Source organism: Bombina bombina, chromosome 2, assembly GCF_027579735.1.
Source record: "Bombina bombina isolate aBomBom1 chromosome 2, aBomBom1.pri, whole genome shotgun sequence".
In the NCBI taxonomy this organism is placed as follows: Eukaryota; Metazoa; Chordata; class Amphibia; order Anura; family Bombinatoridae; genus Bombina; species Bombina bombina.
Window position 1 is genome coordinate 1,115,101,517 of NC_069500.1, and position 121,896 is coordinate 1,115,223,412.

Below are 121,896 nucleotides of genomic sequence, written 5' to 3' on the forward strand. Positions count from 1 at the left end.
AACTTCTTTTGGGAACCTGATGCAGAGAAGCGTGAAGAAAATGGTTTAGTTTGTGGAAGCTGAAATAATAAGCAACATTGTAATGTATGTAGAAGGAATAACATATATATGAAAGAGAATGGGGGAAGGGTAAACAACGGGGTGGGAAAATATTTGTCTCTGTGTCTATAATAAAATCTAGATTATTCCTACATGAAGCTAGGATAATCAGAATTTGATCAACACAATAAGAGAGATCTTCAAAATAGGGATGCAATAAAAGCACTCTGTACCCAGACTTGCTTTGGTAAATTTAAAGTGATATTAAGCACTTTGAGATGGTAATATAAAATGCTAAATCATATATATAATCAAAAGTCTGCAATATACTTTCATTATTTATTGGTCCCCTTTTCCTGTAATTCCATTCTGATATGAATTATAAAGTGTACTTACAACAAGTCTTTAAAGAACATTCACAGACCCACATCTCAGCTGACACTGCCCTCTGCATCAGCTGAATTATAAAGTGTACTTACAACAAGTCTTTAAAGAAAATTCACAGACCCACATCTCAGCTGACACTGCCCCCTGCAACAGCTGAATTATAAAGTGTACTTACAACAAGTCTTTAAAGAAAATTCACAGACCCACATCTCAGCTGACACTGCCCTCTGCATCAGCCGAATTATAAAGTGTACTTACAACAAGTCTTTAAAGAACATTCACAGAACCACATCTCAGCTGACACTGCCCTCTGCATCAGCTGAATTATAAAGTGTACTTACAACAAGTCTTTAAAGAACATTCACAGACCCACATCTCAGCTGACACTGCCCTCTGCATCAGCTGAATTATAAAGTGTACTTACAACAAGTCTTTAAAGAACATTCACAGACCCACATCTCAGCTGACACTGCCCTCTGCATCAGCTGAATTATAAAGTGTACTTACAACAAATCTTTAAAGAACATACACAGACCCACATCTCAGCTGACACTGCCCTCTGCATCAGCTGAATTATAAAGTGCACTTACAACAAGTCTTTAAAGAACATTCACAGACCCACATCTCAGCTGACACTGCCCTCTGCATCAGCTGAATTATAAAGTGTACTTACAACAAGTCTTTAAAGAAAATTCACAGACCCACATCTCAGCTGACACTGCCCTCTGCATCAGCTGAATTATAAAGTGTACTTACAACAAGTCTTTAAAGAAAATTCACAGACCCACATCTCAGCTGACAATGCCCTCTGCATCAGCTGAATTATAAAGTGTACTTACAACAAGTCTTTAAAGAACATTCACAGACCCACATCTCAGCTGACACTGCCCTCTGCATCAGGTAGTTAAAGGAAGAGAATTATCTCATTATATTTCATCCCTGTTTCTAATAATGTGTATGTTGTAATATGTATTGGCTATTATTTTTATTCTGTATTTTAAATGCATATTGGTGCACATTGATGGGCCATATAGCTTGCTTGTTAAATGGTTTTATTTTCCTCAATGGATACCTCTCTTATCTCTATAATTTGTGATCTTTCCCTGTGTTTTTTGCCTGTATGACCCCTAGCACCCTCCCTTAGTTTTTTTTGCAGACCAGTCTAACACTAAATTATCTCTCCCCCAGCTGAATTATAAAGTGTACTTACAACAAGTCTTTAAAGAACATTCACAGACCCACATCTCAGCTGACACTGCCCTCTGCATCAGGTAGTTAAAAGAAGAGAGTTAATTGTAGGGAGTTTAGGTAATTAGTTTAATTATAGTGTAGTGTTAGGTGTAATTGTAACTTAGGTTAGGATTTATTTTACAGGTAATTTTGTACTTACTTTAGCAAGGTAGCTATTAAATAGTTAATAAATACAAAGTTGCCTGTAAAATATAAATAAATCATAAGCTAGCTACAATGTAACTTTTATTATTGGTTTATTTATTGGTTTATTTTATAGGTAAGTATTTAGTTTCAAATAGGAATAATTTATTTAATTGTAGTTATTTTATTTAGATATATTTAAATTATATTTAAATTAGGGGGTGTTAGGGTTAGACTTAGGTTTAGGGGTTAATAACTTTATTATAGTGACGGCGACGTTGGCGGCAGCAGATTAGGGGTTAATTAATTTAATATAGTTGTGGCGATGTTGGGGGGGCAGAGTAGGGGTTAATAACTATAATGTAGGTGTCTGCGATGTTGGGGGCAGCAGATTAGGGGTTTATAACTATAATGTAGGTGGCGGCGGTGTCCGGAGTGGCAGATTAGGGGTCAATAGTATAATGCAGGTGGCGACGATGTCTGGGGCGGCAAATTAGGGGTTAATAAGTGTAAGATTAGGGGTATTTAGACTCGGGGTTCATGTTAGGGTGTTAGGTGCAGACATATTTTTTCTTTCCACATAGGAAACAATGGGGCTGCGTTAGAAGCTGGACGCTGCTTTTTTGCAGGTGTTTTTTTTTCCAGCCAGCACAGTCCCATTGTTTCCTATGGGAAAATCGTGCACAAGCACATTTAGCCAGCTTACCGCTACCGTAAGCAACGCTGGTATTGAGGTGAGATGTGGAGCTAAATTTTACTCTACGCTCACCTCTTTGCTGCTTACGCCAGGTTTAAAAAAACCTGTAATACCAGCGTTGGCTTAAGGGAGCGGTGGAAAAAAAAGGAGCGTTAGAGCCGTAAGCATTACTGACAAAAACTTGTAATCTAGCCGTAAAACTTTACACTTACTTTGTCAATATTTAAACCGCTAATGACATTTAAAAAAATACATCTAGATGTTATTCTCATTAATCTTTTCTTTAAATTTATCATTCTATCTAGCATTTATTTACTATTTAATGTCCCTTTAATATAAAACATAATAATTTTACCATCTCCAGGAAAAACAATAATGTAAAATGATTTGTACCTTGTTTTGTTAATATTCTATTTTATAATAGAATATCATATTTAATAATAATAACCTGTGTGGTTGGCTGCACTGGATAAGTGGAAATTATTAGTCATTTTATTGTTATCATGGATTAGGTTTCAATAGTTAAATATCACGCTATATTTCAAGTGGCTTCTATAATTCAATGTTACAATATTTCACATGTCATAGAATAATATACTTCGATTGCTCTAGAACCTAACTGAAAAACAACTATATTGTGGTGTAATATACAAATGATAAGAAGTTGGCTCAGTGGCTACATAGTAATATAATTGAAACCGTAACCTAAGAGTATGATCAGTTACAACTTGCCCACACAATCAATCTGTTTTGGATAAATATGAGCTGTGCACTATGGCTTAAAATAATTGTGTTGCTGTATATGGTGTCTGAGCCACTCTAATTACAAACTAAATCCTACTATTAAAGTAGGAACCCCCATAAGTTCCAGCAAAGGGTTTAAAGGTGTGTGTGTATGTATGTACGTATGTGTACCAGTGTACACACACATATACATACACACATATTTCTACATATATCTACACATACAAATATTCACACACATACAGTATCTCACAAAAGTGAGTACACCCCTCATATTTTTGTAAATATTTTATATCTTTTCATGTGACAACACTGAAGAAATGACACTTTGCTACAATGTAAAGTAGTGAGTGTACAGCCTGCATAACAGTGTAAATTTGCTGTCCCCTCAAAATAACCCAACACATAGCCATTAATGTTTAAACTGTTGGCAACAAAGGTGAGTACAACCCTAAGTGGAAATGTCCAAATTGGGCCAAAAGTGTCAATATTTTGTGCGGCCACCATTATTTTCCAGCACTGCTTTAACCCTCTTGGGCATGGAGTTCACCAGAGCTTCACAGGTTGCCACTGGAGTCCTCTTCCACTCCTCCATGATGACATCACAGAGCTGGTGGATGTTAGAGAGCTTGCGCTCGCCCACCTTCCATTTGAGGATGCCCCAAAGATGCTCAATAAGTTTAGGTCTGGAGACATGCTTGGCCAGACCATCACCTTTACCCTCAGCTTCTTTAGCAAGGCAGTGGTCATCTTGGAAGTGTATTTGGGGTTGTTATCATGTTGGAATACTGCCCTGCGGCCCAGTCTCCAAAGGGAGTATGTCACAGTACATGTTGGCATTCATGGTTCCCTCAATGAACTGTAGCTTCCCAGTGCCGGCAGCACTCATGCAGGCCAAGACCATGACACTCCCACCACCATGCTTGACTGTAGGCAAGACACACTTGTCTTTGAAATCCTCACCTGATTGCCGTGACACCATCTGAACCAAATAAGTTTATCTTGGTCTCATCCGGCCACAAGACATGGTTTCAGTAATCCATGTCCTTAGTCTGCTTGTCTTCAGCAAACTGCTTGGGGGCTTTCTTGTGCATTATCTTTAGAAGAGGCTTCCTTCAGGGACGACAGCCATGCAGACCAATTTGATGCAGTGTGCAGCATATGGTCTGAGCACTGACAGGCTTACCCACCCCCACCCCTTCAACCTCTGCAGCAATGCTGGCAGCACTCATACATCTATTTTCCAAAGACAACCTCTGGATATGACGCTGAGCACGTGCACTCAACTTCTTTGGTCGACCATGGCAAGGTCTGTTCTGAGTGGAACCTGTCCTGTAAAACCGCTGTATGGTCTTACCCACCGTGCTGCATCTCAGTTTCAGGGTCTTGGAAATCTTCTTATAGCCTAGGCCATCTTTATGTAGAGCAACAATTTTTTTTTCAGATCCTCAGAGAGTTCTTTGCCATGAGATGCCATGTTGAACTTCCAGTGACCAGTATGTGAGAGCGATAACACCAAATTTAACACACCTGCTCCCCATTCACACCTGAGACCTTGTAACACTAACGAGTCACATGACACCGGAGAGGGAAAATGTCTATTGGGCCCGATTTCAACATTTCCATTTAGGGGTGTACTCACTTTTGTTGCCAACAGTTTAGACATTAATGGCTGTGTGTTGAGTTATTTTGAGGGGACAGAAAATTTACACTGTTATACAGGCTGTACACTCACTACTTTACATTGTAGCAAAGTGTAATACTTTAGTGTTGTCACATGAAGAGATATAATAAAATATTTACAAAAATGTGAGGGGTGTACTCACTTTTGTGAGATACTGTACATATACACCCGGTGCAACACTTTGTCATATATCATATCCCTTTAAATCATTGTTAAAACATTTATTTTAATACTATATATATATATATATATATATATATATATATATATATATATATATATATATATAGTGGGGCAAAAAAGTATTTAGTCAGCCACCAATTGTGCAAGTTCTCCCACTTAAGAAGATGAGAGAGGCCTGTAATTTTCATCATAGGTATACCTCAACTATGAGAGACAAAATGTGGAAACAAATCCAGACAATCACATTGTCTGATTTGGAAATAATTTATTTGCAAATTATGGTGGAAAATAAGTATTTGGTCAATATCAAAAGTTCATCTCAATACTTTGTTATATATCCTTTGTTGGCAATGACAGAAGTCCAACGTTTTCTGTAAGTCTTCACAAGGTTGTCACACACTGTTGCTGGTATGTTGGCCAATTCCTGCATGCAGATTTCCTCTAGAGCAGTGATGTTTTGGGGCTGTCACTGGGCAACACAGACTTTTAACTCCCTCCAAAGGTTTTCTATGGGGTTGAGATCTGGAAAATGGCTAGGCCACTCCAGGACCTTGAAATGCTTCTTACGAAGCCACTCCTTTGAAGCCCGGGCGGTGTGTTTGGGATCATTGTCATGCTGAAAGACCCAGCCATGTTTCATCTTCAATGCCCTTGCTGATGGAAGGAGGTTTGCACTCAAAATCTCACGATACATGGCCCCATTCATTCTTTCATGTACACGGATCAGTCATCCTGTTCCCTTTGCAGAGAAACAGCCCCAAAGAATAATGTTGCCACCCCCATGCTTCACAGTAGGTATGGTGTTCTTTGGTTGCAACTCAGCATTCTCTCTCCTCCAAACACGACGAGTTGTGTTTCTACCAAACAGTTCTACTTTGGTTTCAGCTGACCATATGACATTCTCCCAATCCACTTCTGGATCATCCAAATGCTCTCTAGCATATTTCAGACGGGCCCAGACATGTACTGGCTTAAGCAGGGGGACACGTCTGGCACTGCAGGATCTGAGTCCCTGGCGGCATAGTGTGTTACTGATGGTAGCCTTTGTTACGTTGGTCCCAGCTCTCTGCAGGTCATTTACTAGGTCCCCCCCATGTGGTTCTGGGATGTTTGCTCAATGTTCTTGTGATCATGTTGACCCCACAGGGTGAGATCTTGCGTGGTGCCCCAGATCGAGGGAGATTATCAGTGGTCTTGTATGTCTTCCATTTTCTAATTATTACTCCCACAGTTGATTTCTTCACACCAAGCTGCTTGGGATTGCAGATGCAGTCTTCCCAGCCTGGTGCAGGTCTACAATTTTGTTTCTGGTGTCCTTCGACAGCTCTGTGGTCTTCACCATAGTGGAGTTTGGAATGTGACTGTTTGAGGTTGTGACTTGAAGAAAAGGCGATCAGTCCAGATAAAAAATAAAACATAACTTTTATTTTCACAGGTATAAAAGGACCTCAAAGCCCACAGTTCAATTCCAAAGGTGTTGTGTGTCAGATTTGCTTACGCATTTCGGCATGAGCCGTAATCATAGTCTGTACAACCTGACACACTGCACCTTTTTAAATAGTTAAAACTCACAGTGATTGGATAATAAGCAAAAGTAGCAAAAGTTGCATGAACACACCTTTGAATCACAATAACAATTGTCAGTACTATGTAACTTGGCGAAAAAGCCAAGAAGTTACAAATATTAACAGATATTTTTCTACTTAAAGTTAATAACATTGTCATGTTAAACCCGCAACCACCTAAGAATTTACAAAAATAATAATAATACTCCAAATTTGCAAATGTATGTGCACAATATTCTACATAAAAAATTAATAAATAGTTAATTAAATAGATAAATATGATGAAAAAACAAGTGATAGCACTCTATGAACTTGTGGATTTATGAATTTAGACAACCAAATGTACAATAGTTGTATAACTCAGTATCAGACCTAAGATAACCAGTTGGATAATGGGTGATTGATCGCAGAACAATCCATTAATGTAGTATAAGTAGTACGTACAGTGTCCAGATTGAACAAATACTAGTTAGCTTAACTTTACATACAATGCAACCCCCCTCGTTAGTAATCCCGTGAGTTAAATTTTAGACATCCAGAGGTATCAAGATTAAACCACTGTATTGCCCCAAAAGCAACAAGGCGCATAATGCTCCAAAATGTCTATCACATATGGATTACTACAGAGGGCTCACCTGAATGTACACAATATTTTCCCTAAGGCCACACCCATTAAAGTTCCCTATAGTAAATTCTCTTCCTTATTGCCAAAAATTGATTAAGTCAAATTCGGAATTTAGCCCTAAAGGCAACCTCATCTTTAATCAGAAGATCCAAAACATTTCTTGGTGTTCAAGCCTTTTAGTTCAATCCCCACCCCTACCTACCTAGGGTATTTTTTCAATGATGTTCCATGCAAAGGTGTCAATACTCTTAATATGGTAGTGAAAAAAATGCTGTACAAGGGGCGTTTTCGTTTTGCCAATATGGATGGTGGAGAAATGTTCTCTAATTTGAGAATTCACATCTCTTGTGGTGAGCCCCACATATTGCAGGGAACATGCTGTACATGTGATTAAATATACCACAAAATTGCAAGTACAATTCAAACAGCTGCACATGCTGCGGCGAAGGGGCAGTTCATTTGCACTAAAAGAAATTGTACTGATAAGGGTCAATATGAAAAGGAGGCGAATGAGCTTTGTAGCAGATTGAGGGAGAGAGGATACAAACAACATGTGGTTGTGAGAGCTAGACAAGAAGTACAGGAATTGGATAGGGATTCTCTGCTGATTGACATGGACCTGACAATGAATAAAACATTTGATGGAGCAACCTTTATCACTAACTATAGTGCACATTATAACAAGGTGTGCAATATAGTGCGTAAACACTTCAAAATGTTGGTTGCTGATGACCTTTTAGTCCCAGTAGTGGATAAAGGTATGAGATGTGCCTACAGGAAAGCTAGGACAATGGGGAATTTTGTAGCACCCTCGGAAGTGATTAAACCGAAACTAAAAGCTTCTACATGGTTACAACATAAAGGCATGTTTAAATGTGGTAAATCCAGGTGCAAACCTTGCGAACATGCACTTTTAGGTGAACAATTCAAATTGATGGTGACAGGGGAAACTTTTGAGATTCGCAGCTGTTTGAATTGTACTTGCAATTTTGTGGTATATTTAATCACATGTACAGCATGTTCCCCGCAATATGTGGGGCTCACCACAAGAGATGTGAATTCTCAAATTAGAGAACATTTCTCCACCATCCATATTGGCAAAGTGAAAACGCCCCTTGTACAGCATTTTTTTCACTACCATAATAATAGTATTGACACCTTTGCATGGAACATCATTGAAAAAATACCCTTGGTAGGTAGGGGTGGGGATCAAACTAAAAGGCTGAAATGCCAAGAAATGTTTTGGATCTTCCGATTAAAGACGAGGTTGCCTTTAGGGCTAAATTTCGAATTTGACTTAATGAATTTTTGGCAATAAGGAAGAGAATTTACTATAGGGAACTTTAATGGGTGTGGCCTTAGGGAAAATATTGTGTATATTCAGGTGAGCCCTCTGTAATAATCCATATTTGATAGACATTTTGGAGCATTATGCGCCTTGTTGCTTTTGGGGCAATACAGTGGTTCAATCTTGATTCCTCTGGATGTCTAAACTTTAACTCATGGGATTACTAATGAGGGGGGTTGCATTGTATGTAAAGATAAGCTAACTAGTATTTGTTCAATCTGGACACTGTACGCACTACTTATACTACATTAATGGATTGTTCTGCGATCACCCATTATCCAAATGGTTAGCTTAGGTCTGATAAAGAGTTATACAACTATTGTACATTTGGTTGTCTATGAACTTGTGGATTTATGAATTTAGAGTGCTATCACTTGTTTTTTCATCATATTTATCTATTTAATTAACTATTTATTATTTTTTTATGTAGAATATTGGGCACATACATTTGCAAATTTGGAGTATTATTATTATTTTTGTATATTCTTAGGTGGTTGCGGGTTTAACATGACAATGTTATTAACTTTAAGTAGAAAAATATCTGTTAATATTTGTAACTTCTTGGCTTTTTCGCCAAGTTACATAGTACTGACAATTGTTATTGTGATTCAAAGGTGTGTTCATGCAAATTTTGCTAATTTTGCTTATTATCCAATCACTGTGCATTTTAACTATTTAAAAAGGTGCAGTGTGTCAGGTTGTACAGGCTATGATTATGGCCCACACCAAAACGCGTAAGCAAATCTGACACACAACACCTTTGGAATTGAACTGTGGGCTCTGATGTCCTTTTATACCTGTGAAAATAAAAGTTACGTTTTATTTTTTATCTGGACTGATCGCCTTTTCTTCAAGTCAAGCTTTGTTTATTGCCAGAAGATTTGTTCAGGTATCGGGACTGCCAGTCAACACTCATTGGACTGTACCCCACACGTGACAGCTCCACCATGTCAGTGGTGATGTTTCCGGAAGACGCCGGACGCCGATGCTAGGCACAGAGGGCATAATACTCTCGACGGATCACGAAGCCTTGGATGCAGTGAGTCCATGAGTAGGCTTGGTTGGAACCGGGTTAACCGTACGAAAGCCTTTGTAAAGTCTGAGACAGTGGAACGTCAGGTGAGCAGTGTCACAGTGTGTAGGGGGTCAACAACTCACTTGTTGGGATATTGGGACTGGTTTAGTGCTGTTAGCTTTGCAGTAGCATTTTAGAGTATATTTTGCTATCAAGCATTAACAGCTGTACAGCAACCTTTGTGACTTTATGTTTGAGGTTGTGGACAGGTGTCTTTTATACTGATAACAAGTTCAAACAGGTGCCATTAATACAGGTAATGAGTGGAGGACAGAGGAGCCTCTTAAAGAAGAAGATACAGGTCTGTGAGAGCCAGAAATCTTGCTTGTTTGTAGGTGACCAAATACTTATTTCCCACCATAATTTGCAAATAAATTCTTTCCAAATAAGACAATGTGATTGTCTGAATTTGTTTCCACATTTTGTCTCTCATTGTTGAGGTATACCTATGATGAAAATTACAGGCCTCTCTCATCTTCTTAAGTGGGAGAACTTGCCCAATTGGTGGCTGACTAAATACTTTTTTGCCCCACTGTATACTGTATATTAAATTTGATAAAGATTAGTAGCTTGTAAAATGTATAAATATGAGTGAAATATTTTAATTTAATATATTATACACATGTTTTATCTATATATTCATGCCTTAACAATTTATGTCATGTCTCCAAGTGCACTAAAGTTTTCAACACCATTAACCAGTATAACTTACCACTTGTAATATGAGCAACGTTCATGCTCACCAGTGCTTAAAAAAATGTTGGCAACATTATGATTCTCTGGTAATTTATTTTTTAACATTCTCTTGTAATACCAGATTATGCTCTATTCTTAGTGTAGGATTCCAGTATTCCAGTATGCACCCTGTGATATTGACTGTGCTCCACTTGTAATTGATTAAACAACTAGAAGAAAAAATATTACACAAATAAATCATAAAACATAATTTATATTCCTTGAAAAATATAATATATTCTTTCAAAATGGATGATGTTTCTTTTAAGAAGAAAAGGAATTTAATCCTTGAAGAAGCATACATTAATTTGATTAAATTGATTAAAGAGTATAGAGGTGTGACTTTCAATAAATTAGAGACAGAGAATAATGAACTGGAAAATCAATTATCCTCATTTAAAGGGAAAGAAAGGGCAGAAATAAGATAGCATTGGTGCATTTTGATGTGAAATAGAAGCATTCTTGCAATATACTTTCATTAGCAAAAATGCCTCTAGTAAAAGTTATTTCTGTTTTTCAGTGGCATACGTACATATCCTGTGAGGGCCCGTGCACCAATATTCAAACACCACACCTTCTCAGAATGCTGACAGTGGTATGTATTGCTTCTGAAGACATTATTGTTGTATTATAAGCCAATGCTGAACCTCTGAGCAGGCATGGGGGTAGATCTATGAAGCAGCGTATGCTGCTATTTCTGCGCAAGCCTTCTGCCTCGTCAGAAACATAAGTTAAGAAGCAGCGGTCGTAAGACTGATGCTCCTTATTTCATCTGCAACCTCTAAAGTGGCGGACTGCAATCATGATTGACACCTGCTGCTAGCGGCCGATAGGCTGTGAATGTGCAGTGGGCGGCATTGCACAAGCATTTCACCAGAAATGCTTGTGCAGTGTTAAAAACTGACATTGTATGCTGTCGGCATTTAGCAATGTCGAGCTGACATGATCCGCTACAGCGGATCAATTCCACCCAACATTTAATAAATCTACCCAATGGTGTTTAAATGGACAATCTGGTCAAAATTTAAATACGTGTAGATAAATTACATTGTTGAATAGAAACATATTTGCAATATAGATGTAATATCAAAAATGTTTCTAGTAAAAGTTATCACTGTTTTAGTGTTAATATTTTTCTCTGCATGTGCATGTGAAGCATAGCTAGATTTTTTAGTGCTTTTTTTAAAATACTGCAGCTGCTCAGAGGGCCATTGGGGCTTGTATCAAGTCAGTAATTAACAAATTGAGTCATTGCCAGATGGTACAAGCACCATAGGCTCTCTGAGCAACTGCTGTGTTTAAAATGCTGGTGCACGGTGCATACTTAAGTACACTTTTGAAACAGCTATAACTTTTATTGGAAGCGTGTTTGCTAATATTGCAAAAATGTTTATATTTCAAATTAAAATGCACCCATGCATATTTAATTTTTGATCTTTCTTTCCCTTTAAGAAGCATGAAGAGTATAAGGGAAAATAGAAAGATATTAAGAAAATGATGGAAGAATCAAAGAAATTTGATAGAGAAGTTTACCTATCTCATGAGAATAATCTGGATCTGGACAAATACATTTTACATAGATGGAGAGCAGTCAGAACAATGGAATTTCAAAACAATTTTTTTAGGCAACACAATGAACAGAGCTCATAAAATTATAGGACACAAAAATTCCCACATTACAATCAAACAGCTAGATTACGAGTTTGGCGTTATGAGTGAAAAAGCAGCGTTATGCTTCATAATGCTGCTTTTTCCCTAACGTTGCTATTACAAGTCTTGTAGGTATAGGTGAACCGCACACCTTTTTGGCCGTCATGCAACGTCAGTACCGCACTTTTTAAAAAAGTCCTTTTTCAATGGGACTTCCATAGTGCCGGTATTACGAGTTTGCCTTGGAGACCAAAAAGTGAACGGTACACTCTATAACCACAAGATCCGTACCGCCATCAAAAGTCAGTAGTTATGAGTTTTACATTACAAAGCTGTACCATAAAACTCATAACTAAAGTGTTAAAAAGTACACTAACACCCATAAACTACCTATTAACCCCTAAACCGAGGCCCTCCCGCATCACAAACACTATAATAAAGTTATTAACCCCTAATCTGCCGCTCTGGACATTGCCGCCACTATTAAAATGTATTAACCCCTCTTCCGCTTCTCCCCGACATCGTCACCACTATAATAAACCTATTAACCCCTAAACCACTGCCCTCCTGCATCGCAAACACTATTTAAATATTATTAACCCCTAATCTGCCGTCCGCTCACACCGCCGTTATAATAAACCTATTAACCACTAAACCGCAAGCCCCCCACAACGAAATATACTAAAATAAATTATTAACCCCTAAACCTCTGACCTCCCACATCACTAACTCTACATAAATATATTAACCCCTAGTCCTAACCCTAAGTCTAACCCTTTCCCTAACGTAACGCTAAGCCTAACACCCCCTAACTTAAATATATAATTAAAATAAATCTAAATAAACCTTACAACTATTAACTAAATAATTCCTATTTAAAACTAAATACAAACTTACCTGTAAAAAAAAACCTAAGCTAGCTACAAAATAACTAATAGTTATATTGTAGCTATCTTAGGTTTTATTTTTATTTCACAGGTAAGTTTGTATTTATTTTAACTAGGTAGACTATTAAAGGGATATTCCAGCCAAAATTGTAAACCACATGGATGCATTTCGGTATTGAATAGAAGCAATTTTGTAATATACATGCATTAGCAAAAATGCTTCTAATTAAAGCTATAGCTGTTTCAAAAGTGTATTTAAGTATGCAACGTGCACCAGCATTTTAAACACAGCACTTGCGCAGAGAGCCTAAGGTGCATGTACCATCTGGTAATTACTCAATTTGTTCATTGCTGACATGATACAAGCCCAAGTGATGATCTGCGCAGCTGCATTATTTAAAATGTGGGTATAGTGACAATATCTAGCTATGCTTCACATGCACGTGCGGAGAAAAATGTTAACACTAAAACAGTGATAACTTTTACTAGAAGCATTTTTGCTAATACAAGTATATTGCAAATATGTTTCTATTCAAATATGTCATTAATCTATGTGCATTTAGATTTTGACTGGAATGTCCCTTTAACTAGGTTATTAACTATTTGCTAACTACCTAGTTAAAATAAATACAAAGTTACCTGTCAAAGATAGAATTATATCAGCCAATCAGAATGTAAGGGACGCCATCTTGGATGATGTCATTTAAAGGGAAACTTCATTCTTCAGCAACCATCGTAAGAAGAGGATGCTCCACGCCAGATGTCTTGAAGATGAACCCGGCTCGTCGGGGTTAGTGTTAGGTTTTTTTAAGGATTTTTTGGGTGGATTTTTTTTTTAGGTTAGGGTTTTGGGCAATGTAAAAGAGCTAAATGCCCTTTAAGGGCAATGTTTAGCTTAGGTTTATTTAGATAGGTTTTTATTTGGGGGGTTGGTTGGGTGGGTGGTGGGTTTTACTGTTGGGGGGTTGTTTGTATTTTTTATTGCAATGTGAAAGAGCTGATTTCTTTGGGGCAATGCCCCGCAAAAGGCCCTTTTAAGGGCCATTGGCAGTTTAGTGTAGGCTAGGGTTTTTTTTATTTTGGGGGGGCTTTTTTATTTTGATAGGGATATTAGATTAGAAGTAATTCATTTTTATTTTTGATAATTTTGTTTTTTATTTTTTGTAATTTAGTGTTTATTTTTTTGTAATTTTGTAAATTTATTTTATTTTATTGTAATGATAGTTTTTAGTGTAAGGCAGGTTAGGTTTTATTTTACAAGTAACTTTGTATTTATTTTAACTAGGTAGCTAGTAAATAGTTAATAACTATTTACTAACTAGTCTACCTAGTTAAAATAAATACAAACTTACATGTGAAATAAAAATAAAACCTAAGATAGCTACAATATAACTATTAGTTATTTTGTAGCTAGCTTAAGTTTTTTTTACAGGTAAGTTTGTATTTAGTTTTACACAGGAATTATTTAGTTAATATTTGTAAGGTTTATTTAGATTTATTTTATTATATTTAAGTTAGGGGGTGTTAGGGTTAGGGATAGACTTAGGCTTAGGGTTACGTTAGGGTTAGGTTTAGGGGTTAATAACTTAAGTATAGTGGTGGCGACATTGGGGTCGGCAGATTAGGGGTTAATAACTGTAATGTAGGTGGCGACGATGTTAGGGGCAGCAGATTAGGGGTTAATAACTTAATGTAGGTGGCGGCGATGTTAGGTGCAGCAGATTAGAGGTTAATAACTGTAATGTAGGTGGCGGTGATGTTAAGGGCAGCAGATTAGGGGTGTTTAGACTCGGGGTTTATGTTATGGTGTTAGGTTTAAACATAACTTTTCTTTTTTCCCATAGACATCTATGGTGCTGCGTTACGGAGCTTTTGTTTCCGTGATCGTAGGTGTTAGGCTTTTTTTTGCTGGCTCTCCCCATTGATGATATGGGGAAATCGTGCACGAGCATGTTAAAGCAGCACTTGATTTTGGTGCGGCATGCAGCTAAATGCAACCATATCGCCCGCACAAGCCTGCTTTTTTAAAACTTGTAATAGCAGCGCTATAGGGAGGTGAAATAATGCTGAAAATGTTGAGGTTGTTAATTTCCCTATAGCACTCAAAACTATCTAGCTGAAAGAGAGGATAATAGACAATATAATGAGAATTCAAGGGAATTAAGAAGAAATGAAAATAATAAGCATTTTATTAATACACAACGGGAATCATATGTTAAGCAAATTGGGCTATCAAAAAATTATCAAGATTCAAATGTTAATGTAACAAGAACATATATGAGTTATCAGAATGGACAAATTCTTCTAAGATATAGATACACCCTCTACAACAGGAGACTGACACCAAACTACATAAAAGGTGAAGAATTGTGAAAAATAAACTAATACTTTTGTAAGACCCAAAATAAGTGTACAAAAGTATTTTCTAGGAAGAAGCCCCACATTAAAAAGATAATCATTATCATGAAGGAATTTGAGAAAAAGAAGAGCTCCAGGAAAATAGGGCCAAGAGAAAGCTCAAAAGAAAAAAAGTTAAAACAAATAAAAAAAGATGAAATTAAATAAAAATAGTTGTAAAGGCTTTTTTGCTTTGAGTAGTAATAAATTAAGTGATGACCATCTAGGAATTTTAAGTAAAGGGGTGTCGACTAGGTAATGTGACAAATTCCATACCTTTAAAAGCACACACAAATTCATTAAATCTAAGTCAAAAGAAGGTTCATTAAATCAGGAATTGAAAAAAAATGTATGAGGCAAGCAATAAATATTAAAAAGGCTTTATACATTTATCACTGAAGAATGTATCTTTTTCTATCCAAAACAAAACAAGGGAGCATCCATAAAAACGTTTGTAAAACTTATATTGAAACATATTGAAAACTCAAATGATAAAAAAACTAAAATGTTAAATACAACCTTCCAAATATAAAATCTAGTAAGATAACTGGGAAAATGAAAAACTTGTGATAAAACCAGTAGATAAGGGGAGTTATAATAGATACAGTGAAATATTTCAAATATTTTAGAAGATGATTCTGTCTTTAAGAACATTTTTAATAATCCTACAAATGCTTTTAATATAGAAATAAAAATGATGTTGGATACTGCAGAAGATATTGGCATTTGAATGGAAGGGAATAAACATAATTATTTACTGTTAAAATATACCAAAAATCCTCTCATTTACATCCTCATAAACAAATTCCCTGGGGAGAACAATCATCTCTGCTATAAATTCAATAAAGGCTGCTATATCATAATACATATTTTGAATATAATATTATATTTAAAACTAATATACCATCATATTTAAAAGACCCCACAGATATTTTAAGAGTATTAGAGACTATTACCTGGAACAAAGATTTCCTAATAGCAATTGTGATGTTACCTTACCACATATTTGTATAGCCCATATGGACAGTCTAGAACAATTATATGAAATCTGAACAGGAAGATTTCATTCTAGAGTGCATATATTTCATATTCACTCAAAAATACTTCCCATACCAAGAGTAGTTTTACAACCAACTATGGGCCAGACTACAAGTGCCATGATAGTGATAGCGTGCGTCGCAATACGTAATATTGATGGACCTCGCTAACATTAGCATGCAACTTGATATTACAAGTACATGGTAAATCGTGTTTACTAGAGAACATCACTTTAGCGCAACTTGTACTTTCAATGGAGATTGCAAACGAGCTAACTTGTGGTGATATTTCAAGTTAAAAGTTACAGTTTGTTTTTGAGCGGAAGCCAAAACTGCATTAGATTATTTAGAATATCTATATATTTAACATAGAATATTTATCGCAACTTGAGACCTTGGGGCCGATTATCAAAGCTTCAACTGTGAATGTGATGGAAGTCTGCGTCTTATTAGACGCAAAGTTGATCCACCCTAGTTAACACAGCATCAATGTTGCAATGTTCGACATAATATACGCACCCACGAGATCAATCCAATGCAAATTGTTGCTTCCATTATTCGAGCATAATACAGATCATCCGCCTTCACATTAGACTCTATTCGAGCATATTACTGATTATCCGCCTTCACATTTGACTCTATTTGACCCTCTCACCAATTTATCAAACATTAAACATGTACATTCACGTCTATTCCGGTGCAGTGTACCTATCCTTCAAACCGCCACCTCTGAAGCCGCAAATGCCATAGAAATCAATGGGAGTCTGAAAAGGTTTTGTTCTATGCTGTTTGTCATCGCACACAGTTACCAATGAACATGCAGAATATTTCTAAATTTGCTATACTTTTAAGACGCGGAAGAGGATATTAATGAACCATCTGATTCATGAAGTATAATACAAATGTTTCAAGTCCCTATAACCTTTTGTGATAACAAAATATGCCCTTAATACTAAATAAAATCAAGTAGGGAGACGTTATAATCACATATAATTTTACAGGACAGATCAATTTCAAAAGCATTTGTAGAAATTTTTGGTTTATTCTTATTTATTCTTATTTGTTTTTTCATCATTTTAGTCTGCCCTGTAAGTTTATAATGACTAATCCACCTATAATGACAGGTAATGCCTGTCTGGCAGTAGCACTAGTAGATATAGGGATAAAAATGAAATAATACTAATACTTTACATAATATAGCTAACTTCCTTTATTTGATAAATCTATTTGCACCGTGTTTAACGCATTGAATAAAAGTCCCACTCTCCACTTCGCACCAAATTTGACGCAATACTTCACACCAAATTTGGAGCAATACATCGCACCAAATTTGACACAATACTCAAACTCCTAAACAACCCACAAACTACTAAACATTTCCACCACTTTTTTATTGGGAAATGCATAATCACGTGATTAATGAAATCAGCCAAACTGATTTAAATATAAATTTTCTACTATCACTAACAAATCAAATTGCTCTATACTTGTGTCACTGATCACTCATCAGAACTTGTAAGTGCCATTTGTTACATTGTGTATTATACTTTGAAAGTATGAATATGTGAAACTAGTATTAAAGATAAACATTGATGATGACATTAAGCCACACAGTGTAATATTTTTGACAATAATTTTAATAATCAAATGATGTTTGATTCAATATAATCTTAAGCTGATAGCTCAAAGGGATAGTCTACCTAACATTAAACTGTCATGAATCAGATACAGCAGAAATTAAAATCACCTCTTTAATGTCATCCTATTTTCTATTGAATTTCATTTTTATTAAGAAATGTTATCTTAAATGCCAGCCCATTTTTTAACACCTGTGTAGAAGTGGTGTTTAAAACTAGACTCAATCATGAAGTGATACACAGGTACAGAAAGAAAACTGGCCCAGCTCTTAAAATATCCACATAATACCCTGATTACATGTTATATTCACAATTATTCTTGCTCAGAATAATTATATATTTACACTATATACATATAGTGGTATAAATAACCACAGAGATATGAAAGACAACATTGTTTAGAACAAAAAAAAAAGAATTTAGGGAGGGACATGTAAATATGTTTGCAAAAGATTTCTGACATAACACATATATAGATACAATTATGTGCAAAGATATATGTACAAATTCTAGCATTAATAATCATTTTAAAAAAAAAAGAAAAAAACATGAGATAAGCATATCATGATTTCTAGAAATACAAATACACATAAATTTATGTGAAGAAATCATATATCAGAATTTTTGTATAAAAAATAAATAGAAACATAACTTTCTATGAGATATTGTTAGTTCAGGTATAAGTCTAGCTATTTCTTGGACATTAACAGATAAAAAATATAAGATTAGTTTTAGAAAAATGTGCTTGTTCATGGACAGTAATGAAATGGTATAAATAAAGTTGGAAAAAACAGACAATACTGTCTTCATTTGATGGACATTTAGGGTAGATCATTTGATATGTAAGGATATCCATGACATCATTGACTCTTATTTATCAACAGTCCAATGCTAATGACGCCGGACTTGATGCTCGTGTTTTTGACAGACTTGTTGGTAAATAAGGCCATCGAATGAAGATTCACACCAGCGATGTATGGCGAGCGTATAGCCCATCACAAACGAATCAAGATTGACGCCTTGATAAATCAGCCCCCGGAAGTAAAGTGTTAGGATTAGAAAAAGGTGCACAAACATTTAAAAAACAAACTATTACACTCATATATACACTTTTTAAATACAAAATTTAAATTTTTATAAAAAAAGGTTTTTAAAGGGTTAAAAAGCGATATGGTATATGGAAAAGTATTTGAAAGGGCTCCAAAGTGTATATATATATATATATAACTAAAACACATCCCATGACCCTGCAAAATGCACAGCCCTAGGTGCTCATTAGTACTCGCAGACAGCTGCACAGTTTCCAGAGACTCGGGCAGTTAACCCCAGACAAGTCTGGGTGCAAAGCCTATAGGGAAAATAACAAAACAAATTAATTTATTTATTTATAAAATATTTTACCAGGAAGGATACATTGAGATTTCTCTCGTTTTCAAGTATGTCCTGGGATAATAAACACAACATACAGAGAAAAGCTGTGAAGTTTTTTAATCAGTATAATACTATTCACATAGTAAAATCTAGAAATAATATCTGTTGGGGGGACAATAATAGAGACCGGAATGATGTATGATGTCACTTTCGGTTTGATGATACCATCAACATCCAGTACAACACCAAACCGGATGGGGAGCAGTATAATTATACTATGAGCACAACATAATTATATGGGATAGTTAGTAAGTAAATATTATGATAGATCTTGTGTGTAGTTAACACAGAATTATACAATAATATGAACTGCAGTCCTCCTGGTTCGATTTGGATTACTTCCAGCGATGTATGGCGAGCGTATAGCCCATCACAAACGAATCAAGATTGACGCCTTGATAAATCAGCCCCCGGAAGTAAAGTGTTAGGATTAGAAAAAGGTGCACAAACATTTAAAAAACAAACTATTACACTCATATATACACTTTTTAAATACAAAATTTAAATTTTTATAAAAAAAGGTTTTTAAAGGGTTAAAAAGCGATATGGTATATGGAAAAGTATTTGAAAGGGCTCCAAAGTGTATATATATATATATATATATATATATAACTAAAACACATCCCATGACCCTGCAAAATGCACAGCCCTAGGTGCTCATTAGTACTCGCAGACAGCTGCACAGTTTCCAGAGACTCGGGCAGTTAACCCCAGACAAGTCTGGGTGCAAAGCCTATAGGGAAAATAACAAAACAAATTAATTTATTTATTTATAAAATATTTTACCAGGAAGGATACATTGAGATTTCTCTCGTTTTCAAGTATGTCCTGGGATAATAAACACAACATACAGAGAAAAGCTGTGAAGTTTTTTAATCAGTATAATACTATTCACATAGTAAAATCTAGAAATAATATCTGTTGGGGGGACAATAATAGAGACCGGAATGATGTATGATGTCACTTTCGGTTTGATGATACCATCAACATCCAGTACAACACCAAACCGGATGGGGAGCAGTATAATTATACTATGAGCACAACATAATTATATGGGATAGTTAGTAAGTAAATATTATGATAGATCTTGTGTGTAGTTAACACAGAATTATACAATAATATGAACTGCAGTCCTCCTGGTTCGATTTGGATTACTTCCGCTTTTCAAATCAGATCTCATAGCAACACATAGAAGAAAGAATATGATGGTTTTGCATGCATTGCTTTGCACACAGGCTCAGTATGTTAGAGGATTTTACACACTGCCACATTGTATTTTGAGATATTTGATAGGCTGAATTTATGGGGTATACTGTATATAGCACATTTTGTACACTGTTTGTTTGTCTAAAGTAGGGGAAACTTGTTCCACGAAACATTCTGATGGTCTAATAAATAATTAAATTAGGAGAGTGTCAGGCTGGTAATTCTACCTTAGGCCTTGAATTGTGTATCACCTGAGCACCCCCGGATTATTTTTGTTGTAGGAGTGCAATTACTAACATTTTATATCTATAATATAAACGCGTTTGTAATGCATGCGTCACCAGTTGAGCATGCATCCTTAAATCAATGTTGGCTGTGCGAGGCAGCTAAAAGAATCCACCTGGATGCAGCAAAGCTGCATCCCGGTGGATTCCAAAAATGGCAGGGTGGTGAAAGAATCCACCTTCGTTGGATTCTTTCACCACCCTGCCATTTTCAGAATCCACCTGGATGCAGCGTAGGCAAACCCGAAGACTTAAAAAAAAATCATGCAACCGCCCGCACAAAATATCGAAAAAACACGTTACTCCCTGCAAGAAATAAATAAAAAACACGTATCCGCCCGCACGAAGTATAACAAAAAAACTAACCACCCGCACAAAGTATTAACAAACACCTAAACTGCAAACCCCCACATCGAAAAATATTAAAGTAATTAACCCCTAATCTGCAAATAACATAATTAAAATATTAACCCCTTAACTGCCAACCCCCAACATCGCAATAAACCTAATTAACCTATTAACCCCTAAACCGCCAAACCCCACATCGCAATAAACCTAATTAACCTATTAACTCCTAAACCGCCAACCCCCCCCCACAACACAAATAACTAATTTAATTTCTAAGCCCCCTAACCTAACACCCCTAAATTAACCCAAATACTGTTACACTTAAATAAAACCTAACATTACAAAACAATTATCTAAAATTACAAAAAATGAATACTCTAAAATTACAGAAAAAATAAACAAAATGATCAAAAATAAAAAAATTAAACCTAATCCCTATGAACCTCCCCCCCAAAATAAAAACACCCCCTAAACTAAACTACCAATAGCCCTTAAAAGGCAATTACCCTTTAGGCGCAATGGGTAGTTTAGTTTTTTTTTGTGTTAGTTTTTTTTATTTTGGGGGGGTTTGGTGGGTGGGGAGTTTTACTGTTAGGGGGGATTTAGTAATTTTTAAAAGTAAAAGAGCTGTTTAACTTAAGGCAATGCCCTACAAAAACCCTTTTAAGGGCTATTATTGATATTTTAGTATTAGATTAGGGGGTGTTTTTATTTTGGGGGGATTTTTTATTTTTATAGGGGGGTTGTAGTTTTTTTTTTTAAATAGATTGCCCTCTGGGCAGGCTTATCGCTTAGTATTTATATTATGTGTATATATATATATATATATATATATATATATATATTTATATATATATATGTGTATTATGTATATACATGTGTATTTATATGTTTATAGGTTTAAACATGTATGTGCATTTACATACATATACACATATAAACACATAAATATTCATGTATACACATACATAGACATATATCTACAGTAAACTCTCAGTTAACCGGCACCCATGGGGATTGGCAGACTCTGGATAAGTGTAGTTTCTGGTTGCTTGAGAGTTACTATTAAAAATAGGCCTAACTAGTTCTATAACTTATACTATACTATAAACGCTGTATTTACTTGAAATTAATATTTAAATACAGTAAATAAAAGCAATTGAATACAAATAAAGACAAACCTAACTTAATGTAACACCATTTTATGATGCATTTTTATTTAAAATAATGTTACAGTAAATAAAAGCAAATTAAGACAATACTGTTAAGATAAACTTAACTTAGGGCTCCATGTACTAAGCCGTCAATTCATCCGTCATTGTAGACGCGGATAAACTCTCGCCGCGGGCAAAATGGTGTCCGCTGTCGCTATGCACTAATAATCCCCCAATAAATAGACACGTCTACCCCGCCGCGAGCAGTGGCGGATTATTGATAAATTTGACGCCTCGCTCGCCGCGACTAAGCTGATGTACTTAACTTTCAGTTGAATTGTCTGGCCAATTATTAACACGTGACATGCAAGGTGTCACGAACGTCATAGTAGTCGCGGGAATAGAATTTTGCTCCTATAAAAGTTCAACTTATCTAAACAACTTTATTATTGTTCAAAAAATTTTGAAGAGTGATTAGAGAGCGTTATTTTTGTAATATTTATTTACAAATTGGATATGGCTTCATCTGGATCTGAAACCACTTCAAAATCCAAGAATCCTCATTTTTCGCATCAGCAAAACGTCGTTTTGATTGACATGATTATTGACTCTTATGATTATTTGTTTGGATGTCGTGTCAAACAGACAAATTTTTCGAGGAAGAAGCAGATCTGGCAAAGAATAAGTGATGCCGTTAGTGCCCAGGGTCCTGGAAAAAAGGATGTTGATCAGCTGAAGAAGCGTTACAACGACATTAAACGTTTCGCCAAAGCTAAATTGGCCAGAGAAAAAAATTCGGCACATGCTACCGGAGGTGGACCAGCATATGTTGCCGACCTCAATGACTATGAGCAGAAGCTTGTTCAGCGTCTAGGACCAGAGATCATCACTGGCATAACGGATGATTGTGACAGTGATTTAAGAGGTAAATGTACAACATAATTGACGCAAAAATGTTTGTTAAATTATGATAGCTCATTGTCTCCAATATATATTTCTTAAAAATAACATGATCTGACTTCTTACGCTTCTGTATCTGAATCCATATAGGCCATATAGGCCCCAAATACTCTTATCATTTATGTTGCATATATGTATAAGGGATTGTACAATAATAGGGTTGTTATACTGCCTTTTTTTTTAAGCTATGATGGAAATATACATTTTTTTAAGAGTTGATTATAAATATAGGGGGCAACTATTAGTGTGATCCCTAAAGATAACACCCATGTGTTCATTTACAAACCAGTATTGCAATGAAACTCCTTAAAGAGATAATGACAATAGAAATAATGTAATTTGAAACTATTACAAAAATATTGATGTTGTGTAACATGGTATGTTCGACATTAATCATGAAATACAATTATTTTAAATTCATATAACTTTAACTTTTATCTCTGCATATTCTGACTGACCCCAGATTGCATGCCTTCTTAAATCTCTGATCTATTGACTTCCATGTAGCAGTATTTGAGTATAGAATATTATTTTGAACATCTTTCAAAATTAGAATATATAATTGTTCTCCGCTTTCTAAACATATACTTTTTTCAGACATAGCTATGCACATAGTTGACGCAGTCATATGACTCATTTATGTGCATCAACCAATGATCATTTACTGAGCCTGTATAGATTTGCTTTTCATCAAAGTATATCAATCCAATGAAGCCAAAAAGATAATACAATTAAATATTTTTGAAAAAGCATTTTCTTATGAGATCTTGAAAGGAAAATGTATTTTTTTAGGTCCCTTTAATGATTGAGCCTTCATTCACTGCTGTGATTATATTATTATTAACAGTTTTAGCTTTCAGTTTAAACTAGAAATAAAAATAAAAATAAAAATGTATTAATATTTTTTTTTTATTTTTTTTTATTTTTAAAGCAACACCAACAACACAAGCAGAGCCTGTGAGGAGTACCAATGAAGTGCCCACTTGTTCAACTTCGTCTCCTGCTGTTTACAGACCAACTACCGGTGCAGCTGGTTCCAGACCTTCGACCAGTTTTTCTCATGGACAATTCATTCACTCCACATCTACTGTTACACACAGTACTTCATCAGCGGGCACACTTCCTGATGTAAGAACCAGCACTCCAGAAACTGGTGTTTGCAGAGCAACTGGTAAGTACTTTACAAATTTAATGAATAATTACAATGTTGTGTGTGTTATCTCTTTTATCTATCAAATATTTTTTTTTTTTTGTACACAAATGTCAAATGTCATTATTGACATAATCGAGTTTGAGATCTTTTACAGATGGAATGGAATTTGAAGGACAAATAGCAATGATCTTAGATTTTCATGAAAGGGACACTGTACAATTTTTTTTAAATGATGATTCATGTAGAGCATGCAATTGTAAGCAACTTTCTAATGAGTTTAAATTTTAACATTATTTTCTTTTTGAGAATTGATAATAGTATTAAATTAGAAAGTTGATTGAAATTGCATGCTATATATCTTAATCACAAAAATATTATTTTTGGTTCAGTGTCCAGTTAATTGCAAAGTACATTTTCATTAATAATTTTACTAATAGATTTTTCACTGAATGTAATAGCGTTTGAATATATGGTTACATTTACTCAAAATCTTTTTTTTTTTTTAATAGGTGATTTGGGACGTCTTTTCCAGAGATTGACTGGACATTCATCTCCATTGTTTAATGGTATGTATCACATATGTATATATATATATATAATATAACTTAAATTTGTGTATGACTGTTGTATCTGCTCTATCCTTCTATTCTATTTCTGCAACTGTGTTTAGAAAATTTTATTTTTATTTACTAACTACTTCTCCTTATTTTCTCCCTATTTATAATAGTTTGTAATTTTCTAAGACATTATCGTCTTGTTCTTTTAATTTTTGAAATACAATGCATTCTTCTCAGCATCTCGTATATTATTTTGTCTCTGCATTCCTGTCTCACTGCCCTCACACCACCAATCCGTTTAGGGAAATATTTATCCATGGCATAATCTAATATCACCAATTCGCCAGCACCAAAAGGTTCAGGACGCAACATGTTTGACGATGACGTGATTAATCGTTATGTCAATCATTAGCGCATTGATCTAGATATGTATCCCCTGAAAAATTTTAAACAATATAATGTATATGTAGACTAATGTATTTTCTGAATGTTTGTAAATTGATTCTATGTTTATAGTTATTATAAATGATATTTTGTTTCTAAGCATTTTCTTTGTTTCAGATGTGTTGATATGTATTACAATTAACTTTGGTTTACACTAGTTATTAATAATATTTAATATATAATGTTTCAAGATTGATTGTCAGTTTGTAATAAAATAATTTATTTTCCATTATTTTCTATATGCCACTATTCTTTTAACAAATCTTGAATGGAAATAGATATTATTAAAGATAAGAAAATAAGTGTTAAGAGTAAGCCCTTAAGGTATTTTTAATTGGAATATGGGGCAACCTAGGAGCTGTTAAAAATTGTGATTAAAATAAAACAAAGCAAATTAGCAAGTCTTTAAAATAAAAACTCTTATCTGAAAACATAAAATCGCACTTTGGAATATCCTGTCGTTTGTTAAATCTACAATTCAATGACACAATACAATGAATTACCATCAGCTATGGAGGGATTACATTACACTAATCACATTATGTAAAAGAGTGAGAGCAGCTATAGACACTAGTGTGATGTCACAAAGACAATGTATTACCTATAATATATTGTCTGTAATAACTTTGATCATAAACTTTATTTATTTGAAACCTTTGATAATTGAAGAGCAATAACTGTTATGTATTTAAGTGTTTATCAAGAGTGATTTTTAATAACCTTAATTGTTAAAAAAAGTAGAAGACAAGTTAATAAAGAAAGTTTTTTTATTGATCAACTGAAAACAGGAATTTTAATCTTCAAAATATTGTTTGGAAACCATGTCCCTTGTTGCCATACCACGCCTATTAGCTTGTTCTACACATATTTCTTCTGTTAAATCATCAGCATCTATGGTATTTTCATCTTCTAATGGACAGCCTCTTTTTATTGCTATATTGTGCAGTATGCAGCAAACCAATATAATTTTTGCAACTTTCTCAGGTGCATACTGCATAGCACCACCAGAACGATCAAGACATCGAAACCGCATTTTCAAAAGACCGAAAGTCCTCTCAATTATCCCCCTGGTAGATCGGTGAGCTTCATTGAAACGTACTTGACTTCTGGTCTGTGGGTTGTTATAGGGAGTCAACAGCCATTCTGTACATGAGTAGCCTCCATCTCCTAATAGAAGATATAATAAATATAAATATTTATATAAAAATAATTATAAAGATTGACAACTATACAATACAAATTTAAAATATACAGATTACTCTTTAATTACAGTCGACAAATTGGGCGCAATTTATGTACATGGAAATGAGAGACAAATTAGATGCCAGTTATGCTTACCTAGAAGCCATCCTTCAGGCATATTTCCATCCTCGAACTTCCGGTATAAGCCAGTCTGCCTTAAGATGTAAGAATCATGACATGAGCCTGGAAAGTTTGAACGAACACTGATAATCCTCATGTTGGGGTCACAGACCATCTGGACATTCAAGGAATGGAAATGCTTTCCATTCCTATAGATCTCCTCACGAGCTTGAAGTGGTCTTACAGCAACATGGGTACAGTCTATGGCACCTAGGACATTAGCCATCCCAGCCATCCTATAGAAATTGGACTTTATAGATTGCCATTCTTCAGGGGTAGATGGCAAACAAACATATCGAGGAAAAATAACCATCACAGCCCCTATGACTTTGGATAAGTGGCGTGTAAAAGCAGATTGACTCATTCCAATAATGACGCTAGAAACTGCCTGAATGCCATAAAATGCAATGCAGCTAATAGTTTCAGAAGTCCCGGAATAGCTTGTGAATGAGCCGTCATCGGCTCCAAATGATCTTCAATCTCTCGATACAATTGTAATATGGATTCACGATCAAGCTTGAATCTTTGTATGATCTCTCGGTCAGAAAGGCCATGCAAACCAACCCGTGGAAGTAATACACGGGGACACGAACTCTCCTTCTTCGAACCAATCGATTAGCGATATTTCCAGTATTCTGTCTTCTAGACCGCATTTGCATCACACGGAGAATAAACAATTACAGAAGTGTCTCCATAGCTGCCAAAATGAACAATGTAAGTACAATGCTGATATTATTGCCTTTTATATATGTCTAGACTGGCATCTAGAGTGACTTTCCTATTGTTTTGTACCTTGCCCGCCACCTAAAAGGTGGCGAGGCAAAAATAACGAGGTGGGAGCGGAAATTGTCGCGAGCGGACAAATAGATTTTTTAGTACATTCGTTTTTGGCGAGTTGGTGGTCAAATATGTCTAATTACAGTGAAAAATTGAGAGGTAGTGAGGTTTGGCGGATAAGTACGCTCGCAATTTTAAAGATGCGAGTTTGAACATAGTTGACGACTTTGTACATATCAGTTTGCGAGTTTTGACGTGAGATTTGTTGCGGGTAGCTCGCTGACTGCTTAGTACATGGAGCCCTTAATTTGGGTGTAGATGGTTTAGGATCTACATCAGTAAATGATGATGTACTGGCTAACTTACATGCAGCTTTATAAAAAAATTAACAAATATCAGCTTTGCATGATGTGCAGCGGCATAACATGCTGAGAAGTGAAGGGTTGTTGTTCTGCAAAAGCTATTACAGTTTCAAATGCTTCCGTAGCTCTCATCCAAGATACTTTTTCCACCTTACACCCATAGTCATCACTCTCTTCCTCCTTTGCAACATTAGTTTTTCCACGATTCATAACAGCTTCTATGATGTCTTCTGAATTTAGTGTATGAGTTCCTGGAATAGCTTCATCCACAACAAGCCAGTCGTCAAGTTCATCTTGAGAAAAAATATTTTTGTCGTTAGCAGAGTCAACTAACTCATAGGTTTCATCATAAACTTGGCTACTGGCAACTGCACTGTTGTTTGGAACCCCCACAAAGTTGGCAGAGGAGCATTCTACAGACATTACAGCTGGCCACAACTTTCTCCAAGATTTCCATAATGTTTCACTTCTCACAGATTCCCAAGCACAAATGACAGTGTAGATAGCATCTTTGAGATTAAACTTTTTTGAAAGTCCAGAATTGTCCCGTCAAAATTTGTATTTTTCCGCATGAAGTCATGCCTTTAAAACATTTTTATATTTTGAATCACTCATTGATCCATTGGTTGGATCAGACTTGTAACATTAGCTGGAAGATAACATACGAAAATGTTGCCATTAACAAGTTCTTCAGCAGGAGGATGTGCGCAAGAGTTATCTAGGAGCAACAGAACTTTACTATCCCCTGGTATTCCTTTAACACTGGGAACAAACAAAGAATAAAACCACTTCTTAAAAATGTCTACGCTCATCCAACTGTTACTTTGTGCATGATAATCTACAGGGAGGTTAGTTATTTACCAATCACACACAACTTTATTTTATGATTTCCTGATGCATTTGCACAAACAATTACCTTAAAACGCTCTTTATTTAAATGTACACTTGCCTTCAATATTCATTTTCTCATGAAATTCTCTCACTTTTTCATGGGTCCAGAAATACAACCACCCTCAATCCTTTTCAGCAAAAAACATTCATACAGGGCCTGGTCAAGCACTTCTATTCTTGGTGTATGAAGAGTATGACGCTCTTGTCACTCTCCGACTTAACATAAAGATCCTTTATTTTCTGAGACTGAGCGCTATTGTCATAGATAGTTGACAAACTGACATTAAATTCCTACATAAGCACTGCACAACTCTCATCTTTCTGAAGCCTCTTGCATATTTCCATCTTCTGCTTGAGGTTAAACACTAGGCGTTTGCGCTTACTTGGAACCTGTTTTGGCATACTATACTTTGGGTTGGATGAGAGCACAATACAGTACATGTTTACACTTGAATACATTTTTTTCTAGATGCAGTACAGTAGTAATGCACTGTTTGTAGGGTGGGTAGTGGAAATGTGGGTGCAGGTGTCTAAGCAGATAGTGTACAGTAACTTGTATGGTCCACAAGAGGAAGATAGTGTAGAATCAGAGTAGATGTGACATTTATGATTAAGGTGTTCCAGGTGTACACTACTGTATCCAGTTTTGTTTATGCTTTTACCCAGTGATCAATAAACGTTTTGGTTTGATACTGTATTTTTCTACTTTGAAGCAGTGTCGGCTTTTTCAATTCAATTTTGTATCCTATGATTATCCCCACTTTTTTTGGGGGATAATCTGTTTCATGATTAATGATTTGTGGATCACCATGGCAGCAGCTGGTTTGTGGAGAGGTAGAGGCGCAAAGTGACACAGGACGAATCATCACTCTGAGGTGGGCTTCAACAGGAAACAAGCTACCGGACGGAAAAGTATACCATTAGATCGGCAGTACAGGTGCTCCACCCTGCAGTGGTTGGTAGAAGACTGACCATCGGAGAGTTATTGAGTGTGTACTATATGGCTGGGAAGGGTTAGTGTAGCAGATACACTAAGTCCTGAGACATTAATCAATACAATTACTGTGGCTGTCTATTAGTCTATCTACTGCAGCTCCTGAATAGGTCTTGTTAATTGGAACGGTTTCAAGCTCATGGAGTAGATTTATCATAGTGCGAGCGAACATGATACGATGTAGTGTATCATGTCCGCCGCACATCAATAAATGCCGCAGCATACGCTGTCTGCATTTATCATTACACCAGAAGTTCTTGTGAACTGCTTGTGCAAAGCCGCCCCCTGCAGATTTGCGGCCATTCGGGCCGCTAGCAGGGGATGTTGATTTCTGTCCACGGCCTCAGAACAGACGGACAAGTTATGGAGCAGCGGTCTTTAGACCTCTGCTTCATAACTGGTGTTTCCGGCGAGCCTGAAGGCTCGTGCAGAAACAGGGGCATCAAGCTCCATACGGAGCTTGATAAATCGGCCCCCATGTCTAGACCTGGACTGTTTGTTTGGCTTTATGCTCTAACATATTTCCTTCTTTTTTTTTGGTTGCTTGAAAATGATGGTTGCTTGAGTTTCGGATAACTGAGAGTTTACTGTATATATATATATATATATATATATATATATATATATATATATATATATATATATATATATATATATATACATATATATACACAGTTGCAAGAAAAAGTATGTGAACCCTTTGGAATGATATGGATTTCTGCACAAATTGGTCATAAAATGTCATCTGATCATCATCTAAGTCACAACAATAGACAATTACAGTCTGCTTAAACTAATAACACACAAAGAATGAAATGTTGCCATGTTTTTATTGAACACACCATGTAAACATTCACAGTGCAGGTGGAAAAAGTATGTGAACCCCTGGACGAATGACATCTCCAAGAGCTAATTGGAGTAAGATGTCAGCCAACTGGAGTCCAATCAATGAGATGAGATTGGAGGTGTTGGTTACAGCTGCCCTGCCCTATAAAAAACACACACCAGTTCTGGGTTTGCTTTTCACAAGAAGCATTGCCTGGTGTGAATGATGCCTCGCACAAAAGAGCTCTCAGAAGACCTACGATTAAGAATTGTTGACTTGCATAAAGCTGTAAAGGGTTATAAAAGTATCTCCAAAAGCCTTGCTGTTCATCAGTTCACGGTAAGACAAATTGTCTATAAATGGAGAAAGTTCAGCACTGCTGCTACTCTCCCTAGAATGGAAATAGTGGCAACGGTGTTAGTTTAAGCAAATATCAACCCCTTCATAATATAGTATGCTGAAATAATAATAGATATATAATCTATTCAGTATTCATTATATACCAGTTAGTATCACTGGTGAAGTGTAGGAGAAGGGGGGTGCTGACTGTCTGATAGATATATAGGTACAAAAAAGAGAGAGAAGTTTGACAGTACCCAGCACTCACAAAACACTATATTGGTAGTGGAAGGCATATTTGTGCATGTAGCGTCTTAAGGGTTATGCTGCCTGACTGAAATGTTAAGCTGTGCAGTGTGTGAGTTGCAACAATTGTTGCAATATGTGGGGTGGGGACTCTTACCTGTTATAAAAGTGCATGGATGCTGGAACACTTCCTCTTTCTTGTCTGCAACTGCTGGAGAAAGGTTTTTTCTGTTTTGCTTGCAAGATGGTGCGGCCTAGGCGTCAGTCGGTTCCTCCAAAGCGGATGAGGGAGTCTTCGCCAGTGGCACGGCGAGTAACTGTGAGGGGGAGAGGTGGCAGTTTAGGTAGTGAGGTGGTAGGCCCTAGCCTCACCCCTTCCCGGGATTCTGGGGAGCCCTCTGGAGTGTCTTCCTCCCCTTCCCTTTTCCCTGGGTCCCAGGGGGAGGATTTGGAGGATTCTGGGTTGGTTTCAGGGGGTGGTGGAAGCGATGGGGGGGTGGAAGTGTCTCCGGTTGGCTCAATCGGCCTCCCAGAGGTGTTTAGGGCCGAGCAGCTTGCGTCGGGCGGGGGGCCTAGCTCGGGTCCTTTGGCGGTATCGGGGCGGGTAGGCCCCGAGCGGGGGCACGTGGCGCAGGGCCGTGGGCAATTAGGCAGGTCGTGTGTTGGGCCTGCAGGGTCGCTAGTTGCCCGGGAACATGAGGGCCTTGATTTGCAAGGGGAGCGGGTGTGCCTAAATTTGAGCGCGGGGCCTTCGGGCCTACACCGCGTGGTTGCACCTGGTGGCCTAGTGGGTCCCTCCCCAACCCCGGTGGCTTTAGGCGGCGGTGATCGCGGCCCGCACGGTGCCCCCTCTGTTGGTGGTGGTATCGGTGGGTCTGCGGCCCCTCCTTGGGACGGGTACTTACCTAACTTACCTGTCCCTGAGGCGGCACGGGAGGCGGTCGTGGCCTTAATCCAGGCCCTTTCGGCGGGAGCGGGCCTGGGCGTCGCGGCGGGTGTGGAGCAGTCCGGCATCGTCTCCGGTGGTCTGGCGGGTGTTTCGGCGGTCGGCGGCATGGTTCAGGCCGGAGCGATGGGCGGTGCTTCGTCCCTCGGCGGAGTCCTCCGGTCGGTGGTAGGCGCGGGTGATTTCCGGTTTTGGGCGCGGTGGAGTGCAGGCGACGGATGGCGGCGCGAGAGGTGAGTCGGGAGCCCTGGGATCCGGGAGGGGCAGCACCGGACAGGCTGCGGCGGTGAGCGGTCTCGAGGGGACAGGCACTTGGCAGATGGGGGCAATGGTGGGGGCGCATGGTAGGCATACGGGTGCTGGCAATGGTGGGTCTGAGCATCAGGCTGGGGCTTCCGTAGGCCTTGGTGTTTGTGGTAATATGGGACCTGTTGGTGTGGGGCACTGGGGCGGGGAGGGTCAGGCAGCTATGGCAGTGCCGGGTTTGTATGGAAGTGGGGGACTGGAGTTTGGCCCTGCTGGGGGCAGTAATCAGATGGTTGGCGGGCTGCAAGTTGGGCATGAGCCTCTAGGGAGAGGACAGCAGGATGTGATGGGGGAAATTTTTAGGTTGGCATCAATTTTGGCCCAAGGGCCGTACGGGGGTCCCTCCGGGGCGGGGGGGCATCAGCATACAGTGCCGGTCAGCGCTGGGGGGTTGGACCCTGGTCATGTTGGAGTTGGGCGCAGGGGGCGGGCGTGTGGTCATGGGGCAGCGGTTGGAAACTCAGGGGCGGGTGGAGCGGTGCAGTTGGGAGTTGGGGTCCCGGTGGGTGGTCAGCAAGGTAGTTCTGTAGCGGGAGGGGGTGGTGCCCATTCCTTGATCCCTGGTGCTCCCGATTCTGTTTTGTTTTCCCAGGTGAGCGGGGCCGCTGTGGTGGCAGTTGGACATGATTCTAGGCATGAGGTGACTCAGAGGACCGGACCAAGCCAGGAGGCTCTTCCCCCGGCGGCGACAGGAGCAGGTGAGCTTGCATTGTGTGGGGTGCTGGGGGAGGGTGCGGGTGGTTCATCTAGTGACACTGGCTCTGAGAGTGACGACTCCTTAGGGCCAGTGTCTAAACCTCAAAAACGGGTATTGAAGTATCTGCGTAGGTTGGTAGCCGGGCAACAGAGGCAGGAATTGAGGCTAGCTCCGGGTGGGGGAGTGCAGATGGGGGACTCAGTGAGTGTTGGTCAGCAGGTAGGGTCAGGGGCTGTCAGCTTGGCGGTGGCAGACAGGAAAGTGGCGCTGCAAGGGGATGCTTACCCCTGCAATGTGCATTCATTGCATTCTCCCCTTAAAGCTAAGACGATCAAAAAAATTAGAGATGGCAAATATCTGCACATTTTCGATTTGTCGCTGGAAGCCCATAAGGCCAAGGAGCGGAGCGAGGACGGCTCCGGTCCAAAAAAGGTCAAGAGACCGGAGACAATGGACGAGTGGCGCACGTGCTTTAGGGTTTTGGCTTCTTGCCTGGTAGAGGCGAAGCCGGAGGTGCGTGTTGACGTGTTAAAATATATGGAAACTATTGAGTTTGTCCATAAGACGTATAAGGAGGGGGTGTGGCGGTCTTATGATGCGGATTATAGAAGTAAGATGGTGGGGAACCCTTTGCTGACCTTTGGCACCACGGATGTGCATTTATGGCAGCGCTTGGGTTCGGAGAGCTCCCCCTCCCCCCCTTCAGGTGCAAGGGCAGGGGGGAGTAAGCAGATGGGAGGAGTCAAGAGAAAAGGGTGAGAGTGTTGGAAGTTTAATGACGGGAAGTGTGACCGAGGAGCGAACTGCTCCTTTCGACACTCCTGCATATACTGTGGAGCTGGTCACCCAGGGACCGAATGTGCTAGACAAAAAGAGACGGGGGGCCGCGGAGCCGGCAGGGGGGCTGCTGGGGCGAAGGGCACCAACGCCGTTGAGGGTGGCCGCCCTTGAGCCATGGCTCAGGGCATACCCGGACAGGAGGGCGGGAGAGCTTCTCCTGGCCGGGCTGCGCGAGGGTTTCCTCATTCCAGTGGTAGGTCCGGTGATTGGGGTGCGTCAGAAGTGGAACCTCAAGTCAGCGTATGACTACCCTGACGGAGTGAGGGATAAACTGGGCAAAGAACTGAGTTTAGGTCGGATGGTGGGCCCCTTTCGGGAGCCACCCATTGAGGGTTTGGTGGTCTCCCCACTGGGGGTTGTTCCGAAGAAGGAAGCAGGGAAATTCCGGTTGATTCAGCATCTATCATACCCGAAAGGTAATTCGGTCAATGATGCAATCAACCCGGAGGTTAGCTCAGTTTTTTATCAGTCGTTTGACCAAGCAATGGTTTTGGTGCAACAGGCTGGTGTTGGGGCACTCTTGGCGAAGCTCGATATTGAGTCGGCCTTCCGTTTGTTGCCTATTCATCCAGCATCCTTTCGGTTGATGGGATGCTGGTTCGAGGGTGCTTACTATGTAGATCGTTGTCTCCCGATGGGTTGCTCGGTCTCATGCGCATTTTTAGAGATGTTTAGCACATTCCTGCACTGAACTGTGTTTTCGGAAGCGCGTGGTGGGCTTATAGCCCATTACCTGGATGATTTTCTGCTAATCGGCAGAGCTGGGTCGTCTGAGTGCGCGCGGCTCATGTCAGTGATGAGAGCCCTATTTGCGCGTTTTGGGGTCCCATTGGCGGAGGACAAGACCCAGGGGCCATGCACTTGCCTGACGTTTCTGGGTATCGAGATCAATACTGTAGAAAGGCAGTGCAGGTTGCCAAGGGATAAGGTGGTTCGAATGCTGGCCACGGTTTCTTCGGCTGCGGCGGCTGACCGGCTCTCGATAAAAGAGTTGCAGTGTTTACTGGGTTTGCTCAATTTCACGTGCAAAGTTATCCCGATGGGCAGAGTATTCAACAGGAGGTTGGAGGGCCCTCTAAAAGGGGATAGCGGAAGCCGCAAGTCTTGTCCGGTGTCTCCAGATATGAAGGAGGATTTGAGAATCTGGGAGTTGTTCCTGGAGGATTTCAATGGGGTCTTGTTATGGAGGCAAGTGAGGACATCTAGTTAGGCTCTGCATCTGTTCACGGATGCGGCGGGAGCGAAGGGTTATGGGGCTTACTTCAACGGTGCCTGGAGCGCCGGGGAGTGGCCTGGGGCCTGGGTTGAGAGGGGATGGACCAGGAACCTTACACTCCTGGAGTTGTTCCCTATTGTCGTAGCCATTGAGTTATGGGGGCGGCAATTAGCAAACCAGAATGTAATATTCTGGTGCGACAATCTGAGCGTCATGTTTGCTATCAACAATCTTTCAGCCTCTTCCCCTGTTGTGGTGCGTTACCTTCGTTGGGTGGTGCTGCGGTGCTTGCAGCACAACATTGACTTTTCGGCGCGGCATGTGCCTGGGGTTGATAACGTATTGGCAGACGCGTTGTCGCGAGGCCAATGGGAGGCATTCAGGAAATTGGCACCAAGGGCAGCAAAGGTTGGTACTCCTTGTCCTTCCTTTCTTTGGCAGGTGGCGGAAGGGGGGACGTGCTGACTTCGATGGTTCAGGCGTCACTGGCACCTGCTACCTGGAAGGCCTACGGCAAGTACTGGGTGGAATGGGAAGTCTTCCTCAAGGGTAAGGGCGTCCCGGTGGAATCCGGATCCCCAGCTTTGTTGCTTGAGTGGATGGTGTGTTTGAAGGAAGGTGGCTGTAGGAAAGGATCCATGCAGGGAAGGCTACCTGCTTTATCCTTTTTTGCCAAATGGAGGGGTATCCAGGATGGGACGAATGCTTTCCTGGTTAGGCAGGAAATGAAAGGTTGGGGTAGGATAGAGGCTAAGTCAGCGGATCGGCGAGAGCCCATTACAATTCAGCGGCTGGGGGCGTTATTGGCAGCGCTGCCAGAAGTGTGCGCGGATGAGTATGAGGTTGCTTTGTTTAGGGCGGCGTTTGCGGTTGCTTTCTTTGGGGCTTTGAGAGTAGGCGAGATAGTTAGTCCAACCAGGTCGGCGGTAGGTTGTGGTGTCCAAGCGCAGCATGTCGGGTCTGTGGAGTTTTGCCCCGTCCGGTTCGCTTCTGAATTTTCGGTTAGGAGGCCAGGGAGTTCAGGGCAGTTTTTTATTCATGCGGATGGGTCTAACTTGTCCAGATTCCAGTTTCGGAGGGTGTTGGAGGAAGTGGCTAAGAGGGTCGGCTTGGACCCTGGGCTCATCACTCCCCACTCCTTTTGCATTGGAGCGGCCACCAGCGCAGCTGCGGCTGGGGCATCGGAGCGAGAGATTAAGAAATTGGGAAGGTGGAGTTCCAAGCGGTATAGGTCATACATTAGACCCCTTCAGAGTAAAGTGTAGATAGTTGAAAAAGGGGGGGGGGTATGGACAAGTGGACCGGGACTTAGTAATGTGGATTTTTGTTGATTTTAGGTGTAAGAGCCCCTCCTTGTAGAGCGTGGATAGTCGGCCACTCGTACGTTCACTGGGCGGCCATTCACAATTTGAAGCGCCCGGGCAGCCAGCAGCTGGGATTTCGTCCAGATGCGGTTTCAATTAGATGGCTGGGAAAAAGGGGAATGTTGTGGAGTGATTTGCAGGGTCTCCTGGAGGAGGCCTTCCTTCGTTGGGGGCGGCCTTCATTGATAGTGCTGCATCTTGGGGGAAATGATGTGGGGAGTTTGCCTGTGTTGGAGTTGGTGAACATCATTCAATTGGATGTACGTTGGTTGAAAGTGCATTTCCCGGGAGTGCGAGTGGCCTGGTCAAATGTGATTGCACGCTTGCAGTGGCGGCATGTGAGAGTGCACCGTTCAGCCTACCGTATTCGGAAGAAGTTGAACAGGGATGTGGGGAGGTTGATCGTGAAGGAAGGTCGTTTTGTAATCAGGCACGATAACATCTTGGGGGACTGCAAGCGGCTGTACAGGCCGGACGGGGTTCATTTAACAGAGGAGGGCTTAGAGCTATTTTTGGCTAATCTAGCTGGCGCGTTGAGGCGGCATGTCAGTTAGCTATCCCTAGGTGTGGCGGCAAGAGCTCCATTATGGGAGTTTCCGCGAGGGTGTGGTCGAGCTAATGGGAGGGGCATGATGTTGCAAGTCGCAGCTTGTAACGCCTCTCCCCGCGGGCCTGCTGACCTAGAAACCCCTTGTGGATGATGCCAGCCTCTGAAGGGTAATGCTCGGCAGGAGCATTGCAACAACCAATCCGGGCCGGTGACCTCACTACGCTGGTTGTATATATATATATATACTAAATTATGGTTAGGCTTAGAATATAGTTTAGCCTCAGATGCCACCACCCATATACAGGGAGTGCAGAATTATTAGGCAAGTTGTATTTTTGAGGATTCATTTTATTATTGAACAACAACCATGTTTTCAATGAACCCAAAAAACTCATTAATATCAAAGCTGAATAGTTTTGGAAGTAGTTTTTAGTTTGTTTTTAGTTATAGCTATTTTAGGGGGATATCTGTGTGTGCAGGTGACTATTACTGTGCATAATTATTAGGCAACTTAATAAAAAACAAATATATACCCATTTCAATTATTTATTTTTACCAGTGAAACCAATATAACATCTCAACATTCACAAATATACATTTCTGACATTCAAAAACAAAACAAAAACAAATCAGTGACCAATATAGCCACCATTCTTTGCAAGGACACTCAAAAGCCTGCCATCCATGGATTCTGTCAGTGTTTTGATCTGTTCACCATCAACATTGCGTGCAGCAGCAACCACAGCCTCCCAGACACTGTTCAGAGAGGTGTACTGTTTTCCCTCCTTGTAAATCTCACATTTGATGATGGACCACAGGTTCTCAATGGGGTTCAGATCAGGTGAACAAGGAGGCCATGTCATTAGATTTTCTTCTTTTATACCCTTTCTTGCCAGCCACGCTTTGGAGTACTTGGACGCATGTGATGGAGCATTGTCCTGCATGAAAATCATGTTTCTCTTGAAGGATGCAGACTTCTTCCTGTACCACTGCTTGAAGAAGGTGTCTTCCAGAAACTGGCAGTAGGACTGGGAGTTGAGCTTGACTCCATCCTCAACCCGAAAAGGCCCCACAAGCTCATCTTTGATGATACCAGCCCAAACCAGTACTCCACCTCCACCTTGCTGGCGGCTGAGTCGGACTGGAGCTCTCTGCCCTTTACCAATCCAGCCACGGGCCCATCTATCTGGCCCATCAAGACTCACTCTCATTTCATCAGTCCATAAAACCTTAGAAAAATCAGTCTTGAGATATTTCTTGGCCCAGTCTTGACGTTTCAGCTTGTGTGTCTTGTTCAGTGGTGGTCGTCTTTCAGCCTTTCTTACCTTGGCCATGTCTCTGAGTATTGCACACCTTGTGCTTTTGGGCACTCCAGTGATGTTGCAGCTCTGAAATATGGCCAAACTGGTGGCAAGTGGCATCTTGGCAGCTGCACTCTTGACTTTTCTCAGTTCATGGGCAGTTATTTTGCGCCTTGGTTTTTCCACACGCTTCTTGCGACCCTGTTGACTATTTTGACTATTTTGAATGAAACACTTGATTGTTCGATGATCACGCTTCAGAAGCTTTGCAATTTTAAGAGTGCTGCATCCCTCTGCAAGATATCTCACTATTTTTTACTTTTCTGAGCCTGTCAAGTCCTTCTTTTGACCCATTTTGCCAAAGGAAAGGAAGTTGCCTAATAATTATGCACACCTGATATAGGGTGTTGATGTCATTAGACCACACACCTTCTCATTACAGAGATGCACATCACCTAATATGCTTAATTGGTAGTAGGCTTTCGAGCCTATACAGCTTGGAGTAAGACAACATGCATAAAGAGGATGATGTGGTCAAAATACTAATTTGCCTAATAATTCTGCACTCCCTGTATATATAAGCCTTAAGCTTCTCAAGTTAATAAGTTTAGAGTTTGCCTGGTTCTGTTTAATAAACGCGACCTTGCTTCACGGTCTTATACCTCCAAATATGTGTCTGTGTCTTTATTGGGTAAGATGGGAATGAAGTCATAGCGATTTGACCCTTATGGTAGTGGAAGGCATATTTGTGCATGTAGCGTCTTAAGGGTTATGCTGCCTGACTGAAATGTTAAGCTGTGCAGTGTGTGAGTTGCAACAATTGTTGCAATATGTGGGGTGGGGACTCTTACCTGTTATAAAAGTGTATGGATGCTGGAACACTTCCTCTTTCTTGTCTGCAACTGCTGGAGAAAGGTTTTTTCCCCGCCCATCCCTCCCTTGTTGTTAACATGTTTGATATTTTGTTGCAGGAAGGGGGGCGGCACTGAGGGAACAGCTGCCATTAGGGTGGTTTTGTTAGGACTTTGGCAGGGGCATGCCTACTCAGGCTAGCTGATCTTAAGTCCAAAGTGGTAATTTTTAGCTCCACATCATGGGCGTATGTTGTGCGTCTTACGTCTAAATGATGACCTTTATGGGTACGGAGCAATTTGCTAGCATAAGAGTAGAAATCATCGGCTGGCGTGGCGGGGTCCCGGACGAATAATGTTTATAGTTTCCGCGAGGGTGTGGTCGAGCTAATGGGAGGGGCATGATGTTGCAAGTCGCAGCTTGTAACGCCTCTCCCCGCGGGCCTGCTGACCTAGAAACCCCTTGTGGATGATGCCAGCCTCTGAAGGGCAATGCTCGGCAGGAGCATTGCAACAACCAATCCGGGCCGGTGACCTCACTACGCTGGTTGTATATATATATATACTAAATTATGGTTAGGCTTAGAATATAGTTTAGCCTCAGATGCCGCCACCCATATATATATATAAGCCTTAAGCTTCTCAAGTTAATAAGTTTAGAGTTTGCCTGGTTCTGTTTAATAAACGCGACCTTGCTTCACGGTCTTATACCTCCAAATATGTGTCTGTGTCTTTATTGGGTAAGATGGGAATGAAGTCATGGCGATTTGACCCTTAAGTAACAGTATGCATTGAAAACTTGATTCTGTCAAGAACTGGTTATTAAAACGTAACTTTTACTAATGATAGAATAAAAAGGGTGGTAAATAATACCAAATGTATAACATAAATATGTGAGACATACATTTAAAACTTAGATTAAGAAACAGATCAGGACTGTGTGTGTGAGACTTCAAAAACAGAATTACTTCCCTGGGTAATAATTCAAATACACCGTAACCCTCAGGGCTCAGAGAATACACGGATTGCTCTAAAGCTAATCTGAAAAGGGGATTGACCCCAACAACATTACCTAATCTGAGCAATACTGGTATCTAGAGCAGGAGAGGAAACGGTTTATAAATGACTGATTAAGGAAGGCAATTGCCACATCAATATGAGCTTAGAAAGGTCCCAGGTAAACACAAATTAGCAAGTCTCATGCACACAGACAATGCAGGCAGTAGTAGTGTAATTAGTTTAAAATTCTTGTAATTTTTTTTATTTTCTGTAATTTAGAGGTTTTATTTTTTTGTACTTTAGTTATTTTTAATTAATTTTATTTAATGTTAGGTAATTCTAGTTAATTAATTTTATTTATTTAATGATAGTGTAGTGTTAGGTGTAATTGTAACTTAGGTTAGGATTTATTTTACAGGTATATTTGTATTTATTTTAACTAGGTAGCTATTAAATAGTTATTAACTATTTAATAGCTATTGTATCTAGTTAAAATAAAAACAAAGTTGCCTGTAAAATAAAAATAAACCCTAAAATAGCTATAATGTAATTATTAATTATATTGTAGCTATCTTAGGGTTTATTTGATAGGTAAGTATTTAGTTTTAAATAGGATTCATTTTTTTAATTATATGAATATTTATTTAGATTATTTTAAATAATATTTAAGTTAGGGGGTTGTTAGGGTTAGACTTAGGTTTTGGGGTTAATTCATTTAATATATTGGGGGCGGTGTAGGGGGGGTAGATTAGGGGTTAATCAATGTACTGTAGGTGGCGGCGGGGTAGGCGGGCAGGATAGGGGTTAATAAATGTAATGTAGGTGGCGGAGGGCTCTGGGTGCGGCGGTTTAGGGGTTAAACAATTAATTTATTTGCGGCAGGGATCGGCAGGATAGGGGTTAATAACTTTATGTAGGTGGCGGCGGTATAGGGGGCGGCAGATTAGGGGTTAATAGGTATAATGTAGGTGGCGGTGGGGTCTAGGAGCGGCGGTTTAGGGATTCATATATTTATTATAGTGGCGGCGGGGTCCGGGAGCGGCGGTTTAGGGGTTAATAAGTTTATTATAGTTGCGGAGGGGTCCGGGAGCGGCGGTTATAGTGTGGGTGCTTAGTGACAGGCTAGCAAGAAAGCTGTGAATAAGCCGATAGGCAGAGAGATCGATGACTGTCAGATAACAACAGTCCGCTGCTCATTGCACCGTACTTTGGCGAACGTATTCAGGTCCGCGGAGGCAATGTTAGGCGAGCGTATTGGGGCCGGCGAATGCAGGTAAGTAGACAGGTCGATAACTAGAGGCCAATGTGTTGAAGGGTTAAGCGTAGTCACAATATCCTAAATTCTTAAGTTAGCGCGCCTGAGTCTTCCGCTTGCACGCATATTTTTACTTTCAAAATACACTAATACACTAAGGCGGCCATGTACATTTTTTACTTTGAGTGCAGGTAGCACAAGAGCAGATTCTTTTTTTTAGCATTTTACTTGTAATCTGGCCCTCTGTGGGATTGCTATGGGAACCAGATTTGCCCCACATTATGTAGATCTCTCCAGGGTTTTTTTTGGAAAATATTTTCTCAAAAAAACTGAATTTGAGACAGGTAAGGGTGCAAGGGTACTAAGGAAGAACTAAAGAGTTTGTTTGAGAAGATGAAGGCAAACATGAGAAATCTTCAATTTAAATTAAAAGCTTGTTTAACAAATTTATATTTTCTGGATTTAGATATTAGCATGTTGGCTGACCAAATATAACATATTCTGCTATGTGTAGAACATTGGCATGTGAAATATTCATATTTCATGTCAGTTTAGCCCACTTTGGTTAAAAGTGATCAGGTTTGCTAGCAAGTAGGGTGTTTTTTGCGATTTTTTGAAGTCTATAGAGGAACACATTAATATGCTCGTGCGATAACTTTTTTACTTTTAACTTGTAATACAAAAAGCCTCTGTCTAGCGGAGTTAACACGTGAGCGGGAGTGATAAATATCGCTCCACTCATAATCTAGCCCTTGGTGTAAAAGACTATTGCTAAACAATCTCATGTGTAAAAACTATGAAATCTATAAGTACCCTTGAAAGAGTTAGACAACCCAAGGACTTAAACAAAGTAATTTCCATTTTAGAACATCAGCAAGTGAAAGGAGCTAGAAAATCACGTACATTTTATCTGGCACATCTTTGACTTCTGAAACCTCTGGAGACCCGGGGTGCCTTCTAGTTGGAAAGAAGATTTTGCTGGAGGTTGTTGTTCAACTTGAATGTATTGAGATCTGGAATTGTGAGTGGGACAGGTGAAAAAACAGGTCATGTGTTTCCTGGGCCTTTTAAAAAAAGTTTCTATATTGTGAACAAAGTTCATTTTAACTGTGGTCTTAGTTTTTGATAACAAAGGTAACATTTTTTTTTTGCATATTAATTAAGTCTTTGTAAATAGGCTTCTCCAAATGAAAGACCATTTGGGTCATCAGATGTCTAATTTTTAGTAAAATATGTTAATTTTGGATTCATTGTTCTAAGAATAGACCTTTGTCTTTCAGAAGTTATAGCTGAATTGACATTACCAACAAATACATTTGCTCTCTGAATCCACTCCGTAATAACTGAGAAAAGCAACAAAGAATTTGTAGAAATGGCTCTTAAGAAAATTCAAATATTTTTGCCATTGGGCCAATAGCATCCAAAAGCTTATCTTGATAAGCTCTGAGGAGCCCGTTTGAGCTTTGTTTTATACTGGCAACTGGAGAGCTAAAGACATTAAGGCATATTTTGGGTAGTAACAAAATTGTTAGGAAGAGATGGGTGGGGACACAAAGCTTTACGTTTAGAGCTAACTTCTTTTGAAAGGGGAGTCCAAATATAATATTCAATATAATTAGCCACTTCTTGCAAGGGGTACCACTGTGAGAATCTAGGGTGTTTAATGTCCTCAGGTGGATGGATTTCCAAAGAGTCTAGAAAAATATTTCCAGATTAAGAAAAATGTTTTGTAGAGGCTCTCTAAAAAAGTGTTTATTTTTTTAAATATTTATCAAAGTCAGAATCATAGGAGATTTCTTGAGGGCAATTTAAAAAAAATGTTCAATATTATAAAAATCTTTTTGGTTCTCTTACCCCCCCCCCACCCTAAAAAAAAATAAAATAAAAAAAAAGCTAAAGAAAAATGAATCCATGTAGACAGATTGATCTGTCAAAAAATGTTCAGTGTCATCTGAAAGAGACATACTAAAAATTCTGATAAACCAAACAATGAGGAAAAAAGGGAAAGATGAACATGTATTTACAAATGAAATAAAAACTTAAACAAATATGTATGGTAAAACTATATGTGAATATATATAGAATATATCATTATTTTTTTATTTTTTTCCGAAAAATGGCTCAGCACTCGCAGGACTTATGATGAACTTTCAAATAATTTATCAAGTTTTAATAATTTTTCAAGTTTCGAGGATATTAGAAATCCCCTTCCTCAGACAAGTGTTTTCATGACAAACGTGACATATAAAGGGTAGATTTATTAATGGTCGAGCGGACATGATACTCTGTAGCAAAATATTTCCGCTAAACCTTGCTAAATGCCGACAGCATACACTGTCAGCATTTAACATTGCATAGGCATTTCTGGTAAAATGCTTGCGCAATGCCGCCCCTGCTCACTGGCGGCCAATCGGCCGCTAGCAGGGACCGTCAATCATCTTGATCGGATCGGGATGATTTCAGTCCACCACCTAAAAGGTGGCGGGAAGTTAAGGAGCAGCTGTCTTACAACCAATGCTTCTTAACTTGCGTTTCAGGCGGACCTGAAACGATGGGGCTTCGATGCAACTGCTTAATAAATCAACCCCAGAATGTGAACTTACCTCCCTGATGTGTTAGAGCGCAAAAAAACCCGCAAAATGAATTGAGGTACATCAATAATTATGTCATCATTAGTGGCCATGTTACTACAACAGCCAAAATACATGAAACAAGGCTGGTTGGTTAGTGCTGTGTTTGTGCTGGTTGGTGCCGTTTAAATTTCAATTCTATCTCATTTTGTTATGATTTATTACCGATTTAATAAAGGTCACTAAAGGTCACCCAGCCCCCTTACAACAGCCTAAGCACATGAAACTGGCCGGTTGGTTAGTGCTGTGTTTGTGCCAGTTCGTGCCATTAAAATTTGTATTATTTTGGTTTTTTAGTTAAAACAGTTTGTTATTTGTCAGTGAAAATTATGTAACCCGCCATCCAATACGCCTCAGCTGTGTAATGTTGGCACTTCATGTTTTTAAAATGTGAATACAAATATACCATTAATTTGTGCTGTGTTTCTGTTGATTTGTGCTTCAAAAATTAACATTAGTGCCAGTTTGGTTTTGGAGATATTAAGCAAATATTATTGAAGTCTGCCCACTTTGCACTCCACCTTATTACAGTTTAAAAACAAATATACCATTTGTTTGTGCTGAGATTCTGTTGATTTGTGCTCAAAAATTGAATGTCTGTGCTGGCTTGGTTTTGGAAATATTAAGCATTATATTTGATCCAATCCCGCTCATTTTGCAATCCATGTTATTACATTTGAAAAGAAAATATACCATTTGCTTGTGCTGTGTTTGTGCTGATTTGTGTTGCAAAAATGTACGTTTGTGCCAGTTTGGTTTTGGAAATATTGAGCATTATATCTGATCAAACTCCGCCTACTTTGCACCCCACATTATACATTTTTAATAACAAATATACCATTTGTATGTGCTGCCTTTGTGCTGATTTGTGCAGCAAAAATGAACATTTGTGCCAGTTTTATTTTTTCAAACTCTGCCCACTTTGCACCAAACATTATTACATTTTAAAAAATAAATGTAGCATTTGTTTATGCTTATTTGTGTTGCAAAAAAAGGTATGTTTGTGGCAGTTTGGTTTTGGAAGGTTTTGGAAATATTAAGCATTATATATTGATCAAACTCCACCTACTTTGCACCCCACATTATTAAATATAAAATATATATATAATTTATTTGTGCTAATTTGTGCAGCAAAAATGAACATTTGTGCCAGATTCATTTTTTTTTTCATTTTTTTTATTGAAGTCATAAACAAATACAGAGTATAGGGTATGTCTCAAAACATTCACAAGTCAATGTATACAGAGCATAATTAGGAGACAATGAATTCTAGTATCTCAAACATTTCCATAAAATGTGGGCTATCACATAAAGAGACTTCGGTTTTGTTTTAGAGTATAATAAATGTAATATAAGCAAAAATGGCCCTCTCCTAGCTATATACAAAGAGAAGTAAGGTATCTATTCAGATAAGGGTAAGACTAGGGAGGAGGTAACTCTATAGTTATATGGGGAAGGGGGATGCAGCGGGCAAGAGCCGCTCAAAATGTAATAGGGGTGGGGGGCGGAGCCAGTTAGTATGTCCGCACCAGGAGCAAATTTAGTTGGGACTAGAGTATTATTACTTAATATGAACATAATCACACTCATCTAAACCCTTGTACTCCTATAGCGGGAGCCTGAAAACATATAATATAATATTAAGTGGAGGGGGGACGTTAGAATAGTTGGAGTCTGGGGGACCTCTGGGTGAGCCCCTCTCCTAGGGGAGTGCCACCTATAGGCGATGTGGGAAAAAGGAGAAGGGATATGACCCGCAGGCATTAAGTACCAGCGGGAAAGGGAGGAGAGAGGCTCAACCAGGACAACTATTATGTGCTAATAACGTGAGCAGGAGCATAGATAAATTAGGGATGAAAGTCATACAGTCGCAGATAATGATAGCCAATAACAAATAATATAAATATAACACAACATTTAGGCAACAAAACAGATACCTATACATCTGAATATATCGGACTGCAAGGTAGATGGTAAATAACTTTACCCTGAGGCATCTCTAGAAGCTGCATGTCTAAGTAAATAGATAGATTTTGGTGTAAGAAAAATGGATTAAATATTAGAGATGACTCACAATACCTTTAGTCTCCACTGTAGCGTATCAAACTTTATAGTGACTGGGTGAACATGAAAGTCAATATATATGTAACTAGCAAATTATAAATGCCCTGTCACAGGAAGCTAATATGTGGCCAGGGTGGGAGATACGGACGGGTTGTGTGTTATATGGCCTATATACCTATCGCGGTCTCAGACAAAGCGTAGAGCTCAGGTTTCACTAAGTTCTAAGTGGACCGTTAGTATATAAACAAAAGGGCCTCATATAAAAGACTAGGGGTACAGCCGTTAAAGATAAGTACAGGTATCTGTAGACAGGAGAAACAAAAATAATACATTGAAAATGTAAACTCCCAATCCCTTTGCTAATGTAGAGAAAAAATAGAGCTATGTCTTCTGTGAAGAGTCTGTATATGGCAGTCTGCAAAGGGTCAAATTATTCAAGTGATAAATAGCTATCAATATGTCTCTAGGGGGTATGTGTAGCTGGGACAAATTAGCTATGCATAGAAATTAGTATAAACATTTGTAACTGAACCTTAGCATTTTTACAGAAAGGTCCTTAAAACATATTTAAATATTGCAAAATGACAGGGAACATTTAACTAAGAGCAGATATAGTAAGCAAATGTGCTATTAGCAATGGATATATTAAACTGATACGAGGTATAACACGGTTAATACGGTTCTCATTAATGTGCCCTAATATCAAATGCTCAGCATTGGATTCAGAAGCTGTAATAACACATAGTCATTGGAGATAAATAACAATGTTAGTCTGATTACTAGGGACTTGCTAACACTTTTGTTAGGGCTCTCAATATCTTCAGCCCACTTCGACTGTATTTTTGAGTGTCCAGCAACAAGATGTCAACTTCGTCAGGTCAGACTTACAGGATTCCTGTGTGTGAGTGGTTGCAGAAGGTGGCGACCACATAGTCCCGTCTGTCTCCGTGTACCATAGAGAGCAGCAAGAATCGGCACCAACCTCCTTAGTTGCCCTAGCCAGTGTGATGTCAGGAGATAGCAAGCTCTAAATGGTGGAGTACCGGAGTGTGGAGCTTCAGTTCCGAGATAGGAACATTCATCAGGTTGCGCCAACAAAACACATCCACTCTGTACTGTGAGATCCGTCGCGGCACATAGGGAACTGTCCTGTAGAAGAGACTCCTTGTAAGACTGCGGTGTTGCAAGCACTAAGGGTATTGCCCTTGAATTGAACTGGGGTAACTCTGGGAGATCTTTGCTATCCGCCATTTTAGATATTGAGCTAGCATTCCCTTTAAGCTGGTCTCCTGCTACCAGCCGCAAATCCAGGAAACAGCTATCCATCTTCTCCCCAAGTTTGGCTAGAGATATGAGGATCTGCTCATAAGTAACTACCATATTTGCTTACGCAGGAAGGGATGCAGTGTAAATGCCGATATAATTAGAAATCAGGCAGTCCCTGCAGCCTCGTGGGCAAGCCAGACAGCGCAGTTCTTAAGAGTGGTTGTAGGACACATGTAAAGTTTCACCGAGCTATATAGGGAAGAGTTGCCGACCCTCTGCACAAGTATAAATCTCTAAATTAGTTAGGGAACATAAATTAAGCTCTCCGTTAGGCTAAATGTAGATTAATATCACAGGAGCTCATGAGATGTACGTCTGGTCTCCTCTGTGGCCCTCTATGCACCGGAGATCGGTGGCTATATTTGTTGGTGGGTGGGAGCCGTTATGGGAGGTGGGTGGCGGCCATCGGTGGCCCTGGTGATCTGGAGGGGGGCAGGATCATGGGCAGGGTTGGCCGGGGGCTGCCAGTACCCAAGATGGCCCCCAATAAGGCAGAGGGGGAGCGTTAGAGAGCTGTTTTGGGGGTATCAGGGAGGTTGGGGGCTAAGGGGGATCCTACACAGTAGCATATGTAAATATGCTAAAAAAATATATTTTTTTTTAAAAAAAACCTTTTAATTTAGTACTGGCAGACTTTCTGCCAGTACTTAAGATGGCGGGGACAATTGTGGGGTGGGGGAGGAAAGGGAGCTGTTTGGGAGGGATCAGGGGGTGGGATGTGTCAGGTGGGAGGCTGATCTCTACACTAAAGCTAAAATTAACCCTGCAAGCTCCCTACAAACTACCTAATTATCCCCTTCACTGTTAGCCATAATACACGTGTGATGCGCAGCAGCATTTAGCGGCCTTCTAATTACCAAAAAGCAACGCCAAGTCATATATGTCTGCTATTTCTGAACAAAGGGGATCCCAGAGAAGCATTTACAATCATTTGTGCCATAATTACACAACACAAGCTGTTTGTAAATAATTTCAGTGAGAAACCTAAAATTGTGAAAAATGTAGCGTTTTTTTTTTTTTATTTGATCGCATTTGGCGGTGAAATGGTGGCATGAAATATACCAAAATGGGCCTAGATCAATACTTGGGGTTGTCTAATACACTACACTAAAGCTAAAATTAACCCTAGAAGCTCCCTACATGCTCCGTAATTAACCCCTTCACTGCTGGGCATAATACACATGTGGTGCGCAGTGGCATTTAGCAGCCTTCTAATTACCAAAAAGCAAAGCCAAAGCCATATATGTCTGCTATTTATGAACAAAGGGGATCCCAGAGAAGCATTTACAACCATTTATGCTATAATTGCATAAGTTGTTTGTAAATAATTTCAGTGAGAAACCTAAAGTTTGTGAAAAAATTTGTGAAAAAGAGAACAATTTTTTTTATTTGATCGCATTTGGCGGTGAAATGGTGGCATGAAATATACCAAAATGGGCCTAGATCAATACTTTGGGATGTCTTCTAAAAAAATATATACATGTCAATGGATATTCAGGGATTTCTGAAAGATATTAGAGTTCCAACTAGCGCTAATTTTGAAAAAAAGTGGTTTGGAAATAGCAAAGTGCTAGTTGTATTTATGGCACTATAACTTGCAAAAAAAGCAAAGAACATGTAAACATTGGGTATTTCTAAACTCAGGACAAAATTTAGAAACTATTTAGAATGGGTGTTTTTTGGTGGTTGTAGATGTGTAACAGATTTTGGGGGTCAAAGTTAGAAAAAGTGTGTTGTTTTCCAATTTTTCCTCAAATTTTATAATCTTTTTTATAGTAAATTATAAGATATGATGAAAATAATGGTATCTTTTGAAATTCCATTTAATGGCGAGAAAAACGGTATATAATATGTGTGGGTAAAGTAAATGAGTAAGAGGAAAATTACAGCTAAACACAAACACCGCAAAAATGTAAAAATAGCCTTGGTCCCAAACGGACAGAAAATGGAAAAGTGCTGTGGTCATTAAGGGGTTAAAAACAAATATACTATTTTGTTTGTGCTGAGTTTCTGCTGATTTGTGCTAAAAAAATAACGTTTGTGTCGGGTTGGTTTTATATGCCATTTGTTTGTGCTGCGTTTGTGCTGATTTGTGGCGCAAAAAAATATAATTGTGCCGGTTTGGTTTTAGAAATATTGCGCATTATATATAATCAAACTCCACCTACTTTGCACCCCACATTATAAAATTTTAAAAACAAATATACCGTTTGTATGTGCAGATTTGTGCAGCAAAAATATACATTTGTGCCAGTTTCGTTTTTGAACCACACATTATTACATTTTAAAAACAAATATACCATTTATTTGTGCTGTTTATGTGCTGATTTCTGGAACAAAAAAAGTATGTTTGTGGCAGTTTGGTTTGCACCGCACATTAAATTTTAAAAAACAAATATACCATTTATTTGTGCTGTTTATGTGCTGATTTCTGGAACAAAAAAAGTATGTTTGTGGCAGTTTGGTTTGCACCGCACATTAAATTTTAAAAAACAAATATACCATTTGTTTGTGCTGCATTTGTGCTTATTTGTGAGGCAAAAATGAACATCTGTGCCAGTTTAGTTTTTGATATACTGAGCATTATATATGATCAAACTCCGCCCACTTTGCACCACACATTATTGAATTTTAAAAAGAAATATGCCATTCGTTTGTGCTGAGTTTCTGATTATATTTGCTAAAAAAAATAACGTTTGTGCCGGTTTGGTTTTGGAAATATTGAGCATTATATTTGATCAAACCACGTCCACTTTACAATCCATCACTGAGATTATGAGTTTTGTGGTAACAGGGGTGCGTTGCTAACGAGCAGTTTTTTCTCATCGCTCACTTAAAACAACGCTGGTATTACGGGGTTTTTTAAACCCGGCGTTAGCCGCAAAAAAAGTGAGTGTAGAGCAAAATTTAGCTCCACATTTCACATCAATACCAGCGTTGCTTACAGTAGCGGTGAGCTGGCAAACGTGCTCATGCACGATTTCCCCATAGGAATCAATGGGGCAAAATTGTCTGAAAAAAAACCTAACACCTGCAAAAAAGCAGCGTTCACCTAACACCCTAACATGAACCCGAGTCTAAACACCCCTAATATTACACTTATTAACCCCTAATCTGCCGCTCCGGTACACCGCCGCCACCTACATTATCCCTATGAACCCCTAATCTGATGCCCCCAACATCGCCGACACCTACTTTTTATTTATTAACCCCTACTCTGCTGCCCCAAATGTCGGCGCCACCTAACTACACTTATTAACCCCTAATCTGCCGCCGACAACGTCACCGCCAGTATGTAACTAATACATACATTGTTACATTGTAGCAATCTCAGGGTTTATTTTTATTTTACAGGCAACTTTGTATTTATTTTAACTAGGTACAATAGTTACTAAATAGTTATTAACTATTTAATAACTTCCTAGTTAAAATAAGTACAAATTTACCTGTAAAATAAACCCTAACCTAAGTTAAAATTACACCTAACACTACACTATAATTAAATTAATTTACTAAATTACCTACAATTAACTACAATTAAATAAAATAAACTAAAGTACAAAAAAAAACCCCACTAAATTACAGAAAAAAATTAAATAATTACAAGAATTTTAAACTAATTACACCTAATCTAATCCCCCTAATAAAATAAAAAAGCCCCCCCAAAATAATAAAAAAAGCCCTACCCTACACTAAATTACAAATAGCTCTTAAAAGGGCTTTTTGCGGGGCATTGCCCCAAAGTAATCAGCTCTTTTACCTGTAAAAAAATACAATACCCCCCCAACATTAAAACCTACCACCCACACACCCAACCCTACTCTAAAACCCACCCAATCCCCCTTAATAAAACCTAACACTATGAACCCCTAATCTGATGCCCCCAACATCGCTGACACCTACTTTTTATTTATTAACCCCTACTCTGCTGCCCCAAATGTCGGCGCCACCTAACTACACTTATTAACCCCTAATCTGCCGCCGACAACGTCACCGCCAGTATGTAACTAATACATACATTGTTACATTGTAGCAATCTCAGGGTTTATTTTTATTTTACAGGCAACTTTGTATTTATTTTAACTAGGTACAATAGTTACTAAATAGTTATTAACTATTTAATAACTTCCTAGTTAAAATAAGTACAAATTTACCTGTAAAATAAACCCTAACCTAAGTTAAAATTACACCTAACACTACACTATAATTAAATTAATTTACTAAATTACCTACAATTAACTACAATTAAATAAAATAAACTAAAGTACAAAAAAAAACCCCACTAAATTACAGAAAAAAATTAAATAATTACAAGAATTTTAAACTAATTACACCTAATCTAATCCCCCTAATAAAATAAAAAAGCCCCCCCAAAATAATAAAAAAAGCCCTACCCTACACTAAATTACAAATAGCTCTTAAAAGGGCTTTTTGCGGGGCATTGCCCCAAAGTAATCAGCTCTTTTACCTGTAAAAAAATACAATACCCCCCCAACATTAAAACCTACCACCCACACACCCAACCCTACTCTAAAACCCACCCAATCCCCCTTAATAAAACCTAACACTAACCCCTTGAAGATCACCCTACAGTGAGACGTCTTCACCCAGCCGGGCACAAGTGGTCCTCCAGAGGGGCAGAAGTTTCCATCCGATCTGGGCAGAAGAGGACCTCCAGACGGGCAGAAGTCTTCATCCAGGCGGCATCTTCTATCTTCATCCATCCGGAGCGGAGCGGGTCCATCTTGAAGCCAGCCAACGCGGAGCATCCATCCAGACCGACGACGAATGACGGTTCCTTTAAATGACGTCATCCAAGATGGTGTCCCTTGAATTCCGATTGGCTGATAGGATTCTATGAGCCAATCGGAATTAAGGTAGGAAAAATCTTATTGGCTGATGCAATCAGCCAATAGGACTGAGCTCTCATTTTATTGGCTGTTCCAATCAGCCAATAGAATGCAAGCTCAATCCTATTTGCTGATTGGATCAGCCAATAGGATTTTTCCTACCTTAATTCCGATTGGCTGATAGAATCCTATCAGCCAATCGGAATTCAAGGGACGCCATCTTGGATGACATAATTTAAAGGAACCGTCATTCGTCATGTAGTTGTCGGTCTGGATGGATGCTCCGCGTCGGCTGGCTTCAAGATGGACCCGCTGCGCTCCGAATGGATGAATATAGAAGATGCCGCCTGGATGAAGACTTCTGCCTGTCTGGAGGTCCTCTTCTGCCCGGATCGGATGAAGACTTCTGCCCCTCTGGAGGACCACATGTGTCCGGCTGGGTGAAGACGTCTCTCGGTAGGGTGATTTTCAAGGGGTTAGTGTTAGGTTTTATTAAGGGGGATTGGGTGGGTTTTAGAGTAGGGTTAGGTGTGTGGGTGGTGGGATTTAATGTTGGGGGGTATTGTATTTTTTTTACAGGTAAAAGAGCTGATTACTTTGGGGCAATGCCCCGCAAAAAGCCCTTTTAAGGGCTATTTGTAATTTAGTATAGGGTAGGGATTTTTATTATTTTGGGGGGCTTTTTTATTTTATTAGGGGGATTAGATTAGGTGTAATTAGTTTAAAATTCTTGTAATTATTATTTTTTTTTTTTGTAATTTAGTGTTTGTTTTTTTCCGTACTTTATTTTATTTAATTGTAGTTAATTGCAGGTAATTTAGTAAATTATTGTAATTATAGTGTAGTGTTGGTGTAATTGTAATTTAGGTTAGGATTTATTTTCCAGGTACTTTTGTATTTATTTTAACTAGGAAGTTATTAAATAGTTAATAACTATTTAATAACTATTGTACCTAGTTAAAATAAAAACAAAGTTGCCTGTAAAATAAAAATAAACCCTAAGCTAGCTACAATGTAACTATTAGTTATATTGTAGCTATTTTAGGGTTTATTTTATAGGTAAGTATTTAGTTTTAAATAGGAATAATTTATTTAATTGTAGTAATTTTATTTAGTTTTATTTAAATGATATTTAAGTTAGGGGGGGTTAGACTTAGGTTTAGGGGTTAATAAATTTAATATAGTAGCGGCGACATTGGGGCGGCAGATTAGGGATTAATAAATGTAGGTAGGTGTCGGCGATGTTAGGGACGGCAGATTAAGGGTTAATAAAATTGAACTAGTGTTTGCGAGGCGGGAGTGTGGCGGTTTAGGGGTTAATATATTTATTAAAGTGGCGGCGATGTCCGGTCGGCAGATTAGGGGTTAAAAAATGTATTTAAGTGTTTGCGATGTGGGGGGGGGGCTCGGTTTAGGGGTTAATAGGTAGTTTATGGGTGTTAGTTTACTTTTTAGCACTTTAGTTAAGAGTTTTATTTTACGGCGTTAGCCCATATAACTCTTAACTACTGACTTTTAAATGCGGTAGGAGTATTGACAGGAGAGGGTCTATCGCTCACTTTCTCCAAGACTCGTAATACCGGCGTTATGCAAGTCCCATTGAAAAGATAGGATACGCAATTTACGTAAGGGTATTTGCGGTAAGCTCAAATCGCGGAATAAAAGTGAGCGGTACACCTGTACCTGCCAGACTCGTAATACCAGCGGGCGTTAAAAAGAAGCGTTGGGACCTCTCAACTGTGCTTTTTAAGGCTAACGCAAGACTCGTAATCAAGGTGCTTGTTATTAAATTTCTTCTAGCCAAGTTCCAAAGTTTTAGAAGTAGACTGTTGTCTACCTACTCCAGCTTGCTACTGTTTGTGTAAGGGGAGGGTGTTGGAGTGTCTGTTCTTTTTGCTTTCCAGACCATTTCAGTGGGTGTCTCTGCCTAAACTTTTTAACAGTGCTAAACTGGAAGCTTCTAAGTAAGTTCTTAAAAGGTTTAATACTAGATTGTTATATCAGTGTCTCTGCATATTATTCTTTATATTAGTGTCAATTGCATGCCGTTATATGAAAATTGGTGTATACTGTCCCTCCAATAACGGCAAAACAAAAAACAAAGAGACACAACTGAGCTTTAAGCAGGACAAATGCAGCACTAATGGACTGTTTTGTGATCTTTAAATCATCATTAGTATTTCAGTAACTATAATAAAAGATTTAATTATTTAAATGGCACAAACAGGTGAATGCATAACCCTGGCGAAACAGTCAGGTGAGGGCAAAATCGGAGTCAAAATGGGTGCCGCGTTACATGATTTCCCCATAAAAAAAAATCAGCACAAATAAAAGTTTTAACGGCAAAAACACAGCACAAACACATGTTATAGTTGTTTTTAAAAATTAATAATATGGGGTGCAAAGTAGGTGGGGTTTGATTATTTATAGTGCCCAATATTTCCAAAACCAAACCGGCACAAACATACAGCTAGATTACGAGTTTTGCATTATGAGGGGTGCGGTGCTAACTCCCATGTTATTCTCACCACTCACTTTCCTACAGCGCTGGTATTACAGGTTTTTACAAACCTGGCGTTATTAGGCAAAAAGTGAGCATAGAGCAAACTTGTGCTCCATACCGCACTCCAATACCAGCGCTGCTTAAGTCAACAGTGAGTTGGTTGTACGTGCTCGTGCACGATTTCCCCATAGACATCAATGGGGAGAGCCGGCTGAAAAAAAAGTGTAACACCTGCAAAAAAGCAGCGTAAAGCTCAGTAACGCAGCCCCATTGATTCCTATGGGGAAACTAAATTTATGTTTACACCTAGCACCCTAACATGAACCCCGAGTCTAAACACCCCTAATCTTACACTTATTAACCCCTTATCTTCTCCCCCGACATCTACGACACCTTCATTATACTTATTAACCCCAAATCTGCCGCTCCGGACATCCCTGCCACCTACATTATACTTATGAACCCCTAATCTGCTGCCCCCAACATCGCCGACACCTACATTATATTTATTAACCCCTAATCTGCTGGCCACAACATCACCGACACCTACATAATGTTATTAACCCCTAATCTACCGCCCCCAACGTTGCCGCCACTATAAAAAAACATATTAACCCCTAAACCGCCATACTCCAGCATCGCAAACACTAGTTAAATATTATTAACCCCTAATCTGCCGCCCCTAACATCGCCGCCATCTACCTACATTTATTAACCCCTAATCTGCCGCCCCCAACGTCGTCGCCACTATACTATCGCCTAGATTTAGAGTTCTGCGTTAGCCGTCAAAACCAGCATTAGGGGGTCCTAACGCTGGTTTTGGCCGCCCGCTGGTATTTAGAGTCAGTCAGGAAAGGGTCTAACGCTCACTTTCCAGCCGCGACTTTTCCATACCACAGATCCCCTACGCCAATTGCGTATCCTATCTTTTCAATGGGATCTTTCTAACGCCGGTATTTAGAGTCTTGGCTGAAGTGAGAGTTAGAAATCTAACGACAAAACTCCAGCCGCAGAGAAAAGCCAGGAGCTAAGAGCTTTCTGGGCTAACGCCGGTTCATAAAGCTCTTAATAACTGTGCTCTAAAGTACACTAACACCCATAAACTACCTATGTACCCCTAAACTGAGGCCCTTCCACATCGCCGCCACTCTAATAAAAAATTTTAACCCCTAATCTGCCGACCGCACACCGCCCCAACTTACATTATCCCTATGTACCCCTAATCTGCTGCCCCTAACACCGTCGACCCCAGCATAATATTTATTAACCCCTAATCTGCCCCCCCCCCCAACGTCGCCACTACCTTACCTACACTTATTAACCCTAATCTGCCGACCGGACCTCACCGCTACTCTAATAAATGTATTAACCCCTAAAGCTAAGTCTAACCCTAACCCTAACACCCCCCTAAGTTAAATATAATTTTTATCTAACAAAATAAAATAAATGTTATTAAATAAATTAATCCTATTTAAAGCTAAATACTTACCTGTAAAATAAACCCTAATATAGCTACAATATAAATAATAATTATATTGTAGCTATTTTAGGATTAATATTTACTTTACAGGCAACTTTGTATTTATTTTAACCAGGTACAATAGCTATTAAATAGTTAATAACTATTTAATAGCTACCTAGTTAAAATAATTACAAAAGTACCTGTAAAATAAATCCTAACCTAAGTTACAATTAAACCTAACACTACACTATCAATAAATTAATTAAATAAACTACCTACAATTATCTACAATTAAACCTAACACTACACTATCAATAAATAAATTAAATACAGATACTTACAAATAAATACAAATAAATACACTAACTAAAGTACAAAAAATAAAAAAAGAACTAAGTTACAAAAAATAAAAAAACAACTAAGTTACAAAAAAAAAAAAAAAAATTTAAACATTATAAAAATATTACAACAATTTTAAGCTAATCACAACTACTCTAAGCCCCCTAATAAAATAACAAAGCCCCCCAAAATAAAAAAATGCCCTACCCTATTCTAAAATAAAAATTGAAAAGCTCTTTTACCTTACCAGCCCTTAAAAGGGCCTTTTGCGGGGCATGCCCAAAGAATTCTGCTCTTTTGCCTGTAAAAAAAACAAACAATACCCCCCCAACATTACAACCCACCACCCACATACCCCTAATCTAACCTAAACCCCCCTTAAATAAACCTAACACTAAGCCCCTGAAGATCTTCCTACCTTGTCTTCACCATGCCGGGTATCACCGATCCGTCCAGAAGAGGCTCCGAAGTCTTCCTCCTAACCGGGGCTGAAGAGGTCCATCATCCGGCTGAAGTCTTTATCCAAGCGGGGGCTGAAGAGGTCCATCATCCAGCTGAAGTCTTTATCCAAGCGGGCGCTGAAGAGGTCAATCATCCGGCTGAAGTCTTTATCCAAGCGGGGGCTGAAGAGGTCCATCATCCAGCTGAAGTCTTTATCCAATCGGGCGCTGAAGAGGTCAATCATCCGGCTGAAGTCTTCTATCAAGCGGCATCTTCAATCTTCTTTCTTCCGGATCCATCTTCATCCCGCCGACGCGGGACATCCATCCTGGCCGACGACTTCCCGACGAATTACGGTTCCTTTAAGGGATTTCATCCAAGATGGCGTCCCTCGAATTCCGATTGGCTGATAGGATTCTATCAGCCAATCGGAATTAAGGTATGGAAAATTCTGATTGGCTGATGGAATCAGCCAATCAGATTCAAGTTCAATCCGATTGGCTGATCCAATCAGCCAATCAGATTGAGCTCGTCATTCGTCGGGAAGTCGTCGGCCAGGATGGATGTTCTGCGTCGGCGGGATGAAGATGGATCCGGAAGAAAGAAGATTGAAGATGCCGCTTGATGGAAGACTTCAGCCGGATGATGGACCTCTTCAGCCCCCGTTTGGATAAAGACTTCAGCCGGATGATGGACCTCTTCAGCCCCCGCTTGGATAAAGACTTCAGCCGGATGATGGACCTCTTCAGCCCCGGATAGGAGGAAGACTTTGGAGCCTCTTCTGGACGGATCGGTGATACCCGGCGTGGTGAAGATAGGTAGGAAGATCTTCAGGGGCTTAGTGTTAGGTTTATTTAAGGGGGTTTGGGTTAGATTAGGGGTATGTGGGTGGTGGGTTGTAATGTTGGGGGGTATTGTATGTTTTTTTACAGGCAAAAGAGCATAATTCTTTGGGGCATGCCCCGCAAAAGGCCCTTTTAAGGGCTGGTAAGGTAAAAGAGCTTTTCAATTTTTATTTTAGAATAGGGTAGGGCATTTTTTATTTTGAGGGCTTTGTTATTTTATTAGGGGGCTTAGAGTAGGTGTAATTAGCTTAACATTGTTGTAATATTTTTATAATGTTTGTAAATTATTTTTTTATTTTTTGTAACTTAGTTCTTTTTTTATTTTTTGTAACTTAGTTCTTTTTTTATTTTTTGTACTTTAGTTAGTGTATTTATTTGTATTTATTTGTAGGTAGTTTATTTAATTAATTTATTGATAGTGTAGTGTTAGGTTTAATTGTAACTTAGGTTAGGATTTATTTTACAGGTACTTTTGTAATTATTTTAACTAGGTAGCTATTAAATAGTTATTAACTATTTAATAGCTATTGTACCTGGTTAACATAAATACAAAGTTGCCTGTAAAACAAAAATGAATCCTAAAATAGCTACAATATAATTATTATTTATATTGTAGCTATATTAGGGTTTATTTTACATGTAAGTATTTAGCTTTAAACAGGATTAATTTATTTAATAAGATTTATTTTATTTCGTTAGATAAAAATTATATTTAACTTAGGGGGGTGTTAGGGTTAGGGTTAGACTTAGCTTTAGGGGTTAATACATTTATTAGAGTAGCGGTGAGGTCCGGTCGGCAGATTAGGGGTTAATAATTGTAGGCAGGTAGCGGCGACGTTTGGGGGGGGCAGATTAGGGGGTAATAAATATAATATAGGGGTCGGCGGGGGTTAGGGGCAGCAGATTAGGGGTTCATAGGGATAATGTAGGTTGCAGCGGTGTACGGAGCAGCAGATTAGGGGTTAATAATAATATGCAGGGGTCAGCGATAATGGGGGCGGCAGATTAGGGGTTAATAAGTGTAAGGTTAGGGGTGTTTAGACTCGGGTTCATGTTAGGGTTTTAGGTGCAGACTTAGGAATGGTTTCCCCATAGGAAACAATGGGGCTGCGTTAGGAGCTGAACGCTGTTTTTTTGCAGGTGTTAGGTTTTTTTTCAGCTCAAACTGCCCCATTGTTTCCTATGGGGGAATCATGCACGAGCATGTTTTTGAAGCTGGCCGCGTCCGTAAGCACCGCTGGTATTGAGAGTTGCAGTGGCGGTAAATATGCCTGTACGCTCCCTTTTTGGAGCCTAACGCAGCCCTTCTGTGAACTCTAAATACCAGCGGTATTTAAAAGGTGCGGGGAAACAAAAACATGCGTAACTAACGCACCCCTTTGGCCTCAGAACTCTAAATATAGCCGTATATTTTTTAACCACTAAACCTAAGTCTAACCCTAACACCCCCTAACAAATATAATTCAAACAAATCTAAATAAAACCTGCAATTATTACCCAAATTATTCCTATATAAAACTAAATACTTACCAAGATAGCTACACTATAACTAATATTTACATTGTAGCTAGCTTTGGGTTTATTTGTATTTTAGAGGCAAGTTTGTATTTATTTTAACTAGGTAGACTAGTTACTAAATAGTTATTAACTATTTAATAACTACCTAGCTAAAATAAATACAAATTTACCTGTAAAATAAAACCTAAACTAAGTTACACTTACTACCTAACACTACACTACAATTAAATAAATTCCCTAAATTAAATACAATTAACTAAATTCAATACAGTTAGCTAAATTACAAAAAAAACACTGAATTACAGAAAATAAAAACAAATTACAAGATATTTAAACTTATTACACCTAATCTTATAGCCCTATCAAAATAAAAAAGCCCACTCAAAATAAAAAAAACCCTAGCTTAAACTAAACTACCAATAGCCCTTAAAAGGGCCTTTTGCGGGGCATTGCCCCAAAGAAATCAGCTCTTTTACCTGTAAAAAAAAAAAATGCACACAACCCCCCCAACAGTAAAACCCACCACCCACACAAACCAATCCCCCCAAAAAACACTAACTAAAAAAACCTAAGCTCCCTATTGCCCTGAAAAGGGCATTTGGATGGGCAATAGAGCTAAAGGGGATTTAGCTCTATTGCGGCCCAAAGCCCTAACCTAAAAATAAAACCCACCCAATACACCCTTAAAAAATCCTAACACTAACCCCCGAAGATCCACTTACCGGGAGAAGTCTTCATCCAACCGGCAAGATGTACTCAACAAAGCTGGCAGAAGTGGTCCTCCAGACGGTCAGAAGTCTTCATCCAGATGGCATCTTCTATCTTCATCCTTCCGATGCGGAGCGGGTCCATCTTCAAGACATCCGGCGCGGAACATCCTCTTCCAACGACGACTACCCGACGAATGAAGGTACCTGAATTCTATCAGCCAATTAGAATTAAGGATGACAAAATCCTATTGGCTGATGAAATCAGCCAATAGGATTGAAGCTCAATCCTATTGGCTGATCCAATCAGTCAATAGGATTGAGCTCGCATTCTATTGGCTGTTCCAATCACCTACATAAGACGGCATCTTCTATCTTCATCCTTCCGACGCAGAGTGGGTCCATCTTCAAGACATCTGGCGCGGAGCATTCTCTTCCATTGACGACTACCCCATGAATGAAGGTACCTTTAAGTGACGTCATCTAAGATGGCGTCCCTTAGATTCCGATTGGCTGATAGAATTCGATCCAATCAGCCAATAGGATTGAGCTTGCATTCTATTGGCTGATCCAATCAGCCAATAGGATTGAGCTTGCATTCTATTGGCTGTTCTAATCAGCCAATAGAATGCAAGCTCAATCCTATTGGCTGATTGGATCAGTCAATAGGATTTTTTCATCCTTAATTCCGATTGTCTGATAGAATTCTATCAGCCAATCGGAATTTAAGGGACGCCATCTTGGATGACGTCACTTAAAGGTACCTTCATTCATCAGGTAGTCGTCGTTGGAAGAGGATGCTCCGTGCCGGATGTCTTGAAGATGGACCCGCTCCGCGTCGGAAGGATAAAGACTTCTACCCATCTGGAGGACCACTTCTGCTCGTCTGGAGGACCACTTCTGCCGGCTTCGTTGAGGACATCTTGCCGCTTGGATGAAGAGTTCTCCCGGTAAGTGGATCTTCGGGGGTAAGTGTTAGGATTTTTTAAGGGTGTATTGGATGGGTTTTATTTTTAGGTTAGGGCTTTGGGCCGCAATAGAGCTAAATGCCCTTTTAAGGGCAATGACCATCCAAATGTCCTTTTCAGGGCAATGGGGAGCTTAGGTTTTTTTAGTTAGTGTTTTTTTTGGGGGGGTTGGATGTGTGGGTGGTGGGTTTTACTGTTGGGGGGGCTGTGTATATTTTTTTTACAGGTAAAAGAGCTGATTTCTTTGGGACAATGCCCCACAAAAGTCCCTTTTAGTTTAGGCTAGGGTTTTTTTTTATTTTGGGTGGGCTTTTTTTATTTTAATAGGGCTTTTAGATTAGGTGTATTAGTTTAAATATCTTGTAATTTGTTTTTTATTTTCTGTAATTTATTTTCTGTAATTTGTAATTTAGCTAATTGTATTGAATTTAGTTAATTGTATTTTATTTAGGAAATTATTTAATTGTAGTATAGTGTTAGGTGTTAGTGTAACTTAGGTTAGGTTTTATTTTACAGGTAAATTTGTATTTATTTTAGTTAGGTAGTTATTAAATAGTTAATAACTATTTAGTAACTATTCTAACTAGTTAAAATAAATACAAACTTGCCTGTAAAATAAAAATAAACTATAAGCTAGCTACAATGTAATTATTAGTTATATTGTAGCTAGCTTAGGGTTTATTTTACAGGTAAGTATTTAGTTTTATATAGGAATAATTTAGGTAATAACTGTAGGTTTTATTTAGATTTATTTGAATTATATTTAAGTTAGGTGGTGTTAGGGTTAGGGTTAGACTTAGGTTTAGGGGTTAATAAATATAGTAGTGGTGGCGACTTTGGGGGCGGCAGATTAGGGGTTAATAAATGTAGGTAGATGGCGGCGATGTTAGGGATGTCAGATTAGGGGTTAATAATATTTAACTAGTGTTTGCGAGGCGGGAGTGCAGCGGTTTAGGGGTTAATATGTTTATTCTTGTGGCGGCGATGTCCGGAGCGGCAGATTAGGGGTTAAATTTTTATTATAGTGCTTGCGATGCGGGAGGGCCTCGGTTTAGGGGTTAATAGGTAGTTTATGGGTGTTAGTGTACTTTTTAGAACTTTATTTATGAGTTTTATGCTACAGCGTTGTAGCATAAAATTTATAACTACTGACTTTAGAATGCGTTACGAATCTTGCGGTATAGGCTGTACCGCTCAATTTTCGGCTTTTCAGGACAAGCTCATAATACCGGCACTATGGAAGTTCCATTGAAAATAGACTATACACAAATGGCGTAAGTTGATTTGCGGTAAAGCCAAAAAAGTGTGCAGTGCCCTTAAATCTGCAAGACTCGCAATAGCAGTGGGCGTGAAAAAGCAGCGTTAGGACCTGTTAACGCTGCTATTTCACCTTACAGCAAAACTCATAATCTAGTCGATAGTTTTTTGTCACAAATCAGCACAAACAAATGGCATATTTGCTTTTAAAATGTAATAACATGAATTTCAAAGTGGGCGGGGTTTGATGAAATATACTGCTCAATATTTCCAAAACCAAACCAGCACAGACATTAATTTTTTTAACACAAATAAACAGAATGTCAGCACAAACAAATGGTATATTTGTTTTTAAAACTTAATAATGTGGAGTGCAAAGTGGGTGGAGTTTGATCATATATAATGCTTAATATCTCCAAAACTAAACTGGCACTAATAATAATTTTTGAAGCACAATTAAATGCTATATTTTTACTCACATTTTAAAAATTGGTGTATTGGATGGCGGGTTGCATAATTTTCACTGACAAAAAACAAACTGTTATAACTAAAATACCAAAGCAGCACAAATAAAAATGTGAATGACACAAACACAGCACTAACCAACCAGCCAGTTTCATGTTTTGTAGGGGGACTGCGTGACCTTTAGTGACCTTTATTAAATTGTTAATAAATCAAAAATGAAATTAGATAAAATGGAGATTTAAATGGCACAAACCAGTAAAAACACAGCACTAACCAACCAGCACTGTTTCATGTATTTTGGCTGTTGTAGGGGGACCTTTGATGACCTTTATTAAACCGCTAATAACTCAAAAACAAAACAAGATAAAATGGATATTTAAATGGCACAAACCAGCACAAACGTAGCACTAACCAACCAGCCCAGTTTCATGAATTTTGGCTGCTGTAGGGGAGCTGGGTGACTTTTAGTGACCTTTATTAAATTTGTAATAACTTTATTTAATTTGTAGTAACTCAAAAAACAATTGCTATTATCTTAAAAATAAAAGCAGCACAAATCTTAATTTTTGCGGCACAAAACGTACAAACGTAGCACTAACGAAACAGCGGATTGTTTTGATTGCTTAAACTGTGGTTCTCTAATAAATAACTTCTGTGTAATCCTTCTGTCTTTTTTAAATTATAATAATAGAGGGTATAAGTTAATGTGACTTTCACCAATAGCTTTGGAAATATCTAACCATGGGATGACTATTAGACAGGTTTTCTTAAAAAAAGGAGAAAGAGTTCCCCGGCTAAACATTTTTTGGATAATGGGCAGACAGCAGCATCACTTTGAACATTTATAATTGATAATGTTCTTAAATTAATCTGATAAAAGTAAAATCTTTTCTTTGGATACAATAGCACGAAAAGGACTAAACTCAGTTCCGGATCTAAAATGCTTTACTCAGATGCATTGAGGATGACTTATTTTATCTCTTGATAAACAATATTGGTCCAACACTTGACTGGTTCAACGCCCCTCCCCTCCCCCCCTCCCCCTATCCGCTTTCCCTTAGCGCCTAGTTTGTGCTCTATAAGTACCCAATAGATAGATAGATAGACTGTGGGGTTCCATATACCTACAGCTGTGTAATAATTTAGCTATGAATAAGCAACCAGACAAAAAAATTTTTTTATTTTTTACTTTTTATTTTTTAATTTTTAATTTTTTTTACCTAATTGTTTTGCCTAATTTTTTATAATATTTTATTCTTTTTACTTATCTTTTAATATTATTTTTGACATCTATAAATATCTTTCCAAGGGCTCCATGTACTAAGCTGTCTGCGAGGTCTTCGTGACTATTTCCGTCTAAATTTCTGCGTGCGGATCAATAACCGTATGTACTATGCCACGAATCCATTGAAAACTTTACATTAACAAATGTTGAGTGAACTTGTCCGCAACTCTTGAATTCCAGTCTTTTTTGTAGCTCGAAAATACTCACCCGACATAAATCTCGCACAAAACAGTAATTACTAAACTATCTATTTATACGCTTGTGAATTTTTCCGCACCTACCTCGTGAAAAATCCCTCACCAGCTAATAGGTGGCGAGCACCATAATAAACAATAGGGTCTATAAGATATACGCCTACAACTGATTTAAAAGAGGGACAATACAATTGATCATCATTCAATTTAAATACTACTAATTAATTAGAGTTATGTTTTACCTCTTAGGTCGCTATCACAATCATCTGTGATCCCGACGATTGCATAACATGTTATTTAGAAAGCTATACAAAAATCTAGCAGTAATAAGCCTATATTTTACATAATCAAAATTGTCGCCAATAAAAATTGATTTGCCAAAATATCTTTAAATAATAAATATTTTGATAAACCGACTCTACTGGATAATTACTATATGATCATCATTCAATTTAAATACTAATAAGTTATTAGAGTTATGTTTTACCTCTTAGGTCACTATCACAATCATCTGTGATCCCGACAATTACTTCTGGGCCTAGACGCTGCACCAGTCTCTGCTCGTAATCGGTCAGATCAGCGACATAAGCTGTTCCACCTCCGGTAGCACGAGTAGAATTTTTTTCTTTTGCCAATTTGGCTTTGGCAAATCTTTTTATGTCGTTGTACCTTTTTTGATTTGGTCAATGTCCATTTTCCCAGGTCCCTGAGCACTGACAGCATCGCTTATCCGAGTCCAGATACTTTTTTTTCGGATACTCGAAGTTTGCTTCGCACGACAAACAAATAAATAGTCATACGAGTCTAGAACCATATCGACAAGAACCAGGTTCTGCTGATGTGAAAAGTGTGGATTCTTCGATTTGGACTGTGAATACGATCGAGAAGTAGCCATACTTAATTTATCAATAACAATAAAAGTCAGTAAAGGAACTATGCAGTCTGACAAAATTGATAAATTCTACTTTATATAGTGCGGCAATATGTTCCCGCGACAAATCTGACGTTTCTGACACCTTACAGTCACGTGGGACAAACATGACTGACTGACAAGTTGTAAGCAAATAATAGTACATTCGCAACTAGCGAGGCATCATATGTATGAATCATTCGCCAGTGCTCGATGCGGATTAGACAAAAGATTTTTTTAGATGTATTTTAGTACATATGGCGGGCGGGCAACATCTCGCTAGCTGCGAGTTCAAGCAAGTCGAGCAGACACGTTGTCGGCGAGAAAATTGACGCGTTAGTACATGGAGCCCCAAGTGTTTCCAGTCAAGTTTGAGTGATAGTTAAAATACATTCAGCTAGATTACGAGTTCTGACCGCTATGTTATTTAATTTCCTATAGCGCTGCTATTGCAAGTTCTCAAACATACGCCTTTTACGTGCGATATGGTTGCGTTGAGCTCCATACTGCACATAGAGCGCTGGGATGTGCTCGTAAACGATTTCCCCATAGACATCAATGGGGAGAGCCGGCAAAAAAAATTAACACCTGCGATCGCGGTAACAAAAGTTCCATAACGCAGCCCCATTGATGTCTATGGGGAAATAAAAATACAGTTTAAACCTACGCACCCTAACATAAACTTCGAGTCTAAACACCCTCAATCTGCTGCCCCTGACATCGCTGATGCCTGCCTACAGTTATTAACCCCTAATCTGCAGCTCTCAATATCGCCACTACCTAAATAAAATTATTAATCCCTAATCTTCTGCTCCCAATATCGCCACCACTATACTACATTTATTAACCCCTAAACCACCAGCCCCCCACATCGCAACAAGCTAAAATAAACTATATTAACCCCTAAACTTAACCCTAACGTAACCCTAACCCTAACGTAGCCCTAACCCTAAACCTAACCCCCCCTAACTTTAACATAGTTAAATTATATCTAAATTAAATTTCAATAATAATTAAATAATACCTATTTAAAATTAAATACTTACCTGTGAAATAAAACCTAAGCAGGCTACAATATAACTAATAGTTATATTGTAGCTAATTTAGGTTTTATTTTTATTTCACAGGTAAGTTTGTATTTATTTTAACTAGGTAGACTAGTTAGTAAATAGTTATTAACTATTTAATAACTACCTAGTTAAAATAAATAAAAACTTACCAGTGAAATAAAACCTAACCTGCCTTACACTAAAAACTAACATTACAAAAATAAAAAAACCTACCATTACAAAAAATAAAAATACCTACCATTACAAAATAAAATACCCCACTCTAGAATAAACTACCAAGGGCCCTTAAAAGGGCCTTTTCTAGGGCATTGCCCTGAGATAAACAGCTCTTTTACTTTAAAAAGAATACAAACACCCCCTAACACTATACAAACCCCCACCCACCAAACTACAAAGGGCCCTTAAAAGGGCCTTTTGTAGGGCATTGCCTGAGATAAACAGCTCTTTTACTTTTAAAAAAAAAAACCCTAAAACTATATACTATAACAAATTATCAAAAATAAAAAAGAATTACACCTAATCTAATAGCAATATATAAATTAAAAAGCCCACCCAAAATAAAAAAACCTAGCCTGCAATAAACTACCAATGGCCCTTAAAAGAGTCTTTTGTGGGGTATTGCCCCAAAGAAATCTGCTCTTTTACCTGTAAAAAAATACAAACACCCGCCAACAGTAAAACTCACCACTCAACCAACCCCCCCAAATAAAAAAAACTATCTAAAATAACCTAAGCTCCCCATTGCCCTGAAAAGGGCATTTGTATGGGCATTGCCCTTAAAAGGGCATTTAGCTCTTTTACTTCCCGGACCCTAAACTAAAAAAAAACCACCCAAAAAAACTTAAAAAAAACCCTAACAGTAACCCCAAGACAATCCACTTACAGTTGTTGTAGTCCCGCTTGAAGGATCCATCTAGCTGGCGAAGTCCTCATCCATGCTGCAAGAAGTCTTCATCCAGGCGGCCTCTTCTATCTTCATCCAGCCGGTGAAGTCCTCATCCATGCGGCAAGAAGTCTTCATCCAGACGGCCTCATCGATCTTCATCCAGCCGGCACGGAGTGGGTCCATCCTGAAGACCGTGCTGCATCTCAGTGCGTGCTGCATCAAAACACTAATTTCGAGTGTCAGCAAGTGCTGCATCAAAACACTAACTTTGAGTGTCAGCACGTGCTGCATCAAAACACTAACTTCGAGTGTCAGCACACACCTCCGTCGCTCAGCCATTGGAAAGGAGGCTTGAGAACATAGGAACATCCGATTGGCCTAATTGGGAACACACACCCTCCTGCCATTTGCAGATACGCCATCTCCCTGTGTTTGGGTGAAAACGCTGGAGCCAGTTTGCAGTCAATATAATTATAACACTGCTTTTATATTGTTTTAAAGTGTGAGTGTGATTCTTTTAAAGGGCTACATACTATTAAAGGTGTAATTTTTATCTGCACTTAGATACGGTTGTGTGCTCTTGTTTTTTCTTCTGTTTTTCAGTTTTTGATGCAGAGTTCGTGATGGGACTCTTTTAAAGGAGCAGTCACAAAGATATATTATCTACACTATTGGACTTATCTCTCTGTACTCTCCTAGATTTAAATAATTGGATCTGTAAGAACTTATTTGAATTTCCTGAGTGGAGTTTAACGGATTATTTTGAATATTTGATTATTGATATTTAATATTCACTGTTTGGCTTCTGTATGTTTGTTGTTGTTGTAGGGAGATATATTTTTATGTGTAGCATATGCATTGAGCTATACCTATATAGGTTCTATTTACATAATATTGTGCAGCGCCTAGTATAATATATTCTTTTTTGTTCCATCCTGAAGACTTTCGATGCAGAGCTCCTCTTCTTACGGATGCTGCCATAAACTGTAGCTACAATGCAAGGGACGCCATCTTGAATTGAGTCCCTTGCATTGAAGCTTCAGTTTACGGCGGCGACCGTAAGAAGAGGAGCTCCGCGTCAGATGTCTTCAGGATGGACCCGCTCCACGCCGGCTGGATGAAGATAGAAGAGGCCACCTGGATGAAGACTTCTTGCCACATGGATGAGGACTTTGCCGGCTGGATGGATCCTTCAAGCGGGACTTCAACAACTGTAAGTGGATCGTCTTGGGGTTAGAGTTAGTATTTTTTAAGGGTTTTTTGAGTGGGTTTTATTTTCATTTTAGTGTATGGGCAGTAAAAGTGCTAAATGCCCTTACAAATGCCCTTTTTTAGGGCAATGGGGAGCTTAGGTTTAATTTTGGGGGGTTGGTTGGTCGGGTGGTGGGTTTTACTGTTGAGGGGTGTTTGTATTTTTTTTTACAGGTAAAAAAGCTGATTTCTTTGGGGCAATGCCCCGCAAAAGGCCCCTTCAGGGGCGATTGGTAGTTTATTGTAGGCTAAGGTTTTTTTATTTTGGGAGAGCTTTTTTATTTTGATAGGGCTATTAGATTAGGTGTAATTGTTTTTTATTTTTGATAATTTGTTTATTTTTCGTAATTTAGTGTTGGTTTTTTTCTAATTTAGTTAGCTTTTATTTTTTGTAATTAGATACTTTTTAGAGTAGTGCTAGAATTTTTTTATTGGTAGTTTAGTTTTATTTAATTGGTAGTTAGTTTAATTTTAGTTTAATAATTATAATAGTTTAATTGTTAGTTTAAAATTGTTATTTTTAATTTGACAGGTTTTAGATAGGGAAATTGTAATTTTAATATAAAGTTAGGGGGTCGCTAGGTTTAGGGGTTAATCATTTATTTTAGTATATTTAATTGTGGGGGGCTTGCGATTTAGGGGTTAATAGGTTTATTATAGCGATGGTGTGGGCGGACGGCAGATTAGTGGTTAATATTTACATACGCCTAGATTACGAGTCTTGCATTAGCCTTAAAAGCAGCATTGAGAGGTCCCAACGCTGCTTTTTAACGCCCGCTGGTATTATGAATCCGGCAGGTACAGGTGTACCGCTCACTTTTTTTCTGCGACTCGAGCATACCGCAAATCCACTTACGTCAATTACGTATCCTATCTTTTTAATAGGATTTGCCTAACACCGGTATTACGAGTCTTGGAAAAAGTGAGCGGTACACCCTCTCCTGTCAAGACTCCTATCGCATTTAAAAGTCAGTAGTTAAAAGTTTTATGGGCTAACACGGTAACATAAAACTCTTAACTAAAGTGCTAAAAAGTACACTAACACCCATAAACTACCCATAAATCTAAGTCTAACCCTAACCTTAACACCCCCCCTAACTTAAATATAATTTAAATAAATCGAAATAAAATTACTACAATTAAATAAATTATTTTTAAAACTAAATACTTACCTATAAAATAAACCCTAAAATAGCAACAATATAACAGTTACATTGTAGCTAGCTTAGGGTTTATTTTTATTTTACAGGCAACTTTGAATTTATTTTAACTAGGTTCAATAGTTATTAAATAGTTATTAACTATCTAATAACTTCCTAGTTAAAATAAATACTAATATACCTGTAAAATAAATCCTAACCTAAGTTACAATTACACCTAACACTACACTATAATTAAATTAATTACCTAAATTAACTACAATTAATTACAATTAAATTAAATAAACTAATTTACGGAAAAAAAACACTAAATTACAGAAAATAATAAAATAATTACAATTTTTTAAAACTAATTACACCTAATTTAAGCACCCTAATAAAATAAAAAAGCCCCTCAAAATAAAAAAATCCCTACCCTATACTAAATTACAAATAGCCCTTAAAAGGGCCTTTTGCGGGGCATTGCCCCAAAGTAATCAGCTCTTTTACCTGTAAAAAAAAATACAATACCCCCCCAACATTACAACCCACCACCCACACACCCAACCCTACTCCACCCAATCCCCCCTTAATAAAACCTAACACTAACCCCTTGACATCTTCAAACAACTGGGCAGAAGTGGTCCTCCAGATGGCCAGAAGTCTTCATCCGATCCGGGCAGAAGAGGATCTCCAGACGGGCAGAAGTCTTCATCCAGGCGGCATCTTCTATCTTCATCCATCCGAAGCGGAGCGGGTCCACCTTCAAGAAATCCATCGTGGAGCATCCTCTTCCATCCGACGACTAACACTAGATGACAGTACCTTTAAGTGACGTCTTCCAAGATGGCTTCCCTTCAATTCCGATTGGCTGATAGAATTCTATCAGCCAATCAGAATTAAGGTAGCAAAAATTCTATTGACTGTTCCAATCAGCCAATAGGATTGAGCTCGCATTCTATTGGCTGTTCCAATCAGCCAATAGAATGCAAGCTCAATCCTATTGGCTGATTGGATCAGCCAATAGGATTGAACTTCAATGGACCCACTCCGCTCCAGATCAATGAAGATAGAAGATGCCGTCTGGATGAAGACTTCTGCCCGTCTGGAGGTCCTCTTCTGCCCGGATCGGATGGACACTTCTGGCCATCTGGAGGACTACTTCTGCCCGGTTGGGTGACGATGTCTCAAGGTAGGGTGATCTTCAAGGGGTTAGTGTTAGGTTTTATTAAGGGGGATTGGGTGGGTTTTAGAGTAGGGTTGGGTGTGTGGATGGTGGGTTGTAATGTTGGGGGGTATTGTATTTTTTTTTACAGGTAAAAGAGCTGATTACTTTGAGGCAATGCCGCGTAAAAGGCCCTTTTAAGGGCTATTTGTAATTTAGTATAGGGTAGGGATTTTTTTAATTTTGGGGGGATTTTTTTATTTTATTAGGGGGATTAGATTAGGTGTAATTAGTTTAAAATTCTTGTAATTATTTTATTATTTTCTGTAATTTAGTGTTTTTTTTCGTACTTTAGTTTATTTAATTTAATTGTAATTAATTGTAGTTAGTTTAGGTAATTAATTTAATTATAGTGTAGTGTTAGGTGTAATTGTAACTTAGGTTAGGGTTTATTTTACAGGTAAATTTGTACTTATTTTAACTAGGAAGTTATTAAATAGTTAATAACTATTTAATAACTATTGTACCTAGTTAAAATAAATACAAACTTGCCTGTAAAATAAAAAATTAAATCCTAAGATGGCTACAATGTAACTATTAGTTATACTGTAGCTATTTTAGGGTTTATTTTATAGGTAAGTATTTAGTTTTAAATAGGAATAATTTAGTTAATAATAGTAATTTTATTTAGATGTATTTAAATTATTTTTAAGTTAGGGGGTGTTAAGGTTAGGGTTAGACTTAGATTTAGGGGTTAATAACTTTATTATAGTGACGGCGACGTTGGCGGCGGCAGATTAGGGGTTAATAAATGTAGTTAGGTGGCGGCGACATTGGGGGCGGCAGAGTAGGGGTTAATAAATAAAAAGTAGGTGTCAGCGACGTTGGGGGCAGCAGATTATTGGTTCATAGGGATAATGTAGGTGGCGGCGGTGTCCGGAGCGGCAAATTAGGGGTTAATAATATTATGCAGGTGGCGACAATGTCGGGGAGGGCAGATTAGGGGTTAATAAGTGTAAGATTAGGGGTGTTTAGACTCGGGGTTCATGTTAGGGTGTTAGGTGTAGACATAAAAAGTATTTTCCCATAGGAATCAATGGGGCTGCGTTAGAAGCTGAACACTGCTTTTTTGCAGGTGTTAGACTTTTTTCAGCCGATTCTCCCCCATTGATTCCTATGGGGAAATCGTGCATGAGCACGTTTAGCCAGCTCACTAACGCCGGATTTGTAAAAACCTGTAATACCAGCGTTGTCTTAAGTGAGTGGTGAGAAAAAAATGCGCGTTAGCACCGCACACCCTTACCGACAAAAACTTGTAATCTAGCCGATAGTGTTTGCAATGCGGGAGGGTGACGGTTTAGGCGTTAATAACTTTAGTATAGTGGTGATGATGTCAGGAAGCGGCTGAATATGGGTTAATAATTTTTTTTTAGTGGCGGCGATATCGGGAGTGGCAGATTAGGGGTTAATAAATTTATTGTAGTGTTTGCAATGCGGGAGGGCCTCAGTTTAGGGGTAAATAGGTAGTTTATGGGTGTTTAGTGTACTTTGTAGCAGTTTAGTTATGAGTTTTATGCTACAGCTTTGTAACGTAAAACTCATAACTACTGACTTTAGATGGCGGTACAGATCTTGTAGTTTTAGGCTGTAAGACTCACTTTTTAGCCTCACCGCAAAACTCTTAGTACCAGCACTAAGGGAATCCCATGAAAAAACGTAATTTCTACATGTGCGGGACTGACGTTGCGGTACAGGCTAAAAGGTGTGCGGTACACCTATACCAACAACACTTGTAAAATCTGCAGTGCTGTTTTAACACTGAAAATGCCATATTTTCAGCGTTACAAGCCGCAACACAAAACTTGTAATCTAGCTGATTGTTAGGTTATGGACACAATATCCACTCAATTGCAAATAACATGTTGTAACCATTTAATTGGACACATTATTTATATTCCCATAGCAACCAACAAACAGACATTGACACACATCACATTTTGTATGTCACCAAGGTAACTATAGTCACATGCACAAAGTAATCAGGGAGGGGTAAGTTCACATGATATAAGTCACATTTTTTGTTATGATAACACTTGTTTGAGGAAGGGGATTTCTAATATCCTCAAATAGTAACAATAACTTGTTTGAAATTTCTTCAAAAATCCTGCGAGGGCTGAGCCATTTTTTGGAAACTGTATACACCAGAAGCACCCGTGTTGATGTCTCAGAGGTGGTATACTTAACTGCTGACATTGAATATACTGTGTATATATAAATATATACAGTTGTGTGTAAAAGTTTAGGCACCCCTGACAATTTCCATGATTTTCATTTATTAATAATTGGGTGTTTGGATCAGCAATTTCATTTTGGTCTATCAAATAACTGAAGGACACAGTAATATTTCAGTAGTGAAATTAGGTTTATTGGATTAACAGAAAATGTGCAATATGCATCAAAATTAGACAGGTGCATACATTTGGGCACCCTTGTCATTTTTGTTGATTTGAATACCTGTAACTACCTAGCACTGATTAATTGGAACACACAATTGGTTTGGTGAGCCCATTAAGCCTTGAACTTCATAGACAGGTGCATCCAATCATGAGAAAATGTATTTAAAGGGATAGTTCACGCAAAAATTTTCTCCCCTTTAAATTATTCCCAATGATCCTTTTAACCTGCTAGAGTGTATTAAATTGGTTACAAGTAGCTCCTTTACTCCTATTTCAGCATTTGAAATAGTTGATTTAGCCTGTGGTATCGCCACCTATACTGAAAAAATTAATACTGGAGTATAGGCTATTGAATAGCCTAAGTATACACAACCAGCAGAAGAGATTACACTCTCAGTGGGATGCAGGATAGTTAAGTAATAAAATGATAATTTTCCATTGTTCTCTCTATGTATTGAGCTTTAGTGTTCCAGCCAAATAAAAGATAAGGAAGCCAGTCTGTTTACACAAACTTAGAACATAATGAGATCTGATATCACCTTTAAGTTCAACCCATTGTAATAGGCTGTGGTTTCAAAGCACAAAATCAGCTACTTCATATACACAAATAAGTATGAAAGTGGAATTTCTCAAATATTTTATACTCTGCAGTTGGTATAACAAGTCATTTAAAATACATTAATGGAAAAACAATTTTACAGTGTACTGTCCCTTTAAGGTGGCTAATTGCAAGTTGTTGTTATCTTTGACTCTCCTCTGAAGAGTGGCAACATGGGGGCCTCAAAACAACTTGTGAAAATAAAGATTGACGTGAAAACAAAGATTGTTCAACATTATGGCTTAGGGGAAGGCTACAAAAAGCTATTGCAGAGATTTAAGCTGTCAGTGTCCACTGTGAGAAACATAGTGAGGAAATGGAAGACCACAGGCACAGTTCTTGTTAAGGCCAGAAGTGACAGGCCAAGTAAAATATCGGAGAGGCAAAGGATGGTGAGAACGGTCAAAACAGCCCACAGACCACCTCCAAAGACCTACAACATCATCTTGCTGCAGATGGTGTAACTGTGTATAGTCAACAATTCAGCACACTTTGCACAAGCAGAAGCTGTATGGGAAAATGATGCGGAAGAAGCATTTTCTGCACACACGCCACAAAAAGAGTCGCTTGAGGTATGCAAACGCACATTTGGACAAGCCACCTTCATTTTGGAAGAAGGTGCTGTGGACTGATGAAACAAAGATTGAATTATTAAGGGGCATATGCATGGCGGCAAAAGAACACAGCGTTCCAAAACAAACACTTGCTACCCACAGTAAAATTTGGTGGATGTTCCATCATGCTGTGGGGCTGTGTCGCCCGTCCCGGTACTGGGAATCTTGTTAAGGGATATGTGAGAATAATGTTGAGGAATCAGTCACAAAGTTGAAGTTACGCCGGGGCTGGATATTTCAACAAGACAACGACCCAAAACACTGCTCAAAATCTACTCAGTCCCCAGACCTGAATATCATTAAAAATCTGTGGGGTGATTTGAAGCGGGCTGTCCATGCTCGGCAACCATCAAACCTAACTGAACTGGAGATGTTTTGCAAGGAGGAATGGTCCAAAATACCTTCATCCAGAATCCAGACACTCATTACAGGCTATAGGAAGCGTCTAGAGGCTGTTATTTCTGCTAAAGGAGGCTCTACTAAATAATGATGCAATATTTCTGTTGGGGTGCCCAAATTTATGCACCTGTCTAATTTCGTATTGATGCATGTTGCACATTTTCTGTTAATCCAATAAACCTCATTTTACTACTGAAATATTACTGTGTCCTTCAGTTGTTTGATAGATCAAAATGAAATTGCTGATCCAAACCACCCAATTATTTATAAATGTAAATCATGGAAATTTTCAGGGGTGCCTAAACTTTTGCATACGACTATATATATATCGCATTTAGCGATGTAGGGCGGACATGATCCGCTACAGCAGATCATGTCTGCCCGCACAATGATAAATCGCCCCCTTTGTCTCATATTAGTAACCTTCCACCCCTAAAACTTTGAAGATATTACGTTAGGTGAAAACATTTGTCAGAAAGAGTGGCTTGGCCTCCAACTACATTCAGTCAATCCATGACCTGCCAGCATTTTTCATACAAGATATATAATTTGTTTATCCTTTAGCTGCACATGATGACATACATAAAATGCTTTTAGCTCAGATTACAACCACGTGTTATCATACTGGGGGAAACGCGCTTTCAGATCTAAAATTCTTTAGATATCCTTTGTTGAAGAAATATCAATGCACATGGGTGAGCAAATCACACAAGGCATCTATGTGCAGCCACCAATCAGCAGCTACTGATATGCTTTTCAGCAAAGGATATTAAGAGAATGAAGCAAATTTGATAATAGAAGTAAATTAGAAAGCTGATTAAAATTGCATGCAGTATCTAAATCATGAAAGAAAAAATGTGGGTTTCATGTCGCTTTAAGGGAGCTGTATGGGAAGGGAGTATTTAAACCCCTCAGTCTTAGTTCCCTTAAGTCCTATAAAATCCCTAGATCCACTGTTTGACTGCTTTTTCAAATGGTTTGTGTCTTGGGAGATAAAGTATAAGCACATAAAAATATACACATGTTCAAACTAATTTTACACTTATATACCCTTGGAACAGGCCATTAAAATGAATAGATTCCCCTGGTTCCCCTTGTTTTAAATCTCAGAAGCTTGTAGCCAGGTGATCACCTTTTTTTTCACTACAGAGTTTAGGGGAAAAAAAGACACACATGTTTGTTTAAATCATTGTTTATTAAAATTGCAATACATTTTCTTTTTATGAGGGGTCTCTAGGCCATCAAAAAGACCCAGAGACACCCCCGGACCCTTTGTTTTAAAGCCCAGAAGTCCCTCTTTAAAATAAAACCACTATATAAGTTTTATTAGCCAGTTCATCACGGTGGTAATAGTGATTGCCTGGTGTGGATAAATGTGCATTAATTTCACAAGAGGCTTATGGGAGCCCCTATGTGAACATCAAAGTTATATAACTATACACAAAGCCCTTAATATAGTAGATTATAAAGGCTTTTTTGATAGGTTTATTCCTATATATGAATAATTTTAGAGTCTAACTTTCTCCAAAGAGTTTCTTGCTTGACTATCCAGTAGCTAACTCAAGTAGGAATGGAAGAGTTATATGTATGGGAGTGCCTACTCCTGCAGTCTTCTGGGCGGCTTTTCTGTACTGATATGGTTCTACTTTGAGTATGTAGTATTAGTAAGTACAAATCTGGTAATAGTACATGTAAGTAAATATGGACAATTATTGAGATACACATTTCTGTTTTAGTAAATGCACAGCTTAACTTCATGTTCAAATTATAAGATACACTTCACATTTTGCAATGTGCAGAATTAAATATAACATCAACACTTGCAATACTAAATCTAGCAATAAATGTGCTATGAATTAATGATCACACGTTTGTAAAGCATTCTTAATATGCTTTCTATGGTCATGGGGAACAGATTTTGCCTGACATTCAGACTGTTTGACCTTTAGAATAAGGCTTCCAGCTGGATTCTCTGATACAATGAACATGAGACTTTTTCTCAAATTTATGTTTCATGTCCCAATGTTGATCATTTGCCAGAAAAAAAAAAGTTGACTATAAATAATATGATTGTACATTCAGTTAAACTTCCTTGAACTTGCTTTTATTTTTGGATTCATAACACACTTACTGTATCAGTTTTTTTTCATGGGAATATTGTTATTTCCTTTACATATTGTACATATGTTTTTAATTAATACTTTATAATATAAACATTTTAATTTTTCAAATAAATAAATTGTTTGGTAAAATGAAGTTGTTTGTTTTTGCAGTTACTTTATATCAATAAAGTAATTTATTTCCAACACGGCAGGTCCTCTTAACTTGAGTCTACAAAGCGTGTTTGTTTTTTAATTCAAATTTATATATATCAATATTAGATCACGGCAGTCATAGGTATGCATTTTTATTGGCTCATCCTTTATGTCCTGCTACATAAAATCTAATTTCTAGTTTCCAAAATAAAGGGCATAATACAGGATATGAATTTTCTATGGGCTAGATACAATAAAGCAATTGGCATTTGCAAGGATGGAGCTCATAGACCATTATACTGGAATACATTTTTTTTAAAATCACAATGATATGCATGCTAGATCACATTCTTTGCTATTTTATTTAAGGACTGCTAAGATTTATTAGCACCCAGAATTGTGGTGCCACTAAAATGTCTTAAAATATTACTTAGAAATATAAATTGCCTTTAAAAATGTAAAAAATAAGCACCAAATAAATTTCCATTTTGTTAATGGCTAAAATCCTGCAGTGGGTGCAATACTGCTTTTAAATTTCACTCAGATCTGTGATAAGACTTCAAAGAGTCTCAAGAAATGTTCAACACAGTACATTTTAATTGTAGCTATTTAAATATGTGAAATTTACAAACAGCTAGATTACAAGTTTGTGCGTTCATCTTTTAACGCTGAAAATATGGTATTACAAGTCTTGTACCGCACTCGTAAAAAGTACCGCACTTGTAAAAATGACGTTTTTTCATAGGATTCCCATACAAAATATTCAATTGAAAAAATGATTAAATAAAATTCATATATGCTTTAGACTTTGCATTTTGTATCGCTATGTTTCTAGGAATAAAACTCTAAATAGCTATACTTTAAGGGCCAGATTATAAGTGGAGCGCAAAATATCACTTTTGCTAATCCGATATTTGTGCTCAACTTTGTAATACCAGTGCATGCAAATGTGCGAGTTAGGTGCAAAGTGAACGTGACATTGCGTCCGCATTGCACAGAAGCATTGCTCTCACGAGAGTGCGCTTCCATAGGTTCCAATGGGAGCCTCGTTATGATGCTGTCATACACGACACAGAACCTAGGTGCAGCGAAGGGGGTAAGTAGCTTAGCGATGGGCAGCAATATTAAATATATATGTATATAAGTATATACATATATATTTACAGGAAACACACAATTCCCATTGAGCGCAATGTAAAGGCACTTTTCAGTGCCGTTTTTTTTTTTTTTCAAACACCCCACAGCCACCAACTTTAGCCCCCCAAAACTGCCTAATGTAGTTTTTTTAAATGCAACTTTTTATTTCAAAAAAGCACTAGACACTGGGGCCTATCTATCAAGCTCCGAACGGAGCTTGATGGCCCGTGTTTCTGGCGAGTCTTCAGACTCGCCAAAAACACAAGTTATGGAGCAGCGGTCTAAAGACCGCTGCTCCATAACCCTGTCCGCCTGCTCTGATGAGGCGGACAAGAATCGCTGGAAATCAACCCGATCGAGTACGATCGGGTTGATTGACACCCCCCTGCTGGCAGCCGATTGGCTGTGAGTCTACAGGGGGCGGCGTTGCACCAGCAGCTCACAAGAGCTGCTGGTGCAATGCTGAATACGGAGAGCATACTCCTCTCCGCATTCAGGGATGTCTGTCGGACTTGATCCACACTGTCGGATCAGGTCCGACAGACATATGATAAATAGGACCCACTGTATTTTGAGGACAATTGGGGCACATTTAAAAAATTAACCAGAGCTTGCGGTAGCAATAACCAGCCGCCTGTAATGGCTGCTTATTTATCAGCGCGCAATAAACTAGCACTCCACTTGTAATCTAGGCCTAAATTGGTGAAATCATAAGTAATTATAAATATTTTTTTCTACTTTCCCATTGGCTGTTGTTGTTTTGCTTCCATCTTGACCCGTGTAAAGCCTGTAAAAACTCTTAGAACATCTAGATTTGAAGATCCATAACTAAGGTATAAAAACTTTTTTAGTTTAAAATAGGCTCTGACGTTCTGATTTATCTCATACTTGGAATCAATTAATTTAAAAAAAAAATTATGCATCAAGCCCAAAGTTAACATGTATTTGTCCGCTATGGAAGCCAATTTATCAGATAACTTTAGGTCTCCCTAAATTCCTTGCACCATTTGTATGAAGGTACTATGTCACACAATACTTTGCCCAGTGAACTGTATTGATGTAGCATCTACGTCTGGCACAGAGGCATATGTTGCTGTCCCCGCTGTCAGTTTAGACAGCGTTAGCCGCAACCAGGGGGCAGAAGGCACTAGCTTTCATATGATAAGGGAGCAGGGAAAAGGGAGAGATGGGGCCCTATACTACAGAAAAAGATGATATGGGGGGGAGGTGAGGGAAGCCACTACACAACAGAAAAATAATTATTATTATTATTTGGTCAAGTTTTCTCTGAAATTTCCTTTTGGAAGATGTTGAATTTGTAGATAAGCAGTTCAAAGAAATGACTATTATTGTAGACAACAATGGTAGCATGAATAAAAAAAGGAATAATAGTGCATACTTTGAATTGCCTATAGGAAAAGGTGGTATTTGTAGGTAAGTAGTTTTTACCATCACTTATGATAGACAGTTCAATGTAATGACTACCACTATAAATAATTATCGTAGTATGAATCAGAAAATTTGATTATGAAAACATTGGACAATCATCATTTCCAGTAGAAGTGGTGGTATTTGCTCATAATTATTTAAGCTTTTTATTCATTTGGTCACATGAATTTTGCAGCATAAGTCCTACTAAGCATGGGTAAGAAGCAGACTGGGGCTAGTGCACATGTCTTCTAGAAACCACTTAGTACCTTTGTCTTTCTGTAAACACCACAGCCCTCTTCTGGGTGTGTTGGTAATTAATGGACTCAACATAAATAAAATTAACAAAAACAAAACAAAACATAAAATTATTGCAATGATTTATGTTACGTATAACCCACTACTTAGGGCATTTTTATTACAACAATGAATCAGAGCATTTTACATCCCTTAAAGACAAGGCTACAGCCAAACTTTCAAACTGGCAGAGAAGTGTATGGAATTTCTAGTTTGCAAAGTATATAGCATAACCTTTCATAGGGTATTCAAATTAATTCAAGTCTATTAAAAACAGTTATCCTGACTTAACTTCATTAACACTTTGCTTTAAGAGAATTCAATAGCAGTATTCCATAAGGGATAAACCTCCTATTACGTCCTTCTGTTTTACCTTACCACCCCCAAATAAAGACACAACAACTGAGTTGGGAAAAGACCGGTCACGGTCACGTTTATTAAAACGTAAAACTTTAACAAAACTATTATATAGTTTCCTAGGCAACTCTTTTAACTTGAACTTTGTTAAAGTTCTATAACTCTTGGTGGCACATATCCCTATCTAACTATCCCCTACTAACAGCCAGTCAAAGCCCCATATGGTACCTACAGCGTAGCACGGATTGCTGACGCTTCTTATCTTAGAATGGATGTAAATTATTTGAGCTCTTATGCCATACTTTGAGGAGGGGAACCCCTAGGCCGGGACCTAGCGGGCGTCACCCCTCCCCATTTCCCCAAGGCCGTCACTCATCATTCGGACTGCTCGCTCCAGGGCTATGACCGACCGCCAGCTAGGGCACCACCACCAACCCAGAAGAGCGACCCCCACCAACCCGCTGGTTAAGGGTGGTGGACTAAATTAAATCCTGGGCTTACAGAGCTGATTCAACTAAACCTACCCAAGCCAGGGAAGAAACCCTACCACTATGCCACCTTCAGCTCCTTGCCGCCAACTTCTGCTTCCTCAGGGACGGGCGGGCAGCAAAATCCTCTTGAAGTCTGGAAGCAGGAAAAAGAGGCCGAGACCACTGCAACATGGACCTATAAAGGTAAGCACACTCTCCGCCCCTCAGATTGCAACAAAGTAACAACAATATCCCTGGCAAACTCCAGACTTCTACTCAGTTAACCCTTAATTTTGCCCCACTAGAGGGCCCTCCACTCTCAATCTATCACAAAACACATTTCCACCAGCTTTATGCTTTATTTTTTACCTCTTATGTTTGACCTCTTGAATTCCCATTTTGGCCTGTTTCAAACAACAGGGGTTGTCTTTTTTATTGATAAAGGGCCAGATTGTGTCACGCTTTTTAGCATTTTTGCTCACGAAGACCACCAGAAATAAACTTTTAACGCGTGCAGGTTAATGCATATATTACAAGTTCAAAGTAAATGGTTTGAGCGTGAGTGAATCCCGATATGCACTAACTTTAGGACTTTAGATATCGGGACCGCATTAACCTCTCCCCATAGTGGAGTACTGATGAAAAGAAACTGACACTTATCGCTCGCACGCTAACCCGACAACGCGTTAGACTAACTGTGCTGAACCCGAAAGATAGTTATGCATATTTTATATTCCATTGTTCCTCACATACAAGAAAACTTTATTTTTAATATATATATATATATATATATATATATATATATAGAGCTATATATATATATATATATATATAGCTATATATACTGTGTGTGTATATGTGTATATATGTTTGTATATATATATATATATATATATATATATATATATATATATATATATATATATATATATATATATATATACAAAAACAGGCACGCACTCTCTGGCATTTTTAAATATGCTTTAATGTGCACAAAACAAAACTGATGTGACGTTTTGGGGATCTCACCCCTTCATCAGACAAAGAAGGGGTGAGATCCCGGAAACGTCACATCAGTTTTGTTTTGTGCACTTTAAAGTACATTTAAAAATTCCAGAGAGTGCGTGCCTGTTTTGGATAAAATTACTATTTCATCTGCATCCTGGTAGATGTTTCTGGAATGCGCTTTTTGGATCTTGTATATATAAATACATAAATACACATACAGTATATACTACCTTTGATAATGAAGTATTATTAAGTATTATGAAAATTTGAAAAGTGTAAGGTTTTCACTAAGTGTGTGGCTTTTGCTGGTTAATCCTTGTTCATTTTTAATTGTTTTACATATCAGGCTCATCAGCTGTCCTAACGATAACAACAGGATATGACCTGAAATAGACATTTTATAAATGTACGCTTTTACCCTTACCTCAAAATGGATTGAGGGCTAATATTGTGAGTTGTTAAATGTAACTTGCATTAGTATATTTCATATATTAAACGTTATTACGCAATTGGATTTTCTCTATGTTTTATATGTAATTCCTGGCTTCAAAGTGTATACACAAAACCTAAAGGTCTGCTCCAAGAGGCACACTGAACTACATCATTCACCTGTGGCAAGAGAATCCATTCCCTCTTAAAGACAGAGCCTAACCCTTACCTCAAATGATTGAGGTAGGGTCCTGTAAGTACACAACCACTGTATTCAGAAAATTATTAGTTATATTAGCATATAGTCATCACATTCTGCTTGATTTTTCGTTCACTCTCATCACGAATTGTAGGATCCATTAAAAGAATTATAGAATATTGAATATTGGACATTGTATCATTTGGACTCCTGTGTATTAACACTCTTTTTTCTCTTGCTTATATATTACCTCTGTAACAGGTGTTAGGGGTATACCTAATGAGTCAAAGCTGCACAGAATCTCCAAGTTGTTTCAAAAATATATATACAGTGTGTTGAGTTTAACAGAAATAACATATAAGTGCTTAGATACATCTAAAAATCCACAATTGTATTTAAATATACTATATAGCATTGATATTAGGACATGAGCAATAATATTTAGACATATTTAGAAATATTTCTTTGAAACACTTTGTAGTATACCAATAAAAAAATTTCAGCACTACAAACAGATGTCAAATATTTAATATGTTCCCAAAGACTACATATAATTCAAAGGAGCATTAATATCATGCCCAATAAACTGTCCATTCACTCAGAACAAGCACAACAAACATACAGAAGCAAAAGAAACACACAAACCCTAGGCATCCCTAGGGAATATAAGATGCTGCCAATGTCATGGCAATAGTTACTGAATGGATGGTAAAGAAAGTCCTTTATTTTAAAGAGAATAAATGTCCTCTTTAGGATATATGTATATTTCGTATCCTTTAAGCAATCAAGACTTTATATAATAGTCCATTAGTAGAACTTTCAATATGTATAACAGGTTAGTACATCCATACATTTGTGTAAAAGACAGATAACTTCAGTCACGGTACTGGTTTGCGAGCTTACAGCCCTGATCCATTATCTCTCATACAGCCTAGTTTTGTTAAGTATGTACAGCCCTTTCGTAATACTCTGTGTAATATCTTTAAAGTGTCCACAGTGTATGGGCATCGATATAATGAAACACTGCTGGGTACTCATATAATATACACAACTTCTTGAGATATACCCATATACGATCCTGTATTGCAGAAACTGACTGAGGTCAGTTATGTACTCACGATAAACTGCACATTTCATAGAACTGCCTCGTCTATATCCTCAATCCAATACATACTTGCAGACTTTTATAGATTCTTTACCGAGTTCGGCATGTAAAAACTTAGGGGATGGTGACGGTATCATCAAACGCTCCGTAGAATCACCAGACCATGTGACCTCGTGACGTTTCCAGATGCATCAATTCAAACACTCTGACGCTTGTTTTGGGACTCCACCCTTTGTCAAGGAGTACACTTAGCCTTTGTGATAACTCTTTTAAGCCAGGCTGGGCAATGTCCTCAATGGTCAGTGCATGCATAAGTCAGACACGCCACATACACATACATACACATATCTTCCTGTATTCAGTATAAAATAAAGAATCAAAGTAACAATTTTAGTCTGAATGAATACTCTATTATACTCTATATTTGCAATAATATATCACAAATTGGCTAGTATGTACATGAAATAACTAACTGCATATCTAGCTACAATCTGTGATTATTGATATATTTCATTTACACTCATTTGTCACAATTACCCTACAAATAGTTTAATATTCATCTTGTGGATACTTTGGGGGGTAGTTATCAAGCCATCAACCTCAAATACACTGGAATTCCACAGCGTATTTGTGGCGAGGCTGAATCGCCTTAGTTATCAAAGGCTCGAGACCGGCAAAAGTAGAATTTAGTGACGTAAACTTCGATCTGCCGGACTCAGTCCGACACAGATCGATTCTTACGTCACTCCAGATGTTCCGCACACAATACTTTTGCTAGTTATCAAATGACTAGCAGGTACGCTCGGCACTTTTACGGCCCAGCGTACCTGGTTTCTAAACCGCCACCCCTGGAGGCGGCGGATCCCATAGGAATCAATGGGAGTCTGACCATAGCGAAAGTACAAGTTCGCTGCTGACAGACATCCCATTGATTTCTAAGGGAGATGTCTGCACCTAACACCCTAACATGTACCCCGAGTCTAAACACCACTAATCTGCCCCCCCCCTACACCGCCGCAACTAAATAAAGTTATTACCCCCCTAAACCGCCGCTCCCGGAGCCCACCGCAAGCTACTCTATACATATTAACCCCTAAACCGCCGCTCCCGGAGCCCACCGCAACTATAATAAATGTATTAACCCCTAAACCGCCGCTCCCTGAACCCGCCGCAACCTATATTAAATGTATTAACCCCTATCCTGCCCCCCCTACACCGTTGCCACCTATAATAAATTTATTAACCCCTATCCTGCCCCCCACTACGCCGTTGCCACTGTAATAAAATTATTAACCCCTAAACCTAAGTCTAACACTAACGCCCCCCTAACTTAAATATTAATTAAATAAATCTAAATAATATTTTTATTATTAACTAAATTAATCCTATTTAAAACTAAATACTTACCTTTAAAATAAACCCTAATATAGCTACAATATAAATAACAATTATATTCTAGCTATCTTAGGATTTATTTTTATTTTACAGGCAACGTTCAATTTATTTTAACTAGGTACAATAGCTAATAAATAGTTATTAACTATTTAATAGCTTACCTAGCTAAAATAAACTGAAATTTACCTGTAAAATAAATCCTAACCTAAGTTACAATTACATCTAATTACTACACTATACTTTACTACACTATACTTTAATAAATTATTCCTATTTAAAACTAAACACTTACCTGTAAAATAAACCCTAATATAGCTACAATATAAATAATAATTATATTGTAGCTATCTTAGGATTTATATTTATTTTACAGGTAACTTTGTATTTATTTTAGCTAGGTAGAATAGTTATTAAATAGTTATTAACTATTTAATAACTACCTAGCTAAAAGAAATACAAAATTACCTGTAAAATAAATCCTAACCTAAGTTACAATTAAACCTAATACTACACTATCATTAAATTAATTAAATAAACTACCTACAAATAACTACAATTAAATACAATTACATAAACTAACTAAAGTACAAAAAATAAAAAAAAGCTAAGTTACAAAAAATAAAAAAATAACTTACAAACATTTTAAAAATATTACAATTTTAAGCTACTTACACCTAACCTAAGCCCCCTAATAAAATAACAAACCCCACAAAATAAAAAATGCCCTACCCGATTCTAAATTAAATAAAGTTCAAAGCTCTTTTACCTTACCAGCCCTTAAAAGGGCCATTTGTGGGGGCATGCCCCAAAAAGTTCAGCTCTTTTGCCTGTAAAAGAAAAATACAACCCCCCCAACATTAAAACCCACCACCCACATACATAAGAAATCTTCCATCCGATGAAGTCATCATCCAGGCGGCGCTGAAGAAGTCTTCGATCCGGGCGATGTCATCTTCCAAGAGGCGCTGAAGAGGTCTTCTATCCGGGCGATGTCATCTTCCAAGCCGGGTCTTGAATCTTCCTCCCGCCGACGCGGAACCTCCTTCTTCACCGAAGGACTACGACGAATGAAGGCTCCTTTAAGGGACGTCATCCAAGATGGCGTCCCCTCAATTCCGATTGGCTGATAGGATTCTATCAGCCAATCGGAATTAAGGTAGGAAAAATCTGATGGAATCAGCCAATCAGATTGAGCTCGCATTCTATTGGCTGATCGGAACAGCCAATAGAATGCGAGCTCAATCTGATTGGCTGATTCCATCAGCCAATCAGATTTTTCCTATCTTAATTCCGATTGGCTGATAGAATCCTATCAGCCAATCGGAATTGAGGGGACGCCATCTTGGATGACGTCCCTTAAAGGAGCCTTCATTCGTCGTAGTCCGTCGGTGAAGAAGGAGGTTCCGCGTCGGCGGGAGGAAGATTCAAGACCCGGCTTGGAAGATGACATCGCCCGAATAGAAGACCTCTTCAGCGCCTCTTGGAAGATGACATCGCCCGGATCGAAGACTTCTTCAGCGCCGCCTGGATGATGACTTCATCGGATGGAAGATTTCTTCAGCGCCGCTTGGAGGATTAACTTCTTCCGCTCCGGATGTCCACTTCAGTTCCATCGCTGCTCGGCTGAGTGAAGACGACTCAAGGTAGGATGATCTTCAGGGTATTAGTGTTAGGTTTTTGTAAGGGGGGTTTGGGTTAGATTAGGGGTATGTGGGTGGTGGGTTTTAATGTTGGGGGGGGTTGTATTTTTCTTTAACAGGCAAAAGAGCTGAACTTTTTGGGGCATGCCCCCACAAATGGCCCTTTTAAGGGCTGGTAAGGTAAAAGAGCTTTGAACTTTATTTAATTTAGAATAGGGTAGGGCATTTTTTATTTTGGGGGGTTTGTTATTTTATTAGGGGGCTTAGGTTAGGTGTAAGTAGCTTAAAATTGTAATATTTTTAAAATGTTTGTAAGTTATTTTTTTATTTTTTGTAACTTAGCGTTTTTTATTTTTTGTACTTTAGTTAGTTTATGTAATTGTATTTAATTGTAGTTATTTGTAGGTAGTTTATTTAATTAATTTAATGATAGTGTAGTATTAGGTTCAATTGTAACTTAGGTTAGGATTTATTTTACAGGTAATTTTGTATTTCTTTTAGCTAGGTAGTTATTAAATAGTTAATAACTATTTAATAACTATTCTACCTAGCTAAAATAAATACAAAGTTACCTGTAAAATAAATATAAATCCTAAGATAGCTACAATATAATTATTATTTATATTGTAGCTATATTAGGGTTTATTTTACAGGTAAGTATTTAGTTTTAAATAGGAATAATTTATTAAAGTATAGTGTAGTGTTAGGTGTAATTATAACTTAGGTTAGGATTTATTTTACAGGTAAATTTCTCTTTATTTTAGCTAGGTAAGCTATTAAATAGTTAATAACTATTTAATAGCTATTGTACCTAGTTAAAATAAATTGAAATTTGCCTGTAAAATAAAAATAAATCCTAAGATAGCTAGAATATAATTATTATTTATATTGTAGCTATATTAGGGTTTATTTTAAAGGTAAGTATTTAGTTTTAAATAGGATTAATTTAGTTAATAATAAAAATATTATTTAGATTTATTTAATTAATATTTAAGTTAGGGGGGCGTTAGGGTTAGGGTTAGACTTAGGTTTAGGGGTTAATAATTTTATTACAGTGGCGGCGGTGTAGTGGGGGGCAGGATAGGGGTTAATAAATTTATTATAGGTGACGACGGTGTAGGGGGGGCAGGATAGGGGTTAATAAATTTATTATAGGTGACGACGGTGTAGGGGGGGCAGGATAGGGGTTAATAAATTTAATATAGGTTGCGGCGGGTTCAGGGAGCGGCGGTTTAGGGGTTAAACTATTTATTTAGTTGCGGCGAGGTGCGGGATCAGCAGGATAGGGGTTATTAACTTTATTATAGAGGGCGACGGTGTAGGGGGGGCAGGATAGGGGTTACTAGGTATAATGTAGGTGGCAGCGGTGTCCGGGAGTGGCGGTTTAGGGGTTAATACATTTATCAGAGTTGCAGCAGGGTCTAGGAGCGGCGGTTTATGGGTTAGTAACTTTATTGAGTTGCGGGAGGCTCCGGGGGCGCCGGTATAGGGATAGAACAGTGTAGTTTAGTGTGAGTGCTTAGTGACAGGCTAGCAATAAAGCTGGGAAAAAGCCGAAGAGCAGCGAGATCAGATGAGTGATAACTCTCACAGTCCGCTGCTCATCGCCCCACAGCTTTTTGACAGCTTTATTTGATAACTTAGGGGAACGTATTCAAGGTCCGCGGCGGTGAAGGTAGGCGAGCTTAGGCGGGCGTATTGGGCCGGCGAAGGCAGGAAAGTAGACGGCTTGATAACTACCCCCCAATGGCTTCAATTCCTATTCTCATAACATCACCTAATCCAACTCCATTCACAGCGCTGGGAATAAAGTAAAATGAACAATCTTCAAAAATACCCTACATAAAATCCCGCAATTTTTGAATCAATACAGAGTCTATTCCTGACCACTTATAATTAATAGCCACATACATTATTTGATTAAGACAAAATGTCCCCAAGGTATGTCTTGATTGAGACCCCTTGGGACATAGTGTCCAAAATCCTAATCCATTGAGCTTCCTTCTTAAACAGGAGTTGTTGTCTATCCCCTCCACGTTTAAGTGGGGGGACACCATCTACAATTTGAAATCTCAATTGACTTTTATTGTGAGATGCTAATGTAAAATGATGTGATACAGATGCATCTTCATCAAGTTTCCCTATTGCTGACTTATGTTGATGTATCCTGTCTCTCACGGCTTGGGTGGTCTCTCCTACGTATGCCCACCCACATGGACATTTAATCACGTATATAACACGCATTTAACATAACTTGAGTCACATGTATATGTGTCTGTACTGCCAATTTTACACCCAGCGTGAGGGTGTGTAATATATTCTCCATTAATGAGGGAATTGCATTGAGCACAATTATAACATGGAAAAGGTCCTTTTTTCTGCAGGGAATTGGACGGATGTTCTGAATCAACATCCGCCCTCACTAATCCATACCTAACTTTGTAGTATACAATATTACTTTTATCCCTTATAAAATAAAAATGTATTAATATTTATATTAATAATTGTTATGTTATTTATGTTGTGCTTGGTTACACATTTATTTTTAGCCCTAACCCTTTACGTGAGGGCTTCAGTCATGCTAAACTGTAATAGCGCAGTCGTTATATTTTTATATTGCTCTCGTACTTATGTTAGCGTTTCACTTGCAATCTAGCCCAAAGGGTTTAGCACACTCAGTGGACTTAACTTATAAGATTGTTACTTTGTTTTAGTAAATAGAAATAAAGTTAAATAACACTTTTAAACTTTGACACTCGTACACGAGTTACAAATGGATATCAAAACATTTATTTATGATTGCAATTAAGTGTTTGTGTATTTGTAAAGTATTAATTTTTAAATTACTTAAAATTATATTACATTTTTATTTGGGTGCATGAATCATGAATTGATATTAATGTAGTAAAAAAGCCTGCACCTAAATCCATTAGGCAGTCATTAAATACTGGAGGAATTAGCCCTGATCTTTTACTTTTGCTTTAATGTGTGCCTTTCATTTCCGTAGAGGTCTGTGACAAAAAAATCTTTATTTAAAAGCCTATTTCTTTAACTTTTTTTTTCCTGTTTATATTTTATATGGATTTGAGTGGTTTGGAATTAGGGGAAAAAAAGCTGTAAAAATATACCCAAGCTTGTATACAATACAGAAATTCAGTAAACAGTTTGCTTATAGGATCTATGACAAAGGCCCCATTCTAAAAACTTGGCTGGGTCAAACGTGTTTTTCAAAACCGACACTCGCAGGAGCTGCCCTCATGGAATTTTATTAAAAAAGGAGCTGTTTCTTTAAACTTGCAAGATGTCTTCCATAGAATGTAATGGAGTGTTCTGGAGAGGGGAAACTTCACTGGGAAGAGCAAAGTTAGCAGGGAGCAAGGTACACACTTAAAAAATGAAATCCTGCAGCCAATAGTAATCAGATTACTCTACTTTTAGTTTATAGAGGGAGATATTTATCAAAGGTCTGACGGTCCACCAGACCTCGCTGAATGCGGAGAGCATAACGCTCTCCATATTCAGCATTGCACCAGCAGCTCTTGTGAGCTGCTGTTGCAACGCCACCCCCTGCAGATTCACAGCCAATCGGCCACCAGCAGGGAGGTGTCAATCAACCCCGATCGTACTTGATCGGGTTAATTTTCGGTGATGTCTGTCCGCCTGCTCAGAGCAGACAGGGTAACTGGAGTTTCAGTGATTCTGCAGACTCGCCAGAAACACGGGCCCTCAAGTTCCATCCGGAGCTTGATAAATGGGCCCTATAGTATCTTACAATCATCTCCACTTTCATATGCAAGTTTCCCTCTTGCACAATTTCATTATGAATTTAATTTTTTTTATAAAATAAGATTTTTGCAGAACAAAGCTGTTTTTTTGTAAAATAGCTTTATTGAGTTTTTATCAGAAAATACAATAATCAAACTGATCATATTTTGTTTTAAACAATAACAAAAACACAAATAGATAATTCAAAAAAATGAAGCATATAATATTATATGACATGTAACCTGACCACGACACATATGTTACACTCTCCTTATGATATTACCCCAATGACTACTGACCCATAAACAGCTTGAGTCAGAGATGATGTCCCTCTGTCATTAAATGTAATTGTGATGTATCTATCCCAGGCATCTTTCATTATCAAGTATGTTAAGATATTTCTGATTTTTAGGTAACCATACTCCTCAAGAGTGAGGATCTTAAAAAACTGCTGTCTCCATTGGGATATTGTGTGGTAGTTGCTGATTTCCAATGGAGAGTTATGAGGGATTTTAAACTATTACTAGCTATACATATGTCAGGGTTTTACCATTCTGTACCTTTAACTTCTAATTACCATACTGCTATTTAAGGCTCCACCTAGTGTTGAACGTTGCTTGGTAATTTGTTCAGTCACTCACTGTTCCTGAACGCTACACACCCAGTTATTCCCTCCTGTCTAAGTTGGGATTTCCTTCTACTGATACTAATTTCCAGTTTCTCAAGACTTGTGGAATTGCAGCACCTCACCTCTGATCCTGTCTCTCACGCTGCTGCTTGCTTCCTGTACATTCGCATGCTGGTCCGTTGGCGTGTGACGTCACGCCCGACTTGTCTCTGTGTGAAACCGCAGCTGCCACACACACTCACTGAATCTCAGCACACGCTGTCTGCGTTACCTCTTCGGTAATACCGCTCTGCTCCACGCTGAGGATACTAATTGGGAAGCCGGTTTGTATATTCTACCATCAGGATTTACCGGTCTGTATTACCAATGTACAAATAAGGATATCTTGCCTCTCATGTCATTTGTTTCTGCTTTGCCTCAAGTAATCAAGTTTACCTGCCATACCAAGCTATTAACCAGCTTATTTCATGTACTAACTTTGATATCATTTCTTCCGTTTGTGGTTCATTACATTTACTTGCATAGTGACTTCTGCAAATCTAACATAATGCTTCAAGGTACTGCTCCCTCTAGCATTAACCACTGATGTACTTTATGTGCTTAAACTGACTTTAACTCAGCAACTACTTATTACTGCATATCTTATATCCGGCTGTAAATGACCTGTGAACCTACCTTGCACAACTATAACTAAAGAGTGTGTGTGTGTGTGCAAGCTATGTAAATATTTTATATGTCTGTGATGCGAGTCTGCAACTAACTTGGAAAGTGAATAAGTTTTTGATTCTCTCTAAACTTTGGAATTGGAGTTATCCTACATTACATACTATATTGTGGTTTAGCTCATTCCATTTCTCTTGTATACCATCTTCACACTGTATCCTACAGTAGTGACCCTCAGATCTATGAGCATAACAGGGTTCCACAAGTTAGATCTTAGTGAACCCGAGGTAAGGTGTGAGACTGAGTGGTCCTGCATAAAAACAAGGGTACTAGTTCATACTTAAACATAACATATTACCAAGCCATATAAAAAATAACTAGTACCTTGTTAAATGGATATAACAGAGCTTTACAATAGGGTTGTCTCCCTAGCTCAAAGTATGGATCACATGATACAGGGACTAAGGGAGATACAATTGGAGAACCAGAACATCAGAAAATTCATTAATGACCATCTTGCCAGTAAGCCTCCCGTAGCTGAAACCTCAGCTGAACCTGTAATTAGCCCTCCTGAAAAAATCTCTGGGGAGAGAGCTTTGTTTAGGGATTTCAAGAACTCTTGTACACTGATGTTTACTTTGAAACCTAAATCATACCCAACAGATAGGGTCAGGGTATTAACAGTTATCTCATTCTTACGTGGTGAGGCCAGGTCTTGGGCTAATGCCTTTTATGAGAATGATGATCCCATCTTAAATTCTCTCGATGCATTCTTTACTGCTATGTCTCTGCTTTATGAGGATCACAATAAACAGAACACAGCAGAAACAGCTATCAGGTCCTTACGTCAAGGGAAAAGAGTCGTGGAAGAATATATCACGGATTTCAAACGTTGGGCACCGGACACTCAGTGGAACACTCCAGCTTTAAGGAATCAATACCGGTTAGGTCTCAGTGAAGCAATAAAAGATGAGCTTGCACGTGGTATCATTCCTGATGATTTAGAAGCTCTCATGACACTCAGCATAGGTATAGACCGAAGGTTAAGGGAAAGAAAATCTGAAAGATCCTTTACTGATGCAAGCTACAGAAGAATATCCACTTATCATGCTACACCTTCAACCATACCAACAAGGTCCTCTGATGAACCTATGGATGTAGCAGTGATTAGTGCTCCTCTAAAACCCGAAGAAAAAGCTAGGCGCAAATTACTGAACCTTTGTCTATACTGTGCTGATAAAGATCATACTGTTAAGGATTGTCCATTACTTCTTCGCCAAAAGAAGGGTAAGACACCTCCTAGTTATCATATAATCAATATGGTACATGATTTCAATTCTCATTTGTCCCTTCCTCTTTCCCTACAGTGGCATCATCGGAAGATAGACGTACAGGCCGTAGTTGACTCTGGCGCATCTGGGAATTTTGTAGATATTTCGTTTGTTGTTAAAAATAAGATCCCACTAATAAAAAAGAGTGTTTCACTTGCTATACGTTTGGTTGATGGTTCTCTATTCAGTTCAGGTCCCATAACACATCACACCATTCCCATTACTGTGATAACAAAGTCTGGTCATATTGAGCAGTTGTCTTTCGATGTACTTCCCACTTCAGTTTATCCTATGATACTTGGCTTAAACTGGTTAATAAGACATAACCCCACTATCTCTTGGTGTGAAGGTTCTGTGATCTTTGATTCTGCATTTTGTAAACATTAATGTTTTACTAAACACTCTTTATACCATTTATCTGTCCATAGCCTACCTGATTGTTATAAAGAATTTAGTGACGTTTTTGATAAGGTTGAGGCAGACACGCTACCACCACACAGGTCTTATGATTGTCCTATAGATCTCATACCAGACAGTACCATACCTATTGGTCATATATATCCACTTTCAGAGCCAGAATTAGCTCATTTGAAATACTATCTGGATGATAACTTGAAAAAAGGCTTCATTAGACCCTCCACATCCTCCGTTGGAGCATCTATGTTTTTTGTTAAGAATAAGGATGGTAGCCTTCGTCCAATCATTGACTATAGGCAACTTAATAAATGTACAAAGAAAAACAGATACCCCCTGCCTCTCATTCCTGAACTAATTGAATGGTTACGTGGTGCTGTTATTTATACAAAACTGGATCTTAGAGGTGCCTACAATTTGATTAGGATGAGAGCAGGGGATGAGTGGTTAACAGCCTTCCGTACACGTTACGGCCTTTATGAATACACTGTGATGCCGTTTGGCTTATGCAACGCTCCGGCGACATTTCAGTGTTTCATAAATGATGTGTTTCATGATCTCTTAGATGTTTGTATTGTCATCTATCTGGACGACATTCTTATATTCTCAGAGTCATACGAAAAACATGTGTCTCATGTGAAGCAGGTTTTATTATGATTAAGAGTCCACCGTCTTTTCGCTAAGCTTGAAAAGTGTATAATCAACACAGATACGATTTCCTTTTTAGGATACAACATATCACCTTTAGGTATCTCCATGGAATCTAACAAGGTGGACGCTGTAACCAATTGGCCTGTTCCCCGTAATAAGAAAGAAATCCAGAGATTTTTAGGGTTTGCAAACTTTTATCGCAAATTCATTAAAGGGTTTTCACATATTGTTCAACCACTGACTTACTTAACACATAAACATATAAAATTTGTTTGGAATCAGTCAGCAGAAGATTCTTTCATTAGCCTTAAACAGAAATTTATTACAGCTCCGATTCTACAGTTCCCAGATCCCAGTTGTCAATATACCCTGGAGGTTGATGCTTCCGAGTATGCTCTTGGGGCAATCCTTTCTCAAAGAAAGTCTCCTACGGAACCTCTTCACCCAATATCTTACTACTCCAGAGTAATGACCTCTGCAGAAATGAATTATGGTATTGGTGATAAGGAGCTTCTTGCTATCAAATCCGCTCTAGAGTTCTGGAGACATCTTCTGGAAGGAACACAACACCCTATTCTGATATACACTGACCATCGGAATCTTGAATTTTTGAGATCCAACAAAACCTTGACTTCACGTCAAGTCAGGTGGAGTCTTTTCTTTTCACGATTTGATTATATCATAACATATAGACCCGGCTCCAAAAATCTCAAGGCAGACTCTCTTTCTCGAAAGGATCCGAAACCTTTGCATATAGAAACACCAGAATCTATCATACCCTCAGAGATAGAATAATCTGTTTGACTACAGGCTTCAAAACCACCTTAAAACAACATCTGTCACAGGACTCTTCTTTACAGCAACTGGGTTTAAGCAAACATCCGGATGGTTTGTACTACCATGAGAGTCTACTGTATATACCTGAAGTTCTCAGAGAAGAGATTGTTGGTTATGCTCATGACTCACTCCTAGCAGGTCATCCTGGGGTCCATAAGACTTTGCATTTATTGAAGAGAGATTATTGGTGGCCCAAAATGGTGGACACAGTCACTCGATACGTACAAAGCTGTCCCACATGTACCACCAAGAAACACCCACATAATCGCCCTTATGGATACCTTCTTTCGCTTCCAATCCCAGACAGACCTTGGACAGATATCGCCATGGATTACATAGTGGACTTACCAACTTCATCAAATTACAACACCATATTAGTAGTGGTTGATTTGTTTTCTAAAATGGCTCATTTCATCCCCCACAGGGGTCTTCCAACGGCTTCAGAAAGTGCCTCTTTATTCCTAAACAACATAGTGAAACTTCATGGATTGCCCAAATCTGTCACTACGGATAGGGGGTCACAATTCACATCTAGGTTTTGAACCCAGCTTTGTCGTACCCTCAATATCTGTAGAAGACTTAGCTCAGCCTATCATCCCCAGACGAATGGGCAGACGGAGAGAACTAATCAGTCACTTGAGCAGTATCTCCGCTGCTACTGTACCTTGGAACAAGATAATTGGCACTCACTTCTGGCCACTGCCGAATTTGCTCATAACAACTCACTACACTCCTCTATGAGAACCACACCATTTTACGTCAACTATGGGTTTCATCCAACATACCATCCTACCTGTACTTCTGATTCTACACTACCAATGGTAAACGATACAGTCAATTCAATTGTAATGGTTTTGCCTCTTTAAAAACAGTTCTACAGGAGGCACAAACCACCCAGAAACATCATTATGATTTACGCAGATCTAAACCTCTGGATTATGCTGTTGGCGACAAGGTCTGGCTTAGTACAAAAAACCTACGTTTGAAGATTCCTAGTAAAATATTAGGTGCTTTATATTTGGGACCATATGAGATTATTAAAGTGATCAATCCTAATGCTGTGACTCTTCAATTACCACCTACTCTGAAGATACATCCAACGTTCCATGTGTCCTTGTTAAAGCCCTACTCCTTGGTCAGGGGTAACCTACAGGGTTCTTCTGTTGTTCCTCAAGTGAATGATGATGTCGAATATGAAATTGATTCTATCTTGGACTCCAGATATCTTCATGATCAGCTCCAGTACTTGGTAAGATGGAAGGGCTATGCTCCTGAGGAGGATTCGTGGGAGCCGTCCTCTAACTTCTCCGCCCCCCAACTTCTCTCTTTGTACCACCGGAGGAATCCTGACCGTCCTGGTCCTTGATCCGCGGAGCGGCTCCTTGAGGGGGGAGTTCTGTCAGGGTTTTACCATTCTGTACCTTTAACTTCTAATTACCATACTCCTATTTAAGGCTCCACCTAGTGTTGAACATTGCTTGGTAATTTGTTCAGTCACTCACTGTTCCTGAACGCTACACACCCAGCTATTCCCTCCTGTCTAAGTTGGGATTTCCTTCTACTGATACTAATTTCCAGTTTCTCAAGACTTGTGGAATTGCAGCACCTCACCTCTGATACTGTCTCTCACGCTGCTGCTTGCATCCTGTACACTCGCATGCTGTTCCGTTGGCGTGTGACGTCACGCCCAACTTGTCTCTGTGTGAAACCGCAGCTGCCACACACACTCACTGAATCTCAGCACACGCTGTCTGCGTTACCTCTTCGGTAATACCGCTCTGCTCCACGCTGAGGATACTAATTGGGAAGCCGGTTTGTATATTCTACCATCAGGATTTACCGGTCTGTATTACCAATGTGCAAATAAGGATATCTTGCGTCTCATGTCATTCGTTTCTGCTTTGCCTCAAGTAATCAAGTTTACCTGCCATACCAAGCTATTAACCAGCTTATTTCATGTACTAACTTTGATATCATTTCTTCCGTTTGTGGTTCATTACATTTACTTGCATAGTGACTTCTGCAAATCTAACATAATGCTTCAAGGTACTGCTCCCTCTAGCATTAACCACTGATGTACTTTATGTGCTTAAACTGACTTTAACTCAAAAACTACTTATTACTGCAAATCTTATATCCGGCTGTAAATGACCTGTGAACCTACCTTGCACAACTATAACTAAAGAGTGTGTGTGTGTGTGCAAGCTATGTAAATATTTTATATGTCTGTGATGCGAGTCTGCAACTAACTTGGAAAGTGAATAAGTTTTTGATTCTCTCTAAACTTTGGAATTGGAGTTATCCTACATTACATACTATATTGTGGTTTAGCTCATTCCATTTCTCTTGTATACCATCTTCACACTGTATCCTACAGTAGTGACCCTCAGATCTATGAGCATAACAGGGTTCCACAAGTTAGATCTTAGTGAACCCGAGGTAAGGTGTGAGACTGAGTGGTCCTGCTTAAAAACAAGGGTACTAGTTCATACTTAAGCATAACAACATATGAGTTTTCGTTTATGGTTGGGGAGTTTTGTGGGAATCTTATTAAATAACCATAGAACTGGGTCTGTTTGTAATGGCACCTCTATTAATTTAGATGTTTCCCCCACTACATCTTTCCATGTTATGTTAATTAGAGGACATTTCCACCAAATTTGTGACATATGTCCTATTTCTAGTTTGCACCTCCAGCACTTATTGCTAGTAGATTTAAAAAGCTGATTGGCTCTGTGTGGTGCAAGGTACCATCTGTGTAATATTTTTATATTTGTCTCAATGTTTTTACTTGAGACTGATACTTTTGTTAAGTTAGAAAATATATGATTGAAGTCCTTTTGCGTTAATTGAACCTTTAACTCTTCTCTCTATCTCTCTAATAATTATGGGTATTGTCCTGGCAGTGTTTTTTGTAGCATATTATATATTAACAAATAGTATAAAATATAAAATGGTGCACTAAATATTTCTCAATTTCCAATGCTTAATAACTGTGCTAGCTGTCCCAAATAATAAATATTACCACCTCAACAAGATAGGATTGAGCAAAATTACTAGTCAATCAAAGAGGGACACAGGCTGCACTTAGTTTCAAAAGCTTTATTACTGCATATCTCTAAATAAAACAAACAAATCAGGTTGTCTATTCTCCACCCTAATTCCTAGTTGCAAGAATAAGAACACCTTCCAAACACACACGCACACATTCAGACTCAGCTAGCTCACAGGATTAATGTCTTGTACATCAAAAACTCTTCTGTTCAAAGGAATGTGAAAATCTCCTATTACAAGTTACTATCACTCATTATTGCCACATATGAACAAAGAAATATTGTTTCCAATACACAGTTATAAAGTATGGGGCCCCAGTACTAAAGCTGTCATGATCGTTACTGAATGTCCATATCCCAGGCTCATAAGTGTAAATATACGCTCTGGTGTGGGTTTAAACTCTCCAGTGTGCTTATCAATATTACAGCTACACAGCTACACAGCAGTTCTTACTGCTTGGTTGCTCCACACAATGAATCAAAGCAGTTTATATCTACACAGCAGTTCTCATGTATTAGTTGCTCCACACAGTGAATCAGAACAGTTAAAGTGTTTGACATATGCCCTTAGAGGAGGGACGCACTATGTACACTGTCAGGACAGAACCAGGCTGTCATCCAAACTATCGCAAGACTTGTTAGCCCAACCAATTTACAAAATTCCAGGTACCTGTTTCACAGACAAATCGGTTTATGGGTCCTTTGGTTTTCGGCTGGCTTTTTTCACTTGCTTACCTACAGTGTACGCTTCAGCGTCCTCCTTTGCTCGGAGTCTAGCGAGTTGTTAGCTGATCAGCTCACGTACATCCTCAGTCATGACGCATTTCTCCCCTCCCACAAAGGGCTGAGTATCGGGGCCTCGTCAGATGTAATCCTAAGGGGGTGTGTGCCGGACTTTATACTTCCATTGGCTCTGCCCCCTTGTGTAGCTCTGTGACAGCTCTATTGCGACTAGTGTTATGATCAGGTGTTACCCTGCAACAAGTGGAACTGACCATTAAGTATTACGATATTTACCTATTTGCATAAACATACTATGGAAAATTAGAACACATTATTACTTTTGCAATGTCATTCAGTTGTCTCATTTAGGCCAACATCCACCTTTACTTCTTATTGAAACCTTCTATATAGGTTTTCCCTTTAGGGCTATGATAGAAGTTACCTGTTGCCTTTTAAAACCACCTTTTCTCTTTTGACAACATTATTTGCACTCTTTTAGTAGCAATAGTAATGCTATAAAGCACATATTTATTAGCTCACTTCAATATTCTCTTTCTACAGATGTTCTCTATTTGCTTTATCATAATATATTAATCAGAGGGTATTTCTGTATGCACATTTACCTTTATGTTTTTAATGCCATATTGATTCATCATTAGGAAGTTTGGCTTTAACTACTTCATCCTTTTACAGAAAACATACATATTCTATTTTTTCATTCAAGCCTGTTGGGTTCAAAGTGTTTAACCTAAATATCCATCTAGATTCATGTTGCAAAATGATTCTGTCCAGATTCCCACCCCTTCTATTCTGTTTTAACTGTTCAATGCCCATAATTTTCAATTTTGTATGTTCTGAGTTAAGGTGAGATTTAAAATGCCTCGCTACTGGGCTGTCCATGTCCTCATTTTTAATGTCATCTCTGTGTTCACGGATTCTGCTTTTTAACTCTCTGGTGGTTTTACCCATGTAAAATTTGGGGCATGGGTAGTTGAGTAGGTATATGACATTTTTAGAGGGATTTAAAATGCCTCGCTACTGGGCTGTCCATGTCCTCATTTTTAATGTCATCTCTGTGTTCACGGATTCTGCTTATTAACTCTCTGGTGGTTTTACCCACGTAAAATTTGGGGCACGGGCAGTTGAGTAGGTATATGACATTTTTAGAGGATTAAAAATGTATATATTAATGACAAGGAGCCTCATCTAGGGGTTGGAGAAATGCATAGCTTTTCAAAATGCTTTAAGCTTCTAAGAAGATTTAATCTGTTAGAGTGTTTTCATATATAGGAATGGCATTGTATGAGAAAAAAACAGTTCGTAAAAATGTCCCAGCCATTCTCTATTAGATCTTTTTGGGAAAGTAACCTTGATTTGTCTCCCAATTAATGCCTTATTCTCAAAGTTGGTGAACCAATCTACAATTCTCTGTAGGAAGACAGCCTGTCTATATTTAGCTAAATCTGGGACTCCAATGCCTCCATTTTTAAGTGACATACACATTATGTTTCTACTAATTCTAGCTGTCTTTCTATTACAAATTAATTTGAATATATGTCTCTGCAGGTTCACAAGAAAAGTTGAAGGCAAAGGTATTGGAAGGGTTTGTAATAGATACAAAATTCTAGGCAACACATTCATTTTGTATATGGATAGTCTGCCTAACCACAATGTCTTTTTAGATCTTCATGAGGACATATCAGCAATTATGTTCTTTTGTAAAAGTATGAAACTGGCCTCGAAGGTGTCGGAAATTAGAGGAATAAGGTATATCCACAAATATGTGAAGGATTTATTCTGTATGTGAAAAGGACACATTTGCCAAATATTATTATTATTATTATTCTTTATTTATAAAGTGCCAAAAGATTCCGCAGCGCTGCCCATGGGTACAAGGATAACAGTACAGTGGAGAAACAATACGATAAGACACAAAATTTTACAGACAAATACAGGGAGAATTGAGGGCCCTATTCCCGTGGAAACTTACAATCTAGACGGTAGGAGGATGGGAAACAGGAGGTGGGGACTGCAGAGGTGAGAATGATATTAGTGAGGAGATAGAGGGGAACTGTTAGTTAAGTGAAGTTAGTTTGTTGGGTGATAAGCTTCCCTGAACAGAAAAGTCTTTTGGGAACGTTTAAAGGAGGAGAGGTTAGGGGCAAGTCTGACATCTCGAGGAAGCACGTTCCAGAGGGTTGGTGCCGCACGAGAGAAGTCCTGTAGTCTAGAATGAGAGGAGGTGATGGTAGAGGACGCAAGAAGCAGGTCGTTGTTGGATCTTAGGAGATGGGCAGGAGTATATTTGTTGATAAGTGAGGACAGGTAGGGTGGGGCAGCATTGGTGAGGGCTTTGTAGGTCAGGGTGAGAATTTTGAATTTAACTCTGTGGTGAATGGGGAGCCAGTGAAGGGACTCACAGAGAGGTGCAGCAGAAACAGAGCATCGAGAGAGGTGGATTAGCCTGGCAGATGCATTTAGGATGGATTGGAGGGAAGAGAGGTGGGAGAGAGGGAGGCCAGTTAGTAAGTTGTTACAGTAGTCAAGTCTGGAAATTACCAGGGAGTGGATGAGCTGTTTGGTAGTATCAGCACTCAAAAACGGATGAATTTTGGAGATATTGCGTAGGTGGTTGCGGCAGGATGAAGAGAGCAGGTGGATGTGGGGAATGAAGGACAGATTTGAGTCAAGCGTGCCTCCGAGGCAGCGGACTTGGGGTGTTGGGGAGATAGTGGTGCCGCCAACAGTGATAGAAAAATTAGAGACTGGAGTGGAGCTAGAGGGGGGAATTAGAAGTAGTTCGGTCTTGGACATATTTATTTTTAGTTGGTGAGAGGCCATCCAGGAGGAGATGCCAGATAAGCAGTCGCTGATGTGAGAGTTGACAGAAGGAGAGAGTGCAGGGGTGGAAAGGTAGATCTAGGTATCATCAGCATAGAGGTGATAGCAGAAGCCATAGCTATTGATAAGTTTACCCAGTCAAGAAGTGTAAATAGAGAAGAGTAGAGGACCCAGGACAGAGACTTAAGGTACTCCTACAGACAGGGTCAATAGAGAAGAGGAGTAACCAGCAAAAGAGACAGAGAAGGATCTGTTAGAGAGATAATAGTGAATCCAAGAGAGAGCAGTGTCACAGAGACCAAGAGAACTGAGAGACCGTAGGAGAAGGGGATGGTCAACAGTGTCAAAGGCAGCAGATAGGTCAAGTAAGATGAGTATAGAGTAGTAGCCTTTGTTTTTAGCAGAAAGGAGATCGTTAGTAACCTTGGTGAGGGCAGTCTCAGTTGAGTGTTGGGGACGGAATCTAGATTGCAAGGGGTCGATCAATGAGTTGGAGGACAGGAAGTGGGTTAGGCAATTGAAAACTAGTTTTTCAAGGAGTTTTGAAGCTAGTGGGAGCAGTGATATGGGGCGGTAGTTTGCAGGGGAGTTAGGGTCGAGGGAGGGTTTTTTGAGGATGGAGGTGACCTTCGCATGTTTGAAGGACGCAGGGAATGAGCCGGTAGAAAGGGACAGGTTAAATATGTGAGTAAGAGCTGGAGTGAGGGTGGTAGACAGAGGAGGAATTAGATGTGAAGGAATAGGCTCAAGTGGGCAGGTAGTGAGGTTTGAGGAAGACAAGAGGGAAGCCACTTCACTCTCAGTGGTTGGGAGGAGGATGCAGAGAGTGGCAGAGGGGGTGACTGGGAGCAGAGTTGGGAGATTGCAGGTTTGTGTTGGGATGTTTCCTCAGATTGCAAGTGTTTTATTGAGAAAATAGTCAGCAAGGTCTTGAGCACTGAATGCAGATGAGGGGGGTGGTGCACGTGGGTGGAGGAGAGAGTTGAAAATGGAGAAGAGTCTTTTAGGGTTTGAGGAGTGAGTGGATATAAGAGAAGAGAAGTAGGTTTGCTTAGCTAAGCGAAGGGCAGAGGTGTAAGAGTAGAGAATGGAACTTATAGTGCATGAAATCAGATTCAGAGCGGGATTTCCTCCAGACACGTTCAGCAGTGTGGGAGAATTTTTGTAGGTGACGCGTTTGTTGGGAGTGGCAGGGTTGGAGCTGACGATGTGGGGCTTTGCGAGGTTGGGGTGGAGCAAGAGTGTCAAGTGCAGCAGAGAGAGTATTGTTATAGTGGGTTATAGCAAGGTCAGGGCAGGATATCGTGGAAGTGTGGTGGAGGTGTAGTTGAATAAGATTGGAGAGTTGGGGAGCGTCCACATTGTGCAGATTTCTACAGGTGCAGGGGGGCGAAAGGGGGAAGTAGGTTTAGTATCTATATTAGCGTTAAAGGTGAGCAGATGGTGGTCTGAAATGGGAAATGGGCGACATGCAACATCAGAGAAAGAGCAGAGATAGGAGAATACCAGATCAATTGAGTGTCCATCGCGGTGGGTAGGGAATAGGGTGGATTCTGAGAGGCCAAAAGAGTTAGTGAGTGAGAGAAGTTTAGAGGCAGCAGGGGCAGATGGGTTGTCAATGGGGATGTTGAAGTCCCCTAGGATTAGAGCAGGTGTATTTATGGAGAGAAAGTAAGGAAGCCAGGCAGCAAAGTTGTCAAGGAATTGGGAAGTTGGTCCAGGGGGGCGATAGATAACTGCCACTCTGAGAGAGAGAGGGGAGAACAGGCAAATGCAGTGGACTTCAAAGGAAGAAAAGGAGAGAGATGGAAATGGGGATAGGTACTGGTAGGAGCAGGAGGGGGAGAGTAGGATGCCAACACCACCACCGTGTCTCTCACCTGGCCTAGGTGTGTGGCTAAAGTGAAGACCACCATGTGTGAGAGCAGAAATGAAAGCAGTGTCAAAGGAAGATAGCCAGGTTTCAGTAATAGCTAAAAGGTTGAAAGCGTTGGAAATTAACAGGTCGTGAACAGTTGTAAGCTTGTTACAGATGGAGCGAGCATTCCAGAGGGCACAAGAAAAGGTAGGGGTTAGGCATTGTTTGTTAATGGAGATGAGATTGTTAGTATTGCGTGACCTAGAATTTTTGCAGTGGGAGATGGAGCGAGAGTGTAAAAGTGTGGCGATTGCTGCAGGGCCAAGGTTAGGAGAGACATCACCAGCAGCAAGCAGTAGTAGCAGTGAGAGTGACAGAAGGTGAGAGTGAGATTTGTAGGAGCGGGAATAATTAGACACAGGAGAGTTAGAGGGGGAAGTGTTTCTAAGGAAACAAAGTAGTTCATGAGAGGACAGCATAGGGGATGAGAGAAGGGAGGGGGAGATGTGGATAGTGTGGGGGTTGTTGTTATAGGGACATGCAGTGATTTTTAGGAGAAGGGAAGACAGAGAGAGCAGAAAAGTCATAGAGAGCATTGTGAAGAAGTATAGTTATTAAGGTTACCTGTTATTTGGACTGCAGTTTCCACCTCCAGTTTCTAACTCCAGTGTTTAACTCTGCTACTTGTAACAGAGAGCTACTTATAATCAGAGAGCCACGGCTCAAGAATGAGCCTTAAGCCTTCTCTATATGTAGTAGTGAGAAGTGATGAAGTGATTCTAGGCAGCTGTTACAGGCAGTCTTAGCTAGCAGGAGTTACACACTTGCAAATTAGAGGGGGGGGGTGGGGAAGCAGGAAGACATACCAGGGGAGTCTAGCACAAATTAAAGGGGCATTTAAAAGCAGTCAGTTAGGCAGAAGCAGAAGCAGGAAGATATACAAGGGGAGTCTAGCACAAATTAAAGGGGCATTTAAAAGCAGTCGATTAGGCAAAAGCAGAAGCAGGAAGACATACCTGTAGAGAGATGAGATGAAATAGGATTAGAATCATTGTGAATATTGGTCCAGTGTTTAACTCTGCTACTTGTAACAGAGAGCTACTTAGAATCAGAGAGCCACGGCTCAAGAATGAGCCTTAAGCCTTCTCTATATGTAGTAGTGAGAAGTGATGAATTGTTCATTGGGGAGATTAACATTTAACATTTCGGATTTTGCGTTGTTGATTAAAAAGTTAGATACAGATTTGAATGTCTCTTGTTCAGCCATTATTATTGGTATGGATATTATTGGGTTAGTTGTAAAGAGTAGAATATCATCTGCATATAAGAGTATCTTATGAGATGTATGTCCTATTTTAACTACTTCAATCGTATAATAAGACCTAATAGCTGCTTTGAATGCTTCTACCATACAAGCAAATAACAAAGGAGAGAGTAGACATCATTGCCTCGCTACTTTCGTTACAGGGAATGTCTCAGATATGGTCCCATTGACTCATACTCTAGCTGCAGGAGTTGTGTAAAGAGCAAATATCTTTGAAATAAATTCTAGGCCTAATTGAAATTAATGGAGGATTTGCTTAAGGAATTGCCAACATACCCGGTCAAAATGCCTTTTCAGCATCTGTTGAAATTATTACTAATGGGGTTTTTGAGAGGGATATATGATTGATGAGATGTAGTGCCCTGACCGTGTTATCCTTTGCTTCTCTGGAATAAATAAAACCTACTTGATCTTTGTTAATACTAATATTTGGCATCAAGCCACTGAGTCTATTTGCTAATAATTTGTAATATATTTTAATATCTGTGTTTAGAAGTGATATGGGCCTAAAATTTTCTACTCTGTCTGCCTTTTTCCCTACTTTTGGGAGAATTAAAATATGTGCTTCTAATGCCTCAGTTGTAAATGGCGTGTTTTCCGAAATGTTATAAAAAAAATTTGCATGTGGGGTGCTAGGATATGGGCACATTTTTTATAATAATAATTTGTAAAGCCGTCTGGGCCTGGTGCTTTATTCAAGGTAAGGTTCTTAATAATATTGGCTATTTCATCTGCATTGAATGGTTGGAGTTTTTCTCTTTGCTGATTGTCTAGTGTGGGAAGTCAGATATTTTTTAGGTATTCCTTAATTTTTTGTAATTTTGTGGATGTATGGTTAGAGTGAGATGTTTGTAGCTCATTAGAAAAATTATATAGTGTAGTATAGTACTGTCTAAAAGCTTCTGCAATTCCCTTTGTTGTGTATTGTGTTTTGTGTTTGTGGTCAATAATACTTAAGAGAAACGATTTATGACTTCTACGCTTTAGTTTTCTAGCAAACAATGAACTATTTTTATTGTCCCTCTCATAGTATTTCTGCTGAAGTTTTAAGGCTAGTTTTTTGTTATCTTTGTCTATCAGTGTTGATATTAGTTGTCTATGTTCTTCAACAGCTTTACCTATCTCTTCATTAGAAGGGTCTTGTTTGTGTAATTCCTCTAACTCAGACAATTTATTTAGTGTGTTATTAAAGTAATATCTATGTTATTTTGTCATATATGCTTTGATTACAATGAGTTCACCTCTTATAACACTCTTTGCTGCCTCCCATAGTAGTCTCTTGTCAGTGGTGGATGGTTAGTTGTGTGCAAAATATTCATTAATTGACTTTTCTATCCACTGAACAGATAATTTGTCATCTAAAATGCTATCATCAAGATGCCATATATATGTTGGGGATATTAAGTCAGTCCATTTTAGTGTGCATGTGATCATTGAATGATCAGACCAAAGTGGATGAATGGTTATATCTGTAACTCTTGCTAGAATAGTGAAATCCGACATTATGTAATCAATAAGTGAATATCTGGAATGTGGGTATGAGTAGAATGTGTAGATACGCTCCTCTGGGTGAAAAATTCTCCATGCGTCATGGGTTGCCAGATTTCTCATGTATTTTTAACCTTGTTTATTATTTTGTGAGATACTGATGAGGTTTGAGTTGAATTATCTAATTGAGGATTTAGAGTGAGATTAAAGTCTCATCCCATCAATAGATGGCCTTTTGTAACCTATAATAACTTATCTGTGAGTTGTTTAAAAAAAACTTTTCTTGTTTAATAGTGGGTGCATATATGTTTACTAAAGTCACCACTGTATTATAAAGTCTCCCAACTAGGATTATAAATCTTCCTACCTTATCTTTAATCTTATTGAATAGCTGAAATGGGGTGTTATTTTTAATCAATATACCTACGACATTTGTTTTAATAGTATTGGAAGCATAGTATGATGTCCCAAACATATAATGAAATGCCTTTGGCTCCCTCCCTTGCAAACAATGAGCCTCCTGTAAGAGCACCAGGTCTGCTTTTTTGTCAGTAAAGTCTCTGAGGGCCGTTGATTGTTTATATGGGCTATTAAGCCCTTTTGAGTTAATTGTAATTTATTGAATTGAGTCTGTAGTCATCACGATGTGGTGTGTGCAAAATATTTATATTTGTGGGGTCTGTAGTTATGAAGTATATAGGATGGATGTATGTCGTAGCTATTGGTCAGCTTCTGAGTGTCAATTGTCTTTAGCAGTAGAGAAAACTTATAACAAATAACATAACAAAACTTTGCAAACATAGAAAAAAATAGACATTTGTCTAACAAGTGAAAGGAGGATTGCTAGCCAGAGTACTTTCCCCCATTTTGGTAGCATATTTGGGTAATCTCAAAAAGAAAAATATATATCACCAATAAACATTTTGTTTAGTAAAATGTTAACTTAATGTATAAACCTGCAAACACAGAGAACACATAACAATCCTATTTCTGAAGTTCTTATCACAGATAAACTCAAGTAATGACATGTGAAAAACAATCATATCTGTAGTCTGTTTTTTTTGTCAATTAGGCTATAGTAATTTTAGCAGTCTCGTAGCAAGTGTTGGCACTAGAAACAACATTAATTAACTGAACACGCCAACTAAAGCCTTAAAGATCTGAGTACCCTTTAGTCTTAAAGGGACATTAAACACTTTCAGATGGTAATATAAAATGATAAATTGTATATAATAAAACAACTCTGCAATATACTTTCATTATTTATTTTGTCCTCTTTGCCTGTAATTCCATTCTGAAATTGTGAGCTTTTCAGTTCCTGTTAGAAATGGAAGTGCAGAACACTGTTAAGTCCAGCACAACCATTGGCTGCACACTCTAGTGACCTATTTATAACTGACTCTAATTGGCCACAGCAGAGAAGGTAACACAAGTTACAACAGGGCAGCTCCCAGTGTTTTATAGACACTAAAACTTTACACTTATTTTGTCACTTTTTAAACAACTAATGAAACTTTAAAAAATACATCTACATGTTAGTCATGGACTAATCTTTTCTTTGAATGCATCATTCTATCTAGCATGTATTTAGTGTTTAATGTCCCTTTAAGTAGTCTGCATGAATATATTCTTTACTTTGTAGTTTCAGGGCTCAAGTTGAATTATAAATATAACTAAGGTATTTGACTGCACAGTAGTAAAAGTGACCAAGCTCACTATACAAGGGATTCCCTAACAAAAGACCCAAAAAGAACAAAGTCTAAAACCAAAGAAATGAAAGTATAGGAGCGCCTATGGCTTAAGGACACAGGTCAGGGTTAAAAGAACGCTCAAAGGCTATGAATAGGGATAGAGACAAACACAATATAGATAAACAGTATTAAAAGTTAAAAGTTTTATTATACCAATTAAATCTCACATAGACTAATTGGGCTATAAGATCAATAAAATGGGCAAAATACAAATAAATGTTAATACTAACAATGGCTAATCCATAGTAGGATAATAAAAAATAACACTAAAAAATACACTAAAAAAGAGTGACAATATGGTCAGATGGCGGATATTAGTCTATAACTGAGACCATCTATCACTCAATGTGGAATGACACGGATTAATCACAGATCATATTACAATCAAAATGCAAATATTAAAACCCAGAGGAAAAAAAAAAGTACAATACAAATGTGGTTATATGTGCTAGTGGAAAAATAGTGGAATACAAGAAATAGTAGCAATATAGTGTAAATGAGAAGGAAAAATGTGAGAATGTATAAACAGTGGGTTCCCAAAACTATATTAAAACAAATGGTTCCTAAAACTATAATATACAATTAGAAAACACACATACATATGCAATGGTACAATGGTAAATAATACCCGGGTATTGTGGACAAAAAAAACTAAAAAGTCAGTGAGCCTCTAAAGTAGGCTAACAAATATAAATGGCACATATGTGTAAGCTAAAAAAAGATTGTCCAAAAAAAAGTATGGCCAAAAAATAATAAGTCCTGGAATGTCCTAGATGATATCCAAGTGTGAGTGAAATCCTAAGGGTCTCCTAAATGCTGGGATGACAACTTTAGATATATGAACACCGTGGAATAAGTGAGCCCAATACCTGTGAAAAAATAAAATGTGTTTCAGCCCACAGAAGGGGCCTTTCTCAAGACACATCTGAAACGCGTAGACGCTAAACATAAGGAGGCTTGTATTCTTTCCCGGTGAGTCTGTTTCTGATCAGACATTCTAGATTTTGTTGTTTTTTGCATTTGTTCATTTTATTTTTCACAGGTAGAGCGAGTTTGGGCTCACTTATTCCACGGAGGTCATATATCTAAAGTTGGCATTCCAGCATTTAGGAGACCCTTAGGATTTCACTCACACTTGGATATCATCTAGGACATTCCAGGACTTATTATTTTTCGGCCAAAATTTAGGAACCCTTTGTTTGAATATAGTTTTGGGAACCCGCTGTTTATACATTCTCATCCCACATTTTCCCTTCTCATTTACACTATATTGCTACTATTTCTTGCATTCCACTATTTTTTCCACTAGCACATATAACCACATTTGAATTGTACTTTTTCTTTTTTTTTTACTCTGGGTTTTAATATTTGCATTTTGATTGTAATATGATCTGTGATTAATCCGTGTCATTCCACATTGAGTGATAGATGGTCTCAGTTATAGACTGATATCAGCCATCTGACCATATTGTCACTCTTTTTTAGTGTATTTTTTAGTGTTATTTTTTAATTATCCTACTATGATTAGCCATTGTTAGTATTAACATTTATTTGTATTTTGCCCATTTTATTGATCTTATAGCCCAATTAGCCTATGTGAGGTTTAATTGGTATAATAAACCTTTTAACTTTTAATACTGTTTATCTATATTGTGTTTGTCTCTATCCCTATTCATAGCCTTTGAGCGTTCTTTTAGCCCTGACCTGTGTCCTTAAGCCATAGGTGCTCCTATACTTTCATTTCTCAAGTTGAATTATAACACTAGTGAAAATTAGACTATAAACAATTGAACCTCACCCATCTTAAAGTCTGTCCTTCTGTTCAAGTGTCATTTTGAACTGTGGCGATAGTGGAGATATCTGGTTTGGTCTTTCTTTGCGTGTAGGAATTCTCTGCCATCCTTGCCATATTTCTTTAGACAAGCCAGCAGTTTCATGGTCTGTATTTTCTGTATCGGTAACTCCAAATTCAGTGGGAGCTTTGATTGTTATGTTTAATCATTTTGCTAGAAGATCTAGGTCCTGTAGATTCTTGTATGTATATGTGGAACCTTCATGTATCACGAGAAGGCAAAAAGAGAAGCCCCATCTGTATCTGATGTTTTTCTCTTGTAGTATTGAAGTAATAAGTCATACTTCTTTCCTCTTCTGAATGGTAGTAGGACTAAGGTCCTGAAACACTTGTATCTGATGATCCAAATATGAAATCTTCCATATGTTTCTTGCCACCTGCCATATTTTTTCTTTATCCGTGAAGCGAAGGAATTTCAGGATTACATCTCTTGGAGGTGCTGATGGAGATCATAGTGCTCTATGGGCTCTTCCTAGTTCAAGATTTTCTGTATTAGGATGTTTTTAAAAATGTTTGGATGTTTTTAAAAATACCTTGAAGGTAATCATGCAATTCTGCACATTGAATAGCTTCTGGGATCCCTCTTATTCTCAAATTATTGCGGTGCCCCCTGTTATCTAAGTCTTCCTATCTATCTTGTAGGGTTTCTATCCTGGAATCTTGTATATTAGCTTGTGTGGTAATGTTGTCCATTAACGTATTAACTGTATCCTGCACTTCCTATACATATTCCACTCTGTGGCCTATTTCAGTAATATCTCTTCGGTAGTGTCCGTAGATAATTCCTTATATTAGGAGCATTCATGAGAGTATAGGATATGTGCAGCTTTTAAAAAAACAAAAAAACAGGGCTAGGGCTCTAGAAATCATTTTCTATTTAGGGGTATATAAGGCTTCACTATCTACCAGGACAAATGACTTTCTCCTAGTTATACCTTATAACCTTGGAGACATTATCACTGCCTGTTAAGTGGGGTAAAATCGCTCTTTGTGCAGGTACAAATATCTCTTTCTGATTTTTTCTTTTTCTGTATGTGTTTTATATCAAGTGCGTCACATATTAAGGGCTGTGTACTGTGGGTGTGTTATCTAGTGTTCTTTTATTTAGTGGCAGCAGGAGATAGAGAAGAGGACTAATGTTGCCTGAAGGCTCACCAGAAACACAGGACATCAAGCTCCATCCGGAGCTGGATAAATATGCCCCATGTCTGCTGCAGATGGTATTTACCTCTGTTTGGATGTTGGATTTCACCCATCCCTGCCGCCATGCTGTGTGAACCGTGCTTTGCTCCTTCTCAGAGGCCTGTGAGCGCAGGTTTGCTGTAGCAGAGGTTCCCGTGGCTAGTTTATGCGGCTCATATATACTTAAAGGATCCATAGGAGACACTCTTCTTTCCCGGATCACATTTAGCTGGTGATGTAGGTCCCTACTAGGTTATATTGGAGTTTTAGTACTCGGCATGCACGGAGCTCTAAACAACTGCGGCCATCACACTCCTGACCAGGCTCCACCCCCCGTTAACTACATATTTTTATTTCAATATTTAATTTATGTTATATCATTTTTTAATTACATTTTTTTGTTAGTCCTTTTGTAATGTTTGCGTCACCTTCACATAATTAAAAGCAGACAACACCCCTTTGGGAGACACCCTGTTCTCAAGGTAAAAACTGCCTTTATAGTACTGGCAAAATGTCTTATAGGATCTCAAAAGCCCAGAGGGCTTTATAGAATCAGGGCCTATAGTAGGTAAAAAAGTTGTCAATTTTAAATAAAGAATAAAGGTCTGATTTTAAAGCATATAAGGCTGTAATTATATTTGTCATATGCAACTAAAATATCAAAGTGCATTTTAATATGGTATAAAAATTGCATTAATGGGATTTTCAATACTGAATTGTCAAAGCGTTTATATCAATTTTCTAGTTATAATAATTAAAAATAACAGTTACTGTAATGATGTATGAAACAGCTAGATTTGATTTAAGTCAGATGGTAATTTTGGTGACATAGCTAATTCTATTTAAGTTTTATGATGATTTTGGAAAATATATTATATTCTATGCTAACAAATTTTATGATGCTATTTAAACTTACAGTGATCTGTGGTAGATAATTTAGTGTAAATGTTATACTTTTATGATGATTTTAGAGATTACAGTGTGTGTATAGTGTGTGTGTTATAAGTGTGTGTATAGTGGGCTAGATTACAAGTGGAGTGCTAAATTATCACGTGTGTGCAAACGGGGCGCGATAATTAATCAGCCATTAGAAGAGGCTGGTTATTGCTACCGTACGTTCGGGGTAGCTATTAGCGTTTATAAAATTAATTTTTGATGTGTTTGTTACGTAATATGTGAGTTCACAATCTATGTAACGTCGGACCGTATGTGGTGTTGTATACCACTGCCGGTTTGGCAATTTTCTCAGTGTCTGCAATGTTTGAAGTTTGGCGCCTTTCTCAGAGGGGAGGAGGTAATCACTGTTTATTTTTTTGCCCTATTTAAGAGGGTGTTTCACATCATGTGTTTGTTCTGTAGAAGGGGAGATACCTCCAGAAACGTCAATTAAACTTGCCACTTTTGAAAAATCCTTAGATTTCACTGTTTATTGTCCTGTATATTCTTTGAGTGTAAGCTCAGGTGGTTGACCCAAGAGGGTGGATTCATAATTGATTTTGTATATATATATATATATATATATATATATATATATGTGTGTGTATTTTTCTTTTTAAAAATAGAACAATATGGATCTTAGCCACAAGAGATCAGTGCTAAATCTAATTTGTAAGGGTCTGAACATGGATTCCCTCTATAAAAATGTTAAATAGCATAGGCTTACACTACTTGCTGAGTTGGAATTTAACAAATTGCTTTCTTTCAAAACAATTCCCTAGAACATGCAATAAGCAAGTTTTGTAGCTGAAAATGCGTACAGCTGGATGTTGTAGGACTTTGTAAGGAAACAGTTTTTTGCAATTTGGAAAAGCATTTCTGTTTCTCACTTTGCTAAGATCTTTGTCATTTTATGCATCACAGCTGCCTGCTCAGCTGACAGTTGGCTGTTGTTCAAATGTCAAGAGAGGAAAAAATGCCTCACACTTTGGCTGGTAAAATGCATCAATTAATGGAGGGGCTGTGCGACTATGTCTGTTCTCAATTAAGATTCTTAGCTATTGTTAACCCCAAGGTAGCCATTTTGTTTAGATAAGATTAGGAGAAATTATATATTAAGGTGCTTGGTCACATGATCACCTAATGTAAAATGCAATTTGCAAATATTTACCATGCAGCTATGGTTTACGTTCACTGGACTGTTAACAGCTAAACCATCATTTTACTTTGGAGTCAGTAAACACATTTATTTGAACTTTGACAGTTATGTGGGCACCCTCAGTAACCAAAAATACCAAAATACTACCAAGAACAATTATTGAATATTTTTGGAGTTATTACATGTTTAATCAAATATATTTTCTCTATCTCTTAACACTGAAATGATTAGCTGAACCCTGCACCAAATTTGGAATGAATATAGATTTTTATTACCTAGAAGGCTCAGTTTTTTGTTTAGTGAATAAGTAAATAGTGGTTGCTAAAATGTTATTTTGGTATATTTTAAGCATTCTAACTAGAAGTAGACGGCTGGTGAATGAAGACATGCTCATTCAGTAGCAGTATATACATATAGACAATAGAAGCTCTCAAACAGTAACAAACAATGCCTCAATATAGCTTGTTGTTTTCCCCTCCCTATTTTCATTTCAAATATTTCCCGTTCCTGGCAGCTTTTAAAGTTCCCTTTTAGTGTTTTAATTTTGAGGTTTCCAATGGAGTGACCACTTTGTGTGAAATGGTGTCCAACTGGAGTACGTTTTTTGTTTTCTTTATGGTTTTTAATGAAGTTTCGATGCAGATTCATCAGGTGCAGATTTTGTTCCTTTTCCCCTATGTAGCTTCCCAAGTTACATGCTCCGTATCATAAATACCACATTTCCAGACATACGTACATGAGTACTCTCCCTTAATATTGTAAACTTGTAATTTTGACCGGCTGTGCTTCTGTTACATATTTGCTGGCACAGTTGGCAAAGTGGTTTGCTGCAACGTTTGGTGCCATTTTGTATGTTATCCTTTTCTGAGCTTAATGTACTACGGATTAGTTTGTGTTTCAGCTTAGTTGATTCCCAAAGATACAGTCAAAAATACAATACTGAAATAGTCACTAAAGTTTCAACAATAACATCTACTTATAAATGACCGGAGCTGCTCTGGGCACATAAATGGCTCCACAATATGCAAGTCTATTTATTGTTGACCTTGAGTTTCCTAACCACTCAATCATCCAAAGAAAGTGCGGCAGGAGACGTAGTGAAAGATTAAAACTTCACTTTTATTGTCGGCTTAAAAAGTACTAGACAAACTAGGTTAGTTTGAAAAGATACAAAACATCACAGTGGGTTCCGGGTGCAGCAGTGGTCTTACACTTTTCAGCTCATACCTTAGTCATAGACCATGCTGCATCTGCTGTACAATATTCTTAAATACCCTTGATGACCAATGGCGTCAGTGCACAATTAGCTATTAACCCTATAGTCACTCCTATGACTGGTTACATTCACATAATACAAGTAATATCAAAACCTTAAATATAGGTATAAGCATCTAGACTCTAATAATAAACCTTATAAAAAAAGTCTGTCTTTCTCATAACAGTTTGCATTTTGTTATAAAGTGTGAGTATAGTCTGGTTATTGCAACAATTAATAAAATACAGATAGTATAATATCAAAATATTAATAATGTATCTCAATTTAATTTTAATGCCAAAAATTAATCAAATCTGCATTAATATTCAGCCCTGCTGGAACTCTGGTTTTCAATTTAAAAATCCAAAAAGCCTCATGCTTGTGTAAAATTGAGTCCCCTCCTCTCCATGGAGTTTTAACCTGTTCAATGATTTGCCACTTAAATCTGTCAGTATTGCTATCATGCATAGTCTTAAAATGTAATGCTGTTTTTGAATCAGGGGAGTAGGATTTACCATGTTCCCTAGTTCTCACCCTGGTCTCCATAGTGGTGAGCCCTACCTATTTCTTGTTGCATGAAATACAAGTAATTAAAGGGACATTAAACACTTTGAGATGGTAATATAAAATGATAAATTGTATATAATAAAACAACTCTGCAATATACTTTCATTATTTATTTTGTTCTCTTTGCCTGTAATTCCATTCTGAAATTGTGAGCTTTCAGTTCCTGTTAGAAATGGAAGTGCAGAACACTGTTAAATCCAGCACAACCATTGGCTGCACACTCTAGTGACCTATTTACAGGGAGTGCAGAATTATTAGGCAAGTTGTATTTTTGAGGATTCATTTTATTATTGAACAACAACCATGTTCTCAATGAACCCAAAAAACTCATTAATATCAAAGCTGAATAGTTTTGAAAGTAGTTTTTAGTTTGTTTTTAGTTATAGCTATTTTAGGGGGATATCTGTATGTGCAGGTGACTATTACTGTGCATAATTATTAGGCAACTTAACAAAAAACAAATATATACCCATTTCAATTATTTATTTTTACCAGTGAAACCAATATAACATCTCAACATTCACAAATATACATTTCTGACATTCAAAAACAAAACAAAAACAAATCAGTGACCAATATAGCCACCTTTCTTTGCAAGGACACTCAAAAGCCTGCCATCCATGGATTCTGTCAGTGTTTTGATCTGTTCACCATCAACATTGCGTGCAGCAGCAACCACAGCCTCCCAGACACTGTTCAGAGAGGTGTACTGTTTTCCCTCCTTGTAAATCTCACATTTGATGATGGACCACAGGTTCTCAATGGGGTTCAGATCAGGTGAACAAGGAGGCCATGTCATTAGATTTTCTTCTTTTATACCCTTTCTTGCCAGCCACGCTGTGGAGTACTTGGACGCGTGTGATGGAGCATTGTCCTGCATGAAAATCATGTTTTTCTTGAAGGATGCAGACTTCTTCCTGTACCACTGCTTGAAGAAGGTGTCTTCCAGAAACTGGCAGTAGGACTGGGAGTTGAGCTTGACTCCATCCTCAACCCGAAAAGGCCCCACAAGCTCATCTTTGATGATACCAGCCCAAACCAGTACTCCACCTCCACCTTGCTGGCGTCTGAGTCGGACTGGAGCTCTCTGCCCTTTACCAATCCAGCCACGGGCCCATCCATCTGGCCCATCAAGACTCACTCTCATTTCATCAGTCCATAAAACCTTAGAAAAATCAGTCTTGAGATATTTCTTGGCCCAGTCTTGACGTTTCAGCTTGTGTGTCTTGTTCAGTGGTGGTCGTCTTTCAGCCTTTCTTACCTTGGCCATGTCTCTGAGTATTGCACACCTTGTGCTTTTGGGCACTCCAGTGATGTTGCAGCTCTGAAATATGGCCAAACTGGTGGCAAGTGGCATCTTGGCAGCTGCACGCTTGACTTTTCTCAGTTCATGGGCAGTTATTTTGCGCCTTGGTTTTTCCACACGCTTCTTGCGACCCTGTTGACTATTTTGAATGAAACGCTTGATTGTTCGATGATCACGCTTCAGAAGCTTTGCAATTTTAAGAGTGCTGCATCCCTCTGCAAGATATCTCACTATTTTTTACTTTTCTGAGCCTGTCAAGTCCTTCTTTTGACCCATTTTGCCAAAGGAAAGGAAGTTGCCTAATAATTATGCACACCTGATATAGGGTGTTGATGTCATTAGACCACACCCCTTCTCATTACAGAGATGCACATCACCTAATATGCTTAATTGGTAGTAGGCTTTCGAGCCTATACAGCTTGGAGTAAGACAACATGCATAAAGAGGATGATGTGGTCAAAATACTCATTTGCCTAATAATTCTGCACTCCCTGTATAACTGACCCTAATTAGCCACAGCAGAGAAGGTAACACAAGTAACAACATGGCAGCTCCCAGTGTTTTATAGACACTAAAATGTTACACTTATTTTGTCACTATTTAAACAACTAATGAAACTTTAAAAGATACAACTACATGTTAGTCATGGACTAATCTTTTCTTTGAATGCATCATTCTATCTAGCATGTATTTAGTGTTTAATGTCACTTTAAATAAACAACATATGTTGAGCGGCAATTAGTACAAGTATCCATGGAGAAGACTCTCTGGGGCATATGTATCAGGTTCCGTATGGAGCTTGATGCCCCGTGTTTCTGGCGAGCCTGCATGCTCGCCAGAAACAGCAGTTATGAAGCAGCGGTTACAAAGACCGCTGCTCCATAACCTGTCCGCCTGCTCTGAGCAGGCGGACAGACATCGCCACAATACAACCCGATCGAGTACGATCGGGTTGATTGACACCCCCTGCTGGTGGCCTATTGGCCGCAAGTCTGCAGGGGGCAGCGTTGCACCAGCTGCTCTTGTGAGCTGCTGGTGCAATGCTGAATACGGCGAGCGTATTGCTCGCCGTATTCAGCGAGGTCTAGCGGACCTGATCCGCAGTGTCAGATCAGATCCGCCAGACCTTGATACATATGCCCCTCTGTGTGGTTGATGACTGAAAACTATTTCCTACAAGCGTATGTGTACATTCCTTACAGCTGCTGGTCCCACATTTATAATGGCCTTTGTGCTGTAGCCAGATACTGCCTTCTTGCTTTGAAACCTTAATTTCACTCAGGGCCAGAATATTACCCAGGGTTCTATTCCATCTGGGAATACATTTACAACCTTTCGATACCCAGACGAATAGTTCCTCATCCCCCTGTAAAATAGGTAAACACAGTTTGATAATCTTGGTGATCTCCTCAAACTGATTGCTGTAGCTTGCCACAAAAACTGGTATATTATTCACCATGTCCTTCTTCTGCATCTTCCCTGTATACAACATAGTATCTCAGTTTATTTCTTTCACCGCATTATACGCCTTGTCTATCAAATATCAGGGAAAACCCATTCTAACAAAGTGTTCTTTTAATTCTTCAGAAGACTTCAAAAATACATCTTTTCTAGAACAATTCCTCTTAAAGTGAATGTAAAGTCAGCTGTTCACATAAATACTGCATTAAACGTTATGTAAAAATAGGTCTACTTTATTTTATCATTATTTTAATAATTATTTTATTGCCTTGTATTTTAACTTTATATACCTTCGTTCAAACTACAATTCCTCCGCCCGTCATTTTAGATTTTTGATTGATAGAATATGCTAAATATACTCAACCAATCATAGAATCCTCCCGGGGGACCAAACCCCTTTTCGTGACGTCACTCGTTCTGAAAGCGCATGCGTTAGATCGCTATTCTTCCACTGAGCTCGAACGCGCGTTCACGCTTCGCCCATGTGCTGTACAATTTTTTTCGGTCTTTATCATTTATTCTACAATCTTCCTACCGCCAGGTAAGCTGTGATCGTACCAGGTCTGATTTTAAACCATTTTGAATGACTTCGTAACCATACTTTATAAAACTGAACATTATTGTGCTGTATATAAAACGTAAATATGATAATTGGCAATATGTATAAATCGATTATTGTATAAACAAACAAATGAATTTTATTTCTTTACCAGAATTTGATATTACAATTATTTCATCAATAGAATTGAAAACTTTATTTTAGGGTCAAAATTGCAAACATCTATTAGAGTATTTTATGTATGTACATATTATATATTACAATAAGAAATATATAATTAATTTAAATATTATTGAAAGCATCTATCTGACAATTTCAATATTAAAAGTGTATACTTTTACTAATATGTTCTTTATACCAATTTTAAATCTATTTATATAATAAACTACATTTATATCACTAAAGATAATGTTGTAAATGTAATATATATATATATATATATATATATATATATATTTTAAATAAATCAATATTGCAGAGATATAGTCTATTAGTTATAAGTACAAATCATTTTTTGAATTATAAGTATTTTCTACACTGTGCAATTTACATGGTGCACTTTGTTTAAATATTTTTTTGGGGGGGGAAGAATAAGAATATATATATATATATATATATATATATATATATATATATATATATATACTGTATATATATATAGTTTGCTTTTTGAGGTACATAATAAATATTGCCCAAATTTACAATTATACTTACATGTAAATATCGTAGGAAATGTAGTATTTTGAAAACAACGGCGATACAATGTCAGCTGCTGAACTCAATGCAACAATAGTATTTAATGAATGTATTCATTCATTGAATACTATGTTGCTATTCAACTGAAACGCAGTGGAACGCATGCGGGGTTGATGATGGGAGCGCGCTTTGCCACTATGTAAATAGTGGATGGGACCGCTCTATATATAACAAGGATTAAAATAAGGAAGTAGCGGATGGGAGGAGCTGCTCTGGAAAATGACCGGTAATTGGTGATAAAAATATAACATTTATTTATATATTTTTTTTTAAATGCGGTTTTAATAATAGACATACAAGGAATTAAGATGTGACCTCAAAACAAAGAAAATTAACATTCACTTTAAGTCTAATGAATTCTCTTTTCAATATTCCAAATCTAGTGTATCTTGGATGCATACGCCTAGAATGTAATAAGATGTTTCCTGCTATTGGTTTTCTGTGTAACTTAGTCTCTATCCTATTATAGGTGCACTGTAAATTGAGATCCAGATAATCTATCTGGCTATTGTTGTAGGTTGTCAATGTACCTCTTGTAAAACACTATATTTGTCTCATGGACGTTCCCATCCCAACAGATCTGGGATCTCATAAAAAGGTTGGCAAAAGCTGGGGAAAAGGTAGCCCCCATAGCTGTCCCTCATCTTTGGATATAGAACGTAACCAAAAGAAAAATAATTATGTGTAAGCAAAAATCTCAAAATCCTCAGGACTCAAGAATCTTTATATATCTGTGAAAAATCTGTGTATACATGCAAAAATAACGTATGGCCTCAATCCCCTTTTCTAAAGGTATGCTAGAATATAAACTGACTACATCAACTGTCATCCAGCTGTGATTCGGACTACATTCCATTTTTCCTAACATTAACAATAATTCTTTGGTATCTTTCACCCCTATAAACCTAATAAATATTATCACTACATAGATGATATTTCCATCATATGGACAGAAGGAGAAGAAAATTTGCAAACCTTCCATAACTCATTTAAAGGGACACTGTACAGAAACATTTTCTTTCGTGATTCAGATTGAGCATGAAATTTTAAGCAACTTTCTAATTTACTCCTATTATCAAATTTTCTTCATTCTCTTGGTATCTTTATTTGAAATGCAAGAATGTAAGTTTAGATGCCGGCCCATTTTTGGTGAACAACCTGGGTTGTCCTTGCTGATTGGTGGATAAATTCATCCACCAATAAAAAACTGCTGTCCAGAGTACTGAAACCAAAAAAAAGCTTAGATGCCTTCTTTTTCAAATAATGATAGCAAGAGAATGAAGAAAAATTGATAATAGGAGTAAATTAGAAAGTTGCATAAAATTGCATGCTCTTTCTGAATTACAAAAGAAATTTTTTGGGTACCGTGTCCCTTTAACTTATTCCATCCATCAATTACACTTAAAATGAACTTTTCAAAGTGTTAGCCTCTTGGACTTCACAATAACCACAAACAATGGCAATCTCTATTCATTCTTCTACAAAAAACCCACATACAGATGTAGCTACCTTCACAGCACCAGCTATCACCCCACTATCACACCATGCAAGTCATCATCTATAGCCAAACTATAAGAAACTGTCAGGATTTTCTTTTGGCCCTTCCCCCTTCTTCTTTAAAAGCTTCCCCTCAGCTGCAGACAAGTGCTTAGTAATTTGTCTAGCTTTCCTAACAGTGAGCTGAGCTGCAGTGTGTTTGTTGTTAATGCCTGTCTAATGCAGGGATTTATACAGCAAATTCTACTCAAAGACTTTCTCCCTCATTTGGGGTTACTGTTTCTACATATCCCCAACTTTCTGGAAGTTACACTTACTTGGAAGAGTGTTGTACCACAGTTACTGAGCACTTTCGTGTCACTACGATTCCTGGAATTCCCTGCAGCTACTATTACGGCTTTTGTGCAACATTGTGAAGCCTGTCTGCCATCCAACCTCCTACTCTGCACCCCTCTCTAAATCAGAGTCGTTTCACTGAACTTAGTAACGCTCCTCTTTCTCTGTGAGCCGCAACCGGATGTTTCTTTCCATCTCATATGGAGGTCACATGACCGCGGCTCTATACAGCTGATCAGCCGCTCTCCTGTCTAGCCGCACTAGCTAACTCTGAGCTGAATTGAATGCAGCGTGTCTCCAGTCCTTACGCTGCTCCATCCTCTCAAACCGGAGTTATGATTAAGCTGTCTGGACATTGTAACTCGCAACCTCCAATTGTAACCTTGCTGCATACAGCTTTTCTCACTCTCCAGAACGACTAAGCACCCTGATCTTAAAGGGACAGGCTTACAGGTTATTTTTTTTTACAAAAGTGGATTCACCTATTAAGCAGGTTATCTCTTAAAGGGACAGCAACCTGTATCCTTAAAGGGACAGTAAACCATAAAAAAAATGTTATATAATTCTGCACATAGTGCAGAATTATATAACATTATAATAGCGCAAACATTGTAAAACCAGATTTCCCCTTTGAATTTAAAAAATAACTGCTGTTTTACAAACCCGCTCCCTGTGATCTTCTGAGCGGGTCTGTTTTTTCTAACAGCGCATCGGGCCAGCTGTATAGTCACAGCCCGGCCCGACCGCGCCATAGCACTAAGTGCAGCTCGCTCCTGCTGTCGGGCCAGGCTGTGACTATACAGCTGGCCCGATGCACTGTTAGAAAAAAACAGACCCGCTCAGAAGATCACAGAGAGCGGGTCTGTAAAACAGCAGTTATTTTTTAAATTCAAAGGGGAAATTTGGTTTTACAATGTT

At 38.4% G+C, this 121,896-nt stretch overlaps 1 long non-coding RNA gene across 1 annotated transcript; it reads right to left on the minus strand.

Moving 5' to 3' along the window:
- Positions 1-26,350: 26,350 nt before the first annotated feature.
- On the minus strand, positions 26,351-121,143 carry LOC128648179 (uncharacterized). Its single transcript, XR_008400527.1, has 3 exons — positions 120,960-121,143; positions 42,627-42,736; positions 26,351-26,768 (listed from the first exon to the last, which is right to left on the minus strand). It is a non-coding gene; the product is annotated as an uncharacterized LOC128648179 (long non-coding RNA).
- Positions 121,144-121,896: the final 753 nt, after the last annotated feature.